At 38.9% G+C, this 142286-nt stretch overlaps 2 protein-coding genes and 1 long non-coding RNA gene across 12 annotated transcripts; 1 reads left to right on the top strand and 2 right to left on the bottom strand.

Moving 5' to 3' along the window:
- Positions 1-27322: 27322 nt before the first annotated feature.
- Positions 27323-102741, bottom strand: FBH1 (F-box DNA helicase 1). 9 transcript variants are annotated; one of them, XM_077169499.1, is made up of 23 exons: positions 102618-102731; positions 98674-98759; positions 97462-97661; positions 92917-93072; positions 90064-90665; positions 88287-88417; positions 88045-88180; positions 86216-86406; positions 83896-83988; positions 83438-83532; positions 81369-81537; positions 80465-80687; positions 79582-79669; positions 79406-79492; positions 78573-78709; positions 73053-73152; positions 72837-72958; positions 70943-71018; positions 70127-70324; positions 69480-69605; positions 61124-61230; positions 28566-28697; positions 27323-27803 (listed from the first exon to the last, which is right to left on the bottom strand). In XM_077169499.1, exons 5-23 carry the CDS (start codon positions 90598-90600, stop codon positions 27633-27635), a joined length of 2919 nt encoding a protein of 972 aa, XP_077025614.1. In that variant the 5' UTR covers positions 90601-90665; positions 92917-93072; positions 97462-97661; positions 98674-98759; positions 102618-102731; the 3' UTR covers positions 27323-27632. The 9 variants fall into 9 exon arrangements, with proteins under 9 accessions (XP_077025614.1, XP_077025615.1, XP_077025617.1 ...); XM_077169500.1 differs by having other exon boundaries at positions 97462-97664; XM_077169502.1 differs by lacking the exon at positions 102618-102731 and adding an exon at positions 102124-102213.
- Positions 102742-104543: 1802 nt separating this feature from the next.
- ANKRD16 (ankyrin repeat domain 16) lies at positions 104544-116970 on the top strand. 2 transcript variants are annotated; one of them, XM_077169506.1, is made up of 7 exons: positions 104547-105263; positions 108726-108946; positions 109631-109673; positions 112615-112723; positions 113233-113391; positions 115573-115651; positions 116771-116970. In XM_077169506.1, the coding sequence occupies exons 1-7, from the start codon at positions 104890-104892 to the stop codon at positions 116926-116928; spliced, it is 1143 nt and encodes a 380-aa protein (XP_077025621.1). In that variant the 5' UTR covers positions 104547-104889; the 3' UTR covers positions 116929-116970. The 2 variants fall into 2 exon arrangements, with proteins under 2 accessions (XP_077025623.1, XP_077025621.1); XM_077169508.1 differs by lacking the exon at positions 115573-115651 and having other exon boundaries at positions 104544-105263.
- On the bottom strand, positions 116464-119009 carry LOC143691263 (uncharacterized). The gene is made up of 2 exons (XR_013179429.1): positions 118710-119009; positions 116464-116936 (listed from the first exon to the last, which is right to left on the bottom strand). It is a non-coding gene; the product is annotated as an uncharacterized LOC143691263 (long non-coding RNA).
- Between the last annotated feature and the right edge of the window lie 23277 nt (positions 119010-142286).

Below are 142286 nucleotides of genomic sequence, written 5' to 3' on the forward strand. Positions count from 1 at the left end.
AAGTGTGACTGGGGTTTATAATAGTAGGCCTTCTAAGGGGAAAAAAAAGGCACCATAAATGTAGGGCAAGAAACAAGAAAACAAGAACTGAAAAATTCTGAGCTGTTAAACAAAACCTAAGTGAGAGGTCTAGAATAAGCTAAACTGAATATCAAAGAACAGATAGACAACAAAGTCATCCAGCAAGAAAATGCTAGGTTAAAAGGTAAAAACAATCTCCAGAATAAATTAGTTAAGGAAATTAGATGCCTAGATGCCAGCAAAATAATAATGAATCATACTAGGAAAATTGAAGATATGGCACAGTCAAAGGAACAAACCAACAATTCAAATGAGATACAGGACTTGAAACAATTAATTCAGAATGTTCGAACAGACATGGAAAACTTCATCAAAAATCAAATCACTGAATTGAGAGAGGATATAAACAAGGCAAGGAATGAACAATAAGAAGAAATCGAAAGTCTGAAAAAATCACAAAACTTATGGGAATGAAAGGCACTGTAGAAAAGATGAAAAAAACAATGGAAACCTACAATGTTAGATTTCAAGAGGCAGAAGATAGGATTAGTGAACTGGAGGATAGAACATCTGAAGTTCGACAAGCAAAAGAAAATGTAGGGAAAAGAATGGAAAAATATGAGCAGGAACACAGGGAATTGAATGACAACATGAAGTACACACATATGCATTTTTGGTTTGCCCTGAAGGAGAAGCTAAGGAAAAAGCAGGAGAAAAACTAATGAGGAAATTATCACTGAAAATTTTCCAGCTCTTATGAAGGACTTAAAATTACAGATCCAAGAGGTGCAACACACCCCAAACAGAACAGATCCAAATAGACATATTCCAAGACACTTACTAATCAGAATGTTAGAAGTCAAAGAAAAAGAGAGAATCTTGAAAGCAGCAAGAGAAAAGCAATCCATCAAACTCAAGGATAGCCCAATAAGACTACGCATAGATTTCTCAGCAGAAACCATGGAGGCAAGAAGAGAGTGGTATGATATATTTAAGTTACTAAAAGAAAAAAACTGCCAACCAAGAATTCTATATCCACCAAAATTGTCCTTCAAAAATGAGAGGGGGGTGGGCCGCGGTGGCTCAGCGGGCAAAGTGCTTGCCTGCTATGCCGGAGGACCTCGGTTCGATTCCCGGCCCCAGCCCATGTAACAAATACGGAGAAACAGAATACAATAAAACAAGAAAATGTTTAAAGATGTTTCCCTTTCTTCCTTCCTTCCTTCCTTCTATCCTTCCTTCCTTCTCTCTGTCTTTCCTTTAAAAAAAAAAAAAAAAAAAAAAAATGAGAGGGAAATTTTAAAAATCAGTGAGAGACTTTGTAATCAAGAGACAGGCTTTGCAAGAAATACTAAAGGGACGACTAGAGACAGATAGGAAAAGACAGGAAAGAGAGGTGTGGAGAAAAGTGTAGAAATGAAGACTATCAGTAAAGGTAAAAAGAAGAAAAATTAGATATGACATATAAAGTCCAAAGGGCAAAATGGTAGAAGAAAGTACTGCCCTTACAGTAATGGTTCTAAATGTTAATGGATTAAACTCCCCAGTCAAAAGACATAGACTGGCAGAATGGATTAAAAACAGGATCCATCTATATGCTGTCTACAGAAGATGATATTAGACCCAAGTATAAACATAGGTTGAAAGTGAAAGATTGTCTCATGCAAACAACGATCAGAAAAGAGCAGGAGTAGCTATACTATCCAAAAAACTAGACTTCAAATGTAAAACAATTAAAAGAGTCAAAGGATATTATGTATTAATAAAAGGAACAATTCAACAAGAAGACATAACAATCAGAAATATTTATGCACAAAGCCAGAGTGCTCCAAAATACATGAGGCAAACACTGAAAAGAGAAATAGACACATCTACCATAATAGTTGGAAACTTCAATTCCCCACTCTCATCAATGGACAGAATATTTAGACAGAAGGTCAATAAAGAAACAGAGAATTTGAATAATACAATAAATGAGCTGGACTTAACAGACATTTCTAGAACATTACACCCCACAACAGCAAGGTACACCTTTTTCTTAAGTGCTCATGGATCATTCTCAAAGATAGACCATATGCTGGGTCACAAAGCAAGTCTCAATAAATTTTAGAAGATTGAAACCATACAAAACACTTTCTCAAATCATAAAGGAATGAAGTTGGAAATCAATAATAGGCAGAGTGCCATAAAATTCACGAACATATGGAGGCTCAACAACACACTCCTAAACAACCAGTGGGTCAAGGAAGAAATTACAAGAGAAATCAGTAAATATTTCAAGGCAAATGAAAATGAAAACGCAATATATCAAAATTTATGGGATGCAGCAAAGGCACTGCTAAGAGGGAAATTTATTGCCCTAAATACCTTTATCAAAAATAGAAGAAATAGACTTCTGGGTAAAGATGGTGGCTTAACAACATGCGCGTTTTAGTTTGTCCTCCGGAACAACTACTAAATAACCAGAAACAGTACAGAACAGCTCCTGGGGCCACGTCAGTGACCAGACATACAGCATACCCCAGTCTGGACCAGCTGGACCGGCTGCCAGCACCCCCCAGAACCGTGAGTTCCCAAAGCGGCGGTGGCCAGCGCCCCTCCCCCACAGGCCGCTTCCCAGAGGGGAAAGGAAAGGACTTTACCAGCAGGGACTGGGCACAATCAAATGCCAATTGTGGAACTAATTAACAAATTCTGACTACTAAAAATAGGCCCCCAGCTTAGGTGAACCTGATCAAAGTGGAGGTTGCTCATTTTTGCCCCCGCACCACGGGGGCAGGACTGACAGAAAAAGGGGGGAAAAAAAAAGAAAGAAACAGAGGTTTTTGTGGCTGTGTATCTACAAAGGCTTGACTGCCTCTGGATACAGCGGCAGGACTTTTCAGGCTGCAACTGCCCCAGGCATAGGCAGAAGTGAACTCTTTTGGGGGCTTATCTGGAGCCTGGGCCTTCCCCAGGGGATGGGGTGAAGCCCCACCCAGGTGGAATCCCTCCATCAAGGAATTCAGACACCAGGGCTTGGTCATTTCAAGCCATTAAAACCAGCCTACAACCTCTCCTCTGTCTCCACCATGCCCCCAGCAGGGAGAGTCTGCCAAAGTTAAAGGTACCGCATCATCTTATGCTGGTGGGACCTCAGTCAGACAAGCGCCACACACAGGGCAAGATAAGAAAAACAGAGTCCAGAGACTTCACAGGAAAGTCTGTCAACCTGCTGGGTCTCACCCTCAGGGAAAACCGACACAGGTAACTCTTTCCTCCTGACAGGAGGCCAGTTTGGTCTGGGAAAATCTGGCTGGGGTCTATAATATTTCAGTAGACCCTCCTAAGTGTGTGTGTGTGTGGGGGGAAGGCACCACACAAGCAGGGCAAGAAACAAGAAAACAAGGACTGAAAAATTCTCCTCTGTTAAACAAAACTTAAGCTAAAGGTCCAGAAAAGATGAACTGAATGTCAAAGAACAGATAGACAACAAATTCATCCAGCAAGAAAACCCTAGATAAAAGAAGTGAAAGCAATCTCCAGAATAAACTAATTAAGGTAATTAAATGCCTAGACACCAGCAAAAAATAGCAAATCACACTAGGAAAATTGAAGATATGGCCCAGTCAAAGGAACAAACCAACCATTCAAATGACATACAGGAGCTGAAACAATTAATTCAGAATGTACGAACAGACATGGAAAACCTCATCAAAAACCAAATCAATGAATTGAGGGAGGATATAAAGAAGGCAAGGAAAGAACAAAAAGAAGAAACTGAAAGTCTGAAAAAACAAATCACAGAACTTATGGGAATGAAAGACACAGTAGAAGAGATGAAAAAAACAATGGAAACCTACAATGGTAGATTTCAAGAGACAGAACATAGGATTTCTGAACTGGAGGACGGAACATCTGAAATCCGACAAGAAACAGAAACCATAGGAAAAAAATGGAAAAATATGAGCAGGGACCCAGGGAATTGAAAGACAATATGAAGCACATGAATATACATGTTGTGGGTGTCCCAGAAGGAGAGGAGAAGGGAAAAGGAGGAGAAAAACTAATGGAGGAAATTATCACTGAAAATTTCCCAACTCTTATGAAAGACTTAAAATTAAAGATCCAAGAAGTGCAGCGTACCCCAAAGAGAATAGATCCAAATAGACATACTCCAAGATATTTACTATTCAGAATGTCAGAGGTCAAAGAGAAAGAGAGGATCTTGAAAGCAGCAAGAGAAAAGCAATCCATCACATACAAGGGAAGCCCAATAAGACTGTGCGCAGATCTCTCAGCAGAAACCATGGAGGTGAGAAGACAGTAGGATAATATATTTAAATTATTAAAAGAGAAAAACTGCTAACCAAGAATTCTATATCCAGAAAAATTGTCCTTCAAAGATGAGGGAGAAATTAAAACATTTTCAGACAAAAAAATCACTGAGAGAATTTGTGACCAAGAGACAAGCTCTGCAAGAAATACTAAAGGGAATGCTACAGACAGATACGAAGGCAGAAGAGAGAGGTGTGGAGAAGAGTGTAGAAAGGAAGACTATGAGTAAAGGTAAAAAGAAGGAAAATTAGATATGACATATAAAATCCAGAAGGCAAAATAGTAGAAGAAAGTACTACCCATGCAGTAATAACACTGAATGTTAATGGATTAAACTCTCCAATCAAAAGACATAGTGTTCTAGTTTGCTAGCTGCCGGAATGTAACACACCAGAGATGGATTGGCTTTTAATAAAAGGGGATTTATTTTGTTGGTTCTTCAGAGAAAAGGCAGCTAACTTTCCACTGAGGTTCTTTCTTACGTGGAAGGCACAAGATGGTCTCTGCTGGTCTTCTCTCCAGGCCCCTGGGTTCCAACAAGTTTCCCCAGGGTGACTTCTTTCTGCATCTTCAAAGGCCTGGGCTGAGCTGCTAGTGCTGAGATGAGAAATGCTGAGCTGCTTAGCTGTGCTACATTGCGATCTCTCATTTAAGCACCAGCCAATTAAGTCAAACATCACTCATTGCAGCAGACACACCTCCTAGCCGACTGCAGATGTAATTAGCAACAGATGAGGTCACGTACCATTGGCTTATGTCCTCAGCAACAAGACTAGGTATGCTCACCTGGCCAAGTTGACAACTGAATCTAACTAACACACATAGTCTGGCAGAATGGATTATAAAACAGGACCCATCTATATGCTGTCTCTACTCAAAGGACACGAGGCCAAGGACACAAATGGACATTTACACACCAATGTTTATAGCAGCATTATTTACAATTACCAAGAGATGGAAGCAGCCAAAATGTCCATCAACAGACAGTTGACTAAACAAACTGTGACATTTACATAAGATGGAATATTATGCAACTGTAAGACAGAATAAAGTTATGATATATGTAACAACATGAATGGACCTTAAGGACATTATGCTGAGTGTGATTAGCCAGAAGCAAAAGGACAAATACTGTATGGTCTCACTGATATGAACTGACATTAGTGAATAAACTTGGAATATTTCCTTGGTAACAGAGGCCATCAGGAGATAGAAATAAGGTAAGATAGTGGGTAATTGGAGCTGAAGGGGTACAGATTGTGCAACAGGAGTGAATATAAACACTCAGAAATGGACAGCACAATATTACCTAACTGTAATACAATTATGTTAAAACACTGAATGAAACTGCATATGAGAATGATAGAGGGAGGAGGGCTGGGGCATAAATGAAATCACAAAGAAAGATAGATGATAAAGTTTGAGATGGTGTAATCTAGGAATGCCTAGAGTGTATAATGATAGTGACTAAATGTACAAATTTAAAAATGTTTTTGCATGAGGAAGAACAAAAGAATGTCATTACTGCAGTGTGCTGAATATAGAATTAATAATAAAATATTAATATTTTAAAATTTCAACAAATGTGTGAGACTAAAGCAAAAAATGTTTCTTTGGTACAAATCTATACTTTGACTAGTGCATCTCCTAATATAACTTATGTAGATAGTTGACTGAACACCTTAAGTACATGGAACTTTGTATAGGACATGAGATTTTGTTGGTTTGTCCAGGTGATGCCCTGATGAATCCCAGAGTGATTTGATCAGTGAGTGGAAAAGTATTTGCAAAGTCCCCTTCAGGGACTCGTGAGATCGGGGGAAAACTCAACTTCCCCAAGTTGAATTCTTGATATTCTCACAAGCAGTGTGGACAACCAAAGCTATAGGCTGAGCCCCCAGTCTTGGGGGTTGTTCATATTACCTAACTGTAATACAATTATGTTAAAACATTGAATGGAACTGCATATGAGAATGATAGAGGGAGGAGGGCTGGGGCATAAATGAAATCACAAAGAAAGATAGATGATAAAGATTGAACCCCCACAGGGGATAGGTCAAGCCTACTTAAAATTAAGCCTAAGAGTCACCCCCAGGAGAACCTCTTTTGTTGCTCAGATGTGGCCTCTCTCTCCAGCCAACACAGCAAGCAGACTCACCACCCTCCCCTGTCTACGTGGGACATGACTCCCATGGGTGTGGATCTTCCTGGCAGCGTGGGACAGAAATCCCAGAATGAGCTGAGATTCAGCATCAAGGGATTCAGAAAAACTCTAGAATGAGCTGAGACCCAGCATCAAGGGATTGAGAAAACCTTCTAGACCAAAAGGGGGAAGAGTGAAATGAGACAAAGTGTCAATGGCTGAGAGATTCCAAACAGAGTCGAGAGGTTATCCTGGAGGTTATTTTTATGCATTAAGTAGATATCACCCTGTCCTTCAAGATGTCGTGGAGAGGCTGGAGGGAACCGCCTGAAAATGTAGAGCTGTGTTCCAGTAGCCATGTTTCTTGATGATGATTGAACAATGATAAAGCTTTCACAATGTGACTCTGTGATTGTGAAAACCTTGTGTCTGATGCTCCTTTTATCTACCTTGTCAACAGATGAGTAGAACATATGGAATAAAAATTAAATAATAGGGGGAACAAATGTTAAAATAGATTTAATTTGAAATGCTAGTGATCAATGAAAGGGATCAGTAAGGGGTATGGCATGTAAAATTTTGTTTTTCTTCTGTTTGTTATATTTTTCTGTTGTCTTTTTATTTCTTTTTCTGAATTGATGCTAATGTTCTGGGAAATGATCATGATGATGAATATGCAACTATGTGATGATATTGTGAATTGCTGAGTGTATGTGTTGGGAATGTTTGTGTTTCTTGTAATTTTTTTTAATTAATAAAAAATTAAAAAGAACAAAAAAGAGAAGAAAGAGTAAAAATCCAGGAATTAACTGTCCACTTGGAGGAACTAGAGAAAGAACAACAAACTAATCCCAAAGCAAGCAAAAGGAAAGAAAGAACAAAGATTAGAGCAGAAATAAATGAAATTGAGAACATGAAAACAATTGAGAAAATCAACAAAACCAGAAATTGGTTCTATGAGAAAATCAATAAGATTGATGGGCCTTTATCGAGGTTGAGAAAAAGAAGAAGAGAGAGGATGCAAATAAGTGAAATCAGAAATGGAAGAGGATGGAAGAGGAGACATAACCACTGGCCCCACAGAAATAAAGGAGGTAATGAGAGGATACTATGAACAACTTTATGCTAATAAACTCGACAATGTAGATGAAATGGACAACTTCCTAGAAAGGCATGAACAACCAACACTGACTCAAGGGGAATAGACTACCTCAACAAACCAATCACAAGTAAAGAAATTGAATTAGTCATTAAGAAGCTTCCCAAAAAGCAAAGTCCAGTACCAGATGGCTTCATGTGTGAATTCTACCAAACATTCAAGAAAGAATTAGTACCAATCTTGCTCAAACTCTTCAAAAAATTGAAGAGGAGGGAAGGCTACCTAACTCATTCTATGAAGCCAACATTACCCACATACCAAAGCCAGGCAAACATATTACAAGAAAAGAAAATTACAGACCAATCTCTCTAATGAATATAGATGCAAAAATCCTCAACAAAATTCTTGCAAATTGAATCCAGCAGCACATTAAAAGAATTATACACCATGACCAAGTAGAATTCATCCCAGGTCTGCAAGGATGGTTCAACATTAAGAAAATCAATGAATGTAATACACAATATCAACAAATCAAAGCAGAAAAACCACATGATCATCTCGATTGATGTAGAAAAGGCAGTGGACAAAACTCAACATCTTTTCTTGTTGAAAATATTTCAAAGGAGAAGGACAGAAGGGAACTTCCTCAATATTATAAGGGGAATATATGAAAATCCCACAGCTAACATCATCCTTGATGGGGAAAGCCTGAAAACTTTCCCACTAAGATGAGGAATAAGACAAGGATGTCCACTATCACCATTGTTATTCAATATTGTGTTGGAAGTTCTAGCCAGAGCAATGAGACAAGAAAAAGAAATATAAGGCATCAAAATTGGAAAGGAAGAAGAAAAACTCTCACTCTTTGCAGATGATATGATACCATATGTCAAAACCCCCCAAAAATCCACAGCAAAAGTACTAGCGCTAATAAATGAGTACAGCAAAGTGGCAGGTTACAAGATCAATACTCAAAAATATGTAGTGTTTCTATACAGTATAGTAAACAATCTGAGGGGTAAATCAAGAAAAAATTCCATTTACAATTACAACCAAAAGAATAAAATACTTAGGAATAAATTTAACTAAGAATACAAAAGACATATACCAAAAAAACTACAAGAGATTGCTAAAAGAAATCACAGAAGACCTAAATAAATGGAAGGGTAAGCCCATGTTCATGGATTGGAAGACTAAATATAGTTAAGATGTCAATTCTATCTAAATTGGCTTATATATTCAATGCAATACCAATTAAAATCCAAAAAAATTACTTTTCAGAAAAAAAAAAAAAAAGCAAATTTATCTGGAAGGGCAGGGTGCCCCAAATAGCTAAAAATATCCTGAGAAAGAAAAATTAAGTTGGAGGTCTCATACTACCTGATTTTAAGGCATATTAAGAAACTACAGTGATCAAAACAACATGGTACTGGCATAAAGGTAGATATACTAACCAATGGAATCAAATAGAGTGTTCAGATATAGGCCCTCTCATGTATGGACAATTGATCTTTGATAAGGCAGTCAAGCCAACTCACTTGGGACAGAACAGTTTCTTCAATAAATGGTGCCTAGAGGACTGGGTATCCACAGGGAAAAGAATGAAAGAGGATCGATATGTCACACCCTATACAAAAATTAACTCAGAATGGATCAAATATCTAAACATTAGATCTAAGTCCATAAAACTTTTAAAAGAAAATATAGGGAAATATCTTATAAATCTTATAATAGGAGGTGGTTTCCTAGATCTTACACCCAAAGCACAAGCATTGAAGAAAGAAAGAAAAAAATGGGAACTCCTCAAAATTAAACACTTTTGGGCATCAAAGGACTTCGTCAAGAAAGTAAAAAGTGGGAGTGGCTCAGCAGGAAGAGTTCTTACCTGCCATGCTGGATACCTGGGTTCAATTTCTGGTGCCTGCCCATGCAAAAAAAAAGAAAGTAAAAAGACAGCCTACACAATGGGAGACAATATTTGGAAACAATATACCAGATAAAGGTCTTATATCCAGAATATATAAAGAGATTGTTCAACTCAACAACAGAAAGACAGACAACCCAATTACAAAATGGGCAAAACACAAGAACAGACACTTCTCAGAAGAGGAAATACAAATGGATAAAAGGCACATGAAAAGATGCTCAACTTTCCTGCCTATTAGGGAAATGCAAATCAAAACCACAATGAGGTATCATCTCACACCCACCAGAATGGACATTATCAATAAAACAGAAAACGACAAGTGCTGGAGATGAGGTGGAGAAAGAGGCACTGTTGTGGGAATGTCAAATGGTACAACTTCTGTGGAAGGCAGTTTGGTGGTTCCTCAGAAGCTAAGTATAGAATTGCCATATGAGTCAGCAATACCTTTGCTAGGTATCTACTCAGAAGACATGAGAGCAAGGACACAAATGGACATTTGCACACCAGTGCTTATAGCAGCAATATTAACAATTGCCAAGAGATGGAAACAGCTCAAATGTCCATCAACAGACAAGTGGCTAAACAAGCTGTGGTCTAGACATAGGATGGAACTTATGCAGCTGCAAGATAGAATAAAGTTATGAAGTATGTAACGACATGGATGGACCTTGAGGACATTATGCTGAGTGAGATTAGCCAGAAACAAAAGGACAAATACTGTATGGTCTCACTGATATGAACTGACATTAGTGAATAAACTTGGAGAACTTCATGTGTAACAAAGACCATCAGGAGATAGAAATAGGGCAAGATATTGGGTAATTGGAGTTGAAGAGATACAGATTGTGCAACAGAACTGATTGTAAAAACTCAGAAATGGATAGCACAGTACTAACTGTATTTACAATTATGTTAAAACACTGAATGAAGCTGAATGTGAGAATGATGGAGGAGTGCTGGGGGCACAAATGAAATCAGAAAGAAAGATAGACGATAAAGACTGAGATGTATAATCTAGGAATGCCTAGAGTGTATAATGATAGTGACTAAATGTACAAATTTAAAAATGTTTTTGCATGAGGAAGAACAAAGTAATGTCATTACTGCAGGGTGTTGAAAATAGACAGTAATTCATATTTAAAAATTTTAACTTATGTGTGAGACTAAAGCAAAAGATGTTTATTTGGTACAAAATTTATATTTTGACTAGTGCATTTCCTAATATAACTTATGTGGACAGCTTAACTGAACACCATAAGTACATGGAATCTTGAGTTGGGGGATAAGATTTTGTAGGTTTGTCCAGAGTGATGCCCCAGTAAATCCCAGAGTGATTTGAACAGTGAGTAAAAAAGTATTTGCAAAGTCCCCTTGGGAGAATGGTGAGAAAGGGGGAAAATTAAACTTCCCCAAGTGGAGAATTCTTGATATTCTCACAAGCAGTGGGAACTAAAAAAGCAATAGGCTGAGCCCCCAATCTTGGGGTTTGTTCATATGAAACTTAACCCCACAAAGGATACGCTAAGCCTACTTAAAATTAGGCCTAAGAGTCACCCCCAAGAGAACCTCTTTTGTTGCTCAGACGTGGCCTCTCCCTCCAGCCAACAAAACAAGCAAACTCACTGCCCTCCCCCTGTCTACGTGGGACATGACTCCCAGGGATATGGACCTTCCTGGCAATGTGGGACAGAAATCCTAGAATGAGCTGAGACTCAGCACAAAGGGACTGAGAAAACCTTCCCGACCGAAAGGGGGAAGAGTGAAATGAGACAAAATAAAGTGTCAATGGCTGAGAGATTCCAAACAGAGTCGAGAGGCTATCCTGGAGGTTATTCTTATGTATTAAATAGATATCATCTTGTTAGTCAAGATGTAATGGAGAGGCTGGAGGGAACTGCCTGAAAATGTAGAACTGTGTTCCAGTAGCCATGTTTCTTGACTGCAACTGTGTGATTGTGAAAACCTTGTGTCTGATGCTCCTTTTATCTACCTTATCAACAGACGAGTAAAACATACAGAATAAAAATAAATAATAGGGGGAACAAATGTTAAAATAAGTTTAGTAGATTGAAATGCTACTGATCAATGAAAGGGAGTGGTAAGGGGTATAGAAAAAATAGGGGAAACAAAGGGTAGAATATATTGGGTAGATGGAAATACTAGCAATGAGAGGGAGGGGTAAGGGGTGTCGTGTGTATGAATTTTTTTCTGTTTTCTTTTTATTTCTTTTCCTGAATTGGTGCAAATGTTCTAAGAAATGATCAGGATGATGAATATAAACTATGTGATGATATTGTGAGTTATTGATTATATACCAAGAATGGAATGATCATATGGTAAGAATGTTCATGTTTGTATGTTGTTATGTTTAAAAAACAATTTTTCATTAGAAAAAAAAGAAGTGTTTTCATCTTTGACTTCTCAGAGACAGCTGCCTTATCCTGATGGTGATTAATAAATGATAGATCAATAACGTAAAAGATTTCTGGCGAAAGTACAGTGGAGTTTTCCAGGGTAGATCTGTTCCCAGGCAAAGCTGTGAAGTAGGTGAACCTTTGGAGCACTGACTACATGCTTTTGGTACATCCCATCTCCCCAGTCTTACTGGAGTTTGCCATCAATCCTTCATTTTTACTAATGTTTTTGTCCTTGGGAGGGCAAAATTTGACCTGGGAAGTGAGAAGGAAGGGCATGAGATTTGTGGGCAAAAAGTAGTATGTTAGGACCTAAGGTTCACCTGCTGTTGCATCAGTGCCTCCTCCCTGCACCGTCCCTTCCTGCCCCTGCCCACCCCACCCCCCAGTAAGCTGCCTGCCAGAGTTTTCCAGAAGCACAACTGCCTCCTCTTGCACCTGACAGCCTCCCGAGTCCTGGGAATAACCCTGGCGACTGATCTGGAATGATGCTACTTGATTTTGTTATCTATTGCTATACCACAGTCTGTCCCAAACAAGTAGTTGTTTATTATCTCATGGGCTTGCAGGGTCCAGCTGGGTGGCTCTGCTTTCTCTGACTTTAGCCACACTCAGCTGCATTCAGCTGGCAGCTAGATTGAGCTGGACAGTACAAGAAGGCTTCCCGGGCTTGTCTGGTGCCTTGGAACTCTTCTCCAGGCCTCTCCAAATGGCCAGCCTGGGGCTTCTTCATAGCATGGTGGTCTCCAGAGTAAAGACTTCTTACATGGTGCTTGGCTTCCAGAGAGAAAGTGGAACCTGCCAGACTTCCTGGCTAGGCCAGGTCTGACACATACCACCTCTGTCCCATCCTCTTGGTCAAAGCAAGACAAGGCCATCCTCAAGGTGAGGGCAGGGGGAGTGACAAAGAGAGGGGATCAGTGGATGCAACCTTTGGAGACTCTCGATCAAAATATTTTTCAGTTGCAAGAAGTGAAATTAACCTTCAATCCCTAGCACTCAGTAGATGTTCTACTCTGTAGCACTCTGTTCTACAACTAATTGTTGCAGTATGCTTTGAAATTTATTGCTTTTTTGTATATATGTTGTTTTTCACAATTGAAAAAAAAGAAGGAAGACTTTTACTTTCCTCTTTTTTAACACTCTTCTGAACTTTAGCAAGTAGGAGAACAGGACCAAAGGGATCTCTCCATGCTTCTAATCCACTTGCCTCAACACGAACCTTTTACTATTAGCTGAGATTGCCACATTCTGGTCTCAGAATTTCAGAACCATAGTTTATAATCCTGAGTTTAGTAAACTCGCAAGTCTGTACTTTAAGGCAGGACAGGCTTAGTTCAAATTAGTACCCCCAATACCTCACACTGCCTGGCACATATCAAGACTCAGTGTGTGAATGTTTTTCCAGAATTTATAAATATAAGCTCATGTGTAGCACTAAAATTATATGGGCATGAAGAATTCAAGGCAACAATATAGGGGGCTACTTTTTTTTTTTTTTCATGGGCAGGCACCAGGAATCGAACCCAGGTCTTTGGCATGGCAGGCGAGTATTCTGCCATTGAGCCACCATTGCACCGCCCTAGGGGGCTACTTTTAATGGCGCTGAATATCTTAGAAAAGAGAATAACAAGTTCAAATCCCTAAAGTCTTACTTCAAGCCACAGGCTGAAACCTAGAGACTTCCTATAACCATGCTGAGCTTAATATTTTATGGATGCAAAGCCAAGATAGCTGAGAACCAAACTTCAGAATCTGATCCTTCAGGGTGTTTAATGACATTAGTTGAATTTACAGGTTTTCCCGCAAATTCCTGCTGAAAGATAAGGCACTGACAGATAAGGGTGAGGCCCCAACACTGAAATGATGATGTCGGGGAAATTTTGGGTGAACTCATAGGTATCTCAAACTCTTCTCTCCTCTTATCCTCCCTCGTCCTCAGAAGCAGTCCATTTTCTCTGATGATACTGTTCCTCGCATGCTTAGAGGTATTATTACCTCCTTGATTCAGGAGAAAACTTGCAAGGGAAGGCTGATCCCCTGGTGGCCCCCCTCCCCGTCTTCCAGGTCTGCAAGGGAAGAGCACTTCACTAACGACTCTAGTACAACCCTTAGGATCACACAAAGCAGCCTATTCAACTGGACGAACCTTGCCCCATTCTGCCTCTGCATGCTCATTTCTGACTGCTGCCCAGGAAGCACCCTCCTGTCTCCTCACTGCTCATGTACCTAGTTAGTGTTCCACTCACCTGTTATTTCTTCACCCATCCTCTCTATTGTCAATCCACTGTTCAAGAACCAGCTCAAGTTTTACCTTCTTTAGGGCACTTCATTAACTACTCAAATTTATAAAATCATCTGCCTATGAATGCTTCTAACATTTATTATCTATTTTATTAATGTGGCATCCTACTAAATACCACCTTTGTACAGTGAAGGAATATAGGGATTAAAGCCTGAATTTCAAGTTTTCATTCTACCATTTGCTAGCTCTGTCACTTTGGAGAAGTCACTTAAGTTATATGAACTGACATTCCGTCATCTTTAAAGAGGGGAAAATAACACATATATGACCCTTCTCACAAAGGTATAAGCATAAAATGAGATATATAAAAATACTTAGTCAACTGGTATATATACCTCTCTTCTCTCTCTGGACATGAGAAATGCTGAAATTTAAGATCTGGTACTTATCCTCAAGATGCTTACAGCCAGATCAAAATCAGCCATAACAAAAGAAAAGAAAATTTAAAAACTTCTTACCACAGGGTGGTAGAAAATAAGTGCCACATGTGCTATTTTTACAGTGTAACTGTATTCAGTAAAGGAAGAAGTCACTATAAGGCCTGGATGTTTGAGGTGCACTTTAGAGATTATGGAGTTTTAGCTGGAAGGATGTGTGGAACTTAAATAGAAACGAACAGAGAGCATTCTAAACGGGGGAAACTACATGGGGAAAGGCACAAACAGGAAAGCAAGTGAAGGTTCAGGAAAGAGAGAGCAAACCAGTTGAGCTGACAATTTGTAGGCTAATAGGAATAAGGCCAAGGTCAGACCAAGAAGCCTCCTACTTCTCATGAACCCCCATCTCTGGCTAGCAGAGTTCTGGGAGGGTTACTCACTAAATGAGTTTCACAAAACTGAAATGAGAAAAGGAGCCTTCAGTAGCAAAGGACTGGAAGGAGCAAAGGATTGTCAAGAGCAGAACCTTCTGGGAGATGTTATCACCATCAGCATGGTGATCTTTCCAGGGCTGCTTCTTCACTTCTCAGGGCAGAGAGCCTAAAGCACTAATTATGAAACAAGTATCTCAAATTCCTTTTGAGACTAACACCATCTAGAGAGCACCTACGTGGCCCTGCCCAGTCCTGTGTAACTACTGTAGTTATACTTTTTTATTAGAATTTGGTTTGAAGAATTCCATGACTGAGAGTCAGCCTAAAACCTTCCATGTTTCTGTTTGGAAAAATTACATTTTTTAGAAGAGTTCTCATTCTAACTCTTCACATGCGGCAGTGAAAATACAATGGAGTTTGGAATCAAACTCAAGTTTTAACTCAAGCTCTCTCCTATGTGATCCTGAGCACAGTGGTCCTGGTCAAATGACTCTTTAGAGCCTGTTTCACCATCTGCAGAAGGGGATTATCTTTAACTGCTTTCCCAGGTGTGCCATGAGGACTAAATGAAATAATGTAGATAAAGGCCTAAAGGGGGCCAACATGTAGGAGGCACATAGTAAAAGTTAATTTTGTATCCTTCATTATCAAATTACCTCATGAGATCTATTTATAAAATCTTCCCGTATTAGTGGCTACCTAACTCCTTCCTTCTCAAATGAATTCCAACTTTTTAAGGAATTTATTCTCTTCCAAAAGGCCATGTGCTGGTCTTTCCCAGAAACCTCGGGTATTTATGTGACACCTGAGACTCAGAGTTAGAGCTATGAAGTTATGAAAGTCAGAAGTACCCCATACAGGAACTGTTGAAAAAGTGATCAGATATTGAGTAGAGATATGAATGAAGCTTATCTGGATAAGACTAAGGTATATCTGAAGACTGGGTAAAGGATGATATCATCCATATATTAAAACTTCAACTTCTGTGTGAGGCTAAAGGGAGAGATGTTTATTTGGTGCAAAATTTTTATTTTGGGTAGTGCATTTCCTAATTTAACTTGTATGATCACCATAAGTACATAGAATCTTGAGTAGGGCATGAGATTTTGTTGTTTTGTCCAGGTTAGTGTGATGCCCCAATAAATCCCAGAGTGATTTGAACAGTGAATAAAGAAGTATTTGCAAAGTCCCCTTAGGGGAATGGGGGAAAAGGGGGAAATATTCAACTTCTCCATCTGGAGAATTTCTGATATTCTCGCAAGCAATGGGGACAGCCAAATCAATAGGATAAGCACTCAATCTTGGGGTTCATCCCTATGAAACTTATTCCTGCAAAGGATAGGCTAAGCCTACTTAAAATTAGGCTTAAGAGTCACCCTCAGAGAACCTCTTTTGTTGCTCAGATGTGACCTCTCTCTCTCTAAGCCAACAGGGCAAGTGAACTCACTGCCCTCCCCCACTATGTGGGACATTATTCCCAGGGGTATAAATCTCCCTGGCAACGTGGGACAGAAATCCTGGGATAAGCCAGGACCTGGCATCAAGGGATTGAGAAAACCTTTGCAACCAAAAGGGAGAAGAGAGAAATGAGACAAAATAAAGTGACAATGACTGAGAGATTTCCAGAGGTTATGCTGGAAGTTAATCTTACACATTATATAGATTTTCCCCTTTTTAGTTCATGGTATATTGGAATGGCTAGAGGGAAGCACCTGAAACATTGAGCTGTGATCCAGTAGTCTTGATTCTTGAAGATGATTGTATAATGATACAGCTTTTATAATGTGACTATGTGATTGTGAAAACCTTGTGTCTGATGTTCCTTTTATCTAGGGTATGGATAGATGAGTAAAAAATATGGATAAAAAATAAACAATAGGGGAAAGAGAGGTAAAATAAATTGAGTGGATTGAAATACTAGTGGTCAATGAGAGGGAGGGGTAAGGGGTATGGTATGTATCAGTTTCTCTTTATTTCTTTTGCTGGAGTGATGTAAATGTTCAAAAACTGATCATGGTGATGAATATATAACTATGCGATGATATTGTGAGCCATTCATTGTACACATGCATGGAATGTTTGTATATCAAGAATGTTTATATGTTTGTTTTGTTTTGCATGGGCAGGCACCAGGAATCGAATCCAGGTCTCCAGCATGGCAGGAGAGAACTCTGCCTGCTAAGCCACTGTGGCCCACCCTGTATGTTTGTATGTTTTTACCCTAAAAATATTTTTTTAAAAAAAGGCCATGTGCATAGAAGGAAGCTGAACTCATCCCAAACTCCAGGGAAGAAAACCCTGGTTATTCTAAGTCATCCGTTCTTGCTATTGATTAGTTTAGGAAAGGGCAGATGACCCAATTCTGGCCAGTGAGATGTGAGGCTTGCTAGGGAAGCTTCTGGGCAAGATTTAATTCCTAAAAGACATAAAATGAACTTACTTCTCCCTGATACTGCCAAGTTTTAACACAATGCCTGAAACAGTTGCAAATATCTTATGAGAGAAGCCAATTGGGGGCAGAGCTGACTCTAAAAATGGCAGAAAGGAGAAAAAGAACCTGGATTTTTAGTGGCAATGCTAAGAACTTGCCTTCCTTTGGCCTCCCAGGTAAAATAAATTTTCTGTTGAGTGCCTTTCTGAGTTTTGGTTACTTGGTCACAGAAGTGGGAATGTTGTAAAAGACGCTAAAATGTGGAATTGGCTGAGTTAGAGAAACTAGGATAGAGTAGGGTAAGAACCCTGCTACTTTAGGCTTGGAGATTAGTGAAATAATTGATTAAAATGTCGTCTGTTTTACATGGGCCCAGATTAAGAAAATGTAGTATTAGAAAAATTATTTTTAAAAAATCCATAACCACTGAATTGTACACTTTAACAATTAAAAGCAAAGCAAAACAAAAACCAGGATATTCATTTGTTACCTGCTTTTTGGACCGTCAGTAAGGTCCTTTAAAAGATGAGTGGACTGTGAAGGTGGCCTGCCTGAAGGCAGAGACTAGTGACTGGTCTACAAGGTAGAATAGATGGAGAAAAATAGAGGGACTCAAGATGTATTTTAGTGGTAAAATCAAAAGAACTTACTGATGAATTAGACTGGGCAGGATGGGAACTGAGGTAAAGGACAGTGGGGAGGGGAAATCCTCCCAGTGGGCAGAACTTCGAGCAGTGCACCTGGTTGTTCATTTTGCTTGGAAGGAGAACTGGCCAAAGGTGCATTTGTATACTGATTCATGGGCTGTTGCTAATGGTTTGGCTGGATGGTCGGGGACTTGGAAAGACTATAATTGGAAAATTGGTGACAAAGAGGTTTGGGGAAGAAGTACGTATAGACCTTTCTGAGTGGGCTAAAAACATGAACATATTTGTGTCCCATGTGAATGCACATGAGAGGGTGACTTCAGCAGAGGAAGGTTTGAATAATCAAGTGGGTAAGATGACCTGTTCTGTGGATAGCAGTTTTCTTTCCCCACCAACTCCTGTCATTGCCCAATGGGCTCATGAACAAAGTGGTCATGGTGGTAGGATGGAGGTTATGCATGGGCTCAGCAACATGGACTTCCACTCACCAAGGCTGACTTGGTTACAGCCACTGCTGAGTGCCCAATCTGCCAGTAGCAGAGACCTACATTCAGTTCCCAATATGGCACCATTTCCCAAGATGACCAGCCAGCTACATGGTGGCAGGTTGATTACACTAGACCACTCCCTTCATGGAAGGGGCAGTGATTTGTTCTAACTGGAATAGACACATACTCTGGATATGGGTTTGCTTTCCCTGCACACAATGCTTCTGCCAAAACTACCATCCATGGGCTTACAGAATGCCTTATCCATCGTCATGGCATTCCACACAGCATTGCTTCTGATCACGGAACACACTTCACAGCAAATGAAGTGCAGGAATGGGTACATGCTCATGGAATTCTCTGGTCTTACCATGTTCCCCATTATCCAGAAGTAGCTGGATTTATAGAACGGTGGTATGGCCTTTTGAAAACTCAATTACAGTGCCAACTAGGTGGCAATACCTTGAAGGGCTGGGGTAATGTTCTCCAGGAAGTGGTACATGCTCTGAATTAGCATCTGCTGTATAGTGCTGTTTCTCCAATAGCCAGGATCCACAGGTCCAGGAACCAAGGGATGGAAATGGGAGTGGCACCACTCACTATTACCCCTAGTGATCCACTAGGAAAATTTTTGCTTCCTGTCCCTGCCACCTTGATCTCTGCTGGTCTACAGATTTTAGTTCCAAAAGGGGGAGTGCTTCCACCAGGAGAAAAAACAATGATTCCATTGAGCTGGAATCTAAGACTGCCACCTGGTCATGTTTGGCTACTCATGCCCCGGGATCAACAAGCCAAGACAGGGATTACATTATGGGCTGGGGCAACTGACCCTGACTATCTGGGAGAAACAGGACTGCAACTACACAATGGAGGTAAAGAAGAGTTTTCCTGGAAAATAGGAGATCCCCCTAGGGCATCTTTTAGTACTACCATGCCCTGTGATTAAAATCAATGGAAAACTGCAACAACCCAATCCAGGCAGGACTACCAGTGGCTCTGAAACTTAAGGAATGGCTTGGGTCATCCCACCAGGCAAAGAACCACAGCTAGCTGAAGTGCTTGCTGAGGGTAAACAGAACATGGAATGGGTAGTGGAAGAAGGTAATGATAAATATGAACTAAGACCAGGTGATCAGTTGCAGAAACGAGGACTGTAATGCTGTTTTGTTCATGTTATACTATATAAGTTGTAAGATATCAAGTTTAAGTATGAATATTACCCAAGGACTTGCACCCTATTGTGGAGAGATTTATTGTGTTTCTGGTTATATGCAGGACAGTTGAGTATTGTTAGGTGAAAGAAAAAAGCGTGTGTTTTATTGGTTTTTATTTAGAAATTAGGTATGGTTTAAGGTGACGTGTATAGCTGCCAAGTTGACAAGGGGTGGACTGTCATGGTCAGGTTCATGCATCAACTTGGCCAAGTGGTGGTACTGTTTGTCTGGTTGGCCTGTCTGTTGCTATGAGAACATTTCATAGAATTAAATCATGATCACATCAGCTGCATCCACAGCTGATTCCATTTGTAATCCCCCAAGGGGAGTGTCTTCTGCAATGAGTGATGCTTAATCTAATCACTGGGAATCTTTTAAGGAAGATTCAGAAGAGACAGGCTCTCTTCCTGCTTCAGCCAGTGCGCCTCTCCTGTGGAGTTCATCCAGACACTGCACTGGAATTGTCAGCTTCACAGCCTGCCCTACAGATTTTGGACTCTATGTTCCCATGGTTATGTGAGACACTTTTACAAATTTTATATTTATGAATATTTCCTGTTGATTCTGTTTCTCTAGAGAACCCTAACTAATACAGTGGGGTTACTTACTGGAGTCGTTTAAGATGAAACCATTTTGGAAAAAGCTTTAGTGCCCACACAGCCAAAGACCTTTGGAGATGCAGAAGGAAAACATCCTTGGGAAATCCTTAAGAACTGAGAAGCCAAGAGAAAAAGCTAGCAGATGTTGCCATGTTATTTCCCAGCTTACAGAGGTGTCCAGAAGTCAAAGATCTCACCTGATACCAGCCATGTGCCTTCCCAGCTGACAGAGGTGTTCTGAACAGCATCAACCTCTTGTTGGTTCCTTAATTTTTACATTTTCATGGCCTTAGAACTGTAAACTTGCAACTTATTAAATTCCCTTTTTAAAAGCCATTCCATTTCTTTTGCATTCTAGCAGCTTTAACTAAAACAGACATCAAATGGAGTAGTCAAGTAAAGAAGTTAGCAGTTGAGTTTAAAGCTCCATCTCTCTCCATTTATTCTACCTCTTAGACCACATAACTGGATAAAGAAAATAAAAAAAAAAAGCATTGGTAGCAAGGAACAGGAGGGGCAGCAACCCTAGCTGCTCTTGGAGAACCTGTAATAAAGCAGCCTGGGGAAAAAGTGAGAGTTCTTGATGAAAGTTCACTCTCTCCTCCATACAGACTGGCTGCCAGCATTCACAGAAGCTGACAGATCTGTCATTACAGGAATTGGGGATGGAATTCATAATATATGTATTCAGACAAGTAGTGCTTTAGGCCTGATAACTCAGTTAAAAAAAATAAAACCTTGGAAGCCTAAGTTCATGTTAATTCTTGGATGACGAAAGAGAATCTCCCGATTTTTAATTTGAAATGAAGGCTTTTTTTTTTTTAAGTTTTATGTATCTTTAAAAAAAAAAAAAATGCTAAGAAAGCCCCTGAAGCCTAAGGCCAAGATGTTTAAACAGACCTACGAAAGTGCTGTGTTGTTAGGTCTTAATCTGTGTGGGGGCAGAGAACAGTAGGGACTTTGCCTGCCTCTCTGCTAGGGCAGCTTTTACTGTACCCACTCACCAAAAACCCAAAGCAATCGGCTTCAGTCTCTTGGTATACACCATATTTCTAAAAACTCAGGGAAGGACTGATAGGCAAAGAAAAGGCTTGAGGAAAAATATTACATCACAAGTAGTTTGGTTTTAGAGGCTTCAAAGCCCCTGGTTGCCTAGAGGCTGAACAGCCACTGCCAGCCACTGCAAACCGGAAGTGTATGAACACATGCGTGGTGTCCGGACATCCTGAGTGAGAGGAGTTCCCGCATGGGACCTTCCTTCTTCCACTTTAGTGTTTATTAAACTGTGAGTCTAACCATTGACTTCTCTGCTCCATGCTAGAGGAAAATAAATGTATATCAATTAAAAGGATGCTCTTCAACTTCACCTGGGTTAACGCTGCCCAGCAATCACGTGGTATTTGTCAGCTTCCACCCCTTTCTCTTCTACTCCTGCTCCAGACTTTCAAGCCCTCTCTGGAGGCCTTTATAACTGACTTCATTAGAAGAATAAAATTATTGGGTGATAGTTACCTAAATCGCCTCTTTAACCACTTATTATCTGTACCTATCCTTACTTCCTTCATATCTCACATCCTAATCTCTCCCTCCCCACCTTCAAACATTCCCTCCCACTTGAATCTTTGATCTCTTCTTTATTGGTATTTTCCACTCATACAGATTTAGCTGCTAGAATTCTGGGAGCTAAGTAGAAGAAGGCTATGAGGTACCGGCATTCAGTACATAAATATTTCTCTAATGGCCTTCGTTTTTATTGTGGTCCCCTGCCCTCAGCTATACCTAGTCCTTAAATGAGATGTCCCTCTATTTTATTTTCTCCAGAGAATAAACCTCATCTTCTACTAGAGTTGAGGATAAGAAATTGCCCAGTTACACAGAATATGAAAATGTGAGGCTTTAGCTGGCTTTTAAACAAACTTTTGACCAAGCCTCCTGTGTTTTGTTCCCCTTTATACCCCAATCCCTGAAGTATCTACTGCCATCAATACTCATTCTTTTGATGGTTCTAGGAGTTTAGGATTCAGTCTTCTCAGGTAAATTAAGTCAATTTACATTCATCCTTCTGCTTTCCTATTTCCAAAATTTTGTGACTCTTGTCTCTTTTCTGTTTTCTTTGTCATTGTGTGTTTGCCTTTAAAAAAAATCCTTTTATTTTCTTTTGATGTTTTGGGGAGGAAGCCAAAGTAAATATGTATGTCTAGTTCATCAAACTACCAGAAGCTCCCCATTCACACTTTATCCCACTGCATTCTGGCTTCTGGCCTCAGGGGAATTGGTTATGCTAATGATACCACTGATTCTCTTAAGACCAGTTAAGGACCATCTTTCTCACCTTTATCTTACTGGGCCTCTTCTACAGCACTGGATGCCAAAGACTGCTTTTTTCTTTCTTAAACTCCCTCTCTTGAGCTTGCCAACAACTGGACCATGATGGCCATTCCTGTGGAATCACTTTTCTTCATAAAATCCTCTTCCTTTCCTTGCCCCAAGACTAGGGTTCCTAATGGCTTGATCTTATTCTTTATATTCTTCCAAGCTGACCTCATCAAAACTCTTAAATTTAACAAATTAACTATCACTGCCAAATTGACAACTCTTAAAATTTCTATTTCCAGCTGAAGGCTCTTTGCTGTATAAATCCACTTATCCAATAGCACCCTGGATAACTCCATTTGGATTTTTCATGAGCATTCCAAACTCAACATGTTGAAAATCAAACTCATTGTTTTTACACAAGCCTGCTCCATCTTCTGTTTTCTCTGTCTCAATGAAAGGCACCCTTATCTACTCTGGAGACAAGGCAAAAAGCTGGGAGTCATACTGAGATTCCCATCTTTCACTTGCCACACTTATCTCAGCACTCTGCAAGTCCTAATAATTCTACTTTCTTAATATTCAGAGCAGCGGTTCTCAAAATGCACTGTGCATCAGGATCATTTGTGAGGCTTGTTAAACACCAATTGTTGGGCTTCATCCCCACTGTGACTGATGCCGATCTGGAGACCACTTTGACAACCACTAATCTCTATATCCATCACCTCCTCACCAGTCCCGCTCTGCCATGGTTCGGCTCATCAGCTATCATTTCTAGCTGAGATTACACCATTAGACACTTAATTTCTTAAAACATTATCTGAACTACAACTGTAATGGCCTACCAAAAAAGGAAATCTGATGTCTTAAAAGATTTCCATAGTTGTCCATAACTTTTCAGAATAACACTTGAGCTTCTGGGCTTAATCCTATATTACCTGGCTCTCCCCCACTAGCCCACACTCTCTTACACATATTCTGTTCTAGTCACATTACTGTCTTATTCCCCCAAGCATTTGCTATGGCATCATACCTTCAGTGACTGCAATGCCAAATCTTGGCATTCTGTGAAATTTTTAAGTATCTATATACCAATATTTTGGTTGGTCTAGAACTATAGCCTCATTTTTTTCTTTAAAAGTCTAACATCCGAGGCACTTTTGTCTTCACAATAATTTATCTGAAAAGAGAAACTGATGCATAGTCTACAATACATGATGGTATTGTGATGCTTCTATTGTAAAAGTAACTTTCAGTTTATTTCAAATACTTTCTTAACAAGTAGAAGATGACATAACAGAATTTATTTTTATATGGGTAACTCCACTTTGGAATGTTTATATACATGAAAAAAATCAAAGACTATGAAGACAAATCAGAAATGTTTTGATACAAAAACTAGAGTTTGCTATTAATAGATTGCAGATTCATAAAATAATTCAGAAAGATCTCCTCTAAGCTATCAAATAAGAAATGGGGTTACTAAAAAATTAAATCAGAGAAAAACATTTGGAACTAGCTTATAATTATTCTCATTATTCTCCCAGTTAATGTGGTTAAAATAAATTAATGAATTATTTTTTAAAATTTGTACAGAAAAATTTTGTACAAAATGTATCACAACTAAATGAAATCATTGAAGGCTCTTATAAAAGACGATACCATTAAAAAGAGTTAATAATATTGTAAACCACTGATTGTACTCCATGTATGGAATGTTTGTATGTTAAGAATGCTCATGTTTGTATGTTGCTCTTTATCAATTAAAAAAATAAAATAAAATAAAAAGCAAGTCTATAAAAAAAGAAGTTAAACTTTCATTTTTATGTAGTGTTTATATTTTGAGTAATGCTTTTATTCACTAATAATTTATATTAAAATAAGATATTTAACACTTATTTTTAAAATTTGTATTTTACCAGGTATTAAGTTTTTCTTTTTCAAATAGACTAAATATTTGACTTTCACTGATTTTTTAAAAAATTCTTAACACTTAAAAAGATGAACTGCTATCTTTTCCTGTATCCTGATATATTTTTTAAGTATCAAAAAGCTAGTACCGACAGTGCTAACATCTAACATATATCCTTTTTTCCCTTCATGTTATTCCTTCCTCCTAGAATATTCTTTCCTTCTTTAATAGTTGCCTAACTACCAATCATATTATTATGATTCTTTAATAGTTACCTACCTACCAATCACATTATTAAACATAGGTGGTGATGCTTTAACATCACCTCTTATGGGAAGTTAACTCTGATAGAGAGATCCGTCCTCTCTTCTTAAAGCACTCATGTACCCCTGTCCCAAAACACTTTTCACTTCAAACTACAATCAAATTTCTTATTAAACTGCAATCCCCATTTTGACACTGTATATCCACTATTTAGCATGGTAGCTACTGCATAGCTAGTGCTAACAGACAGTTGAATGAAGTCCCTTCCAATAAATAAACCGTTGCCTCAGCTAAATGAATGGAAGAAAATATTTGGAAATCACACATTGGACAAAGGTTTGATATCCTGTATACATAAAGAAATCATACAACTCAACAACAAATGAACAAACAATCCAATTATAAAATGGGCTAAAGATAAGAATAGGCATTTTTCTGAAGAGCAAATACAGATGGCTCAAAAGCACATGAAGAGGGCAGTGCGATGGTGGCTCAGTGGCAGAATTCTTGCCTGCCATGCCAGAGACCCGGTTTGATTCCCAGTCCTGTCCATGCAAAAAAAAAAAAAAAAAAAGCACATGAAGAGATGCTCATTTTCATTAGCTATAAGGGAAATGCAGATCAAGACTACAATGAGATATCACCTCACACCTATAAGAACGGCTGCTATTAAACAAACAGGAAACTATAAATGTTGGAGGGTGTGGAGAAACTCAGACATTTATGCACCACTGGTGGGAATGTATAAAGGCACAGCCACTATGGAAGACAATTTGGCAGTTCCTTAGGAAACTAAATATCGAGTTGCCCCATGACCCAGCAATAGCACTACTTGGTATATACCCAGAAGAGTTGAAAGCAATGACACAAACAGACATTTGCACATTGATGTTCACAGCAGCATTATTCACAATCGCCAAAAGATGGAAACAATTCAAATGCCCAACAGTGGATGAGCTGATTACCAAAATGTGGTAAACACATACGATGGAATATTATGCAGCAGTAAAACGAAGTGACATCCTGAAGCACAAGATGGATGAGGCTGGAGGACATAATGCTGAGTGAAATAAGCCCAACACAAAAGGATAGATACTGTATGATTCCACTTTTATGATCATGGCAAAGATAAAATCAGAGGCTTATAATACAGAATATAGGGAACTTAAAGATACATAGAACCTAGAGATGGATGAACGGTTAACTAATGAGGTTGAACTCAAATGTAAGGGAATAGATAGAAGTGAAGGTAGTTCTCTAGTGAGTCTACAGAAATATTACCATATTGAAGGTGAACAAGATTGAAAGGGGTTATATAGACCTATGAGTCCCACTGATTAACACTAGAAAAATAAATAAGTTCTTGCATGAACTAGTAAAATAACAAAATAAACTGCTGCTTTTCTGACTCACAAAACTAGATTCCTAGAAAACATGTTAATGAATCCCTAACATCTCCCCCTAAATCTCTCTTTTGATGGATACTGCATACTATGACTCATCAAATTAAAAGAATTTTCTTTTCACTTCCTCTTTTATTCCAAGTTATCTATAACTACCTGATAAGGCTAGGCCAGGAGTATTATCCACAGGAATGAAATACCCCTATCCTTTTTTCATTATAATAGTCTGTCTATAGGTTCAATTCGGTGAATTTTCCTCAATTTACAAACATCCACTTGGCATTCCATCCTTTCCAAGCACCCCTGGCCCAATCCACACTTGCCCAACCCAATACCATCCTTGCTTTATCTACCTGGCACAGACTTGAAGTTCCACTACAGCCCTGATCTAAGAGAGGTTAAAGGGGAGACTGTAACAACCAAAGCTATGAGGTGTACTCTTGGATACAGCTCAATTTAGCGCAGAGACCAAATGTGGTGAATTCCCTGGAATCTAACCAAGACAGACGCAAGGCTGTGCCTGCTCTTCACCTGCCATCAGCATCCCTACATTTTTGCTGTGTGGCAAAAATGTAAAGAAATAATAGACCCCTGTACAGCTAAGTGATGTGAATTTTTCCACTGGTGATTTAATAGCTTTATTACATCAGCCACCAACTTCTCATCTCTCAACTTCCCCTCCACAGTGGCTGCCCAGCTCCCACTTGCCCTCTCAAATATTTCTGATCTTTAGTCAATTTGTAGTAAAAATGAGAAATCTACTATTGTCGACAAGACTTTGTACTTGTGTTTTTATGATTATGTTGTCTCCCTGTTTAAACTGTGAACTTTGTGATGACAAAGGCACACATTATGTCTTATAAAATCTCATTTTGATGTGACAATTATCACCCTACAAATTAATTCTCATATTCTGCTTGATGTACTGTGTGAATAGGGACTGAGATAATGAAGAGAGAAAATGGGAGAACAATCAGAGACAACAGTGTTAAAGTCAGGTGCCACACAGTGGTCTGCCAGTGCTACAATGCTGGTTTAATTGAAACCTTGTAATAAAAGTTTAAATACATAAAATGTTTTTTTATCAAAAGAACACTACCCACTTCCCCATCTGATGCATATGACAAATGGGCAAGTGGAACCCAGCAACCTAGAGGAATGGAGAAATGGCAGCTCCACCTCTGAGTGGTTTCTTCTTCCTCAAAGATGGCTCTCTGAATGCAGTTTCTCAGGTGAATGGGAACCATAACCCACACTGGCTTCTTTGAGTACTTGGAGTCCACAGCAAGGCATTCTGTTCCATGGAGAATGCCTGTTTGGGCTTTCAGAAGACTAGGAAGAGCAGGGCCTCGTGCCTGGGCAGCATTATATCTTCGACGGTGCGTTCCATGGAGTGCACCTGCTCTGGAGAGGCCGTGAGGAATGCCAAAGGCCCAATACGCTGCTCCACACAGGAGTGGCACAGGTAGCCACTCTTGTTCTCCTTCCTGCCGCTCTGTAGTGATGGATAAGAAAATGAGGTCAAGGGAACAACCAAAGAACAGGGGTTTTCCACCAAGACGCACTGAATTACTGCCATAGCTGCCAGGGGACCAAACATTCTAAACCAGATACTTTCAGATCCATGCACACCCTTGGAGGAGAGTGAATGTGTGTGTATATGTGTGTGTGTGCACGTGTGTCTGTGTGTATAAACACTCATGTGCCCACTAATGAGTACTGACAATCTAAGAGTGAAATCCTTTTTAAAATAAAATTAAAGATTTTGTTGAAGTCTCCCCTTTGCCTACCATCTCCATGCCTTTCCCCAGGGGCAACCAGTATTGTGAATTTGGTGTGCATCCTTTCCAGTCCATTCTAAAATAGCTTAACATACACATATATTTAGACATATATTCCCACAGCACCATCATCTAGGGCAGACTCCAAATTATCAAATCCCCTTAGAGCAGAAATCAGAATCAGTTCTCCTCTTAGGTGTCCAGTCACCATCCAACCTCTTCAGAAGGCTTTAGCCCTCCCACACCATACTATGTAGCCTGTCTCTTGATGACAGGGTCCTTGACACACTAGTTCTTACAGCTCTTGTACCTAGCATATGAAAGGCCCCTACTATGTCCTAAAGGAATACACAAACAAATTTATCGTCTCTCTCTCACCCACCACTTAGATAAGCACACAGCTGACATGCAACCCAATTTTGTGGACTGAACCCCAACTTGATAGAAAGCGGAAGCTGCTGCTAAGCACCACGTACGTAAGCGATGGGGATTTTCTTCATTGTGAGCACAGTGTCAACGGGGATGGTGTTGTTGCACTGCCCCACAGAGCAGCGAACCACTCCTGTTTTTAGAACATTACTTGTCAGCTCTGCTTGTAAGAAGTACTCCTGAGAAGGAAAGAGAGAGAAAGAGGATGATGGCGATGCTGCTGCTACATTCTACCTGGAAACTACAATAACAAGGGAGATTTAAACACTTTTTAATCCCCTCCTAAATCCCAAGATGAATAAAGTTTTCTCTTATTTCTCTACTTTTTCCCTGCCCTTAAGGCTATCTTCAAGAGAGAATGTTCCAAGCAGTCCAATCGGCTTCCTGGTAAAACCACTAGTTTGGTTTTTTTTTTTTTTTTTTTTTTTTTGTATGCTGTATGGCAAGGTCACATTTATTATTTTTCCATGTGAGTATCCCGTTATTGCAGCACCATTTGTTGAATTTTTGTTTGTTCGTTTTTTGGGAAGTGCATGGACTGGGAATTGAACCTGAGTCTTCTGCATGGCAGGCAAGAATTCTACCACTGAACTACCCTTGCACCCTCAAAACTACTAGTTTTTAAAGAAAAAAAAAGGCTTAATGAACAACATGCAAAACTACTGGCTACAACACTGAAGGACTACTTCTGGATATTATCTTACTTGGCCTGAGCACAACTGAGTAATCAAAAACTTTTTGTCTATTCATTTTATAGCCCAGGTAAATGGAAATAGGACCTGGAAGAGACTTGTCTATTTCAACCCTGAGCATTTACATCTTCCCACATCTCTGATCACTAGTAGGCAAATAACAGAACCTCTTTAACTTCCCGTTTCTTTATCTTTAAAACATATCCCTACCAGTTCCTGCTTCATATAGTTGTTGTGAGGAAAAAATACAACAGAACCTGCAAAATGTTCAGTGCCAGCCATGGGGAGCACCCAGTAAAATGCGTCTTGCCTCTTAGATGGTAACTTCCACAAGAACAGAGACCTGCCAGGTGTACTGCTGTCCCTAGGAGTTTAACATAGAACCTAACACTAGCAAGGCTGTAAATACTTGCTGACCAAATAATCATGATTCCACATTTCACCTGGCTGCTTATCCCATTCTTTTTTTAATCATCTATGTCCAATATTTGATTTATTTGCTTTTCTTACTTGCTGGAGCTGTCAACTTACTACAGAAAAGAACATAACCCGTGTGTGTGTGTGCATCTGTGTATATAAACACTCAGGCACTCGCTAATGAGTGATAAAGCATGAAATCCTTTTAAAATAAAATTAAAGATTTTGTTGAAGTCTCCCCTTTGCCTGCCATTTCCATTCCCTTTCCTAGGGGCAACAAGTATTGTGAATTTGGTGTATATTCTTTCCAGTCCATTCTAAAATAGTTTAACATGCACATATATTTCTAAGAACACACAGTATCATTTTATAGGTATTTATTTTTAAAAAATTATATTTTAATTTTTCTTTTCAAATAGTTCATTTCTTTTAATTGCTATACAGGATTCCATCATATCAGTCTTTCATATTTTTTTAATCTATCCTCTTTTAGTCAATACTTGGGTTGTTCTCAAATTATTTCCAACAAAGCATCTTTGTACATGCTTCCTTGCCCAGTACATGCTGAGAGTTCTTCTAGGGCTGGAGCTTTTGAACTTTTGACCATGACCCACAACAAGAAGCCCACTTACCATTACAATTCTAATACATGCACATGTACATATATAAAAGATTGAAATAAACATTTTACAAAATATTTAACATTACATGCAATGTACTAATTTCGTTTTTAGATTTTATTCTATTTCACTTTTTTTTTTTTAAAGCTTGACACAACCCACTAAATTAACTTCATATATCACTGATGAATCACAACCTGCACAGTGAATAGCACTGCTCTAGAGTAGGGACCTGTTCTGGTTTGAGACTGTTGTGCACCCAAAAAAAATCATGTTTTTTTTCCTAGTCCAATCTTGTGGGGATGGACTTACTGCAGGATGGGATCTTTTTGATTTAAGTTATTTTCATGGAGACATGATGCACCCAATTATGGGTGGGACCTTTTTGTTAGGTGGTTTCCATGGAGATGTATTTCTGCCTATTCAAGGTGGATCTTAATCCACTTACTGGAATCCTTTAAGAGGGAACAATTTTGGAAAAAGCTCAGAGCTGACACAGAGACATCTGGAGATACAGAAAGAAAAGACCAGGGAAGTTGTCTGAAACCAGAAGCCAAAAGACCAGCAGACACCAGCCACGTGCCTTCCCAGGTATTCTAGACACCATCGGCCTTTCTTGAGTCGAGGTATCTTTCTCTAGATGCCTTAGTTTGGATGTTTTTATGGCCTTAGAACTGTAAACTTATAACTTAATAAATCCCCTTTATAAAAGCCAACCCTTTTCTGGTATATTATATTTTGTAGCATTAGCAAACTAAAACTTAACACCACTAAAAATTAAGGGCTCCAAAGAGCTTTTGTTTATGGTAGTTTTACCTATTAATATTTACTGTTAAGAAATTAAACCTGAGGAATTTAAAAATATGTATCAATTCATTAAAAATAAGAATAATAAAACCATTACATGCTGACAAATATTTTTATGAAAAGCTATAATAAAAAAAATTTAGTGAGAACAGCATTGATCCACATTTTTGCAAATCTCTTTAATATCTAGCTTAAAAAATGGCTGGATTCTCACATCCACATGCTTTATCATTCAATCTGTGGCGACAACACATAGCACGTGGTCTGGGTCAACTCTGATGTACATTACAAGAGCATTAGAGTAAAAAGGGCAAATAAGCTCTTCGTGTTATTATGAAACCCATATGTATTATATATGCAATATGTACTGTGGATGTAGTTTTGACCTTGTGGACACCCTGAAAGATCCCAGACCATACCTGGACATGAGATTCCTGGGTGTTAGGGTTTTCCAAAATGGATGCCAGTTTATCCTCCCACCCATGGAGTGCCTACTTCCCACCATCCTTGCCAATGATGGCAATATTCAAGCTTTTTTCCATTTTACCAATCTTAGTAATTATCTTAGCTTGCATTTCCCTGATTACTATAGAAGTTGCATATCTTTTTTTTACATATTTACTGGCCACTGAAGTTTCCTTTTCTCGTAAACTTCTTGTTTCTATCTTTATTCTTTACCTATTAGGCTGTCTATTTCTCACTATTTTGTAGTTCTTTATGACATTTGTCAGTCCTGTCTGCAGTCATATAAACTCCAAGAAGGCAGAGATTTCTGTTTTGTTCACTACCATATCCAAAAATAGAAATGCTTAGAAACATTAGAAAAATATCTCAGGACAAGAAAAGTTTTCTCAATAAGTGTGACACAAAAAGAAGAAATCATAAAGCAGGCAAATTTGAGTGCATCAAAATTTAAAACTTCATTGTGATAAAATAATAGCTAGTATTTAGTTAATCCTTACAAATCATCCTTTGAAATGCTGTTATTATCATTATACCAATTTTTTACAGATTAGGAAACTGATGCACAGAGTGGTTAGGCAACTTGCCCACTGCCACTTGAGTAGTAAGTGGGAGCACTTGATGTGAATTTTGGCAGTCTCTACCAGGCTAGCTGCTACTTCATATAAAGTTAAAAGCCCAGCCACAGAATAGGAAGAGATCCTTCCTTCATCCATTGACAAACACTTACTGAGCACAAATATGTGCTCTGTACTGTTCTAAGGACATGCTTATGAGATCTGAATTAAGAATCTAACATTCCAGAAGGTTGAGAAGCTGTCTTTGAGCAACAAGTATAACCTCATGTTATATAATAATTCAACAAATAATGATTTCCTCCACTTCCCAAAAATTCAAAGAAAGAAACAAACAAAAAGCCTTCTGGTGATCAACTAGCTATGTTTTCTACAGAAGTCACAGAAGAGGCTGCCTGGCTCACTGTTGGTTGTAGGGGAGACCACAATGGCTTACTGCTCTAGGCAGTCTTATTTTTGTCTCTAAAACACTGCCATGCATAACACCATGTTCATTACAGGCTTTCATATCCTCTAAATTATTAACTTCACTCCTTCTTTCAACCTTCTTTTCTGAGCAGAAGCTGGACTTGTGACATTTCAGAAACAAGATGTCCCCATATTTATTTATGGGGGAAAATATTCATCCTCATACAAGATCTTTCAGACTTATGGACACCTATCTGTTCATGCATTATTTTCAGGGCTTTCTCAGAGTACTCTGTGAGAACAAAGGTACTTTCCTTCCCAGTCTGGGAGAGGGTGAAGAATTTCTCTCAAGTCCACATTCTTCTCTTTCATGGACAAAATCATCTTCCCCATAAAATGTGTGCATTAACCAATTGAGAAGCTTCCAGCGTATTGCAGAAAATCTAATGAACTATCATATATAACTAGTGGGATTCCAGTGCTCCAGCTTCTATGAAGAATTTCTCAAAATCTAGAAGATCACACATGCATTTATCCTTTACCCAGCAATGAACCTTTTTCTAGAAATGTATCCTGAAGATGCACTGGCAAAAATACAAAATGATTCCTGCTTAAGGTTGTGCATCACGTCATTACTGTTAAAAGCAAACGACTGGAAACAACACAATGACTTGCAGTGAGGGACTGTACAGATCATGGTAAATTCCCAAAGTGGAATACTATTCAGCTGTAGAAAGCAATGAGGAAGAGATCTACAATCTGATAAAGGGTGATTTTCAGGTATATTATTAAATGACAAAGTAAGGTACAGAACAAAATAGAGAATGCTGTCTTCTGTGGAAGGAGAATACAAAAGCATGCAGATATTCTAAGAGTTGCAAAAAGAAAGGATGGATCAAAACTTAACTTTAAAAATAACTACCCCAAATTAGCCAGACAGAAAGGATAGATATTGTATGATTCCACTTTTATGACCGGCATAAAGGTATAATCAGAGGCGTATAATACAGAATACAGGGGACTTAGAGATATACAGAAACTAGAAATGGGTGAATTGTTTGCTAATGAAGCTAAAATCCAATGTAAGTTAATAGATAGGAGTGAAGGTGATTCTCTAGTGGGTCTAGAAGTAATATTACCATATTGAAGATGAACAAGATTGAAAGGGGTTGTATAGACATATGTGTCCCACTGACTCACACCAGAAATGTGAATGAGTTCTTGTAAGAATTACTTCAAAGATACGATTCTTATATAAAGAGTGTTTAAGCCAGGGTATGAGGGAAAAACTGCTATTGCATGCTATGAGCTATGTTCAAAAGGAAACCATCAGCACTACCACAGTAAGAGCAGAGGTAAATAATGGGATGAGGGACAAGAGTTAAGAGGAGGCTTCAATTTCCTATTTGGTTACTGTATGTTTATTGGTTTTCTGTCTCTTGGGAACAATGAAATTCTCTAAAATTGAGAATGTTGATGGACTGTGGACTTTGGGCCTTCTACATGATGCCTGATGAATATAGGTGGCTGAAGGATGCACTGACAGAGAAGTTGACTGGCGACCAAAGGTGTATACTTATGAACAAAGGTGTGCTGCTACAAAAAGGAACAAAGTCATGAGGCACACAATGATGTGAATGAACATGTGGGACACTTGGTGAGACAAAATAAGCCAGAAACAAAAGAACAACAATGGTATGGTCACCTTTAGAAAATGCTTATAAGAAAACAGGGGCCTAGATTGTAAGCTTTTAGAGCAAACACATTAAGTCCGGAGTGGTGATTAAAATTTCTGGATTTTGAGAGGCTGTTATATATATATATAACCTGATATTTAGAGATAAGAACAAACCTGAACAGGTTGGGGTTAAAGTAATTCAGAATATAGGGGTAAGGCAGACGGTGTCTATATTTTAGAACCACACATACTCTTTGAGACCAATGGAAGAAAGGTTTATTTGATCTGAAACTAAAATTTTCTGTAGTGCATAATCTAATTCAACCTATCTGTATAGCTAATTTGAACAAGTGAAACACAAGGGGCACAGAATAAGAAAGAGATCCTTTAATCCTGTATAGATTACTGTAATGCCTGGAAACATCCTAGAGTTTATTAAGCAGATAACCAAAAAGTATTGGCTAAGTCCCCTGAGGAAGCAGAGAAAGACTATGGAATTATTAAACCTTACCATCAGGGAATCTCCTGATACTGTGTCAAACTTTAGGAACACCCAAATCAATAGGCCATGCCCTCAATCATGAGGCTTACTCTTGTGAAGCTTATGTAAGTAGTGGAGAAGCTTAGACTACATATATGCATACCTAAGAGTTACTTCTGGAGGACCTCTGTGGTTCAGATGTGACCTCAGTCTCTCTAAACCCAGCTCTGCAAGTGAAATCACTGCCCTTCCCGCTATGTTGGACATGACATCCAGGGGTGAAAGTCTCCCTGGCGACATGGGACAGGACTCCCAGGGATAAATCCATACTTGGCACGATGGGATCAACAATTGCATCTTGACCAAAAGAGGGAAAAGAAGTGTAATTAATAAAATATCAGTGGCAGAGAGAGCTCAAATAGGGTTGAGAGGCTACTTTGGGGGTTGCTCTTACACAAGCTTCAGGTAGACATTGCTACCTATCATAACCTGCCAACCCCCAACTAGGACCATTCCAGCCAATCCTAAAGAACACTAAGGGCAATATATAAGATTCCACAAGGGTTCCAGGCACTAGAGCAACTTGCCAGAAACCTATAACCTCCAGATGGGTTCCTGGTCCAGATGAGTCCTGACACCTAGCTCAGCCTCTCCAGAACATCATATAGTTCCATCTCCCTACCCCATATTAGTGACAGACCCTTCCAGTATCAAACATTTAGAATGGGACGGGCCACGGTGGCTCAGGAGGTAAGAGTGCTTGCCTGCTATGCCTGAGGACCCGGGTTCAATTCCTGGTGCCTGCCCATGTAAAAAAAATTTAGAATGGCCATAGCCCAAACAACCCTAAAGGGAGGTTTGGAAAGATCAAAGGTGATGGTGGAGTTATACACAGAAGATAAGATTTAACAAATGAATATGAATGCTGAATTATTAAAATGATATCTCTTTTATCTCCAGTATTTTACAGCAGCTAGAAATAAAAACCTAAGATTGTGAAATTGTAACCCATGTCAAAGTTTGAAATATGTTCTACAACTAATTGTGGTGCTGTGCTTTGAAATTTATAGCTTTCTTGTATAGATGTTACTTTTCACAAAAAAAAAGAAGGAAAAAAATGGATTGTAATGATAAAAAATATTTAAGCCCTCTGGCTTCCTATATTCTGGAGTAGCTAGAAGGAAAAATATGAGAGGATCGTACAGTAGCCCATGACAAACTCTGGGATCTGTCCTGTAACCACTTGTTGAAGAGTGCTTTGAAAACTATTGCTTTTTTATTTCTTTGCTTTGTATTTATGTTATACTATACAATTAAAAAAACTACCAATGGTGGAGAGAGAGAACAGTCTAATGGGCGCAGGGTTGAAAGAAGACTTCCTTGAATATACCTTGTTACCAAGTTTTGACTTTGAAAACATAAATATGTTTCAGACATTCAAAAAACAGAAGTAAAGTAAAAAGAAGCAAAGTAATCCCTGTAGAGATTATTAAATAAATCTAACTATATATCAAAGTGATGGTAAGACCGCAGAGAAAAAAAAAAGGACTTATTTCAAGTGACTTTAGAACATGATAGTCTGACTATACATCAGTAGCTGAAAATACACCAAGGAAAAATGTTAGGAAATCTTTAATTCCATTCACTAGTTAACAGTATTATTGATATTGATAACTGATATTACTGTTAGCGGCAATATTGATATTATTTTGGAACTTCTGTACATAATAAGATAATATATTTAAGTAATTAATAAATAACCAAGATTCTCAACTTAAAAAAAAGATTCAAGTGTAAAAGAAGAAATTAAAAATCCATTAATATTAAATCTAATTGGGGCTGTTGAGCTGTAATAAATGAGAGTTATAAATGTAAACATCTAAAAGCTATGACAATGCAGATACAATGTAGTTTTAAAATATAGAGGGAATGAAGAGAACAGGTACAAAAAAAGAGTTTGAATTATTTTCAGTATGCATATTGTTGGCTGGTGTATGCTTTGTAAAAAACATTGATGAATAGAATGAAAGTGCTCATCGTAAAAGTTGGGAGGTCCTTGCTCTCAGGAGGGGAAAGGGTGCTATGACTGGGAAGGGCCAACAGGAGGGAAGCACTTGGGATGGCTGGCAAATTCTACCTCCTATTCTGTGTAAATGCTCACCTCATAATAATTTTTTGGGGGTATGGGCAGGCACTGGGAATCGAACCCAGGTCTCTGGCATAGCAGGTGAGAATACTGCCACTGAGTAACCATCGTATACTCCATACCTTATAATAATTTTAAGCTGTATATCTATTTTATAACATTTTTTATTTGTGTTACATTTAACAATCAAAGATTTAAAGTAAAAAAAAAATGGAATTACCAGTATGAACTAGTGATGTTACTTTCTTTACAAAAATGTTATCTCCAAGGTACTGCCCCATTTAAGATGGCAAAGTGAGACACTTCAGGGATCCGTCTCTCCATATAAGCTTTGAACAACCAGTAAAATCTGGCAGAAAAATCTTTCTCAAAACTAGAAAATGGTTGAAGGACTGCAGTAACAGGGCAAGATCCAAATTAAGATAAAGACTACCTAAAAGAGGGAGGATCTCCTGGCCCCTCCCTCATAGTGCCTCACCTCACAGATCTGGCTCCTGTGCCCAGCATGGATCTCTGGTTCTAGTTCTGGAGGGAGCAGTAACCCTTGTGGTCACACCAGGAGCTTGTGTGGTGCCCAGTCTTACTGATTGTGGTCAGAGATCATCCCTGAACTTGCCCTGCATGTAGAAGGTAACTCGCAGAACTTCTCCTACTGAATACTATGGGAGAGCAGTCAAGTCGTGCTGCCTGGGACAAAGGATTACTGGCTGTAGGACATGCAGTATAGTGCCCTGTGACTGTGAAGAAACTGTTACTAGAAAAGAGGGAACCTTCAGAATCATGTAAACAGGGGCATTTCTAGAGCCACATGGTTATACCCAAGACAATGTGCACCTGCAGAAAGGATCATGGAGGCACCTATGCTTTGACCTGGAGTGATTCTCTAAACTTACTCTGGTGGTTTGAAACTGAGTGTACCCCAGAAAAAAAAATGTTCTTCAAGTTAATCCATTCCTGTTGCAATATGCTTTGAAATTTATTGTTGAACTGGGCTTTAAAATTTATTGCTCTTTTGTATATGTGTTATTTTTCACAAACAAGAAAAAAATTTTCCTCTGGCTTCTAGCATTTTGGAGCAGCTAGAAGGAAAATCTGAACTAGAGGAATGGTAATCTATAACAAACTGCAATCTGTTCCGTAACTATTTGTTGAAGCGTATCTTGAAAATCATTACTTTTTCTTTCTTTTGTTTGCATATATGTTATATCTAACAATAATTTTTTTTTTAAGTTAATCCACTCCTGTGGGCATGAACCCACTGTAAGTAGGATCTTTTGATGAGGCTACTTCAGTTAAGGTATGGTCCACCTTCAATTAGGATGGGTGTAAATCCTATTACTGGAGTCCTTTAGAGAGCAAAAAGCCACAGATGGAATAGCCAGAAGCTAAACATTAGTGAAACCTGGAAGAGAAGGGAGAGACCAGGAGATGTTGCCATATACCTTGCCATGTAAAAACTGAGGATCAAGGATCTCTGGTAGCCAGCCCCAAAGAACCTCAGAGTCTTTGAGGAGAATGCATCAACTTGATTTGGACCTTTTTTCTAACCTCAAAACTGTGCACAAATAAATTCTCAGGATTTAACTTGACCCATTTCCTAGTCTTTAAAGATTTAGTATTTACTTGATACTATATATCAAGTAGATATATCAAGTAGATACAGTATTTACTTGAGCAATATGTAAAACTAAAAATCTCATTGTATGGATAACCCCTGAAGGAGAGAGCTACCAAAGGTTAATCTATAAAGACTAAGAGAGTATTTTCTTTTTATTCTTCTTCTCCTTTTTTTTCTTATTAGCTCCTAATAATCAAGGAAAGCTCTGTCAAACACTAGCTGCACACAAGCTTAAGGAATGGGCACTTCAGAGTCTAGTTTCCAGCGATAACACATTAAAATATTAAAATGTCCAGATGCAACAAAAGGTCACAAAACACACAAAGAAACAGGAAGTGTTGGCTCAAGCAAAGGAAAAGATTAAAGTATTAGAAACCATCAATGAGGAGGACCAGACCTGGGACATATTGGACAAAACTTAAAAATAAAATGTTCCCCACCTACAATCCATCTAAAGTGTACAATCAATGGCTCTTGGCACTATCAGAGTTGTGCATTTACCAGCACAATCAATTTAAGAACATTCTCACTGCTCTGGGAAAATAAAAGTCCCAAATATGCTCAAAGAACTGAGAAAAAAAAAAAAAACATGGACAAAGAACTAAAGGAAATCACCAAACAAAAAATGAACAAAAAGAAAACATAAATAGAGAGATGGAAATTATTAAAAGGCACCAAACAGAGTTGAGGACGATAGAAACTGAAATTAAAAATTCCTTACAGGGGTTCAGCAGCAGGATGGAGCTGGAAAAAAAGAAAGGATGAGTGGACTTGAGGATAAGACAGTTGACATCATTCAGCCTGAGGAAAAGAAAGAAGAAAGAAAAATAAACAGAACCTGAGGAATCTGTGGGATACCATCAAGTGTACCAACATTTACACTGTGGGAATCCTAGAAGAAGAAGAAATAGAGAAAGGGGCAGAGAGAATATTCGAAGAAATAATGGTTGAAAACTTCCCAAATTTAACAGAAGTCATGAATATATATAATATACATTCAAGAGGCTCAACAAAATCCTAACAGGATAAACCCAAATAGATTCATGTTTTGGCATATTATAATCAAACTGTCAGATGCCAAAGATAAAGAAGCTACATATCACATACAAGAGAGCCTCAAGAAGATAAGTGCTGATTTCTCATTGGAAATCATGAAGGCAAGAAGGCAATGGGATGACATATTTAAATTGCTGAAAGATAAAAGGTGCCAGCTAAGATTCAATACAGTCAAGAGGCTACTCTTATGCAACCTTCAGCTAGATCCTGCTATTAATCATGCTTTGCCAAACCCCAACCAAAACTATTCCTGACAACCCTAAAGAACACCTGGGGCTTTAACTAAGACTCTACAAAGGTTCTGTGAACTGTGATTGCTTTCCAGAAACCTACAACTACAAATGGGTTCCTAGGCTAGCTAAGTCCTGAATCCCAGAGGGGCCAGCCTCTCTAAGAACATCAACTAGTTCCATTTCCTATCCCATGTTATCAACAGCCCTTTCTAACATGAAAAAGTATAGAATGGGCATAGCCCAAATACCCCTAAAGATTGGGAGAAAGATCAAAGAAGGAGGAGTTATAACAGAGAAGATAAAATTTTTAAAATGAGTATGTCTGCTAAATTACTATATTGAGATTTCTTTTGGTCTCAGTGTCTTAGAGCAGCTAGAAAGAAAAACCTAAAATTGTGGAACTGTAACCCATACCAAACTCTGAAATCTGTTATATAACTAATTGTTGTTTGTGCTTTGAAATTTATTGCTTGTTTGTATATATGTTTCTTTTTCACAATTAAACAAAAAAACTACAATGTCGCCTAGTGCCTGGTGAACTTACAAACGGCTCCAAAAGGCCCAGAATTACTGGAGGGCTTCCCATGATCACAGAGAGATTTGACAAGTTTGGGGTTTAACATAATTTCCTCAAATTAATAATAATAATAAAAATGCCAATCAAGAATCCCATATTTGGCAAAACTATCTTTAAAAAAAGTGAGCAAGAGACTAAGACATACCCAGACAAACAAAAGATAAGGGGGTCTTTTAGCCTCTGAAGAAAAAACTAAAAGGAGTTTAAGGAAAGGACAACAGACAATAGATTAAAGCCACATGAAGAAATAAAGACCTCCAATGAAGGTAAATACCTGAAAATATATTAAACACCAGTACTGTTTTATTTTTTATTTGTAACTCCACTTATTACTTCCTACAGGATATGAAAGGCAAATGCATACAATGTAACAACCCATAATGTGTAAACATGTAATTTGTGACAGGAACTACAGGAAGGTATGGGGGGATGGAGGAGTATAAGAACATACGTATGCATGTGTGTATATATACTACTGTAGCTAAGCTGGTATCAACGCAAATGAGATTGTTATAGATTTAGGGTGTTTAATTTGAGGCCCATGGTAACTATAAAGAAAATATTGGAGAACATGCAAACTCAGAAACAGAAATTAGAATACAGGTTGCCAGAGGCAGGGAACAGGGGATATGGGAAGTTAATGCATAACGGGTGTAGGGTTTCTGTTTGGGGAGATGGGAAAGTTTTAGTGATGGAAAGTCAGGAAGGTATCAGAACAATGTGAATATAATTAATCCCATCGAATACTACGCTTGGAAGTGGCTGAGATGGGAAAGTTCATGTTGTATATATTATCACAATCAAATAAAGAAAAGAAAGAATGAAACAATGACAATTAAATGCAATACATAATACTGAATGGGGTCTAGCAAGGGAGGAGAAAAGGCTCAAAAAACCATTATTGGGACATATGAAGAAATTGGAATATAAACTGTAAGCTTTATATTATTGTTAAACTTCTTGAACTTGATAACTGCACTTTAGGTGGTTACATAAATAAATATCCTTCTTCTGAGAAATTGCACATGGCAGTATTAAGTGTTCAAGAGGATATGATATATACAACCTATATATCAAGTGTTCAGAAAATGGATTGGTAAATAGACAGTTTTATAGATGAATAGACAGAATGATATAGCAAATGTGGTAAAATGTTAAAATCCATAGATTTGGATATCACAGGGTGTAGGATATGTTGGAGTTCTATGTATGGGGTTTGTATTATTTTTGTCATTGTGCTGTAAGTTTGAAAGCATTTCAAAATAAAAAGTTTAAAAAAAAGCAATTTTATACTTTTTCCCAGTTCTGGTTACTAGAAAGGTAAACAACCATTTCATCACTAAAAGGAGATACCCTGGTATTATGTGCTTCCTGCCGTGATGCAATACAAAGTCCACAGCCCCACCTATGGAGTCTGCTTGCCAAAAAAATTCAACCTGAATCTAATCAAGCCTCTTTGGCAATCTTCCAGTTATAGGAAACCCGGGGTATGGCAACAGTAATATAGGATATATGACCACACAAGGAAGCAAATCTACAACGTTGAACATTCCATAGGACACAGAACCAGTTTGGCAACAAGGTCATGGCACCAAAAAAGGCAGGTGGAGGTGGGGGGTGGGGGCAGGCAGTGATCTTAGCCTGGTCTAAAGTAAGACATCTAAAAGTGATAACAATCAAACATTTGTTTGGATTCTGATTTAAATAAACTAACTCTCAAAAGGTATTTTTGAGACAATCATAAAATTATGATTATGGACTAGGTGGTAGTAGATGTCATGTGGAATTGAAAATTTTATGGCACTGTGGTTATGAAAAACAAAGTTCATCTTTTTAGCAATGCAAACTCCAACTACACCAGAAGTGATTTGTATATGGTTGTTCAAGGTATTATTATGCCTACTTTTTAATGTCTCAAGTCCCATTTAGCCCACATGTGAAATGATGCCACAGCTCTACAATACTTCCATTAAAAATTACTGATATGACATTTGCACACCAATGTTTATAGCAGCGTTATTTACAATTGCAAAGAGATGGAAACAGCCAAAATGTCCATCAACAGAAGAATGGCTAAACAAACTGTGGTATATACATACGATGGAATATTATGCAGCTTTAAGACAGGATAAACTTATGAAGCATGTAATAACATGGATGGACCTAGAGAACATTATGCTGAGTGAGTCTAGCCAAAAACTAAAGGACAGATACTGTATGGTCCCACTGATGTGAATGGACATTCGAGAATAAACTTGGAATATGTCATTGGTAACAGAGTCCAGCAGGAGGTAGAAACAGGGTAAGATAATGGGTAACTGGAGCTGAAGAGATACAGACTATGCAACAGGACTAGATACAAAAACTCAAAAATGGACAGCACAATAATACCTAATTGTAAAGTAATCATGTTAAAACACTGAATGAAGCTGCATCTGAGCTATAGGTTTTGTTTGTTTGTTTGTTTTTGTTTTTTTGTTTTTTTTGTTTTTTTGTTTTTTTTTACTATTATTATTACTTTTATTTCTTTTCTCTATATTAACATTCTATATCTTTGTCTGGTGTGTCGCTAGTTCTTCTAAACCAATGCAAATGTACTAAGAAACGATGATCATGCATCTATGCGATGATGTTAAGAATTACTGATTGCATATGTAGAATGGTATGATTTCTAAATGTTGGGTTAATTTCTTTTTTTTTTCCGTTAATTAATAAAAAAAAAAAAAATTACTGATATGCCAATCGGGTTTTACCGGTCTAACCACTATAGAAAGTTTAACGCTTTCTATAAGAAAAAATGTACCACAGGTTCTAAAGAATACTTATCATCAAAGTTTATGTAAAAACTCATGTTGTAGGTGGAGACTGTAAATGAGAATTATTTTTCTGCTTAACCACACTGGGCATTAGTTTGGAAATTAGGAAAGTCACACTTATCTCTACATGAGAGGATCGCAAACTACAGCTGGTGAGCCAACCCAGTTCAATCTGGGCTTTTGTAAGTAAAGTTTTATTGGAATACAGCCACACTCATTTGTTTAGGTATCGTCTATTGTTGCTTTTGCACTAAAATGGCAGGGCTGAGCAATCCTAATAAAAATTCCAACACCTTTACTTGCAGACATAGAAAAGCCAATAATAAAATTTATTTGGAAGGGTAAGGGGCCCTGAACAGCCAATATCATCTTGAAAAAAAAGAGTGGTATCAGAGGACTAAAATTTCCCAATTTAAAACTTACTACAAAGCTACAATGGTCAAAACAGCATAGTACTGACACATGTATAAACCAATGGAATTGAATTGAGAGTTCAGAAATAAACTTTCACACCTATGGCTCATTGATTATTTTTTAATTTTTTTTTTAAATTGAGAAATCTTCACCCGAATACACTCCACACATGGTATACAATCAACAGCTCACAATATCATCACATAGTTGTGTCTTCTTCACCAGGATCATTTTTTAGAACATTAGCATCACTCTAGGAAAAGAAATAAAAAGAAAAAAGAAAAAAGAAAAACTCATACAGTCCATATCTCTCACTCCTCCCTCTCACTGACCATTAGTATTTCAATCTATACAATTTCTTACCCTTTATCCCCCCCATTATTTATTTACTTTTTAATCATTCTTTTTTTTTTATTTACTCATCTGTCCTTACCCTGGATAAACAGAGCATTAGACACAAAGTTTTCACAATCACAGGGTCACACTGGAAAAACTATATAGTTATATTATCGTCTTCAAGAATCAAGGCTAGGAAACAGAGTTGAGAGGTTATCCTGGAGGTTATTGTTATGCATTATATAGATATCACCTTTTTAACTAAGGTGTAGTGGAAAGGCTGGAGGGAACTGCCTGAAAATGCAGAGCTGTGTGCCAGTAGCCATGTTTCTTGAAGATGAATGTATAGTGATATAGCTTTCGCAGCATGACTGTGTGATTGTGAAAACCTTGTGTCTGATGCTCCTTTTATCTACCTTATCAAAAGATGAGTAAAATATATGGATTAAAACTAAATAAATAATAGGGGGAATAAATGTTAAAATAAATTTAGTAGATTGAAATGCTGGTGATTGGTGAGGGGGCGGGGTAGGGGGTATGATATGTACGAATTTTTTTTTCTTTTTATTTCTTTATCTGGATTGATGCAAGTGTTGTGAGAGGTGATTGTTGTGATGAATATATAACTATGTGATGATATTGTGAGTTATTGATTATATACCAAGAATGGAATGATCATATGGTAAGAATGTTCATGTTTGTATGTTGTTATGTTTTAAAAAATTAAAAAATTAAAAACAAAAAAAAAAGAATCAAGGCTAGGGGAGTTCCAGAAGGATGGCAGAATAGGACAGGTCAAGTTCAACCCTGCTCCAAGGAATAGCTCCAGAAGGGATGAGAAGGTGACTGAGACAGCAATTCCAGGGTATAAGTGACATGGGACAGTCTCCTACACTACACAAGGAGGTGCTGGTTGCAAAAGCTGAAAAACTAGGACACAGAGAACCGGAGAACATCCAGCTAGTGGAAACAGCCTAACAGGAGCCCTCAGAAGGGCACAGATGGGGAGAGAGGGACCAGTAAATAAGCCAAGCTGCCTTCTTTGAATGTGCTACCCTCACCAGCACAGCCCTGCAACCCGTGACTCACCCCATACACCATATACAAGAACGTGATCACCAGCCCCCCACCCCAACCCCAAGAGTGTGCACAACTACCCCAGCCCCAGCCCAAACCACCTCTCCAGCCCCAGCACACAGTCTTGCCCCACCTCTCCCAAGAGCTGCCCACCCAAGTCCAGGCCCTCAACATCTACCTGCCCCCCACTGCCCCCTGTGGGCAGTTGCCGGCATATCAACGCTACGCTTACCTTCATAACTAGGCTACACCTACCCCAGCCCATAGAGTTGTGCAACCCCACCCCTCCCACCCTGAACTCAGTGCATCTATACATCAGTTTACGGCCCTCCCAGATCTAAATTATGCACATGGACCCCAGTCATGCCCGCCAGCTCTGGACAAGCACATCTGGGCCACACTTGCCCCCAGCCCACACACGCTCTACCCCGGCCTATTGCCCCTGAACTCTGCTCCAGTGCATACCAGGGCCCTGCCCCCCAGACCTGTGCACCTGCAAAAATACATCCTCCCTATTGCCGGATGCCCATGCAACTGTGCACTGACTTCCTGACCCCTGTACCCCAACCTTCTGCCCCACATCCTTGAACTTGTACCCTTGTCCCAACCCATGGTACAACTGCCCTGCTCCCACACCTGGCAGGTGCTCATGGGTGCATCTATGCTACATAACCCCAGCCCTGCACACATGTGCACACCTGCTCCAAGCCCCTCCATACCTGTGCAACCGTGCCAAGTCCCCGCCAATCCAACATCACACCCCACCGACCCATGTCCCACAACCCCCATGACCTGTGCCCACCCCTATACACTCCCACATCTGCATCTGAGGCCCCCTGGACCCCTTCCCCTCCATAGAGACACACCTGTGCAACGTCTCCCCTGTGCTCCAACCTCTGTCGATTTAGCCTACATCCTGATACCCATGACTCCAATGTTCCATGCACCCACTCACATCCTACCTGCACACCAGCACCCCTGCATCCACACAGTGCACCATCTGCCTCTCACTGTATCTTACTTCTATGTTCCCCATGACGCACCCTGCTCCTGTTCTCCAAGTCCTGCCTAAGCTGCACGCCATCCCCATGGCCCCCACACCGCACCTCCACAACCCCACACACCACACTCTGTGCTCACAGGCACCAGTGTAGTATTTCCAACCTGTGCCTATACCTGAGCTGCAACTCATCACGACACGGTTGTGCCCCACCTTGCACTCTGCAACCTGCTCCACATCCATCACATAAATATAAAAATTTAGACTACTGAAGGAAATCAACTTCCACAGTAATCCTATCAAGATATTTACATACCGTGAAGACAACAGAAGATCACTAAGCATATCAAGATGCAGACAGATATAGCCCAGCCTAATGACCACATTAAAACACCAGAAGAGACACAGATTTTGGAATAACTAATCAAAGATGTATGGCTAATGACATAAAGGAGATCAAGAAGACACTAGAAGAGCATAAAGAGGAATCTGAAAGAATAAACAGAAAAACAGCAGACATCAAACACAATAAAGATGCTGTAGACCAAATAAAAAATATACTAGAGACACACAACAGCAGATCTGAAGAGGTAGAAGAAAGAATAAGTGAACAAAAGGACAGGACAACTGATTTCAGATACTCAAAACAGCAAATGGCAGAAAAAGTGGAAAAGTTTGAATTGGATCTCAGGGAATTGATGGAAAAAACAAAGCACACAACATCAAAATTACTGATGTCCCAGAAGGAGAAGAGAAAAGGGCTAGGAAGACTAGTTGAGGATATAATGGGGGAAAAGTTTCAAACCCTTATAAAGGACATAAATATACAAATTAAAGAATCCCAACAAACTCCAAACAGAATAAATTCAAATAGGCCTTCCCCAAGACACATACTAATCAGTCTGTAAAATGTTGAAGAGAAGCAAAAAACCCTGAAAGCATCAAGAGAAAAACAATGTACTACATACAAGGGAAACCACATAAGACTAAGTTCAGACTACTCAACTGACACTATGGAGGTGAGAAGGCAGTGGGATGATATATTTAAGATCTTGAAAGAGAGATTTCTAGGCAAGGTCTTTGTATCCCGCCAAATTGTCCTTCAAAACTGAGGGAGAGAGGATGCAAGGGTAGTTCAGTGGTAGAATTTTCATCTGCCAAGTGGGAGACCCAGGTTCAATTTTCAGCCCATGCATTTCCACTGCCCCTCACCTCCACAAAAAAAAAAAAAAAAAAAAAAAATCAACAACTAGTGCTGCAATGATGGGATAGTCACATGGAAAAAGAATGAAATGTGACCCCCACCACACAGCAGACAAAAAAAAAAAAAAAAAAACCGAGGGAGAGATTAAAATCTTCACAGACAAACAAATTCTGAAAGAATTTGTCAATGGGAGACCGCCCCTACAAGAAATACTAATTGGAGGTCTGCTGGGAGGGATGTCTTGAGGAGGACACAGAATAGAAGAGAGTACCAGTAAAGGTAATTTACAGGATAAAAAGAGAAAGAGGGAAAAGAACATATAGATCTGACAACTAAAAGCCAAAGGATAAGATGGTGGATTCAAGAAACACCTTTTTCAGTAATAACTTTGAATGTTAACGGACTAAATTTACCAATTAAAAGATACAGATTAGTAGAATGGATTAAGAAATATAATCCAGCTATATGATGCACACAAGAGACACATCTTAGACACAAAGACACAAACAGATTGAAAGTGAAAGGATGGAAAAAGATGTTCCACCAAGTTGTAACCAAAAGAAAGCAGGAATAGCTATACTAATATCGGACAAAATAGATTTTCAATGTAAAGACCTCATAAGAGACAAAGAAGGACACTATATATTAATAAAAGGGACAATTCACCAAGAAGAAATAACAATCATAAATATTTATGTTCCAAATCAAGTAGCTCCAAAGCATATGAAACAGACATTGGTGAAACTGAAGTGGGGATAAACATTTCAACAATAATAATAGAGACTTCAACACACCACTCCCCTCTAAAGACAGAACAACCAGACAGAGGGTCAATAAGGAAAAAGAGAACTTAAAGAACTTGATAAATGAATTAGACCTAATAGACATATACAGGTTATTAAACTCCAATCACCAGGATATACATTCTTCTCTAGTGCTCATGGAACATTCTCCAGGATGGATCATATGCTGGGACACAAAACAGGTCTTTATAAATTTAAAGACATTGATATTATTCAAGCACTTTCTCTGATCACAACAGAATGAAGCTAGAAATCAGTAACAAACAAAGAATGAGAATATTCACAAATACATGGAGATTAAATAAAGCACTCTTAAACAAGCAGCGGGTCAAAGAAGAAATTGTTCAAGAAATCAGTAGCTATCTGGAGACGAAAAAAAACGAGAATACAACATATCAGAACTTCTGTGATGTGGGAAAGGCTGTGCTGAGAGGGAAATTTATTGCCCTAAATGCCTATATTAAAAAAGAAGACAAAGCAAAAATCAAAGACTTAATGCTCACCCAGAGTAACTTGAGAAAGAACAGCAAACTAACCCCAAAGCAAACAAAAGAAGAGAAATAACAAAGATTAAAGCAGAGTTAAATGAATGGAAGAACAAAAGAACAATAGAAAGAATCAATAAAACAAAAAACTGGTTCTTTGAGAAAATCAGTAAAATCGATGGATCACTAGCAAGGCTGACAAAGAAAAAAAGAGAGAGGATACAAATAAACAAAAACTGAAATGAGAGGGGAGTCTCATTTGTTTGTTTCAGATGCTGAACAAACAAAAGATATTATAAGAGGATATTATGAACAACTATACGCCACAGCTTAGATGAAATGGTCAAATTCCTAGTAAAACACTGTGCTGGTTTGAAAAGATTTATGCACCCTAGAAAAGCCATGCTTTAATTCTAATCCCATTTCGTAAAGACAGCAGTTTCTTCTAATCTGTATTCAGCACTGTATGTTGGAAACTTTAATTAGATTATCTCCATGGAGATGAGACTCAATCAAGTATGGGTATTAAACCTGATCAGGTGGAAACATGTTTCTACCCATTCCAGGTGGGTTTGATTACTTTACTGGAATCCTTTAAGAGGAAGCATTTTTGGAAAAGGCTTGAGATTCTGAGAGAGCAGAGAATGATAACAGAACGATATAGCCATGATAAGCAGGGTCCAACAGCCAGCAATTTTTGAAGATAAAGAAGGAAAACACCTCCCCGGGAGCTTCAGAAAACAAAAGCCCTGGAGAGAAAGCTGGCAGATACTGCCACGTTTGCCATGTGCCCTTCCAGCGGAGATAGAAACACTGAACGTCATCCGCCTTCTTGAACCAAGGTATCTTTCCCTGGATACCTTAGATTGGACATTTTTTTGGCCTTAGAACTGTAAACTAGCAACTTATTAAATTCCCCCTTTTAAAAACCATTCCATTTCTGGTATATTGCATTCTGGCAGCTAACAAACTAGAACACACACAAACTACACTGACTCAGGAAGAAATAGAAGATCGCAACAAACCAATCACAAGTAGAGATACAATCAGTCATCAAAAATCTCCCTACAAAGAAAAGCTCAGGGCCAGATGAGCTGGGGAATTTTATCAAACATTCCAAAAAGAACTAACACTAATCCTGCTCAAACTTTTCCCAAAAGTTTATTTTATGATGCTAACATCACTTTAATACCAAAACCAGGTAAAGACACTAAAAGAAAGGAATTAGGCCTATCTCCCTAATAAACATAGATGTAATTCTCAACAAAATATTAGCAAACTGAATCCAACAACACATTAAAAAATTATACACCACAAATTATACACCACAAGTGGGCTTTATACCAGGAATGTAAGGATAGTTCAATACAAGAAAATCAATAAATAAGCACATCAATAAATTGAAAGGGAAAAATCACATGATCATCTCGACTGATGCTGAAAAAGCATTTGACAAAATTCAACATTCTTTTCTGATAAAAATACTTCAAAGGGTAGGAATCAAAGTTAACTTCCTCAATAAGATAAAGGGCATATATGAAAAACTGATAGTGGGCATCATACTCAATGGAGAAAGACTGAAAACTTTCCCTATCAGATTGGGAACGAGACAAGGATGCCCTCTGTCACCATTATTTTTCAACATTGTACTAGAGGTTCTAGCTACAGCAATCACACAGGAAAAAGAAATAAAAATAAAAAGAAATAAAAGGCATCCAAATTGGAAAGGAAGAAGTAAAACTTTCATTATTTACAGATGACAATACTACACTTGAAAAATTCTTAGAAATCTACAACAAAGTTACTTGAGCTAATAAACAAATTCAGGAAGGTAGTAGGATATAAAACTAATGTGCAAAAATCAGTAACGTTTCTATACACAAGCAATGACCTGAGAAATCAGTTAAGGAAAAAATTCCATTAAAACTAGCAACTAAAAGAATCAAGTATCTAGGAATGAACTTAACTAGGGATGTAAAGGAGTTGTAAACAGAAAACTATATAACATTGCTATAAGCAATCAAAGATTTAAATAGATGGAAAGACAGTCCCTACTCATGGGTAGGAAGGTTAAATATAGTTAAGATGTCAGTTCTACTCAAATTGATCTATAGAGTCAATGCAGCACCAATCAAAATTCCAATATACTCTGAAGACTTGGAAAAGCTAGTTTACCAAATTCATCTGGAAGGGAAAGAGACCCCAAATAGCTAAAAGCATTCTAAAACAGAAGAACAAAGTGGGATGATTAACACTTCCTGATTTTAAAACTTATTATAAAGCCATAGTGGTCAAAATAGCATGGTACTGGCACAAAGATAGACATATTGACCAATGGAATAGAATCAAGAATGTAGAAACAGACCACCAAATCTATGGCAAACTGATTTTTGACAAGGCCCCTGAATCCACTGAATGGGGACAAAACAGTTTTTTCAATAAATGGGCATGGAAGAACTGGATATCAACAGCCAAAAGAATGAGAGAGCCCTTACCTTACATCCTATACAAAAATTAACTCAAAGGGGATCAGAAACCTAAATATAAGAACTAGTACCATAAAGCTCCTAGAAGAAATTGTAGGGAAACATCTTCATGACCTAGTAGTAGAAACAGATAGCTTCCTAAACTTTTACACCCAAAGCATAAGCAACAAAAGAAAACATAGGTAAATGGGAATTCCTCAAAATCAAATGCTTTTGCACCTCAAAAGACTTAGTCAAAAAAGGTGAAGAGGCAGCCAATCAACTGGAGAAAATATTTAGAAATCACACATCGAACAAAGGATTGATATCCTGTAAACATGAAAAAAATCAAATCACTCAACAACAAAAGAAAAAACATCCCAGTTATAAAATGGGCTAAAGATATGAATAAGCATTTTTCTGAAGAGCAAATACAGATGGCTTAAAAGTACATGAAGAGAAGTTCCTTATAATGTAGATCAAGAACTACAATGAGATACCACCTCACACTTATGACAATGGCTGCTATTAAACAAACAGGAAACTACAAATGTTGGGAGAGGATATGGAGAAATTGGGACACTTATGCGCTGCTACTGGGCATGTATAATGGTACAGCCACTATGGAAGACAGTTTGGTGGTTCCTAGGGAAACTAAATATCGAGTTGCCCTATGACCCAGCAATAGCACTACTTGGTATATATTCAGAGGAGCTGAAAGCAGTGACACAAACATACATTTGCAAACTGAGGTTCATAGCAGCATCATTCACAATCTCCAAAAGATGGAAACGATCCAAAGGCCCATCAATGGACAAGTTGATTAACAAAATGTGGTACATACATATGATGGAATATTATGCAGCAGTAAGACAAAATGACATCCTGAAGCACATGACAAAATGGATGAGCCTTAGGAACATAACGCTGAGTGAAATAAGCCAGACACAAAAGGATAGACACTGTATGACTCCACTTTTATGATCATGGCAAAGGTAAAATCAGAGGTTTATGATACAGAATATAAGGGACCTGGAGATGCATGGCAGCTGGAAATGGGTGAATGGTTAGCTAATGAGGTTGAACTCAAACATAAGGGAACAGATAGAGGTGAAGGCAATTCACTAGTGGGTCTATAAGTAAAACTGCCTTGTTGAAAGTGAACATGATTGACAGGGATTATGTGGATGCACGTGTCCCACTGATCAGCATGCAAGTGTGAATGAGTTCTTGCATGTACTACTTCAAGGGTGTGATTCTTGTACAGGGAGTGTGTGGGTTCAGGGTATGGGGGGGAAGGCTGCTGTTGTGCATTGTGGGCTATGTTTAACAGGAGGGCATCAACAGTTAGGAGGGTACCAACACCAGAGGTGGATGATAGGGGGGAAGGATGAGTTAAGGGGAGGTTTGGATTTTCTATTTGGTGAGAGTGTGTTTATTGGATTGTCTTTCTCTTGGGAAAAATGAAATTGTCTAAAATTGAGAGTGATGATGGACTTTTGGCTTCAAACATTATACATGATGTCTAGTGAATGGGGGTGCCTAAAGGATGCACGGATTGAGAAGGAGATAGGCGAATGATGGTGTATACATATGATCAGATACTGTGCTGCTACAAAAAGGAATGAAGTTGTGAGGCATTGTGAATGAACCTGTGGGACATTTGGGGAGGCAAAATAGGTCAGAAACAAAAAAGCAATTATTGTATGGTCTCCTTTAGAAAATGCTTGTAAGAAAACAGGAGCCTAGATTGTAAGCTCTTATAGCAATCACATTTAGTCTTGAGTGGTAATTATTACTTCTGGATTTTAAGAAGCTGTTTTATATATATATATAACCTGATATTTGGAGACCAGAATGAAGCTGATCAGGTCAGCATTAAGGTGATTCAGAGCACAGGGAAGACATTGTCTATATTTTAGAACCTAACCTATTCTTTGAGTCCAAAGGAAGAAAGCTTCATTTTGTTCAGAACCTAAATTTTCTTTAGTACATAATCTAACTCAATCTGTCTGGATAGCTCATTTAAACAATCAAAACACAGGGAGCCCAGAATAAGAATGACTGCCTTTATCCTTTATGGCTTAATATAATGCCTTCATTCACCCTAGAATACATTAAGCAGATAATCAGAAAGTATTGATAAAGTCCATTGAGGGATGGGAAATAAAATATGAACTACTGAACTTTACCACCAGGAAAACCCCTGATGCTGTGTCAGACAGTGAGAACATCCAAATCAATGGGCCAAACTCTTGATCTTGAGATTTGCTCTTGTGAAGCTTATGTATGTACCAGAGAAGCTTGGCCTACTTATAGGTATGCATAAGAGTTACTTCAGGAGGACCTCTTTTGTTGATCGGATGTGGCCTCACTCTCTCTAACCCCAACTCTCCAAGTGAAATCATTGTCCTCACACGGGACTTTCATCCAAGGCTGAAAGTTGCCCTGGGGGTGTGAGAGATGACTCCCAGGGATGAGTCTGGTCCTGAAACCATGGGATCAACAATGCCATCCTGACCAGAAGAGGGAAAAGAAACATAACAAATACAGTATAAGTGGCTGAGAGAGCTCAAATAGAGTCGAGAGACCACTCTGTAGGTCACTCTTACACAAACTTCAGTTAGACACTGCTACTTATCATAAGTTGGCCAAACCCAACCAAAACCAAAAGAACAACTAGGGCAATATATAAGATTCTACAAAGGTCCCATGCACTGTGGTAACTTTCCAGAAACCTACAACCTCCAGATGGGTCCCTGGACCAGGTAAGTCCTGAAACCTAGAAAGACCAGCATCTCCAGAACATCAGCTAGTTCCATCCCCCTATCCCATATTATTGACAGTCCCTGCCAATATGAAAAAAGTTAGAACAGGCATAGCCCAAATACCCCTGCACAGTGGGAGAAAGATCAAAGGTACTGGTAGAGTTATACAGAGAAGGTAGGGTTTAACAAATGAGTAGAATGCTGAATCATTATATTGATATTTCTTTTAGTCTCCAGTATCTTGGAGTAGCTAAAAGTAAAAACCTAAAACTGTGGAACTGCAACCCATATCAAACTCTGAAATCTGTTCTACAATTAATTGCTGCAATATGCTTTGAAATAAGACAAAGGTTGATATCCTGTATATATAAGGAAATCATACAACTCAACAACAAAAGAACAAATAACCCTATTATAAAATGGGCTAAAGATATGAATAGGTATTTTTCTGAAGAGCGAATATATGCATAGAAAATGATAAAGCAAATGTGGCAGAATAGTAACCTTTGGAGAAACTATGTTAAGGATATATGGGAATTCTTTCTACTGGTTTATTATATGTTTTCTGTAAATCTAAAAATTATTTCAAAATAAAAAGTCACCAATTATAAAAAAAAAAGAAAAGAATCAAGGCTACTGGAACACAGCTCAACAGCTGCAGGTACTTCACTCTAGCCACTTCATACACCATAAGCTAAAAAGGAATATCTATATAATGCATAAGAATAACCTCCAGGATAACCTCTCAACTCTGAAATCCCTCAGCTACTCAATCTTTTTTCTGTCTCGTTTCTCTCTTACCCCTTTTTGACAAGAAGTCCTTCTCAATCACATGATGCTGGGTTCCAGTTCATCGTGGGAATCCTGTCCCATGTTGCCAGGGAGATTTACACCCCTGGGAGACATGTCCCACATGGGAGGGAGGGCAGTGAGTTCACCTGCTAAGTTGCCTTAGAGAGAGAGGCCACATCTGAGCAACACAAGAGGTTCTCTGGGGGTAACTCTTAGGCCTAATTTTAAGTAGGCTTAGCCTCCTCATTGGAGGAATCAGTTTTATAGAGGCAAACCCCAAAATCGAGGGCTTGGCCTATTGATTCAGTTGTCCTCACTGCTTATGAGAATATTATGAATTCCCCAAATGGGGAAATTTAATATTTCCTCCTTTCTCCCCAGTACTTTGCAAACACTTTTTCATTTCCTGCTCAAATTACTCTGGGATGTACTGGGCATCACACTAACCTGTACAAACCAATAGGATCTCAGGTATGGCCAACTGATTTTTGACAAGGGTGCCAAGTCAACTCAACTGGGAAAAAATAGTCTCCGCAAAATCACTATGTTAATATTTCTTCTAGCTGCCAGTGTTTTGGAAGCAGCTAGAAGGAAAAATCTGAGTTGAGGGAATGGAAGCCCATGACAAATGCTGGGACCTGTTCCGTAGCTGCTATTGAGATGTGCTTTGAATATTATTGCTTTTTTCTTTCTATATATATATATATATGTTATATTTTACAACAAAAATATGGTAAAAAAAAAAAAACAACCATAGGCAGCTATAGTTTAGATAAAATACATTCCTGAAATAAAAAATTTGAAAATATTTAATAACATAGCTCAACTACTTTAGCAAAGCTGATATTTGTAATAATTTTTTACTTGATATTTTAAGAATGCACAGTTTTGATAGTTAATCAAGTGGTATTTAAAATAGTGCTTAACTGTAGAGCTGTGTTCCAGTAGCCATGTTTCTTGAAGATGACTGTATAATAATATAGCTTTTACAATGTGACTGTACGATTGTGACAACCTTGTATCTGATGCTCCTTTTATCTATGGTATGGACAAATGAGTAAGAAATATGGATAAAAAAATAAAAAATAGGGGGAACAAAGGTTAAAATAAATTGAGTAGATTCAAATACTAGTGTCAAAAAGAAGGAGGGGGTAAGGGCTATGATACGTATGAGATTTTTCTTTTTTATTTCTTTTGCTGGAGTGATGCAAATGTTAAAAAAAAGATCATGGTGATGAATATACAACCATGTGATGATATTGTAAGCCACTGATTGTATACCATGTATGGAATGTTTGTAGTCATGAATGCTTGTATGTTTTTATGTTATGTTTTTAAAATAAAAATATTTTTTAAAAAGATAGAGTTTTTAATATTAAGAAATTCTGATATCTTTATCTATAGATTTTTTTTTCTTCCTTGCTTTATATTTTAAATTGGTTTATAAAACATATTGTACAGGGCACTGCAAAAGTGGCTCAGCGGCAAGAATTCTTGCCTGCTGAGCTGGAGACCCAGGTTCGATTCCAGGAGCCTGCCCATGCCAAAAAAAAACGTATTGTACAAACAAGCTTTATGATGATTACTTAAATTTTTTTTTTAAATATGCCTATGGATAAGCTAACTAAGAAATCCATTTTAGGTGGTTAAGATTTTCATATGTTCATTATAAATATATTTGTATCTTCCTATTTTACTGAAATCAGGAAAATGTTTAGTAACATAGGTCATTACTATAGTAAAGCAGATATTTGTAAGAACTTTCTACTTGATATTTTGAGAACATTTACAGTTTTGACAGCTGAGAAAATGATATTTAAGTTAGTGTTTAATGTCTAGAATTGAAGAACTTTGTTATTTGAATTTGTGGAATTTTTCCTTGTTGCCTTAATTTTTAATTGGTTTGTGAAACTTACTGCACAAACACAGGTTTTACAATGATTATATGGACATTTTATCTAAATATGCTCATGGCTAAGCTAAATAAGATATCAATTTCTGGTGGTTCTAAGTGTATTGTTTTCTTAAATAAAATACACAAACAAACAAAATAGAGCTGGGAAAATTGGCTATTCATATGCAAAAGAATGAAGACCCTTATCTCACACCATACAGAAAAATTAACTCAGAATATTCAAAGACCTAAATAAAAGAACTCGGGCTGTCAAACTCCTAAAAAAAAAAAAAATGTAAGGAAGCATATTCAGGACCGTGTATTAGGCAATAGTTTCTTAGACCTTACATCAAAGGCACAAGCAACAAGAGAGAAAATGGATATACAAGACCTCATAAAATTAAAATCTTCTGTGCATCAAAGGACTTCATCATGAAAGTAAAAGGGAAACCTAGAAAATGGGAGACAATACTTGGAACCACATATCAGATATGGGTTTAATATCCAGAATTTATAAGGAAATCCTACAAATCAACAACAAATAGAGAAAAAATTAAAAATGGGCAAAGGAAAACCTCCTTGAGAGACTGGGGGGAAATGTGGAAATATTTAATTTCCTCATCTGGGGAATTCCAGATATTCTCTCAAGCATTAGGGACTCCCAATTTAGTAAAAGAATTCCTCAATCTTGGAGCTTGCCCTTATGAAATGTATTCCTGCAAAGGAGAAGCTAAACCTACTCACAAGTATGCCTAATAGTCTCCCCCAGAGAACCTCTTTTGTTGCTCAGATGTGGCCCCTATCTCTAAGACAACCCTGCAAATAAACTCAATACCTACCTCGCCCCTTAGCCCTCTCCATCCTGCCTACTAAATTGGACATGGCTCCCAGGAGTGTAAATTGCCCTGCTCATGTGGGACATGACTCCCAAGGATGAGCCTGGCTCTGCTTTCATGGGACTGAAAAAGCCTTCCTGACCAAAAAGTGGAAGAGAAATTAAACAAAATAAAGTTTCAGTGGCTAAGAGATTTCAAATGGTGTTGAGAGGGCATGTTGGAGGTTATTCTTATGCATTATATAGATATTCTTTTTTAGTTTCTAATGTATTAGAACAGCTAGAAGGAAATACCTGAAATTACTGAAATTGTAATCCAGTAGCCTTGATTCTTGATGATGGCTGAATAAATATATAGTTTTTACAGTGTGACTATATGATTGTGAAAACCTTGTGACTGACACATCCTTTATCCAATATATTGGCAGATGTGTAAGAAAATAAAGATAAAAAATAAATAAATAACAGGAGGGGGAATAAGGGGCATGGGATGTTTTGGGTGTTCTTTTTTATTTTTTGGAGTAATGAAAATGTTCTAAATTTGACTGTGGTGATGAATGCACAACCAAATGATAATATTATGAGCCATGATTACATACTTTGGATGATTATAGAGTATATGAATATATCTTAACAAAATTACATTTTAAAAAACGGGCAAAGGACTTGAACAGACATTCTTCCAAGATACACAAATAGCCAAAATGCACATGAAAAGATGCTCAGCATCATTAGCCATTATGGAAATGCAAATCAAAACCATAATAAGATTATCATTTCACACCCAACAGAATGTCTACTATTTTAAAAAAAGCAAAAAATTACAAGTGTTGGAAGGATGTTAAGAAACAGGAGCATTCATTCACTTTTGGTGGGAATTTAAAAAGGTGCAGGTGCTCCGGAAAAGACTTTGCTGGTTCCTCAGAATGTATAGGAATTACCATATGATCCAGCCATCCCACTTCTAGGAACATACTCAAAAGAATCGGAAGGAGGGACTCAAATTGATATTTGCACCCTAATGTTCACAGCAGCATTATTCACAACTGCTGAAAGATGGAAGCAACCCAAGTGTCCATCAATAGATGAATGGATAAGCAAAATACGGTATCCATTCATAATGGAATGTTATGCAGCTGTAAAAAGAAATAAGGTTATATGACAAAATAAGTCAGATACAAAAAGACAAAATATGACCCCACTGATATGAAATAATTAGTATAAGCAAACTCATAGAGTCAGAAATTAGAATACAGGTTATCAGGGTATGCTGGTATGAAAATGTTGTGTACCCTAGAAAAGCCATATTCTTTAATCCTCATTCAATATTGCTGGGTGGGATTTTTTATTAAATTATTTTCATGGAGATGTGACCCACCCAATTGTGGATGATACATTTTGATTAGGTGGTTTCCACACAGATGTGTCTCTACCCATTAAGGTGGAGTTGCTTACTGGAGCCCCTTTAGAGGGAACCATTTTGGAAAAAGCTTTAGAGCCCACGCCAGAGATCTTTGGAGATGCAGAAAGAAAATGCCCCTGGGGAAGCCGTATGAAGCCAAGAGGGAAAACCAGCAGATGTTGCCACATGCCTTCCAGCTGACAGAGGTGTTGCAAACCCATTGGCCTTTCTTAAATCAAGCTATGTCTCCCTGGATGCCTTAGTTTGGATATTTTTATAGACTTAGAAGTGTAAACTTGCAACTTAATATTAATTGTCCTTTTAAAAGCTGTTCCATTTTTGGTATATTGCATCCCAGCAGCTTTAACAAACCGAAACACAGGGCTGGGGAGGGACAGGGAAAGGGAAATTAGAGTTTAATTGGTACAGAATTTCTGTTAGGGATGGTGGAAGTTTAGGTAATGGAGGATGGTGATGGTAGTACAGCACTGGGTGAATACAGTTGACACCACTGAATTATATATCTGTACGTGTTAAAGGGGGGAAATTTCAGGTTGTATATATGTTACTAAAATAAAAATAAATGAGATTGGGATTGGAAAGGAAGAAACAATGTTTTCATCATTTGCAGATGATGGAATTGTCAACTACAATCAACAAATATTAAGATCACTATGGAGAAAAATATAGAGATTTACTGAAGGACATAAAAGAAGACATGAATAAACAAAAAAAAAAGATATGTTCTTAGATTCAAATATTTAGCAGTATTCTTTTCCCCAAACTCTCTCCAACTAATCTGTAAATTTAATGCAGTCCCAGTAAACATCCCAACAGGGTTTCTTAAATGCAACTTGTTGAGCTGATTAAACAACTTATATAGAAGAGTTATTGCAGGAGGATAGATAATTATTTTAAACAGGGAAGCATGCCTATCAAAAATCAAAACAAAATGAAGTTAAGAGGTATTGGTACATTAGGAAAAAAAAAAGGCAGGCTTGGGTATGTAGTTCCATAAATCACATGGCCCATAAACCCTGAAATATTTACTATTTGGCTCTTTACAGAAAAAGTTTGCTGAGCCCTGCTCTAAACCATCTCTTGAAATCCCATTGATGACCCAGGTGCCACTAAATATTCAACTAAAGTAAAAGTGCTTCAGTTCCAAGGTCTGATGCTCAAGCTGTCACCATCTGATGAGGCCCAAGTGAAGAACGAATGCTTTGGGTAAAACATGCATCTGATTTCAAATTTTAGAAATATTTTTATGGCCAAATAAGCCTATCTCAGTGTGGCTTGGAGGAAAAATGACAAAATAGACATGCAAGTTAATCAATCTTATGTAAAAGGCTTTGCCATCATGGCAGGTTATAAAAGAGTATTTACTTGCAAAGTTCCTCCCTTTTTAACCCTGATATTATCTTTCTCAAAAATGTGAAGACTCATATTGTTTAATTATTTATTGTCTGTCTATACATATAGTATGTGGGCTTCATGAAAGCAGGGAATTTCTTATGCCTCAGTGCCTAGAAAGGTACTTGTCAAGTTTAGGCATTCAGTAACCATTCAATTATGGGTATTAGGGTTCTGTTTTACCAACACTTAACAACTCTGAGACTTTGACCAACCTTTACCAAAACTTTACTAAAAAGTCATCATTGTTCGTATCCCATTCCTCTCCCAAACACCTTTCCCCATTAGCAGCAATGTTTAGACTCCACAGCTCCTGTTTCTCAAATTTGAGTGATTAATGCAATATGGCATTTTGAATAAACCATTCTGTTAGACAAATTCCTACATGTTTCGGAGATAGCTGAAGAAGAAACAGTATTTACATTAACTTCTACTTTTAAGTTTTAGGTCTGAAGCTTAATTAAGTGTCTTTCGTTTAAGGAAGATAGACTAGGTAGTAAATACTAGATCAAATTTCTGTTCCAGTTTCTAAGATCGTTGAAAAGACTTAATAGTTTATACTCCTACCCATGGAAGGCAGAAAAAAAAAAGACAGAAAAGAGTAAAGAAAGTTAGGGAGAAGGTTGATTTGTAGGGGTTAAAGAGTGATTACTGACAGCTCACTTTTCTGCATGCTGGTCTGTGACTGAATACTTACGCTCCCCTGGCAAAAGACAAATTTCTTCAGAGAAGTTTACTGGTGGTAGCAGCTGCCATTTCAAAACAAATTGAACATGTGTATGTGTGTGGGGCTGTTTAGAAAACATTCTTGCCTTTTTTATCCCAAAGGGTATTGAGAACTAATTAAGCAAGGAAGAAATTAAAATTAATACAGTAGATTTTAAAAGAATGCTTAAAATTGAAATTGAATTAGAATTTAAACAAAATTAAATTAGAAAAATCTTTAGAAAAAAATCCACTTATTTGTTTCTCCGATTGGAACACTTCTTATACTAGTAATGGCCACTGGCACATTCAACAAAAAAGCTCTTCTCTTCTAATCAAGCATCTTGATCCAAAGGTCTTTGAACACCTACAGGTTGACCTCATTCAAACATCATTAAATGAACACATGCTACCAGTTTCTCTTACCCCAGCCAAAGTCAAAATGTTTTCCAATGACTTGGTCATGATGAGATGCTTCTTGGCACGAGTTACGGCGACATACAGTAAATTCCACTCATCCTCAGAAAATGACTCTAAAGAAAAGAAGAGGAAAAAATAGGACCTCAAAAGACTGCTTACAAAAATTTATGTTCTCATCTACATATTTACCATCCCTCAACCACCCCAACCCCCAAAAACACCACTCAAGATTTGCTGGTAGTATATATAAACTTCTCGTTTAAACACCAACTCCAAACACAAGTAAAAACCTAACAGACTAGCAGCAGAGAATATTGAATGATATTTAATTCTGCTACTGGTAAATCCTGAGATTTTGTTAATTGCTTATTCAGGTAAATCCTGAGACTCTGTTAATAATGATATATATATATTCATTATCCCAATTATCCCCACAATTTTGTGCGATGGTTAAGGAAACTAAGGTTACTTATACAAACAGGGCCACAGCTAATGAAGTACCCTGGATCTGAACCCACATCTACTTGTGTCCAAAGCCCATCTTCTGTCTATTCCATTATGCTGACTCTCTGGTATTACTTAGTCCAACCTGGAAATAGCGTAAGTTGTTTTGGGATAACCAGAAAACAAAAACAAATTTACAAGGTTTTGTATTACTTATATCTTTCTTTTCTTTCAGTCACAATACCTAGGTACAGTGGTAGGAACTCAATAAATAGCAGTTGATGTGTTAATACACTAAAAGACATTAAACTGTACATTTTAAATGGATGAACTGTATGGTATATGAATTTTATCTCAACAAAAATGTTACTAAAAAAATTACATAAACATGTAATGACTAGCAGAAAAAAAAAAAGGTAGTAAAATTAAATAAACTTCCAAAACAACAAAAGAGCAGCTGATATCTTTCTCTGGCAACTTCCTTTCCCTGACTTCATTCCAATTTATGTTTAATCCCATATCTCTCTCATTTTATGAAAATATTTTTCAGACATAAGGAGTTTTTAGTATTTATATCTTCAGCCCTCCAATGCATGTCATGCCTAAACTCTGAATCCATGATTAACAGGGAGCTTTTTTTTGATCATGCGTTTGTTTTTAGAGAAACTTCAAATGGGTTTATTTTAGGATTTAAAAACAAAACAACAGCACAGATGCTTAGAGTAACAACTAAATTTGAGTACAAATTTATAAAAAAAGCAGACAAATGGTATGGAAAGAGCAAAGGTGATGGTGGAGTTGAAGATAGGATTTAACAAATGAACACGAATGCTGAATCATTAAACTGATATCTCTTTTAGTTTCCAGTGTTTCAGAGCAGCTAGAAGTAAAAACGTAAAATTGAGAAATTGTAACCCATGTCAAAGTCTGAACTATGTTCTACAACTAATTGTGGTGCTGTGTTTTGAAATTTATAGCTTTTTGTACATATGTTATTTTTCACAAAAAAAGAGGAAAAAAAGTCAATTGTGATGATAAAAAATAGTTAAGCCCTCTAACCTCCTATATTCTGGAGCAGCTAGAAGGAAAAATATGAGAGGATCATATGGCAGCCCAGGACAAACTCTGGGATCTGTCCTGTGTTGAAGACTGCTTTGAAAACTATTGCTTTTTTATTCTTTGCTTTGTATATATGTTATACTATACAATTTAAAAAAGTTAAGAAAAAAGAAAGAAAGCAGACAAAGGATAAGAGTGCTTACTATTTCACTTCTTATAATTTTCTGGCCTCTTTAATAAAAAGAGGGCCAATTAATTAAAGAAAACATAATCTTGCTTAAGAAAAGAATATTTGGCCCTCCTTCTCCCCTCTCTTTCTCCGCCGGCCCTCCTTCTCCCCTCTCTTTCTCCGCCGGCCCACCGCGCGGCGCCCACGCCCCGCAGCAGCCGACCCGCCCGCCCTCCTTCTCCCCCCTCCTCCCCCTCCTGCTCCAGCCGCTCTCCAACCACCACGGTGCCCTCTTCCCTCGCCTTCACCGGCTCCTCCACCACCAGCCTCTACAGCCTTGCCGCCCTCACCTTTCCTCCTCCAGAACAGCTACTGGGGGAGTGGAGATAATACAGAGCAGCTCCCGGAGCCACGAGGGAGAGCAAAGGGACGGCGTACCCCATCCTGGAACGGCTGACTATCTGGGAGAACCAGCTCCGGTGAGATCACCAAGGGGCACGGGCTTTCCTGGGTGGGACGGCAAGCGACCGGAGTCCCTCCCTTCCACCTTCCCAGGCCAGCTGGTAGAATTGGACAGGCGGTCCCCTTAGGCCGCGGCGGTTGGTGCCCCCACCACACGAGGCCCCCCGGAACAACTGAGATAGTTGGGTCAGAAATTCCCAGACTGCGGAGAACAGTGACCGGGGGATCCCTTCCAAACACGTGACTCCCCCGTCGGCTGGGAATAGTGCACTCTCCCGGGCTGCGACAGCTGGCGCCCTCCCGCCACGCTTGGTGCCCCGGGCCGACTAGCTAATTCGGCCGGACGCTCTCCCGTGCTGCAGCGGCCAGCGACCCTCCCCGCATTCGGAACCCCAGGCTGGCTGGCATTCTTCCAAGACGCTTCAGCTGCCGAACCTCCCCTACGGCGAGAATTTTCCAGAGTTGAAGGACCCACAGCAACTTTCACTGGTGGAACCCGTAGACAAACGTGTGCCACGAGCGCCACCTACTGGGCAGGATAAGAAAAACAGAACCCAGAGATTGCACAGAAAAATCTTTCAACCTGTGGGGTCGAACACCCAGGGAAATCTGACTAAATGCCCAGACGCCAGCAGAAGATAACGGATCACGCTCAGAAAATTGAACATATGGCCCAGTCAAACGAAGAAACCAATAGTTCAAATGAGATACAGGAGCTGAAACAACTAATGCTGAATATACGAACAGAAATGGAAAACCTCTTCAAAAACGAAATCGATAAATTGAGGGAGGACATGAAGAAGACATGGGCTGAACATAAAGAAGAAATAGAAAAACTGAAAAAACAAATCACAGAACTTATGGAAGTGAAAGATAAAGTAGAAAAGATGGAAAAAACAATGGATACCTACAACGGCAGATTTAAAGAAACAGAAGACAGAATTAGGGATTTGGAGGATGAAACATCTGAATTCCAAAAAGAAACAGAAACTATCCGGAAAAGAATGGAAAAATTTGAACAAGGTATCAGGGAACTCAAGGACTATATGAACCGCACAAATATACATGTTGTGGGTGTCCCAGAAGGAGAAGAGAAGGGAAAAGGAGGAGAAAAACTAATGGAAGAAATTATCACTGAAAATTTCCCAACTCTTATGAAAGACCTAAAATTACAGATCCAAGAAGTGCAGCGTACCCCAAAGAGATTAGACACAAATAGGCGTTCCCCGAGACACTTACTAGTTAGAATGTCAGAGGTCAAAGAGAAAGAGAGGATCTTGAAAGCAGCGAGAGAAAAACAATCCGTCACATACAAGGGAAACCCAATAAGACTATGTGTAGATTTCTCAGCAGAAACCATGGAAGCTAGAAGACAGTGGGATGATATATTTAAGTTACTAAAAGAGAAAAACTGCCAGCCAAGACTCCTATATCCAGCAAAATTGTCCTTCAAAAATGAGGGAGAAATTAAAACATTCTCAGACAAAAAGTCACTAAGAGAATTTGTGACCAAGAGACCAGCTCTGCAAGAAATACTAAAGGAAGCACTAGAGTCAGAACCGAAAAGACAGAAGAGAGAGACATGGAGAAAAGTGTAGAAAGAAGGAAAGTCAGATATGATATATATAATACAAAAGGCAAAATGGTAGAGGAAAATATTATCCAAACAGTAATAACTCTAAATGTCAATGGACTGAATTCCCCAATTAAAAGACATAGACTGGCAGAATGGATTAAAAAACAGGATCCTTCTATATGCTGTCTACAGGAAACACATCTTAGACCCAAAGATAAATATAGGTTGAAAGTGAAAGGTTGGGAAAAGATATTTCATGCAAATAACAACCAGAAAAGAGCAGGAGTGGCTATACTAATATCCAACAAGTTAGACTTCAAATGTAAAACAGTTAAAAGAGACAAAGAAGGACACTATATACTATTAAAAGGAACAATTAAGCAAGAAGACATAACAATCATAAATATTTACGCACCGAACCAGAATGCCCCAAAATACGTGAGGAATACACTGCAAACACTGAAAAGGGAAATAGACACATATACCATAATAGTTGGAGACTTCAATTCACCACTCTCATCAATGGACAGAACATCTACACAGAGGATCAATAAAGAAATAGAGAACCTGAATATTACTATAAATGAGCTTGACTTAACAGACATTTATAGGACATTACATCCCACAACAGCAGGATACACCTTTTTTTCAAGTGCTCATGGATCATTCTCAAAGATAGACCATATGCTGGGTCACAAAGCAAGTCTTAACAAATTTAAAAATATTGAAATCATACACAACACTTTCTCGGATCATAAAGGAATGAAGTCGGAAATCAATAATAGGCGGAGTGCCAGAAAATTCATAAATACATGGAGGCTCAACAACACACTCTTAAACAACAACTGGGTCAAAGAAGAAATTGCAAGAGAAATTAGTAAATACCTAGAGGCAAATGAAAATGAAGACACAACATATCAAAACTTATGGGATGCAGCAAAGGCAGTGCTAAGAGGGAAATTTATTGCCCTAAATGCCTTTATCGGAAAAGAAGAAAAGGCAAAAATGCAGGAATTAACTGTCCACTTGGAAGAACTGGAGAAAGAACAGCAAACTAATCCCAAAGCAAGCAAAAGGAAAGAAATAACAAAGATTAGAGCAGAAATAAATGAAATTGAAAACATGAAAACAATAGAGAAAATCAATAAGACCAGAAGTTGGTTCTATGAGAAAATCAACAAGATTGATGGGCCCTTAGCAAGATTGACAAAAAGAAGAAGAGAGAGGATGCAAATAAATAAGATTAGAAATGAAAGAGGAGACATAACTACTGACCTCACAGAAATAAAGGAGGTAATAACAGGATACTATGAACAACTTTACGCTAATAAATACAACAATTTAGAAGAAATGGACAGGTTCCTGGAAAGACATGAACAACCAACTTTGACTCAAGAAGAAATAGACGACCTCAACAAACCAATCACAAGTAAAGAGATTGAATTAGTTATTCAAAAGCTCCCTAAAAAGAAAAGTCCAGGACCAGACGGCTTCACATGTGAATTCTATCAAACATTCCAGAAAGAATTAGTACCAACTCTCCTCAAACTCTTCAAAAAAATCGAAGTGGAGGGAAAACTACCTAATTCATTCTATGAAGCCAACATCACCCTCATACCAAAACCAGGCAAAGATATTACAAAAAAAGAAAACTACAGACCAATCTCTCTAATGAATACAGATGCAAAAATTCTCAATAAAATTCTAGCAAATCGTATCCAACAACACATTAAAAGAATTATACATCATGACCAAGTAGGATTCATCCCAGGTATGCAAGGATGGTTCAACATAAGAAAATCAATTAATGTAATACACCATATCAACAAATCAAAGCAGAAAAATCACATGATCATCTCAATTGATGCAGAGAAGGCATTTGACAAGATTCAACATCCTTTCCTGCTGAAAACACTTCAAAAGATAGGAATACAAGGGAACTTCCTTAAAATGATAGAGGGAATATATGAAAAACCCACAGCTAATATCATCCTCAATGGGGAAAAATTGAAAACTTTCCACCTAAGATCAGGAACAAGACAAGGATGTCCACTATCACCACTATTATTCAACATTGTGTTGGAAGTTCTAGCCAGAGCAATTAGGCAAGAAAAAGAAATACAAGGCATCAAAATTGGAAAGGAAGAAGTAAAACTATCACTGTTTGCAGACGATATGATACTATATGTAGAAAACCCAGAAAAATCCACAACAAAATTACTAGAGCTAATAAATGAGTACAGCAAAGTAGCAGGCTACAAGATCAACATTCAAAAATCTGTAGCTTTTCTATACACTAGTAATGAACAAGCTGAGGCGGAAATCAAGAAACGAATCCCATTTACAATCGCAACTAAAAGAATAAAATACCTAGGAATAAATTTAACCAAAGAGACAAAAAACCTATATAAAGAAAACTACAAAAAACTGTTAAAAGAAATCACAGAAGACCTAAATAGATGGAAGGGCATACCGTGTTCATGGATTGGAAGACTAAATATAGTCAAGATGTCAATCCTACCTAAATTGATTTACAGATTCAATGCAATACCAATCAAAATCCCAACAACTTATTTTTCAGAAATAGAAAAACCAATAAGCAAATTTATCTGGAAGGGCAGGGTGCCCCGAATTGCTAAAAACATCTTGAGGAAAAAAAAACGAAGCTGGAGGTCTCGCGCTGCCTGACTTTAAGGCATATTATGAAGCCACAGTGGTCAAAACAGCATGGTATTGGCATAAAGATAGATATATCGACCAATGGAATCGAATAGAATGCTCAGATATAGACCCTCTCATCTATGGACATTTGATCTTTGATAAGGCAGTCAAGCCAACTCACCTGGGACAGAACAGTCTCTTCAATAAATGGTGCCTAGAGAACTGGATATCCATATGCAAAAGAATGAAAGAAGACCCATCTCTCACACCCTATACAAAAGTTAACTCAAAATGCATCAAAGATCTAAACATTAGGTCTAAGACCATAAAACAGTTAGAGGAAAATGTTGGGAGATATCTTATGGATCTTACAACTGGAGGCGGTTTTATGGACCTTAAACCTAAAGCAAGAACACTGAAGAAGGAAATAAATAAATGGGAGCTCCTCAAAATTAAACACTTTTGTGCATCAAAGAACTTCATCAAGAAAGTAGAAAGACAGCCTACACAATGGGAGACAATATTTGGAAACGACATATCAGATAAAGGTCTAGTATCCAGAATTTATAAAGAGATTGTTCAACTCAACAACAAAAAGACAGCCAACCCAATTACAAAATGGGAAAAAGACTTAAACAGACACCTACCAGAAGAAGAAATACGGATGGCCAAGAGGCACATGAAGAGATGCTCAATGTCCCTGGCCATTAGAGAAATGCAAATCAAAACCACAATGAGATATCATCTCATACCCACCAGAATGGCCATTATCAACAAAACAGAAAATGACAAGTGCTGGAGAGGATACGGAGAAAGAGGCACACTTATCCACTGTTGGTGGGAATGTCAAAGGATGCAACCACTGTGGAAGGCAGTTTGGCGGTTCCTCAAAAAGCTGAATATAGAATTGCCATACGACCCAGCAATACCATTGCTAGGTATCTACTCAAAGGACTTAAGGGCAAAGACACAAACGGACATTTGCACACCAATGTTTATAGCAGCGTTATTTACAATTGCAAAGAGATGGAAACAGCCAAAATCTCCATCAACAGAAGAGTGGCTAAACAAACTGTGGTATATACATACAATGGAATATTATGCAGCTTTAAGACAAGATAAACTTATGAACCATGTAATAACATGGATGGACCTAGAGAATATTATGCTGAGTGAATCCAGCCAAAAACTAAAGGACAAATACTGTATGGTCCCACTGATGTGAACGGACATTCGAGAATAAACTTGAAATATGTCATTGGTAACAGAGTTCAGCAGGAGTTAGAAACAGGGTAAGACAATGGGTAATTGAAGCTGAAGGGATACAGACTGTGCAACAGGACTAGATACAAAAACTCAAAAATGGACAGCACAATAATACCTAATTGTAAAGTAATCATGTTAAAATACTGAATGAAGTTGCATCTGAGCTATAGGGTTTTTTTTGTTTTTGTTTGCTTGTTGGTTTGTTTGTTGTTGTTGTTTTTTACTATTATTACTACTTTTATTTCTTTTCTTTATATTAACATTTTATATCTTTTTCTGTTGTGTTGCTAGTTCCTCTAAACCGATGCAAATGTACTAAGAAACAATGATCATGCATCTATGTGATGATGTTAAGAATTACTGAGTGCATATGTAGAATGGTATGATTTCTAAATGTTGTGTTAATTTCTTTTTTTTTTTCTTTCCGTTAATAAAAAAAAAAAAAAAAGAAAAGAATATTTGAAAGCTCAGAGATGCATGCTAAAGGTAGCCACTATAGACCTGAGCTCTCCAGAACAGTCCTTAGGAAGGTGGGACCCCTGCAAGTGTGGTTTTCCTAAAACCACAGTATAAGAATCAATCATGTAGGATGAAGAGCTGTTTTTTCCTTTGAGAAGGATCTGACGAGGAGGTCATACCCAACAAAAAGCAACGAAGTCAAAAGGAAGCAGCCCCAGTTAACTATCAACTGTGAAACAAAGATTAACATAACTGTATCTCCTTACCAACTCTGAAGTGGGGGAGCTGTGAGAGATTATGCCTGGCACAAGGCACTTTCACAAAATCATCCAAAACATGCACAGTATCAAATTCCAAGCCTTTGGCTTTGTGCACAGTGCCCAAAATGTACTCTGGAATAAAAACACAGCATACAATTAGATGGGGGCTTGACAGGGAAGGAAACAGGAGGGAAAACATTATATGCTTCCTACTATACTATTAAAACTCTATATTTTCTTGCCTATGTGCAGCTTTGGGGAAAAAAGGAGGAAAGAGGAATACTGTCAAGAAGGAAAAAAGAAAAAGATGGGTTGCAGGAGAGAGTACATCTTAGAATCACATTTCAAAGCTCAAAAAGACTTTACCTACCCCCTATATTTTACACATGAAGGGACAGAGGCCCAAAAGAGGTTGAGTCCCTTGTCCAAAGTTAAACAGCGACAAAGTGGGGATGAGAAAAACCTGTTCTACTGGCTTGGAAGAGAAATAAGGAGCCCCTAAACAAGAATGTCAGCTCTGCACTCCTTTCTCAGAAACAATATCCCTGCAGAGCTATCCTTGGCCAAAGATGATGATTCATGCATCAGGAAGCATCAGAAGACCATCTGTGCCTCCTACTGGGGGAATGTTAAAAATCAACAGTAATCCTTACCTGCAAAGTCCCAATCTTTGATATGGCATCTTTCTATTCTTTTCACCAGTTCTGGAATCCTGATATTATACTTTTCAACCACTGCAATCTTTGCTTCAAGTTCCTTATCCTCGGCAGCAGTCACATACCTCTTGAAGCCACTAAAGCCTTCTTTGTGCATCCATCTTCTGATAAATTTGTCTTTAATAATGAGGTTTTCTATGGAGAACACATTTACAAGTTAAGATGATATGGGCTGCACTAAAATATAGAGGTAGTAGCTACACATTAATAGCCAATGACAGAGTAATCAAATGGTCTGAAAGTTGGGAAATCCAGGTTCTAGTCCCGACTACAATCACTAACTTGCTGTGTGTTCCTGGGCAAGTCAGTGAAATTACCTGTGCTTTAGCCTCTCCATCTCCAACCTGAGAATAAAGAACTCTACCCTTGAGCTCCTTACCTACTTCACAGGGATTTCAAATAGCACAGCAAACATGAAAAGAAAAGTGCCATAGAAATGTTAGAAATTATCATTTGGGGCCCATGCAGAAGTATTGGTGTGTAAAGCTGCCTAAGCAGACAGAAGATGATAGGGAAGACAGCATAAGGGACCAATGTTAGAGAGAAGTTTAGATTCCTGAGAGAAGGATCTGGGAAGCCTCTGAAAACAGTAGACCTCGGCCATCCCACTCTTCATGGGAAAAGAGTGACAATCAGCTCCACCCTTCTCCAGAAGGAAAATAACAACACTGACTTGGGTCAAGCCTACTCTTTCCCCATCCCTTGACACTTGAGTGCTTCCTTCCAGGACTCTGAGGCCAGGAGGGTACTCACGTTTCTTCCGTTCTTCCTCTGACTGAAGGAGGATCCAAATATCAGTGATTCTGTCCAATCCAAATGATTTAATCCCCTGAAAAAGTTTTTTGTTGGGATTTTTGTTTTTTTGTAGTCTTCTGTTTTGTTTTGTTGTTGTTGGGGTTTTTTTTTTAAACAAAACAATGTAAAGCAAATATAAAGATGGGATTTTGAAATGAGACAGTTTCTCAGAAATGGTTCACAAATTGTACCCAAAGTAGAAAGACAATAAGCAGGTTATAAAGTAGCCTAAAAACTCAGGATTATCAAATTCTAACTTATGGCTGCTACCTCAAATTCTTCTTAAGTTTAAAAAAAAAATAAAAAATCAAGAACTAATTGACTTTGCTTTCTTACCAATAAAGGAGCAGTTTAAATCCAACTTTCAGGAACCGAAAAGTTTGCAATGAAGAATACAAATTGTACGTGGATGCAAAGTATTAGGCATAAATACTTACCATTGTTTCTTTTGAGGAAAGAACTACAGAATGGCCATAAGCCCTGAATATTCTACATGTTAAAAGTAAGCTCCTGGAGGAGAGGCCTGATTGTTTCACAGTTCAATCCAATACTACCTAAGAAGTACTTGCTGACTATCTGCCTCAACACTAGGGGAGAACCAGGCCCTAGTATAGACAGAGATGACAAAGCACCCCCCCACACACACCCGCCACAAGGGACTTCATCTTTTTGGGAAGGGACACATAACACATTAACACAAAACAGACCAAAATAAAACAGTATGCATTATAATTTGAAATTAGATGTAACCAGGTGTAACAAAACATGCTACACGTGATAAATGGATATGAGAGGGAAGAAGAATAACCTCCTTTATACTATGCCTGACAGGGATGACTTTTCAAAAGTACTATTTCTTACAATAATGAAAATGGGTAACTTATGCTAATATCCACTGGATGAAATAGTGTAAGGTCATTAAAGTAGCAATACAAAAGAAAATATGTTTATGTGTTGAATAAAACACAGCACACATTTTTTATATATACTACAACTGCAACTATATAAAAATATGCATCAACAAGGACAAAGACAAAAATAATTAGCAAAAATAGAAATTATTATATGAATACTGGGATTATGGGTGATTTTTCTTTCTTTTAGTTTCCAAAATCTCTATAACAAGGCTATATAATCTTGTAAATAAAAATGGAAAAAATTAAACATCATTTGATTATGATTTACTTACTATATTTATTGAGTACCTAGCACATAGTAAGCCCTCAAAAAGATGTTTTTCACAGATGAATGAATAACTTTTAGTCATATAACCTTGTGTCAAAGAGTTAAAAATGTTTTATACAAGCCACTTACTCCTCCTAAACTTCCCCGTGAAACAGGTAAAGGAAAGACCTTATTTTTATTTTAGAGAAGGAGAGAATGAGGCACACAGAAGTTGTGACTTGCCCCAAGCCACAACAAGTTAGTAACAGAACCAGAGCTAGAACCCAGATGTTCAAACTCTATACACTAGAGCATGCTAGTGTGTCCCAGCTGTGTTGTCACCTCAGTGGTTCTCACACTAACAACATACAACCAGAAGAATGTCTGGTAGAAATTCAACAACTAGCAGCCTCATTTGCATAGCCAAAAACAAGAAAGGCATTCATTTTATAAAGAGAGGAAGAAAAGATTCTCAGTCCTTCTAGGGTGTGGTTTTATAGGAACATTTGGCCAGCATAATCAGAAATGGCTAGGGGTAAAAACATCAGTCATGGTTCATCTTGGCAAAAATGGTCGAAAACCCAAATGATTTCTTGTACAATACTACTAATTAAGTTGAATGTTTTGATTAGATATGTGTACCTGCAAGTTTCTGTGCATGAAGCAGTCAACAGAAATGTACTCTTACCCCAATCAGATGTATCTTTGCAGGTACTTCTCTGTCAGTCACCCGGACAGCCTCATCAAACACATTGGCATTGGTCCGTGACAACAGGGCCACTTGACCTTTGGCCTCACCTCTAATGTTACCTTTTGGGAGAGAGCACAAACTCTATGACTAATCAAAATAAGAAGGAAGACTAATTTCTGTAACATATAAAAGCAGAGGAACTGAAAGCCTTACTCTGATGGTTTCCTCCAACCAAAGTCTTTTTCCTGACTCTCTTGCAGACATCCAAGATAGTAGCTCCCACGTAAGCTATTTCCACACCAAATCTAAAACTCTGTTGGAAAACAAAAAACAAAAGGAGTTAGCCACCCCTCCCTGACATATGTTAGCACATTTCTATCACTGCCAAGCCTTGGTCTTGCCAAACCCAACCAATTATTTGCAATTCACCCAAGGTGTTTGAAAATTCCCTACTAAAAAAACCATTCATACCTGAACAGGAACATGACAATCAAAGAAATGCTGATTTTTTGGCCACGTATTAAAGATAGCATTTTCTCTTGTTATAAAGAGCAATACATAAAGAAAAGAGTGATGAGCGCACGTTCAAGATCCTTCACAAAATGAACTATCGTTATTTGCGATTATTTCCTAACACCAACAGTAAACTCTTCTTTTTAGCAAATCTACCCATTTTTCTCAATCAAATTTTATAAAGAAGTTCAAGCTAGACAAAACATTAAAAGAGGGAAAGGAGGGTTTTCCCCTTTGCCCTTGAGATCCCTTTCACCATGAATTTTAAAATCATTGCCCTATAGTGTTCGGATTAGCAATGAAGGAAGTGACCTAAGGGTATGACAAATGAAGAATGGAAAGGAGAAAGGTGGTGTATACAGACAACTGAGTGGCTGCAAGAAGGAACCAAGATGTGAGGCATGCAACTAGGTGAATGAGCCTTGAGGACAGTATGTTGAATGAAATGTCAGAAATAAATAATATCACGCCTCACTCATATGAACCAACTATAAAATACAAACTCAGAGAATTGAAATCCAGAGCCTGGGTTATCAGGTTGGGGTCTATTGTAAAGGGTCCTAGATTTTAAGCTCTTTCAGCAGTCACATATATTAAAGAATTGTAACTGTTATTTCTAAATTCTGAGACAATGAGTTATTTGTATATAACCTGGTCGTTCCCAGAAACCTCAGGTATTTAGGTGACAACTGAGACCAAGAGTTAGAGCTCTGAAGCTATGAAAGTCAGCAGTACCCCATACAGGAACTGTTTAAAATATTGACAAAGGGATCAGACTTCAACTAGATATGAAGGACGCTGATCTGGATAGGACTAAGGCAGATTAGAATACAGGATAAAGGATGATGTCATCCATATTTTAAAACTTCAACTTCTGTATGAGACCAAGGGGAGAGATGTTTATTTGGTGCAAAATTTATATTTTGGGTAGTACATTTCCTAATTCAACTTGTATGGTCCGTTTAGTTGAACACCATAAGTACATGGAATCCTGAATAGGGCATGAGATTTTGTCAGTGTGTCCAAGTCAGTGTGATGCCCAGATATATCCCAGAGTAATTTGGGCAGTGAATAAAGTATTTGTAAAGTCCCCTCGGGGAATGGGGAGAAAGGAGGAAATAGTCAATCTTCCTATTTGGAGAATTTCTGATATTCCTGCAAGCAATGGGGACAACCAAATCAACAGGCTGATCTTGATCTTGGGGTTAGCTCCTATGAAACCTATTCTTGCAAAGGACAGGCTAAGCCTACTTAAAATCAGGCCTAAGTGTCACCCCCAGAGAACTTTTATTGTTCAGATGTGGCCTCTCTCTATGCCAACTCGGCAAGTGAAGTCACTGCCCTCCCCCTATTTGGGATATAACTCCCAGGGAAGTAAATCTTTCTGGCAACAAGGGACAGAACTCTGGGGATGAGATGGGACCCACATCATGGAAGTGAGAAAGCCTTCTTGACCAAAAAGAGAATCAGAGAAATGACTCAAAATAAAGTTTCAATGGATGAGAGATTTCAGAGTCAAGAGGTTATCCTAGAGGTTATTCTTATGCTTACACAGATATACCTTTTTATTTTATGGTGTATTGGAGTGGCAGAAAGGAAGTACCTAAAACTGTTGAGCTGTGTTCCAGGAGACTTGATTCTTGAAGACGACTGTATAACTGTACAGCTTTTACAATGTGACCATATGATCGTGAAAACCTTGTGTCTGATGCTCCTTTTATCCAGGGTATGGAGAGTAAGAAAATAACGATAAAAATAAATAAATAATAGGGGGATAAAGGGTAAAAAAAACTGGGTAGATTGAAATAATCATGGTCAATGCCAGTAAAACTGTATTTTTGGTTTATAACTCTACTTTTCACTTCCTACAGGATCTAAAAGGCAAGCACATAAAATATAATGATAGGGTACATGGGTGGTTCAGTGGTAGAACGCTTGCCTTCCATGCGGGAGACCAGGGTTTGATTCCTGGACTACGCTCTCAAGGAAAAAATATATAATGACAAATGAGAGGTTCTAGACTCATAATATATAAATATGTCATTTGTGACAAGAATTACAGGAAGATGGGAAGATAGGGGAGTATAGGAACATAGTGTGTATATACTACTGGAGTAATTCTGGTATCAAAGCAAATGAGACTGTTACGGTTTAGGATGTTAAATTTAAGCCTTATGGTAACTACAAAAAAAAATTGGAAAATATGTAAATTCAGAGACAGGAATAGATTACAGACTAGCATAGGTGGGGAACAGGAGAAATGGGGAGATAATGCCTAATGGGTGTAGGGTTTCTCTTTAGGGAGATGGGAAAGTTTTACTGATGGAAGGTTGTGAGGCTACCACAACATAGTGAATGTGATGAATCCCAGTGAATGGTATGTTTGGAAGTGCATGAGATGGGAAAGTTTATGTTGTACATATGTTATCAAAATTTTTTTAAAAAGAACATCTAAAGACTGCAACAACTAAATGCCGTACATGATCCAGAATGGGATCTAGCAAGGGAGGAGAAAAGGTTCAGGAAAACATTACTGGAACATATGAAAAATGTAGACTGTAAGCTTTGTATCAATGTTAAAAAGTTCTTCAACTTGATCACTGCACTTAAGGTAGTAACATACTTGAATATCTTTCTTAGGAAATGTATATGGCAGTGTTCAGTGTTCAAGGAGCATGATGTATATACCCTACACACAAGGGTTCAGAAAACGGACACAGAGATGGAGAGATAGATGGATTGAAAGATGGGTGGAATTGTACAGCAAATGTGGCAATATGTTAAAATTGGAAGATCTGGGTATCCAGGGGGTAGGGGTATGTTGGAGTTCTCTGTAAGAGGTTTGCATTATTTTTGTCATTGTGCTGTTAAGTTTGAAAGTATTTCAAAATAAAAAGTTAAAAAAAAATGATTTCCTACCCTTCAAAACTTGGCGCAAGAGCCTATTCTTTCAATCACTCTAGCTGGAAAGACACTAATACACCCCAAACTCATATTTATTGTCATCTCCATGCATCTATAATTTAAGGTAATTAAGTTTAATGTACTGTTGAAGAACAATAATATAGCCAAGGGAACACTAGGCTTTCAATAAACAGTACCCATTGCTTTAAAACTATTTGAAGTGGACTGTAACCCAAAGCATAAAATACATACTCATGAGTCTGTACTGACATAAATAAATGACTGAATAAATGGGGAAAAGAGACAAATCTCCCTTGTAGAAGAATTTCAAATAATTTATGTAGATACTCCACCCTCAAGGCGGGGAAGATTTAGGGAATGAGGTGAATATAGTGACTTCCTTCTAAAGACTACAGTATAGAATGGGGGGGTTAACTTTACATTGCAGAAAAACACTACTACCTCAGCCAGGTGATCAAGGTCACCAACAACAGTCATAAATCTTGTTGACAGTATGTACCCTAGATATTATGTGACAATAGCATGTTATCCCTGTGATCTTCCTCCCCAAAACCCATAACCCCCATTTTAATCATGAGAAGAACCTCAGACAAATTCCAATAGAGGGCATCCTACAACATACTTGATTAGTTCTGAAAACTATGAAGGTCATCAAAAATAAGGAAAGTCTGAAAAACTGTTAACAGCCAAGAATCACCTAAGGAAACATGACGACTAAACATATGTGGTATCGTGAATGGGATCCTAGAACAGGGAAACAGTATCACTTAAAAAACTAAGGGAATATGAATAAACTATTGACTTGAATGAATAATATTGTATCAATACTGGTTCATTAATTGTGGCTATATACTACATTAATTTGAGATGTTAATAAGGGGGTATGGAGTATACAGGACTGCTGGGGGGGTATATGTTCTGAATTTTTCTTTAAATGGACAACTATTCTAAATAAAGCCTGTTTAAAATATATATATATATATATTCTGAGCAGATGTCACCCTAAGTTAGCATGGCAAGCAACTACAGGAACTAAGAAGAGTTCTAAAAAGTCCTATAAAGTCACAGAGCAGACTATAGGACTTTCTATAATATAACAAAACACCGTACAGATTACATTTTTATAAAGGTTGACACTGTTCATCTCCTCTAACTATATGTGAGTTTCTTGAAAGGTGCAACTCTCAAGACTCTTGGTCTCAGGATACTTTACACTTCTAAAAATTACTGAAGCCCCCAAGAGCTCTTATTTATATGAGTTATATCAATCTATATTTACCATATTATAAATTAAAACTGATAATTTTTTTGCAATGTGGAATCTGAAACCATTTCAATGAACTTGCTATACTCTGTTTTATTAAAAGCCATTGGGCTGTCTTGCCCTTTAAATGGATCTTTTGCCTACTCCTAATTTTTTAAAAATACGCATTGGTCATTTGGAAAATATTAGATCACTAGGTTATGCAGGCCATCTAAATGCTGACAAATTTCATAACTCAACATCAAAAAAAAAACATCATATGCATTTCTAAGATCTCATCAGAAATTCTGTATGGGGAGGTGTCAAGTTTTCCAAAATTGTCATTTTCACTTGAAAATGACACATATTTTTGGCAACAAACATTGTCAGTTGTTCTTCTTGAGGTCTCAGGCTCATTTCATTCATTTTTGAGAAAATATGAAATACCAAAGTCTGAATAAGCAGAGTTGAACTGCCAGCTGTTCTTTCAAGTAAAAATGGTATTACAAGAAAAAAAAGCTGCCAGCTCAGTTCACAATGCAATCGCAAAAGTGCTTTTCCTCAGATAACTGTCATACTTCAGTCTGCAGCAGAAATGCTGTATATATGCTTTCTAGTTCACCACATGGAATATCAAAAAGACATGTACTCAAAGGACAGCTAATAATTTTTGCTTTATCATCAAGGACATTTTTAAGCACATTGCTATTTTTTACACTGGGTGTGTTGCAGTGAAGACAACTGCTAGTAATCGGTTGGTACCACTTCCTTGATTCATACTGAGGTGTCAGCCCTTTGACCCACCAGGCTTTGACCCATCAATGCAAATGTCAATGCACTGAGAAAGGCAAATACCTATCATGAAAACAACTGTGGTCTTGAAGACCCCAAGAAACCCACTTTAAAAAGCACCACTTGAGAAGCAGGGGTCTTCTATATGCCATGAGCTTAACTCACTACCTTACACACGATTAACACTAAAAGACTAGGGTGAGGAAATGTAATGCTGGCTTAACTGCTGCTGGGCGCTCCAAAGAACAGGGAGCTCTTACCTGGGTGAGATAGAAGACGTGAGTATGTGGGACTGTAAACAGGGCATTGACTGCCCCACGGAAGGTATAGATCTGCTGGTGTGGGTCCCCCACGAAGATCTTTCCACATGGCTGAGACAGAACTATATTCATGATAGCTGTGGCCAAATAAGAGGAATAGTAAGAAATCTGAAGGAGCATCAACCCGCATAGCAAAAATCAACCATATGTCAGAAAACAAAGGGTGAGAACAATTTTACAAAACTGAGGCAAGGTTTCCTGCAACTCTGGAAAAACAATCAAAAGAAACAATTTTATAATGGTACAAAAGAAACAGTTTCTGGTGATGCAAATTATTTTCAGTTCTGGTAACACTGCTGAGTATCAGCAACCACAAAGGCAAATATGAGGTGAATTTATCTTCTCCCTCTAATACTGTAACATAAAACTCAAAGATGCCCTAGAAAGTCACACTCATTGCACTGTCTACTCTCCATTAGCCACCTGAGAAATATATGACACAAGCTTTCCATTCAAAATTCACTACCACCTTTACCCATTTGGCATGGGTATAGGCTACTGGTCCCTAACACTGATGACCTACACTAAGTCAACATTTTAAGAATACCCTAAACCAAACATTTGGAGGAATATAAATCTGTTTTGGGGTCAGGAGGGACAAGTGTTAAAATCCAAAGTCAAATAAAGAGGATTTCTAATGACTAAGTATCATTTGTTCCTCTTCTTTATCACAAATAAGAATAATCAACTTATTTCACGCATATGTCCTCTTACATAATCATGATGCTGTTTCTATGTATTTGAGACTACTGGTGTCCTGAATAGTTTATCACCTGGGGTACAGTCCTGGGCCTCATCCACAAAGATGGCATCAAAAGAGGCAAGCAAAGGCTTGCTCAGCTGCCAGAGTTTCAAATAGCCTAGAATAGAAGAAGGAAATAGCAAGAGTCATAACTCAGAAGTATTGCTATCATATTTAACAGATACCCATATTTGAAAACTGCCATACCATCATGAGTCATCTGGTAAGCCTCTTCTTTGCATTCCCCCAGTTTCTGCATGTTGTCCCAAAGTCTGCTTGCTTCGAGGACAGCATTCTAGAAAGCAAGTGATACAGTAACCCATAGATTAAGACCCTGGAAAAGATAGCATGCTGAAATCACACTTCATTTCCACATACAGAGGTAAAAATTCTCTTAAGTGCAGAGATGAATTAAAAAGTTGGGGCAGGGGCAGGCCACGGTGGCTCAACAGGTAAGAATGCTTGCCTGTCATGCCCGAGGACCTGGGTTCGATTCCCAGTGCCTGCCCATGTTAAAAAAAAAAAAAAAGAGTTGGGGCAGTAACAAGGTCAGTGACAGAATATCTTTCAGAGATCACATTAGATGAGTAGGAAAAGGTTAGATTATTTTTCTAGATTTATAAAGGACAGTTAATTCATAAATGAATGGGAATGATTCAAAAGACTTCATAAAAATAAGAAACTTTTTATTTTCTTTATAAGCAGATTTGTCTGCTGGCAAAATCTATGTAGTATAAATAGCCAAAAAAATTAGAAAAGAGATTCCCAATCACTAGATAAGATCAGATTCAAGGTCCAACAGACTTAATGACAAGTTCTTGAAATCTTGGGCAGGTCATTCAATATCTGTATCTCATCTATTAAATGAAGACTATTACAAGGATTAAATGTGATGTCTCTGAGTGTTCTTAACAGCAGAAAATCCTGTGCAATTCACAGTTACAACATTATGGGCTTACTGTCTCACTCCTCCATCTTCAACTTTCTGTGAGCAATTCTGAAGATATGAAAGGTAGAAATAACACTATACCATGCCAACTCTTCTCATTTATCCCTCAATCCCTAATACTGAAGACATTTATATACTCACCAGTTTTTCACTCTGTTCTACCATGACTCTTTGTCCTTGGCTATTCTTACACCAAATAGGCACATGATCAATAGTCAGTTCTTCATCAGCAGAGGCAAAGAAGTTTTCTAAAGTCTTGCATACCAGCTTAGCCCTTATGAATCCACCTTTTCCTTCAGCAAGGACAGAATTAACCATGAAGGGTGTTAACCTAAACAGATTCAATTTCTTCTTTAATTGGTACCTGTAATTATATCCCAAATTAACAAAAGTTAGTTTCATTAGCAATTAAAAATTTAGCGTTTCCCACACTCTTATTCCCACTCTCTTCAATGATAACACAAGATAGTTCCAAGCATTACAAACATACAGGTGAGGTTAAAAAAAAAAAAAGCCAGAGAAGTTCTGCAAGGTCCAAGTATGATCTGAAATGGCTTATAGGGCTTTCAGGAATTCACATCTAACAAGCCAGAGATTGACTAACTCAAGGCAGACACTATTATTCAAAGGTGTGGTTCAAGGGCTTCCTTGAAGCCTTCAAGTCCAAGGTTCAGGAGGCCCCAGGAAACCTAGATTGAGTGCACCTCATCTCAGTCTTCTTCCCTTCCCCACCCTTCCATGGAAAGCCTAAAACTGAACAGGATTTGGGACACACTCAACTTTAGACAGGTCATTTTGACTTTCTGTGCCTCAGTTTCAGAGAAATGAGAGTGCCCCCCCATCAAGTTACTCTTATTTGAATAATATACTTTCACAAGATGAAAAAACAAATGACTAAATCTATTTTCATATTTCCTGTCTGTAAATGGAGAGAATAGCATTCAATTTTTTTGGTCATGGTGGTGTGCAGTTCCTACATGATCTTAATGATCACAATGTAATCAACGGTAATGAGAATAACGATGATGGTAACAACGATGCTCACTTCCGCCCAACGTGTCCATAGGCCATGGAATGAAAGGTTTTGCAGATGACATTGCTGGGGAAGACTAGCTCGGCCTGCTTTGCGATGCTCTTGTTGAATGTCACATACAGAAACCTGCTCTCAGACCACTTCTCAGCATACTTGACCAGGGTAGAGGTCTTCCCGGTGCCTGGGGAAGCCAAGAAGAAAGGATGTGACCCTTTGACCAGGAAAAAATGTTCCAAAGGTCTTATCCATGCTTCCTGCCTCTTTTTTGAGACTAAGTCACAAACAAGAGCACTTAGAGCAGCAGTGACAAGGGCTACTCTTGTCACTACACTTGTAGTAATAAGAACAGCAGATTCTAAGCAGAGTGACCCAGGTTGTTGTAGCTGCGTCACAAAGGGCAAGCCCCATGCCCTCAACGGACTTCAGTTTCCTCATCAGCATAGGTGGATAAGACCTACCTTTGTAGAAATATAGGTGTGAGGATAAAGATAATAATCAACGTAACTAGCAGTAGAAATTCAATAATTACTGGCCTAGGAGTCATTTATGCTTCTAGAGCAAGAGCATGTAAATGAGATACAAGGTTTCTCCTGATCTATTCTGAACTCCCTTGTCTGCCCTGGTTCGCCACCAGTTCATTCAGTTATTCAATCTTTCATTCATTTAACAAGTATTTATTGAGCACCTACTACACATTCAGCAGTTTGCTAAGCATTATTAGTACCTTAAAACACATAAAGTATGGTTCCCACATTACAGTTGAGTTGCAATTAAAATACCAACACAGGTGAAACAATTAGGGAACAAAATGAAAATATAATGATAACACAGTATTGTGGAAAAGAGCATGGATTTGGAAACAAAAAATCTGGGTCTATGGCTTACATCATGCCACCTAGTAGATTAAGAATCATTTACTCCTCACCTGTTATAGAAGAAAAATAGTACCTCTTTTCCCTACCAAATAGGGATGTTTTGAAGACTAATGAAATAATGTGGAAATATTTACAAAATTTCATGTGTTGGCTATTCTCAATATATTATCAAGCACCAAGTAATTAATACAGATGATTAAGTGTAGTAAAAGTTCAAAAATCGTATAGGGCTCAAATGGTTGAAGAAGCCTTCATTTAGAAGAAACAGATACGACGGGAGTTGACACAGAATGGGAAAACGAAAGAAGGAAGGAAAGGAGAAAGAAAAGGAAAAAGAAAAAAGACAAAGACAGAAGTAAGAAAGAAAGAGACAGGAAGAGAAAGAATCAAATGGGGGGTAGGGTTGGGGAGAAAAGAAAAGATAAAGGCATGTCTTTCAAGAGAAACAGATCCAATTTTGAATTCTGGCTCCATCACTTATTTGCTTCTTTAACCAAGGGTGACTCATTTTCATCTCTCTGAGTTTTAGTTTCTTCATCTATAAAAAAGGAACAACTAACCCTTACAGAATGCAGTTAGGATTAGAACAGTGGCAGGCACACAGTAGACATTTAATAACTCATAGTTGTCGCAATTATTAGCAGGATAGTTAGGCAGAAAAGCAGGAAAGAATTCTAGGAAGGAAAAAAAGCATGAGAAAATGTTCAGATAAAAGAATAATCAAGTACTACAGGAGTTCTAACTAGGTCATCTTAGCTGACTGAGACAGAATAGCAGACAATCTATTTAGGAATGCAGGTTAGAACCAAATGGTGGGAGGAACTTTTAGATTTTACCCTACAGAAATCAGGGAGCTACTGCACTTTCTAAGCAGATGAATATGTCCTGTCTCTTCATAAGCAATCAGTGACCAAGTATATATGATGATAAATGACTGGCTTCATCAACCTCAGTGCTATCCATGCACAAATCTAATCCCTAAGAACTCCTATTTCAACAGGAATTCCAGTGTAGACATTCAGGAGAGTGGTAAGAAATAGCATGTATTCCTTGGTTAGCAGCTTTTTAGATTACCTGGTTGATGTAGTTCAATAATAGATAAAAGAAAAGATACAGTGCAGTCAGCAGGGAAAGGGGATAATAAAAAGGCAGAAAAACAACATCATGAGCCTGACTCTCTAATCCAGGAATGGTGAGCCCCCTTACCTGCAAATGCCATAATTTTTACCACCTGGAGAGGTTCCATCTTATGGTTCAGAATCAGCTGTTGTTCATGTGTAAGCTGGATGCTGGTTTTTTTGCTAGAATTGTCACAGAGGAGAAATTTTTAAAAAGCAGAAAAGAACTAAAATGGCCAGGTGATGGAGTACCCAAAAATCAAAAAGGCAAATTAATGGTAAACAAAACTGACCCAAAATAAGTTCTCCCTTTAGGGTAATAAAAATGTTATAAAATTAGAATATGGTGATGGTTATATAAACCAGTAAATTTACTAAAAATCACTGAATTGTACACTTGAAATGGGTAAATCTTGTAAGTTATGTAAATTATATGTAAAGTCATTAAAACAACACTCCTCCCCTTGTTAAATGACAGTCAAGCACGAAGACAAAAAAATACATACATACACACATGCCTACACACACATACACATATGTACATACCCTGGCCAAACAGATGTTTCCTCTTTAATTTTTGTGGCCTGAGTACAAGAATTCTCCTGAAGATACAGGCAATAGAAAATGTTGTAGTGAATCCTAATAGGAAAAGAGGAGATTCAGAGATTACCAGATTCAAGTCAGAGTTTGTATTTAATTTTCCTCAGCTGTAAATTCCATATCATTTTTAATAAGGAAATACCTATCAGTTTTATGGGAAAAAAAAGTAAAAATATATCTCTAGTTGACAAAAGCAGTCACTAGGAACACAGTTCTGGGAAAGATGCACTGTTTCAATATAAAATAGCAAAAGAAGAAGGAGAACAGAAAACATTCTTTAGGGAACAAGAACACTAATCGTGACCTTAAAATAATCTAAATAAATGTAAATTCTGCTCCCAACGGTGAGATTTTTGTTTAACATAAACACAATGCATCATTTTATCTTTTGAGCCTGTTTCTCTGCTCCCTACCTCTTCTGAAATGATATTGGCTTAGAAGCATGAATAATCTATCTTTTAAAGGACCAAATGAAAGGTGCTATACCATTCACAAGACATTATTACCAAGCACCAAAAAATAAAAGAGCCTACAAGTCACAAAGGGAGACCAAAATTACAAAGTTCAATCAACAGAGTTATGGACATGATCAAACACTTTCCAAAATGACGGCATTCCAAAACCTCGACATGTTCAGGCACAGCCCAAACATCTCTCTGGATCCCCAAGTCCCCACAGTTTACAGTGCTTTGCTCCCCATTCACCGAGTGAGAAGAGGTGATTGCAAAGCATTAGTCTTTTTGATACAACAAATAACTATAATCATACAACATTTTAGTCTTTGATCTTATTAGGACAATCTGCCAAGTAAAGCATGAAGCTATATATAAATACAACAAAAAACAACATATCACACCTCCCATTCCTTATTTTTTGAATTTGCACTTAAGGATATAACTCGCCATTTGTGTATTTGTCCTACAATAATGTCATAAGCCCTCCTATTCCATACCTCAAAGCCATGAAGTGGGATATTAGGTGAACCACACTTAATGAATTGGAACATGACTCTGCAATATAACAGATGCTCTGACGTGCCCTGAGAATAAATTTTCCCTGTTTGCACTTCACCAGACTAGGAGGGCCACACCTACCCTGGTGCACCAGCCAGCCTTCCTCCTCAAGTTCACCGGTTCCAGGTCTCTCACTAGAGGAAGGAAATTCTCTCTCTGGGGCTTCTCCTGCTTGTCCCTTCATTACTGTGCTGCCTGCCTTCACCGCTCCAGACCAAGGATCAAGGCCTCAAAGGGGTGCCCATCATACTTTGGATTTTATGCTAACTGCTGGCCGTGGCCTAAAATCTTGCATCACATGGCAGCTGGTCCCCTCTAGTAATCTTGTACTTGTCTCCTACTTATTACTATACTCTTGCCACATGGGACTTCTTTCATTCCTTGTAGGTACTAAATTCATTTCTGTCTTATGGCCCTTAAATTAGCTACTCCTTCCTCTAAAATTCTCTTCCCCCTATCTTAAAATGGCTCGCTCCTCCTTGACATTCAAGTTTTAATTCAGATACTACTTCTTCAGAGAAGTCTTCTCATATTGTCCTGCCCTAATTTTTTCTGCAATGCTTATGACCAACTAAAATGTTCCTATTTAATATATTGCCTTTTGTCTTTTCTGCCTTCCCTCGCTGTTCCATCCACCTTTTTCACAGTCGCAGTAACATCCCTAATTCTTGGAAAACTATCCAATATGTAGTAGATGCTCCAATATTTGCTGAATGCATCTATTCTCTCAACGATTTGTTCATATTTCATTACTCTGGTGAATGAAACCATTAAGGTCACTCCAAATTAACAACCCAAGATGCTATAGCCTTTCTCACAATGACATGACAAGACAGACAAGATCTTTCCACCATCCTTACTTACATCTTATCATCTTATTTACATCTTCATTTATATCCTTATTTACATCTTATCATCTTATTTACATCTTTCCCAGATCCCAATGTCTCCCTAGGGAAATGTGGCCATGTATGGATGAAGAAGGCTTCTTTTAAGTAACAGTAGATTATCTAGGGCTTTCAACACCTTTCAACATAAAAACGCTTCGTGGTATCTTACAGCTATATAGCTCTTTATATTCACAAAGCACTCGTGCCCACATTTCTATAATTAAACCTCCCAGCACTGCCTTCATTTTACAGATGAAGAGCCTGAAGTTGAATGATATTAGTTTTATGGTTGCCCAGTGTGGCAGAGCTGGAACTTGTCCTTTTTAAACTCTCTGTGTCCCTCTCTTCCTTCTCCAGCTTTACCTATTGCTGATGTTAATTCCCTTCTCCCTCATGGCGTAGAGCAGCACAGCCACGCAGTATAAGGTTTCAGTGACGTCCGGCATGGTCACTGTGGAACTGGGGCTCCTGAGACAGGACAGAAGCTGCTGGATATCACTCACGCTGCTGGAAAGAAGCACAATGGCTGCCACCAAAGCCCACACGTTGACACCCTGTGGAGGGGAGGAGAGAAGAGACCCAAATCCTAGCTCACAATTAATCAAAATCAAACCAGTCAAGCAGGAAAGAAAGCAACCTGAAGATGGCAGATGGTTCAGATAACATCTTCAAATTGTCTGACCTGAGTCCAAACTTCTCAAATGATATTTTGGGGGAAAATGGAAACCCCTCCTTTTTCCCCTGGAGTCCTTTTCATTTGCATATTTGTCCTGCAATTATGTCATAATTGGATATGCGTTTTTTGTTTTCTTTAATTCATTTATATTTATAAAGTAACTAACAGAGAACCCCGCATGGAGATGATACACTCAAAATACTAGCTTGTTCCCATCTCCCCACCCATCTCCTTGTCAGTATGAGATCAGGTCTAGAAATAATCAGTAGAGTCAAGTCAAAATGAGATAACTATCAGGTGAGAGGTGAACTTTCAGGGATGGCACTGCGGGAGATATAAAAGAAGTCAGTAGCCTTTAGAGAGGAAAATCAAGATCACAGCTCTGTCATTAAAGATTTATCATCATGAAGGCAGTATGCTCCATTCAGTAAGGTCAAAGAAAACATCTACTAACACTGAACACTGAATAATGCACAAATAGCATTATCATTCTTGACATTGCTCTACATCTTGCCGTTAAACAACGTCTTCTAGAAAAGGAATGTTCCACTCAACTCTCACTGCAGACATCCTGTGAAAGAAAGTTTATTCCACCATCATCAACGACCACTTCAGTCAAGACAGAAAGAGAAATGCAGATGGCTGAATATTACCAAATGAAGAGAGGGTGAAGATGTATGTAGTGACCCAGATAAAATTTGAGAACCTCTAACCTCTATGAGGAGCCATAGGACTTGAGGACACTGAAGACTATTTTTAACTTCTCATGAACTCATTGTGTATCTTATCAAGACCCTTAATTTCACTATGTGATCATGAAAAAGCATCATGTGTCTAATGCTCCTTTTATTTATAGTATGGACAGACAAGTAAAAATTCTGTATTAACAAGAAATATATAATACAGGGAACAAATGTTAAAACAAATTGAGTAGATTGAAATATTAGTGATCAGTGAAAAGGAGTGGTAAGGGGTATAGACAAAAAATAGGTGGAACAAAGGTTAAAATACATTGGGTAGATAGAAATACTAGTGGAAGGAGGGGTAAGGGGTATGGTATGTATGAGTTTTTTCTTTTTTCTTATTTCTTTTTCTGGAGTGAGGCAAATGTTCTAAAAAAATAATCATGATACTAAAAAAAAAAAAGATCCTTAATTTCTTTGTCCCTTTCTAATAAACGAGGTACTGGCAATGGAATAGGCTGCCCAGAAATCCTTATGAATCAGTGTTCAGAGGTGGATGACCACCTTCCAGGAATATTTCAGAGAGGATTCCTCAACAGAATGGAAAATTTGATGATAAACATTTTTAAAAATTCCCTCCAAATATAAGAAACGATGATTATATAGTTGAGGGTCCAATGGACCCTCAAACAAGATTAATGCTTCAAAGCACTCAGAGATTAAGTAAAAATTTGAAAATATAATCTTCAGCTGAACTTAATCACTAACTTACTTTCTTTCAGTGAAAAAAGATACCACAGTCCCCAGTGACTCCCCACAGTCTCTTAACCTACCCCAGCAGCAACATACAGATCAGGCAGATGGTGACGCACGCACGCTTGTGCCTTGGGAAGGAGGGGATGATCCCTCAGACTCCACAACACTCTTTCAGGATCTATACTTGGGGAGCATTTAGTGGTGGCTGTATATCTGCAAAACAATCACAGACCAGTCCCATAAGAAAGATGATCATAAATATGAGTTTATGGGAAAGGCCTTCAAAAATTGCCTCCCTTATAGGAGGAAAGCAACTCACCGTATGAGGTTCAGCACACACAAGTCTGACTCCTTTTCTATGCCATAGTTCAACAGGATGCCATCCACTTTGCTGACAGCTTGCTCTTCATTCATCAGATAGCGATGATACAGCTTTTTCCAAGGAATGAACTATATAGTTAAAAAAAAGATAACACACAGGTAGAGTGACTACCAGAAAGCAGATTAGGCCACAGGTATATAGATAACCTTTTACCAACTGAGAAGCAATCATAGCTCACAATTCAAAGGTTGAGCAAACTGCGGAGAAACATTACACAAATTTTGGTTGGACACTTAGGAGAACTGGATCTTGGTCTTGGTTCCTACACTAACATGGGAAAAATCAGTGCTTCAGTTTCCCTTCTTGACCTATCAGGACACTAATGGCTCAGAGCCTCAATATGGTTAAAATTATAGGAGATCTAAAACAGAGAGATTAAAAAAAAGAAAAAGAAAATTATGGAGATCTATTACAGGCTTCTGAAAATAAATACATCATATTATTGTCAGCAATGAGAAAAACAGCATGATTCAAACATTTCAAGAGCTAAGTACACAGCTGGGATATCTTCCCAAAACTCTTCCCAAGAAGCATGGAGAAAACTCTCACTTATCCCCATCTACGACTATTCAGTTCATACCAGTGGGTAGAAATATTACGACACAAAACAGAATTCTAAACATCTAAAAGCAGAAAGATATTTGTCAGAAGCTAAGAGATAGGCCCCCAGGCAAAGAATGGAGCAAAAGTGATGTGAATTTTCCTGCAAAATCGTTTGTGCTTAGAAGAAAAATTTACTAAGTCTTTTATTTATCAATGTTCTACTCCATCCCTGAATTTTTTTCTTTTTTTATTGTGAAAAATAACAAGCAATAAATTTCAAAGCAAACCACCATCCCTGAATTTTTTAACTTCAACAGAGGTGAAGGTGAAATTCTACTTCATTATCTCTGACTTATTCCCAATGGCTAGTCTAAATGAGACATAAACTAAGCAAAGCATTCTGCTAGCCCTCAGTTTATCTAAGAACCTGAATCTGGGGTGGGATGAAGTTTAATTAAACAAGTAAAGAGCAGGAAGCGAGATCTGTAATATGACTAACTGCAGAACCAAGAAATCTTTTCTGTGAATATGGATTGCCTGATGTATCAGCCTTAAAACATACTCCAGGATGACTCAACTCACCTATTATATATAATACAATCAACTTTGTATATAAGAAATCATGAAGCACAATGGAAAAGGTAAAAAACAAACAGGACAACCATCCTTCTATCAAGGAACTCATAATTTTAAAGGGAGGAAGGCTCTCTAAAAGCGTAATTTAAAAGACCATAACGGAGGTTGCTACAGTAGCGCAAAGAACAGAAAGTGATTAATTTAAATGGGATGGAATGGGAAAGAGCAGTTAGTCTAAGACGTAAGCCTTGAAGAACAGATGAAGGGTCAACAGAGATATGAGGGGCCCTTTAGGTGGGAGTGGAAGCATAAGAACAACACACAGAGGGTAAGGAATGTGCAGTCTATCAGCAGGACACAGAAAATTACTTGCTGTGGACAAAGGTAAGTTGAAGAGGAAGTGAGCAGTGAGGCTGGAATAACAGGTTGGGACAAATACAGAAAGCCTTAAATGCCTCGAAGGAGTTTGGATGTTATTCTGAATGCAAATGGAAACCAGCATTTCTGAAGCAGTACTATAATCAGAAGTATGGGTTAGGTGAAGCTAGTTATTAGAGACAAGGTCTTGGCAATAGACCATAAGCATATTACATACCAGTGGATCATTGATGATCTCCCTCCAAAAGTGGCACACCAAGCTTAGATTCCAATAGAGATCTTCCACAGGGAGGAAAGCAAAAATATGTCTCAGGACTTCACTAGGTAGGCTACAAATGTGGCCCTGGGGTTCCTGACAGGGCAAGGTCCCAAGAAGCCCATAATAAGAGTCAGGAAGGGGATCCAAGTCAACGTTCTCAACTTCTTGCTTAGCATCTCCAGACCCTGCAGAGAGCCATGACAAACAGTCCTCTGCTTCTCGCCTGATTTCCCTGGGCCTTGTGCATGACAGGGAGAGATGATGCCTGGGGGTTTTCTTAGAAACTCCTTCCCATTGACTGGTCCCTGTAGCTAGACTACTCTCTTCCTCAAAGGACTGGGACCGCTTCCTTGAAGGCAGAGTAGATCCTGAAGAGCCCAATCTGGCCTCTCCATCACTTTCCCGAGGCAGGACACAATTGCTCTCTGCAGGAAAGATCATTTTGCCCTCAGAGTCCTCACAGTTGTCCTTGTCAACAGAATTGCTTTTGGCCATGTCATTGGTGCCTTGACGCTGGCTAGCTAGGAAGAATTCAGTACTGTGTCGTTGACATTCTTGACCTGTACAGAGAACCCAAACAGAATGAACAGGAAATGAACAATGCTGGCTGACCCAAATACAACAAACTAATTTTTAATGATCGATATTAACAGAGGAGAGAGAAAAATATATATTTATTGGTCAAATGATTACATAAATAGCTAATCCAAAAAACATTTATATTGGGTTCTATGATATAATCAGACACACGTTTGGAAAGAGACAGAGACGGGTCTCCAGAGGGTGTAATGGTCCATGTTTTATCTGGCAAGATATACAAGTATCGAGTGATATGCTGCAAACTACACACAGAATGGATGGACAAAGAGTAAGCAACTATTCACACTCACACATACACTTAGAAGCATTCTTCTGCTCCTACAACAGGAGACCTAAGTGTGTCTAAGTAGGAAGGAAGATGCCATAGGTTATCAGATTCAGAAAAACCCACTCTTCTCATCCAATCAAGCTTGCTTGTTTTTATTTTATTTTATTTTATTTTATTTTATTTTGGTGGCAGGGAGGGATACATAGGCCAGGAATTGCAACCAGGTCTCCCGCATGGTGGGCGAACATTCTACCACTGAACTACCCATAGAACCCTGACCAAGCTTTTTAAACTGAGATCGAATAAGGACTTTGTTAAAGACTTTAAAAATAAGTTTAAAAACCTTTCAATTTATTTTTATTTCCTCCTGACTGAAGCTGATACATTATTTTAAAATACAAGGGAGGGAATCAGAATTCTCTTCATAGTATTAGAATGGTACCCAATCTATTCTATACATTAACTTAATAGGCATTCATTTACTAAACACCCATGATTTTGAGCCAAAATCAAGGTGAAAAATGGTATGGTCTCTGACCTCACAGACCTTTCAGGCACTTGTGGGAGCCAAAACAGTGGTTTCAGACATTACTACTACATTTCTAAACTATTAAAAATTATTTTTAAATGCCAATGAAGATTTAAAGACTTTATCAATATACAACAATATACACGGCTTCTTTCTAAATGGCTGTACCAAAAGTTTCACTTGGAAAATGAGTAAAGAGAATGGACCAGCACTAGGTTTAGCCTTTCATAAAACTTACGAAATTTAAACTAATTTACTTCTATGCTAGACAAAAAATAATAATAATTATAACTGCCTCTGGTGCAGTCTGAAAGAAACACAGAGTTTTGAAATCTGTTAGGGGTGGGTTACTGCCTGATATTTTCTTACTGTTAATTCAATTATACCAATATTTGTAAAGAGCCTAAGTACATGCTCAGCACTAGGACTATACATTAGATATATACATGCTGACAAAGCCTTTGTCAGTAAAGAACTCACAACAGCAAAGTTGACTTATATACACAAAACAATACATAAAATATCAAGGGAAATATAATTAAGCTCAAAACTGTGGGTTACAATTAGAGTTGTTTCAAAAAGTGAAAGAGAAACACAACCTACACAATTTAAAGAAGATCAGTTAAGATTTGAGATGAAATCTAAAATTAGAGATGTCAAGAAAGGAAGAAATGCTATCTAGTTTGTAGTAAAAGGTATTAACAAAAATAGGAACTTGTTTGGCACATAGGGATGATGAGATAAAAAAATTGCCTGAAGTGGAACTTTCATGTAATACATATCAGGTGATTGCAAACTTGAGCTTGAGTCTATAACACCATTGGAGAGACATTTTACTACAGGCTCTTGAGAAGGGGAGTAACATGGTAGAAAATGGTATTCAGGAGTATTGCTCAATGACATATGCCAAATGGTTTGGAAGACATAAAATCTGGTGAAGGCTTACTGCAACATTCTAGGTACTTGTTGACAAAGGGTTGCTACACTAGTACCGTGGACAAAGGACACAATCTACCAGGAAAGCAGTGGATAAAGAAACATTTGGGAGGAATACAAATGACATGGTGGACCTGGTGATGACGGCTGGACAAAGACGACTAATGAAGACTCAAGTAATCACAGTGTTTCAGGACTGGAAAAATGGTGATATTGGCACATGTTTTCTATCACTTTATAATTAAGCAAGCTGATGAAATTCATTCCATCATATTTTCCCAGGGCTTTTATCTACCATTATGATGGTAGGAATTTTCATGGAAAACTCACAAATAATTTTAAAAAGTGTCAAACTATAAAATCAACAACAGAACTATCATCATAGCAATATTTCCAAATACTTTTAAAGTGGGAGAAATTCAAAGGCCACACACAACTACAGATTCTGAAATGTGAGATACTTTGCTGGAAGACATACCCTTATTCCCTCTTTTTGTTCTGGGTCTAGGATAGAGACCATGGTTTGGATCTCTGTTTGTCCATCTCTGGTTGAAGGGCTGGGTCACAGCCAAGTGACTCCGAGCCAAATCTTGGCAGTCGATAGCTGTAAGATGTTGCCACTTAAACCGTCTCACTGTTTTGTACCAAGAGGCAGAAGAAATGGGATATTCATTAGTTATCATCCATTCTACAAGCTAGCCAGTAAATTATATTCAATTTTCAGGAATACAGTGGCTGTTAACTGATTTTGTGGGCTACTCCAGCCCTTCCCCTCTCCTTTACATGCCCATCAACATTTAGTCATTTCATGGAACCTTAGCATTCCTTCCTTAGGATTTAAGAAAGAATTCTAAAGTAAGACCCATTAAAATGATTTTTTTTAACTTACTATACTTTCTAGAAGCCCTGAAAATGCTCATTCAAAACAGCTGTGACTAATGGATAAATGAAGATTTGGCAACTTTTTCTTGACCTTTTCCAAGCCATCTATGTTCCCAGTATTGGTTACGTTTTTTAAAAAATAAACTCATTCACTATTCCCTGTATAGACCAGCCTCTCCAAGTCTAGAAGCAAATAACAGTGATGAATAAAACAAGTTATAAATTCCTTAAGTGAAGAACCACATTATATTCCTCTCTTAGCCCCCAAAGCACCTCCATTCTGGGCACTGAGTAAAGAGGATGGAAACAAGGTTCCCAAGATAGAAAACAATCTAACGCACTTTTCAGGACCTTCAGAGGAGGAAGTTTTATATTCTCTCTTAGCAGTACATTATAACAGCAGTTGGACCTAGGATTCTGCCTTAAGAGCATTGGAATGTTTTGTTTGTTTTCCTGAGTCCAATTCCTTTATTTGTTACTTTCAAACCTACTATTTCCACCCCTCACCCCAGAATATTTAGTTTAATATTACCCACTCTGTCAGATAATTCTTTATTATGTTTAATGAAGATTCTTCATGTTTCTGTGTTTATTATTGCATGGGAGATCTAGCTACCTCTTTATGCAGTAAAGATGAAAATAAAATAGTAACACTTGAAAAAAAAAGAAGAGGGGGCAAGGGCAGATATATAGAATTAAGGCTACCCTTACGAAAGAAGATGGACAAGAGAGTTTAAAATCAGTTTCTCTAGTTTATTTTCACAAGTTCTAAAAAATACTTGAGTAAATTGGAGTGGCAAACAGCAGAATACACTCAACATTTCCTTTAAGCATGAAAATATGTCTAAAACCAAGGCACTACTGAATATAACTGGCAAGGCTTATATTTTCCATAGGCAATGCTATAGCCTCTCTATCGCCAATCTCCCCAACCCTCAGCCTCTACAAAAAACAACCCTTTTGAGTTTCAGTTTATTCTTTTGAGGTTTTACAATAGCTAAAAAAAAAAAAAAGTTTAAAAAAACTTCATGGATATTTCAAGACTTTTTAAAACTTAATTTTACATGCAAAAACAGCTCCAGAAACCCCTCTATTAGGATGCTAAAAACCACTTTACTATATGAATTTAGAGTTAATATTACAAGTATGCTTAGTCCATTGAAAGCAGACCCATACGGCAGGTAGACAGTTGACCCAACTGGCCACTTAGTAATTGTATGAAACAGATCACTTAGCCTCTCTAAGTCCTGGAGAGGTTTTAAGAATTAAATGAGAAACGCTTGATAAACTATAAAATCTTACACAAACTTATCTTCTTACTACATTTAACAATGTTTAGATATGGCCAATTAGCATAAAACCCTGGAATATCTTACAAATTATAAAGATGCCAACTAATGGCAAGACAGAAGTGCATCAGCAGTATATCCACAGCCAATTCTGTAACTTGGAAATACCTTAAAAAGTAACAAGTATAAAAAGTTGAAAAACAAAAATATTAGCAAGTAACATGCTTCAAATTTTTTATGAATGGAAAAACACATATCCTTTCTACAGTAATGGTTTTGAAAATTGGATTTTTCAGTGTTGTTGGACATATTCCTCTAAACCAAAATCCAATAATCTTACTCACATTTAGACAAAAAATGAATTTGAACATTCTTTTTAAAAATTAAGTATGAAATGTTATCTCTTCTGTTCAAAAGACTTACATTACAAAGACAACAACCTAATTACGAATTTGCCTGAACCAGGACCTCTGGTCAGACTGGCAAGAGGGATCAGGGAAGGATATACTGGGCCTTCTGGAATACAGACAAAGCCTAACCTCTAATTCAGGTGTTTCAAATACACTTGGCTCAACTGCAGTATTCCATCCAATGACCCTGTCCATCCAAGATATCTACTGTCCACTTTTCTATCTCTTCAAAGATCCCTGACTGTCTGTAATTAGAATTGGAGATAGTAGAGAAAAGTTACCGGCAGACAGAGAATATCTTATTTGAAGAAGGTGAAGGTCTACAGCCAAATTGGCCTGGAGAGGAAAATCTTCCTTGAAAGAAAAATCACAGAGAAACAACAGCATTGACAATATCAAACCACCCAAGTTCAAAATGATTAGGACTTTGGTGCAAGTCATACACCTGCTCAGCTAAACTGTATAAGCCAGGTAATGTTAGATTTCTGAAAAGTAAAGGGACATAGAACCAACTAGAAAAGCTAAAAGGTTCAGATGCTCACCCAAATCTACCGTAATACCCAAAAGGTAAGAGGTACTCTAAAGTTCACCCTGTGTGTGTTAGTACCTCTTACCTTTTGGGTAACCGTGGTTCACACACAGGGTGAGCTTTAGCAATGATGACCTAATAAAAACATTCTAAGGCATTGATCAACTAGATATTAATGTCTTCATTACAGGCCTAAGAGTCAAAAGGACAGTAAATCTGCTCCAAGGAGGTAAGGAACTATTTTGTCTTTTTCATTGCTGTACCCTCTGCACCTAGCACAGTGGCAGACATATAGTACATGTTCAGTAAATACTGAATGAGTAAAGGAAGTCAAGGAACAAGGTACAAATGGCAGGACTGGGTGTTACACGAGCCTAAGCCTGAGTCTCTAGGCATTTGCTGTAGGACTGCTTCCATGTGGAACCTGGCCAGGGTGGACTACACAGGGTTACCTCCCCAAAGCTACCACTCCAAACAGACAAGATGTCAGAAATACCCAAAAAGAACTATTTGGGGGAGAGTAGGTAATATGAATGGGGTACGTTTTTACTTATATATTTATTTTTAAAATATATCTGAATCTTAAATACTTGTTGAAGTTAAATATTTGCAGTTATCTAACAAAGGCAGGAGAAAAGAATGTGCTAATAGGAATGAGCTGAACACAGTGTTCTGTCTCCAGAAAGTTCTCGTATAGGAATGAGCTGAACAGTGTTCTGTCTCCAGAAAGTTCTCGTATGTTCCTGTATACTCTAGCTTGAAAGCCATCATGCAAGGAGCTAACACTAGCAATTACGGGGAAGGGAGTACATCTGGAATGGCATCACTGAGGTCATGACTATTTGACTGGGAGCAGGGTTAACACTCTTGTTGAATTTATTTATGAAAAATAGCTTTTCTAATTTTAGCTAGAGGTCCAAAAAACTAAAATGTATGTTATCTACCTCTCAAGTCTCCAAGAGATGAAGGTGTGATGCACTGAACTGGGGGCCGGGAGCTTAGGGTCTCTCTCCTTGCCTTATGGAATTAACGAGTCATTCAACTTTCCTGCACCTTATAGGCAGTGTAATGTGTTAAGATCTTAAGTCGAAACTCCTCCATTTAGTAGGTACATTAGCTAATTACTAAAAGCCTTGAATCTCTTTCCTAGAAAAATGGAGATTATAATAACATGCCACATTGAATTCACAGAATGGTTTTAAGGTTCAAATAGGATAACATGTGAAATTGCTAAGTAAAATCTGTGTTGAGGGTGACAATAACTATCTCTATGGACTAAAACATCAGATGAATTACACATCTACTACACCATTCTGTGTGTCTCCTAAAAGGAACACAAATTTTATGTGAAAAGCATTAATGTACTTGCTAAATTATAAAAAAAAAATACTATACTAAAACTCAAATCACCCTTCTACTCTTATTAGTATACTTTAAAAACGAGCAGTTCAAATATCACTTTATCAAACTACAGATGCGCCAGTATTACCTCTTCCATAAAATCTCCCCTCCCCAAGTCACCCAAACCTAATTGGATTCCTCCCTCCTTTAAATGTCAATGACACTGTGCAACTCTTTTAAAAGGGCATTTATACTTAGAAGCTGTTCATGAATCCTTAAAGAGCAAAGGTAAAGAGTGATGCATGATGCACAGGCACATCTACAGGGAACTGGGCCTGCATCAGAGGTCCTTGTGGATAGAGTGTTAAGGATCACTCCTGGGGTTTAATTCATCTAGACCCCCAAAGACGTCAAAACTTATCTCTTCCATACCAAATTGGGTATGTGTACTCCTCTTTGAGACTCTCTACCATAGTGACTAATAGGAATGTGTCATAGCCCTCAAGTGTTAGAACAGAAAAAAATGCACCAAAACCTGAGAACACACAAAAACCATGTTGTCTAGAACTCACCGGTCTCTGCAAATCCTCAGCTTTTTGCCTCAGCTCAGCTGACTTCTAGTACGGTAGGCTTCTGGTCTTTGCTGTCTGACTTCAAAGGGGTAATTTCCTGCAGTCTATCCCTTTATCCATGATCATATCTCTTCACCTTGAGGATAATCTATTCCATCCTAACTCCAACGCTGATCCCAATCCCCACTTTCCAGCCAGGCCTACTGGTAGGGATTAGACTCTTATAGGTCTCCCTTGAACTATAGTTATTACTAAATCTCTACTCTTAGCACTAGACTATAAGAAAGCCCCTAAAAGGCAAGCAACATGTCTCACCACCTCAACTTTCAAAGGGCTTGACACAATATTTTATAAATAACAGACAAATACTTGTTGAATGAGAAGTGTATGGCTATGATTCCTTAATTATTTTGTTTGGCCTGGTATCATTTTTATTTTCTTTGCAGCAAAATCATTATAAAACAAGTTACAGAAAGTGAAACTGCATGCTTTGGGTTTTGTAGCAAAGACTGCTTTTTCCTCTTCTTTCTTAGCACTCGCTAGCCTAGACTTCCCCAGTCTTACTGGCAGTTGGATGCAGTCTTGTGACTGAGCTCTTGCAGTGGAATGTGAATTGAAGGAACATGTGCTGCTTTCAGGCCTGGCCCAGACAAACTTCCCATGCTTGCTCCTCCATACTCTTCTCTCCTTCCAGTTAACTGGGATGTTGACCCCCAGGATGTCATTAGTTACCACATGTTCAAAATGGAAGAGCTTCTGTCAGCCAGGGTCCCTGCTGGATTACTTCTTGAAGGAGAGCTACCCTCCTCCACACCCTGAAACCCACACCCAGTAACCACCACCTGGAACTTAAGGCATTACATTTGGCTCTATCTGCCACTGTAGCCAAGTTTCCCCTAACCATTTCAGGACCATTTGAGACTGATTTCCCTTTTACCTCTGCCTTTACTATTCAATATAATTTGTACTAAAAAACCCTCTAAAACTTACAGGTTACAGACATAAATGGGCAATTTAGGCACAATACAAGTGCCTAAGTTCCTGGAGGGAAAGATTATTATTAAATAATTGCTTTTCAAAACACCAAGTTAACACTCTAGTTCAAGGAACTTAACTAGAGAAACTGATCATACCACTGCACCTAAATTCAATGAAGATCCACAGAAGGCAGTTTTGCTAATCTGTATACCATGTGGAGTCCCCTAACCTCACCTTGTTAGTTGCCCCACATGTCTCTCACTTTTCTCCGACGGCTCGGTGAGGATCAATGTGATGGAACACTGTTCCTCTCGTGTTTCCTATGGAGATAACAGAAGTTCACTGCCTTGTAGCCCAAGATGACAAGATTTCCGGCCCTTACTGGTCAAATCACAACCTCTGAATCTTAAGAGCCCAATTTAGAGCACAGTTTGTAGCTGTGTTGTCACCAACTCCAGTACTATATAAATGTTCATTCAAACGAGGAAGCATTTTGCAATTAAAACAAACAAAAAAACACCCTGTACATGGCTGAACTACAATTATTTGTAAAATTATATATTTAGTATGTCTCCCATTGCCAGATTAAAAGCTCAAGAATTTAGTGGGAAGAAGGCAAGGAACTATGCCTGTCTTATTTGTCATTTTATCCAAGGGCCAACACATACTGCTCCATATATGACTATGGATTAAATGCACAAGTGCACAACTACAGCGCTTCCCTCTAAGCTTGTCTCCACTAGCTCATAATTCCTAAGTGCTTTATAGCTTTCCAAGTTTTCAAACATTCTCATTTGAGCTTCAAAGCTATCCTAAAATTGTGCATGATTAAAGTGGGGCTCAGAGAAGACATTTCAAGGTTACAACACAGCTAGTTTAATACTTCAAAATACTTTGTCTCCACTCACTGTAAAAGAAACAAACGCAGAAAGAAAATCTACCTTAGCTAAAGCTCCAATATTTACTCTTGATGCAAAGCCAGGTTCCTCCCAGCTGCCACAGCCTGCTTCTCTGTAATTCCCAAACTTCCAAGTTTACAGGCTCAACCTTCCTTAGATACTCTCATTCCCTGCAAATACCTACTAGTCCCTTGGAGACCGCATTTACTTATTATAGTAAAGAAGTAGGAATTGAGTATTTTAGTCTATATCATTCTCACAAGGAAAGAATGGTGAAAAAAAGAAAAAACAAAAAAGCTCCTTATTTATAGACTAAAATACATGTGTATATATTTGAAAGGCTTTTTCTATTGTCAGTTCATTCCAAAATCATTTTTAAGCATTTATTATGTCCCAGATTCATGATAAACTCCACCAGGGCTTCCTCTTATGGTATCCTTGGTGTTAAACACTATTTTAGACATTGAGGATACAAAAACGAGTAAGACTCGTCCTGTCCATAAAAGGGCTACCAAAACAAACACAATTATTATACTTAAGGCAGTATGGCCAAGTGCTATACAAAAGCATGTATGAACAACTATGGTAGTAACAAGAGAGGTGAATGGGGTTAGGAAGGTTGAGAAAAGTTTTACAAAGACTTGGGGCTTGAAAGATGAAAAGGCTTCTATGAGGCAGAAGAAGCAATATGGGCAAAAAACACAGAAAGCATAATAAAATTTTAGGGTGGAGGAAAAGTCAGGTTTCATTAGAACATGAGATTCATTGACAGGGAATGATGAGAGACAAGGCTAGGAAAATGATTTGCAGCCACAGAGTACAAAGGTTCTTAAATATAATGCTATTGGAATGCAATGAAATTGGACTTTTATCTTGGAAGCCATTCACTGACTCGTCTAGTTTTAAAGCAGGGATATTACACAATCGAATTAACACTTTAGAACTGTAACTCTGGAGGTGGGGTGGAGGATGAAGAGATGTGGTAACTGTCAGGAAAACACGTTAGAAAGTTACTTTAATAACCCAGGCAGGAAATGGTGAAGGTCTGATAGCAGCAGCTGCTGCTGTAGCAATAGAGAAGAGGAAGGACAGCTTGAGATGGACTCAGAAGGTAGCTTTTAACAAGACTTTTTTTTACAAGACTGGGAGAGAAACATAAAAGAGAAGGAAGAGCAAGGAGAACTGACATTTCTAGCTAGAAGGTTAAGGAAAATGATAATGTTATTAACCATGCTTAAGGAGTAAAGGAGAAAGAACATTTTTGTTTTAAGTGCTTTTTCTTCACATGACAGGGAGGCTTAGTTTTCAGTTTTGAAAAAAAATTGTTTTGTTTTAAAGATCTGTGTGGAATACCAGGTTAAGCTCCAGTGGATACTAGGAATATGAGACTGATCCTCAGAAGGCATGTGAATGACTACTGTAGAAATAAAATGTGAGGTGCTCTGGTGGGAGATAAATTTCTAGGAGTAGGGGATTTCACAGCCAGAAGATAAAAGACAGAATCCAAATTCAGTTTCCAAAGAAAATCAGAGGAATATGATGAAAAGAGAAAACATGATGGCAACAAATCTGAAATTAGAGCTCTAAATCCAATACCAATCATTTGGTGTTCAGACACATTCAACAAATCACGAATGCTACACAAACATGAAATATAACATAAGAAACAAGGAGGAAAACAAGCTCAGTTGCAAATCATAATGGCAATGACAGCAACATGTAAAATGAGACGATTAAGAGCAGACCACAAACTCTAAATGCCCCCACAAAAGAAATGGGTAGCCAGATTAGGCAAAAAGGAAGGCCCCAGAAACAGCTCCATTCACTAGCTTCCTGTGTAGATCTATTCCCCCAGACCACGCATCTGCTCCAGAAAACCACAGGAGCTGTGGAAAAATTCACACACATTATCTCCTAGTGATTCAAAGAGGCATACAGACCAAATAAGTTTATAAAGGCGATATGTGAAGCAGAATTGGATTTGGAAGACAAGTAACCAGTCATCCTGGATTTTAAATATTCCATCCTATTGTGAGTCCATGTGTCACAATTTGGGAAAACTGGAGCCATAAGGCAAAAGGTGGGGTATCTGTAATCAGGATGGGGAGAGGGAAGGAACAGTAGCAGCAGAGTAAATATAGAGCTACCAGAAGCCTCAACTTCCACTGTGCACAAACAGGATTAGTAAGAAAAATCAGCACCTCTTTAAAACCTTGTGCATTTCAAAGCAAGTTTACACCTTCCTTCTTTTTGAAGTGGCAACAAAATACAAGAGAAAAAAAACTTGGGCAAAGCTGATACTTGGACCTAGTTCTGTCTCCAATGATTTATCCGTTACTCAGCAAGTTAACAAATTCAATCTACTCATCAGTAAAATGGGTTTATTTCATGACACCACATCAAGAGCCTTTTTTTTCTTTCATTTTATCTCTGTTTAATTAATTTTAGCACAGTGCCAAGTACTAGCAGACAGACACTTAATAGGTGCTACCACCCTTCCTTCTGGAGGACTTTATAACCCACACTTTCCTGGGAAAAATCACTAACTTCTTTAAGCCTCATTTCCCCACCTGTAAAACTACAATGATGCCTTACAACGTAGTTTATTATTAGACTATAAACGTAAATTGTTTTTTAAACCACAGAGTGCAACACAAAACGTAAAGCATAACTGTTTTTAGGCCTGGCAAATATCAGCAACTCCCATTTTTTCTCTAGAGGAACTGAAAACACCAAGAAGTGAAATGACTAAGTAACAAGGTCAGGTAAAGAATCCAACTCCTACCCTCGGGTTCTTTTCTGTCAACCCATACAGCTTGCTCAGATCTCAATGATCCCTCCAAAAGTTCAAGGCCTTTCACATCACCTTCATCTTCTTAATATTCATGAATATGAGAAGGGCAAACGGGCGGAATAAAATGACTTGTCCAAGGTCAAAACATCAGAGCAGAAAACGAAATCCGGGTTCGCCAGCAGCCAAGGCTGCATCGGCCCCCTGACTTCCTCTACACCTACCAAGACTCCAAGCTCTCCCCTTCCTCGGCCTCAGGAAGCTGTCTGGGAGCGCCCGGCAGTGGCCCTAATCTACCTCCTGGGTGCCTCCGCCGCCCCCCACCCTTGTCCACTGCCAGCAGCGGCCAAGCCCCCTCCCACCTCCACGTCGCGGCTCCTCCCACCACCCACTGCCCCTAAAGGCCGGGACCCCTGCTCAGGACCCAAAGGCTAAGTTTCCCGTCGTGCCCCGCCCGCGCTCTCTGCCACGTCTGCGATCTCACGCACTGAGGCGCTCCAGACCCCGGGCCCGGCAGCCGCCGACCCTGCAGCCGACCCCCAGCCAGGGCCTCGCAGCCTCACGGTCCCGGCGTTCCCAGGGCAGCGCGAGCTCCTCCCCCGCCCTGCCCCAGAGCCCGAGAAATCCGCCAACTTCCTCCGGGAGCTCCGCCCCCCGAGCCGCAGCCCCGGGAAGGGCCCACCGCCGGGGCTGACGGACTGCTTCCTCGACCAATCGAAGTGCCCGTCCTAGGGGGGGGCGGACACCCGCGGTGGACTCCGCCCCGCCCGTGCTTCCGCTGAGGCCGAGGGGACAAATGGAAACTTTCCCAGAGTTCCTTGGAGCTCTGGGGTCCCGTTAGAGGGGCTGAATTGAGGAGAGATGTGGGAGGCTCTTGGGCGCAAGTTGGGTGGGGAAGGGGCAGTGGATGTGAATTCACGGAAATGCGAGGAGGCACTAATCAATGACTGAGGAGGAGGCAACAGGAAATTACAATGACTCCATTCATTCATTCACCCATGCATTCATCCCTTCAACAATGCGTTTGCAGGCCATTTGCAGAGAAAGAACAGACGTGCGATTTGCTGTCGGAAAAAAACACTAAATGATAGTCCTTACTTATGCAACCCCGCGCCTCTTCGGGTCTGGAAACTGAGAGAAACCATAATAATCCCTTCCCACCAAGGTTGTTTTGAGGGTTAAAGCAGATTTGCGAAGACACATTGGAATTAGTAAGTCATTATACTAATGTGATCTGTCGTGGAGCACTGCGCTGCAGCCGGAAGTGTGGGTGCGATCATGTAATGTTTTTAATCAAGAATTCAAACCATTCGAGGATGCAACTTAAAAAAATTAGACACACGCACTCACAACCCTCACGAACTGCATCTGTAACCGAGAAATTAAGAATTAACATAATTAAGATCACAAAATCATTATAGATGCTTTTTTCTTACTTTCTCGTATGTCGTAGAATGGCCAGAAGGAAATACCTGAAATTACTGAGACCCATTGAATTGTAACCCAGATGCCTTGATCTTTGATAATGATTGTATAAGTATATAACCTTTATCTTGTAATTGTAAAAATGTCCTTACTAGCCCCGCTTGTACTCTTATCCTGTTTTACAACTTTAAGGTCTGTGATCACAATATCATGTGTATTAATGAAGGTACTTGAGTCTGTCCGGAACTATCTGCAGACTACAGTGTTTATTCTTGATATTGTAAAGGTTATTTTCAAGCTTGGTTAAGCTTAGGTCTAGCTTAGTTCCACCTCTTTACACGGTACTATAGCTGTTGAAATTTTTTATTGTAATGGTTACTTTAGCTTAGCTCCTCTCCTTTACATTTTTTAAATTGAAGTTCCTTGTACTTTTTATTGTAAGGTAACAATCCCACTTCCTCTTGTTTGAATCCATTAAAAACTCTAAACTCTGGGATTTTAAGCAAATAGGCCATCTGTTCTCCTTGCTTTCTGTGACAAATTTTCTCTTTCTAAAATCTTATAGATTGGCTGTTATGCATCAGGCAGAGAATCCGGTTCGATCGTTATCACATTCAAGTGGACCCACCCGGCAGTGCCACCCTACATAATAAGCTATGTACGCATGGATGTGCATCTGGCAAATTCGTCTACAGTTTATAGAGCGCTAGCAAAGCGCTTTCATAATATGCTTTCTCATCCGCTGGAGGGATTATTCTCCTTCCTTAGCAAACCGCGGCTCCTTCAGTCCTTTGAAACAGGTCGGGGTCGGGAGGGGCAAGTACGGTTCCCTCCCCTTACGATGTCAGGTGGTGACTTCAAAACTGGTCTCTCGAGAGGTGCAGAACTGCCCAGGAGCCACTGTGTAGGCGGGGCGGAGGCTGCAGAGGCCCGGGGGTGGCTCTGAGTTGTCTCGGAGCAGAAATCACGTGCAGGAAGCGGAAGCCACGTGTGTGTGTGTGTGTGTGTGTGTGTGTGTGTGTGTGTGTGTCGGAGCAGAAATCACGTGCAGGAAGCGGAAGCCACTGTGTGTGTGTGTGTGTGTGTGTGTGTGTGTGTGTGTGTGTGTGTGTGTGTGTGTGTCCGGCCCTGTCTCAGGTGCACACAGCACAGACCCCCCCACCCACGGCTCATAGCCCTTTCTCGGCTTTCCCCAACGTTGCCTGGCTGGCAGAGACCAGAGACAGTGGAGAGAATCCAGAGTCTGACCGCCCGAGAGGAGAGGGCTCGCGGGCTCGACGCTCTCCGGCCGCCCGGGCCGGGTCCGGGCACCCGTTCCGACCCGGGCGCGTTGTCATGGCCACCTCCGGGGGTCGCCAGGAGGCCGCACCTGCTGCGCTGGGGCCTAAGCCGTGTCCGAAGCTGCTGTTCCGGCTGGTGCAGGACGGCCGGCTGAGCGCGCTGCGGGACGAGCTGCGGAGGGTGGGAGGCCCGGCTGTCGGAGCTGCCCGTCCGGGGTCCGCCGGAGACACCCTCCTGCACTGCGCCGCCCGCCACGGGCACCGGGACATCCTGGCCTACCTGGCCGAAGTCTGGGGGATGGACATCGAGGCCTCCAACCGAGACTACAAGAGGCCTCTGCACGAGGCTGCCTCCATGGGCCATCGGGATTGCGTGGGGTACCTACTCAGCCGAGGAGCAGCTGTCGACAGCCTGAAGAAAGCGGACTGGTAGGTGGTAAGGTTTCCAGAAAGGCCCCATGCGGAACCATGGGTGTTCGTGTACTTTGTCGGCTTCTACACCATAGCTTTCCTCAACTTCTGGGTTCACTCCTCAGACTTGTTCAGTGGAAGGGTCGTCCTGGCCACCCTTTCTTCAGAGTGCAAACGACCTACATGCAGCTCAATCCTTGTTTCTATCCGCATGGGGGTCACAGTTTCTTTTTTTTCGGACAGTTACTTTCGGAGAATAGAGGAGATAAAATGTAATCATACAATGAATTGGCCGTACTACAATAGAGCATGGACCATTTTGCAAAATTAGCACCTCACCCGTTCCATTTTTTAAAAATTTATTTTGCAATAATTATAGGTAAAAAGAAGGTTGCACAGAAAAGTTCAGGCAGGTCCTATGCACCCATTCTCCTGCACCCTCAGTGTTAGCATCTTAACACAACCAGAGTACAGCACAATAACAAAAAACCAATTTAATGCAATCCATAGAGCTTATTCAGATTTCACCAGTTATGCATGTACTTGTGTATGCGTGTGTGTGCGAGACTCTGTGCAATTTATCACAAGTGCAGCCTTTTGTAACCATCACCATAATCTAGATACTTAACTGTAAAAAAAGAGGATGCACAGGTGGTTCGGTGGTAGAATGCTCACCTTCCATGCGGGAGACCCGGATTCTATTCCCTGACCATGCACTCTCTACCCCGCCCCCCTAAAAAAAGAGACTTAACTGTACCATCACCACAGACCAAATGCATTTTGTTTGTTAGATTTACCTTGCTTGTGGTACTCATTCTACCCAGCTTCTTAGAGGTTATGACCATCTTCAGGTTCATAACATAATGAAGTTCCTGCCTGCAAGTGATGCCTGCTTTGATATAAACACAAAATGCCACAGACAGCCTTATATTGAAATAAAATACATTCTTGTCCACTGGAGAGTGGAAGCGGGTCTTTAGTTGTTTTGAGGTTCCATTTGGTCCATAGGAAATATTGCGTCTAAGCATGAGATCGACTTTCTGTGTAAACTGGTTTAAAGACAATTCCAAGAGACATTGCCTTGCGTATCCCTCAGAACAACTCTGTGGATAAGGAAATAGCCTCCCACCAAAATCCATTCAAAGGACAAGGTTCACTTGATTATGTATTTAGGGGTTATAGTTACAGGGATGCATTTTGTCCATTCCCACTTTTCTGTGAAATACCTTCTTTCCTGTTTTTCCAATTATCCTGCCTTATTCAAGATTCATTTCCTCTGAGAAACCTTCATTTATCTGGGTTTCTCCCTTCTAATGTATTTCTCATTCACTATTATTACCACAGTCTTAGTTTTGTAGGGCTGCTGCAACAAAGTGACACAAACTGGGGCAGGGGGCTTAAAACAACAGAATTTTATTTTCCCACAGTCCTGGAGGCTAGAAGTTCAAATCAAGGTATCAGCAGGGCCACACTCCTTCTGAAACCTGTAGGGGAGAATCCTCCCTTGCCTCTTCTGGCTTTTAATGTTCTCTGGCAATCCTTGGTGTTCCTTGGCTTATAAATACATCACTCTGCCTCTGTTATCACATAGTATTTCTCCCCAGAGAATCCCCAGATGTATGTGTGTATCCAAATTACCCCTTCTTATAAAGATACCAGTCTTATTGAATCAGGACCCACTTTAATCCAGTTTGGCTTCATCTTAACTAATTACATCATCAAAGACCCTGTTTCCAAACAAGGTCACATTATGGGACCAGGGTATAGGATTTGAGCAGGTCTTTTAGGAAGAGCAATTGAATCTATAATGCAAACCAAAAAAAAAGTGTTGGTAATTAACTAATAGCATAGCAATCTTACAATATTGGCCCAGATGAGAATTTAGATATTATCCAGTTTCACTGAGCTCCTTTCTGTGCCAGACACCAGCTCTTTATACTGGGCGTAAGTAGGTAAATAATACCTGTCCTTGCTTTCCAGGAGCTCTAGCAGCCCACCCCCACCCCCCTTTTTTTTTCTTTTTTCCTTTTTAATTGTTTTATTGAGAAAAATCTTCACACACATACTTTCTGTACATGGTGCATTGCCAATCAGTGGCTCACAATATCATCACACAGCTGTGTATTCATCACCATGATAATTTTTTAGAACATTTGCATCACTCCAAAAAAAGAAATAAAAAAAAACTCATACACCCCATACACCTTACCCCTCCCTCTCATTGACTACAAGTGTTTCCATCTACCCAATTTATTTTACCCTTCCCCCTGCCCGCTCGCCATTATTTATTTATTTATTTATTTTTATCCATGTTTTTTACTCATCTCTCCATACCCCGGATATTAGGAGGATCAGGCACAAGTTTCTCACAATCACACAGTCACATTGTAAATACCTTATCTTTATACAATCATCTTCAAAAATCTAGACTACTAGAACATAGCTCAACAGCTTCAGGTACTTCCCTCTAGCCACTCCAATACACCATAAACTGAAAAGGGATATCTATATAATGCATAAGAATAACCTCTAGGATAACCTCTGGACTCTGAAATCTCTCAGCCACTGACACTTTATTTTTTTCTCATTTCTCTCTTACCCCTTTTGGTCAAGAAGGCTTTCTCAGTCTCTTGATGCCAGGTCCTGGCTTATTCCAGGCTTTCTGTCCCACGTTGCCAGGGAGATTTATACCCATGGGTGTAACTCCCTTTTTTATAGACAAAACCCAGAAGCTCAGTGAGGTGGAAATCATTTACCCAAAATCATTTATGTGGAAGGCAAGTGAGGCCAGCAGAACCATCTCCCTAGATATGAATGTGTCTTACTATCCAGTGATTGTCAGCACAACTCAGTTCAAAAATTTATTGGGCGGGCCACAGTGGCTCAGAAGGTAAGAGTGCTTGCCTGCCATGCCCGAGGACCCAGATTTGATTCCTGGTGCCTGCCCATGTAAAAAAAAAAAAAAAATTATAATAATTGGACTATTTTGTTTGTGAAATTGTTGTCTCACCAATGTGTGTCCCTTATGGAAAGGAACTATATTAAATGTTCTTTTGTGACTCCTTTTTTGCACAATTATGTTAATTTAATCAATGGTTGGTGGTTGAAGTAAATGGGAAAAGTCCAGCAGACTACCTATTATGCAAATATTATCCAGGGCAAAGTGTCTACGGCTTTTATGTAGACACTTTCCAATTTAGTGCTAAACCATGAAATAGTTTAGAAGCACCTTTGCCTCCTAGGTACTCCCCTCCTGTGGGTACACATATGCCACAATCATTTTCCCCTTGTTATTTCCCCCAGGGTCCTCACAGCAAGCAGAGAAGTTGTCAGATAAACCTGTTTTCCTGCTTCCCAGACCCCTGAGTCCTCTAGGTTTTCCATCTACACCAAGGTTGTGAGTTTTCTGAAGACCGGGCCATTTGTTTCTTAATATCTGGGCTGTCCTTCCATCTGACTGCTTTTCCCGATTGGCCTTAGGACCCCTCTGATGATGGCATGCACAAGGAAGAATCTTGAGGTCATCCAAGACCTTGTGGAGCATGGCGCCAATCCACTCCTGCAAAACAAGGATGGCTGGAACAGCTTCCACATTGCCAGCCGAGAAGGTGACCCTCAGATCCTTCAGTACCTGCTCAGTGTTTCCCCAGCAGTCTGGAAGACAGAGAGCAAAATTAGAAGGACTCCTCTGCACACTGCAGGTGAGGCCCACAGCTCTGTAGGGAGGCAGGTACCTAGGTCTGGCGGGCTCCACCCACATGCAGAACACCTTCTAATTCAAGCCAAGTTCCCGTTTTGCCCCCAACCCCAGGGGAATGGAGGATATAGGAAGATGAGGGGCTAGAAATGGGAGCATCTTTGGGGTATTTGGACATACAAGTAGTTTCTTAAAGCTAAAGTACCTTGGCACTTTGAATACTCTTCTTTCTTGTATTTATTAAGTTTTCATGGATATCCTCCACAAAATAGTGGAGAACAGATTGTTAAAATCTTTATTATTGAGTACAGTTATTTTTAGGAGGAGAATTAAATTCCTGGTCATGAATTACTACTAAAATGTTTTACATTTCCTGGGCACAATCTGACTGGCCTCGGGGAACCATAGCACAAAAGTGGACAGAGAGGTTTAGGATTGAAAATTTGCCATGAAAGTGCTCAGGAAGACAAGAAAATCAAATGTTGGCTATGTATAAGGAAAGTGAAAACATCATTCTTTACCATTTATCCGGCTAAATTTTAATTTTTCTATTGCAGTAACAGTGCACCTAATTTAATTACTGCATCCTGTAAGTCATAACCAAAACAGTGGGGTAGAGAGAGGAGTAGGGGAGGATTCTTCTTATATATGCAGTAAAAAACTCTGACTCTCAACTCTTTTCTCCCAGCAATGCATGGATGTGTAGAGGCAGTAATAGTACTACTTAACAGGTAAGAGAAATGGACATCAAATTAGGGAAATATTTGGTAAATAAGACAAAGAGTTAATATCGGTGCTACACAAAGAGTTCAGACAAATTGTTAAGGAAGACACTAAGCTTCCAAAAGAAAAATTAACTAAGGACATAGATAATTCAAAGAATATAAAATTAAAAAGCTAATCCAAGGGTGCACGGGTGTTCAGTGGTAGAATGCTCACCATCCCTGCAGGAGATCCGGGTTCAATTCCTGGACCATGCAGCTAAAATAAATAAATAAATAAAAGCTATTTGTCCATTCAAGAAATATTCACATATTTGTCCAGTGCCAATTATGAACTAAGCTCTTTAGCAGATGCAGGGTCCACCCTCATAGCCCTCAAGGCCTTGTAAGGAAGGAACACTGAGCAAGTCCAAAGGCCAAAAAGTATTAACAAGGAATAGCAGAATACCTACAAAGAGCAAGTGACAGAAAGGCCCAACTTGGCCTAAGAGTAAGGAATCTCAGTATCAGTGATGTTTATGCTATGACCTAAGGGATGAATCGAAATTAATTAGTGAAAACTGGGAGGCTGAAGGATTTTCAGGGAGAAGTGATGGCATTGTGAATCCTTGGAGCCAGGAAAACCATCCTACATTTGAGAAACTGAAAGGACAGTATGTGCTGAGGCATGGGCAGTGAAGAAGAGAATGGTACGAGATGAGGCTGGAGAGGAAGGCCAGGCTGAGATCATGTTAGATGTTGTGGACCACGTTAAGGATTGTAGGTTTCATTCTAAGCAGATAGGATGCCATTGAAGGGCTTTAAGCATGGTGGGTAATAAGAGATTTATTTGCTTTTTTTAAAATTTTTTTAAAGATGCTCTGGTTGCAAAATATAGGATAGATTGGAGGGGGAGCAAGAGTGTGTTCTAGTTTGCTAGCTGCTGGAATGCAACATACCAGAGACAGATTGGCTTTTAATAAAAGGGGATTTATTTTGTTGGTTCTTCAGAAGAAAGGCAGCTTACTTTCCACTGAGGTTCTTTCTTACATGGAAGGCACAGGATGGTCTCTGCTGGTCTTCTCTCCAGGCCCCTAGGTTCCAACAACTTTCCCCGGGGTGACTTCTTTCTGCATCTCCAAAGGCCTGGGCTGAGCTGCTAGTGCTGAGATGAGGAATGCCGAGCTGCTTAGCAGTACTACCTTGCGATCTCTCATTTAAGCACCAGCCAATTAAGTCAAACGTCACTCATTGCAGCAGACACGCCTCCTAGCCGACTGCAGATATAATTAGCAACAGATGAGGTTCACGTACCATTGGCTTATGTCTGCAGCAACAAGACTAGGTATGCTCACCTGGCCAAGTTGACAACTGAATCTAACTAACAGAGTGGTTGCTGTGAAACCAGTTGGGAGGCTATTGCAGTAACTCAGGAGAGAAATAAAGGTGGCTGGACTGAGGGTGGCTGCAGGGATGAAAAGCAGAAAGCATCAGAGCTATTTAGGAAGTAAAATCAATAGAACTAGGGGGATAATTCATTAAAGGGAGTGAGAAAGAAGTCCAGGTTGACTTTCAGGTTTCCAGCTTGGACTACTGGATATATGGTGCAGTTACTGTGATATCAAACTCTCAAGGAGAAATGGGTTTGGAGGAGAAGATAATAAATTCACTTTATGAAACACACATTACGTTTCATATGCCTCCAAGATATCTAAGCAAAGGTGTCAAGTAGGCTGCAAGGAACTGAAACCAAAAGGAGGAAGTGTGGGTGGAGGTGCCAAAGTGGGACTCTTCAGCATAGAGAAGAGGGTTGAATACCTAAGAGAGGATAAGATTACCGTAGTGTGAAGGGAAGCAGGCGCTGAGGCATGGTGCTGAGAGCAGGTTTGCCTGCTACAAATTGGAATGTACATGGATATCTGCAAATTCATATAAATGTTTATTCATGTACTGATTCAGCAGACGTTTTGAGAGCACCCCCTGTGTGTTAGGTCCTGGGTGATAAATAAAACAAGCACAGTCTTTTCCCTAACAAATCCTATAGGAGTGTGTGGAAGCCAGGTAGATACAACCCTACAAATGAATATCATATAATTACAAATTGTGAGAATACCACAAAGGAAAAGTACAAAATGCTATAAGAGAGTAAAGGTCCCAAGTGAGATTAGGGTGTGGAGCAAGGCTGAGTCCTGAAGGATGAGCTGGAGTCAGCCGAGTAAGGGAAAGAAGACTAACATTCCAAACAGAGGGATTGGAAAATTCAGAGGCAGGGAAAGCTTGGCAATGGGAGAACTGGGCAGAAGTTCAGAGCATGGTGAGCCTGGGATGGAGAAGGTGGTGGAAGAGCAACCTGGGGAAGTGAGCAGGTGCCAGGTTATTCTGCAGGTCATGTCAGAGATTATGGATTTTGTGCTGCATGCAGTGGGAAACAAAGATTTTAAGCAGGAGAGTGAGTTTACCCAGATTAAATCATGAAGAGATTTCTCTGGTTGCTGTGTAGAAAGGATTAGCTAGGCAGGAGTCCAAGTGAGAAAAACAGTAAGGATTGGCTGATTGACGTGGCGATGGAACTGGTCTTAAAGGGTGAATGTAGAGATGGAGAGAAGGACACAAATTTGAAAAATATTTTGGATGTAGATTGACAAATTCTGGTAATAGACAGATTATGAGGGATAAGGGGGAGGATGACTTCAAGGCATTTGGTATGAGAAACTGGGGAGAGGAGTGTTCCAGAAAATGAGCTGTAGAAAGTTAGAGGAGAGGCAGATTTGCTGGGGAAGATAGAGCTCAGAGATTGGGGGGTGGGGGTGGGAGGGGGAAAGGCATGGTAGGAGGAGGAGAGTAAACTCCTGATTGTCACTGATAATTTGTAAAATATATAATCCCCTTGCAGGTAGCCAAGTGTCAACTGCCCACTGGATGTGAAACGGTGAATGTCCTCAGCTCTTGTTATTTTGGGCTTGGGCTCTAGGTGCCAGTATGATCCAGACTGCAGGGACAAGTGTGGTGTTACCCCCTTTATGGACGCCATTCAGTGTGGCCACCTCAGTGTCGCCAAGCTGCTCCTTGAAACACAGAAGGTATAGAAATGGTTTCGTTTTGTCCCTTCAGTTTTTCGTACACATTTTAGATCAGGGGCTAAGGAGAAAGCAAAGTCATTCAGTTCCTGGGCTCAAATCCCAGCCCTGCCAAGACCCACCCATGAGATCACTTAACCTTTCCAAGCATCAGCATTCCCATCTGTAAAATGGAGACAAAGTTAATTTCTTCAGAAGGTGATGGTAAGGGTTAAATATAGTACATATAAAGCAGTTAGCAATATAAGTATTCAAGAAATGTTAGCTGTTTCATAGTAATGATAACAACAAGCTGTCCCCCACTGACCACTCTTTGCCTCTATGGCTTGGAGTTTTGGCTTATAATAATTTTTTTAGTTAGGAGGTCCACTGCGGATCGGACAAGGCCTATGTCTCCCCTGCCCATAAAAACGTACATAGACAACAGAGTTTGGCCAAAATGTCAGAAGTTTCCTAATCCCATCTTTCTCTGCTTCATGTCTTTTTTGTCCTGCCTCTCCTCTGTCTACCAGGCATCCATTTCAGCTGAGGACACCCTTGGGGCTCAGGCTGTGCACAGGGCAGCTGTCACTGGACAGAACGAAGCCATCCGATTCCTGGTCTCTGATCTTGGCATTGATGTGGATGTGAGAACGTCAGCCCATCTCACAGCACTCCATTATGCAGCAAAGGTTTGCTCAGCTCATCTCAGTGTCCCTGCTTCCTTAGGCTTGCCCTGCTTCACTGATGGGTAGCTCTGTAGTCCTGGTTTCTTAGGTTCCATCTTTGGAAGAAATTGCTCCTGATATATTCCTGAAATGTTCATGACTCTGAAGCCCTGTAGCCCTTTAACTAGAAATCTGCCTTATCTGCCTTATTTTTTTCTAGGTAAAAATGAGGGGAAAAAGCTTTGCTGCATGCAAGGCCTGGGATTTATGCTCCTCTACCTCTTTTTGGTCTTAGAAATAATGTTATTTAAAACCATAAAGATCCATTTTATTAAATTCCTAACTGTACTGTGCCCATACTACATTTCAGAAGTTAGGATCTCTTTAACTAGGGCCAGGGGATTGCATTTCCTGGGCTCTCCAATGTACAAAATATCTAAGACATGCAAGAATGTTTCATAAGAAAAGTACCTGTTTACACCCTCCTGTTTTAAATGCTAGGGGTCCTTCATGGATTATTTTTAACATTATTTAATGGCTGCCCTTTTTTTTTCTGTTTTGAACTTCTTATTGTGATTTCAGACATACCAAATTGTTGGGAAATATTACCAAAAAATCCTGCATACATTCAGCTTCCCCAAATGTTAACATTTTATGTAACCACAGTTCAATGAACAAATCCAGGAAATTATCATTAATATAATATTATATAATGTACAGACCCTGTTCAAATTTTATCACTTGCTCTGCTCATATCCTTTTTCTCATCCAGAGTCCAGTCTGGGATCACACATTACACTTGGTTTCGTGCCTCCTCTGTCTCCTTTAATCTGGAACAATTCCTTGGTCTTACCCTTTTATGACCATGACAGTTTTGAAGAGTACTGGCCAGTTATATTGTAAAATATCCCTCACTTTGGGCTTGTATTTTTTCATGACTTAGTTTCAAGCTATGCATTTTTGGTTAGAAAGAAGTTTCAGTAGCTAAGAGAAGAGTTTGTCAAGAGATGTTCGTGCTCTTGGGAGAGTGAGAACAGGTGAACTAAGAGGTTGATATTCTATTTGGCAATTTGGAAGTCACTGGCAACCTTGGCAAGAATCAGTTTCTGTGGAGTAGTATTGGCAAAACTCAAATTACACAGATTGAAAACGAATGAACAAAACAGTCTCAAAAATTGACCATGTGCCTGGCCTCAAAAGAATTTATGTCTCAACAATACACAGCTATAAACATCTTATAGGTCATATTTTACGACCATAATACATTAACAAATAAAAATCAACATACAAAAGACTCTCCTGCAAACCTCCCATCCATTTGGAAACAAAAACATACTTTCAAATAATCCATTCGGTGAAAGAATGAACATCTACTTTTACTTGTTTCTCCAGCAGTGGGAATACATTTTTTTTCCAAATAACTACACTCTCCTACCTGATTTTCCATAATGGACAAGTGGGTAGATTAATGAGACTGGGCTAAGAAGATCACCTGTGGCCGCAGGGAGAGCAAAGCTAATGGGTCCACCCACAGGAAGACTGCACCTGTAACCTTGACTTCAGTCACGCCACATGCTGATGAACCAACTGGCTGGACGAGAAAGTGTAAAAATTATGCCTTAAATGATAACGCTAGCTGTACTGAGAATCCTTTTTATGACAGGCTATAATCTTTTCGAGTTCATTTCTGCCCTAAAGATCTTAGCAAAGAGTCTGTTGGCTTTAGAAAGTTTGGGATTGTGTGTTCTATGTAAACCAACAGTGTCGATAATTAAAAGTTACCAAAATCTTGGGGCGGGCCGCGGTGGCTCAGCGGGCAAGAGTGCTTGCCTGCCATGCCGGAGGACCCCGGTTCGATTCCCGGCCCCAGCCCATGTAAAAAACAAACAAACAAACAAAATATAATAAAAATAAAGATGTTTCCCTTTCTTCCTCCCTTCCTTCCTTCCATCCTTCCTTCCTTCTCTGTCTTTCTTTCCTTCCTTTCCTCCCTCTCTCTAAAAAAAAAAAAAAAAGTTACCAAAATCTTTATTTGATAATTTATACTGGAATTTGAGAGTGATATAATGACCTTCCTTTATATATGAGAATTCAGTCTGAGCAGGTGACTGTTTTAGAAGAAGGACCTAAGATGCATTACAGTTTATGTTTAAAGGTTTGCTTTTGTTCTCATCGCAGTGATAACAAATTTATTTCAACACTCAGGAAGGGCATACAAGCACAGTTCAGACTCTTTTATCCTTGGGTGCTGACATCAACTCTAAAGATGACAGAAATCGATCAGGTAAGACTTAGTTTTACATATGCCTGGAAAATTACTAGTAAATTGAATGTAAACAATACATGGACTTTTATATTAAAAACACTTGTTTTCATATTACTCTTACGGTACTCACCAACTTTTCCTTAAAATGACATTCCCTCTGTTTCCAAAACCTTTTGACCATTGCTATTTTCATGACAGTGATGAGCAGTGCTCATTATGACCATTGTTTTATTGTAATTTTATTATTATTTTATCCCACAACAATATATGTGACAAGAAAGCATTTTCTATCTTAATCCATGATGACACCATCTATCCAGGTATTATATAGATTCTTCAGAGGCTGTCTCTCTTTGCAGTATAGAGACTATAATCACTACAACTTTTTAAAGTTAGGGCTCAGGAAGATATTTTCAGATATAATTCTTTAGATTTAGACCTTAGAATAAACTCTCTAACATCCTGTGAACCAATGGCCATCTTAACATGGGTTTAGTGTGATCTGTATGATGTTTGAAAGACTCACAGATAACTAATTTCTCACCAAAAGACTGGAAAGAGTAACTAGTAAGTCCCAAGAGGGACATAAGACCTGTCCCAAAGATGGGTGTTTTAGACTCTTGGAATTCTCAGAACCAGAAACCTTCAGTGCTAATTTCTACAAACAGAATGGAAAGATATGTCAACGGTTTTTCCTTTTGTCACATCATTCTCATTCATTTTGGGACTTTTATTTACAAGAGGAATCCACAAAACTTTGAATCAGTTCTCATCACCATTTAAAGAGGGCTTTTAATAACAGTCAGCAATGAGTATGAGGGGGACTAGTCTTATATTTCTCACCAACGTGCTTTATTGACCGAGACAAGTTTCTTAAAGCCTCTTTAACAGTTTTGTTATCTTTAAATTTTGCTCAACCCAATCATATTAAAAAGGAAAATAATATTCTGATCTAGAATAGGCAAAGTCATAGAGATGAATTATGGAAATATAAAATCTGAATATACTATTAGAAGTACTCTAATCACAGGTCAGTCAATATAAAATCTGAATATATTATTAGAAGCACTCTAATCATGGGTCAGTCCTGTCATAGGGGTCGTGCACTAAGTTCATGTGATCTCTGTCTTCTCTCAGCCCTGCACCTGGCCTGCGCGGGTCAGCACTTGGCTTGCATTGAGTTTCTCCTGCAGTCTGGACTGAAGGATTCTCCAGACATATCGGGCACCCTGGCTCAGCAGCTCACAAGGAGAGCCGACATCCTTCAGTGCTTTGACCAAACAGTAACAATGTAAGAATGTTTCTGAAAGAAGGCAATAAAAATGCATGGTAATTAATATTCTGCTTCTTAAGTTGTTACCAGATGCAACATAATTAGCCAGTATCCAATATTTTCGGTGTCCTCCTCCTACCTTCCTTCTAACTCTACTTCCTGCTCCGTTTAAGAATTTCCCAGATTATGGGGGCACATCCTCTAAGTGCTGGGAGTCAGGAGACTGGGATTCCCAGCTGGGGAGTGGTGTTTTGTGAAATCCTGAGCAGCAGCATCTTTCCATAATCTGTATTTCACTTTTTCTACCCTTAAAGTAGAATTAGACAATGGGTATGAAATCAGCCTCTGTAATCGTAGAGAAGCTTGTAATATGAATATAATATAGTTACATATTTTTCGATATGTGTGACATGTCTTATAACAAATATGGGAGGGCAAGGGTAATAACATTTAAAATACAGCATGGATGACTATTAGCTTGAACTCTAAAACATAATTGGCTCATTTCTTCTCTTGTTTCTGGCCCTCAATTTCTTTCTTTGCCATTACAGTAGTCTAACTTGGTTTCATAGCAAGGAAGGAAATGCTTATAATCTGTTTACACAGATGTTTGCAAGGAATTAATGAAAGCATTTCTATATTCTAAGCATTACTAGTTAAGCTATAAAGTTGTAATCCTGAGTGTTTGGGTATTTTTTGTAGACAGTTTCTATACTGGCCCTTGGGGGGATACACCTGAAAAATGCATATAAGATACTGCCAAAATTTTCTATAGCCTGTGTTGAGGAATGGAATTTTGTTCTTAAAACCCACAGATTATATTTTCTGTCCCTTCCCATCCTCTTATTGAAGCCAGTGATTCAGATGAAATGAAACATTTGATGGTATAACTTAAAAAATAATTATAGCAATTTTTAAAGATTGAAGGATGAGTCCTCAGGCATCTGGGCTTTTTTTTCTGTTTCTTTTCCTTTTATTTATTTATTTTGAGAACATTTTCTCTGAATTGCAAAGACGAATTATTAGTCCGAGTCAGTTTTTGTTTATTGTATTCACCAATCCCAAGCAAGAATTCATCCCCTTGTGATATGATCCAGTAAGTGCTTATTACACACTCACTTTATTCTCAGTGTTGTGCTAGGCATGGTAAATAGCAAGCATTACCAGTTCCTCTTTAATTATTCCCAGATGGCATTAGGCTGATTCCTATCTCTAACAACTACGTGAATGTACTAGCAGAAATACAACTTGATTGTACAATCCTGTGCTGTGACCCTCAAAATCACACATTTTCTTTCTACATCCATGTGGATTCGGGCAGCAATTACCATTTCCCTGTTGCATTTAAACTCTCTGTGGACCAGTGCCCTTTGGGTGTGAAGCCTGTCCTGTTAATGTGGATATCAGTTTGAGCAAGTGGGAGGGAAGGATCGGTCTGGTCCTGCCCATCTTTTCCCTGCATATGCCCAAAGTGGCTTTGCTTTCACAGCTCCTGTGACAAGGTCAGTTCATGTGGGTAGCTTTGCTTCAACCCCTACAAATGGCCAGTGATTACAGCATGCCAACTTACACTTTTGTTTCCCAATAATTCTAGATTTGATATGGCCTGTAATTGTGAGCTTGGCTACTGGATGCTGCTGCTGAAACTACTCAAGCCAGAGATGGCAACAATGATAATAACACCATTAATTGTGGCAAAGATAGTAGTAACATAATAATATAAATTACTGTAATCATATATTAAGAATTGTAATGGTAGTAATGACAATGATTAATATTCTCTCACCTTCTAATTCTACTTACTTTCGTCATTTCCTCTGGGTCTTTACTTAAAAAGTCTCCTCGATGAGGTTCACTAGAGACATCAGATTGTAAGTTACAATGGGAGAAGAGTTAACTGCTTTCCATTTTCAAGCTGCTCTAGCATTTCATTCCCTGGAATACACTTCTTACTTGGATAACTAAAAACTTTTCAAATGTGTGCCTGTAGTTAACAACAATAGTACATAACAATATTCACAATTGATATGTGGAATTATGTACAATTTCCTTCTCTACTTTTGACTCAGTATCGATTGTAATAGTGATCTGACAATTAAAAATCAAGAAAGAGCAAAAAAAAAAAATGTCAGCTCAGTGAGGCAGTCCCCGCCTCCTTATTTATTTAAAAATATTTTTGCTGAGATATCTTTTTTAAAAATATTTTTATTAGCAAATCTTCACACACATACAGTCCATACATGGTGTACAATCAATGGCTCACAATATCATCACATAGTTGTGTATTCATCACCATGATCATTTTTAGAATGTTTACATCACCCCAGAAAAAGAAATAGAAAGAAAAAATTCATACATCCTACATCCCTTATCCCTCCGTCTCACTGATCACATGTATTTCAGTCTACCCAATTTTTTCCTTATTCTTCTACTCATCTGTCCATACCCTGGATAAAATAAGCATCAGACACAAGGTTTGCACAATGACGTGGTGACACTGTAAAAGCTATATAGTTATACATTTGCCTTCAAGAATCAAGACACAAGGTTTGCACCATCACACAGTGACCTGTAAAAGCTATATACTTATACAATCGTCTTCAAGAATCAAGGCATGTGAACTCACTGCCCACCCCCCCACATCGGACATGACTTCCAGGGGTGTAAATCTCCCTGACAACTTGGGACACAACTCCCAGGATGAGCTGAGACCCAGCATCATGGGATTGAGAAAGTCTTCTTGACTGAAAGGGGGAAGAGAGAAATGAGACCAAATAAAGTTTTAGTGGTTGAGAGATTTCAAACAGAAATCAGAAGTTATCCTGTAGGTTATTCTTATTCATTATATAAATGTCCCTGTTTAGTTTATGGTGTATTGGAGTGGCTGGACGGAAGTACATGAAACTGTTGAGCTGTGTTCCAGTAACCTTGATTTTTTTTATTATTATTTATTTTTATTTATTTTTTTGCACAGACAGGCACCGGGAATCAAACCTGGGTGTCCAGCATGGCACAGAATAATTCTGCCACTGAGCCACCATCGCACCACCCTAGCCTTGATTTTTGAAGACGATTGTAGAACAATATAGCTTTTACAATATGAAATTGTAATTGTGAAAACCTTATGTCTGATGCTCCTTTTATCCAGGGTATGGACAGATGAGTAAAAATATATGGATAAAAATAAATAAATAGGGGGGGTGTGGTAGTTAGATTCAGTTGTTAACTTGGCCAGGTGAAGGCACCTAGTTTTGTTGCTGTGTACATGAGTCAATGGTACATGAACCTCATCTGTTGCTGATTACATCTGCAGTCAGCTAGGAGGCATGCCTGCTGCAATGAATGATGTTTGGCTGAATTGACTGGTGCTTAAATGAGAGAGTGCAACATAGCACAGCCCAAGCAGCTCAGCATACCTCATCTTAGCACTCACAGCTCAGCCCAGGCCTTTGGAGATACAGAAAGAAATCACCCTGGGGAAAGTTGTTGGAACCCAGAGGCCTGAAGAGAAGGCCAGCAGAGACCATCCTCTGCCTTCCCGCATAAGAAAGAACCTCAGTTGAAAGTTAGCTGCCTTTCCTCTGAAGAACTAACGAAATAAATCCCCTTTTATTAAAAGCCAATCTGTTTCTGGTATATTGCATTCCAACAGCTAGCAAACTAGAACAGATTTTTGTACCAGGAGTGGGGTGCTGCTGCAGTTTGCAAATACCAAACATGTTGGAAAAGCTTTTTAAATGGTTAAAGGGAATATTTTGGAGGAACATTGATTTGGAAGAGAACGATGGAGAAGTCCTGGAGTGCTTGAAGAGACTGTTGGTGTAAATGGAACCACTGCCAATCTGGACAAAGGGGGACACAAAGGGACAAATTGGAGTTTGCAGCATGAGAACCATGGACGTTCAGGACTGAAGCCAAGAAACCTCAGCCAGGAGAGTGGACCCACCCATATACATGGAGAGGGTGAGTTTGCCCTGAGGGCAGAGGATGAGTCTCCCATCTCATTGCAGTGGAAGAGTAGTGCAGCCTCAGGCCTTGGAAAATGTATAGCATGCTCCTTGGGGACTGGGGAGAGCCTGGCTGCCACCACACGGAGGGGTTGAGCATGTGCCCAGGAAATGGCAGAGAGCCCAGGTGTGGCCCCGATGCCTGGAGAGAGTGGAGCCAAGAAAAAGGTGGTCTCCTCAATGTTCCTCGAGGTTGATTTGGAAAGAGGTGGGCCACTGCATAGGCCCTTGAGAGGGTGGGACTGCCACTTTCTAAAGCTGAAGGATAAATGACTTTCAGACTTTCAAATCCAATGGTGTTTGCCCTGCAGGTTTTCCTTCTAGTTTCTCCCTATAGATCCTGTGACTGTCCCTCCTTTGCATATTGGCACCAGACAATTTGTTTTGAGATTCACAGGTCCACAGCCAGAAGAGAATTTTTTGTACCTTAATATAGTTTAAGGTGAGGTATGTAGTTGCCAAATTGACAAGGGTTGGACATGTGTTAGTTAGATTCAGTTGTCAACTTGGCCAGGTGAAGGTGCTTAGTTCTGTTGCTGTGGACATGAGCCAATGGTACATGAACCTCATCTGTTGCTGATTACATCTGCAGTGGGCTAGGAGGCATGCCTGCTGCAATGAATGATGTTTGGCTGAATTGACTGGTGCTTAAATGAGAGAGCTCAATGTAGCACAGCCCAAGCAGCTCAGGATACTTCATCTCAGCACTCACTGCTCAGCCCAGGCCTTTGGAAATGCAGAAAGAAATCACCCCGGGAAAAGTTGTTGGAACCCAGAGGCCTGGAGAGAAGGCCAGCAGAGACCATCCTGTACCTTCCTACATAAGAAAGAACCTCAGTTGAAAGTTAGCTGCCTTTCCTCTGAAGAACTAATGAAATAAATCCCGTTTTATTAAAAGCCAATCCATTTCTGGTATATTGCATTCTAGCAGCTAGCAAACTAGAACAGGGGGATAAGGGGTAAATAAATTTAGTAGTTGAAATACTAGTGGTCAATGAGACGGAGGGGTAAAGGGTATGGGATATATGAGTTTTTTCTTTTTATTTCTTTTCTGGAGTGATGCAAATGATCTAAAAATGATCATGCTGTGAATATAGAACTATATGTTGATATTGTAAGCCATTGATTATATACCATGTATGGACTGCATGTGTGTGAAGATTTCTCAATCAAAATATTAAAAAATAAAAAAAAAATCAAGGCTACTGGAATACAATTCAACAGTTTGGGGTACTTCCCTCTAGCCACTCCAATACACCATAAGCTAAAAAGGGATATTTATATAATGCATAAGAAAAACTTCCAGGATAATGCTGGACTCTGTTTGAAATCTCTCAGCCACTGAAACTTTATTTTGTCTCATTTCTCTCTTCCCCCTTTTGGTCAAGAAAGCTTTCTCAATCCCATGATGCCAGGTCCTGGCTCGTCCTGGGAGTCCTGTCCCACGTATTCAGGGAGATTTACACCCCTGGGAATCATGTCCCACGAAGGAGGAAGGGCAATGAGTTCACCTGCCAAGTTGGCTCAGACAGAGAAGCCACATCTGTGCAACAAAAAAGGTTCTCTGGGGTGACTCTTAGGCATAATTATAGGTAAGCTTAACTTCACTTTTGCAGGAATAAGTTTCATAGACTCATACCCCAAGATCAAATTGATTGTCCCCACTGCTTACAAGAATATCAAGAAATCCACAGATGGTGGTTTAATACTTCCTCCTTTCTCCCCAGACCCTCAGGGGGACTTGGCGAATACTTTTTATTCTCTGCCCAAATTATTCTGGGATGTATTGGGGCATGACAGTAACTTAGACAAACCAACCAAGTGGATCATTTGTCAGTGGTCTGTCACATCTTAGAATAGGGGCAATGGATCCCAAAGTAACTGCAAAGCTTTCTGCTCTTCATTTTTCCATATACTATTCCTCAAAATCAGGCCTTGGGATTTGAGGAGGACCCAAGATGGCATCTTAGTGAAGTATGGGATTTAGGTCATCCTCAAGTAAGAGCTGAGTTTGCTGGATTTTGCCCCAGCACAGAGGGAACAGGGCTGATGGAAAAAGAAAAAAAATAAGACAGAGGTCTTTTGGATCAGACAGCACAAAATACTTGAAAGGGTCTGGGCCCTGCAGGAAAGGAGGGAGCACATAGGACCTGGAGATACACACAAGCAACATACCAACTTAAGCTCTTGATTGGCAAACCCAGAAACGGGGTTCCTGCTCTGAAAAAGATTTTGTTTTCCTTTCTCTTCTTTTTTGTGGCTGTGTTTCTACAGCTTGACCGCTCTTTGGATACAGCTGCAGGGATTCTCAGGCTGCAACTGCCCTAGGCATGGGCAGAATTAAGCTTGAGAGTTTGTCTGGAGGCTGTGCCTTCCCCAGGAGAGGGGTGGGACCCAGCTCAGGTGGAATACCTTCCTCAAGGAATTCAGACCCCAGGTCTGGAAAACTGAAGTGATTAAAGCCAGACTCTCCTCTGTCTCAACCACATGCCAGCAGGGACAGTCTGCTGAAGTCAAAGGTACCACATCACCTTATGCTGGTGGAACCTGCAGGCAGACAAGCACCACATACTGGGCAGGATGGGAAAAACAGAGTCCAGAGGCTTCACAGGAAAGTCTTTCAACCTGCTAGGTCTCACCATCAGGGAAAACTGATACATGTGACTGTTTCCTCCTGAGAGGAAGCCAGTTTAGTCTGGGAAAATCTGACTGGGGTCTATAATATCTAAGTAGACCCTCCTAAGAGGGGGAAAAAGGTACCATAAAGGCAGGGCAAGAAACAAGAAAACAAGAACTGAAAAATTCTGATCTATTAAACAAAACCTAAGCTTGAGGTCTAGAATAAGCTGAACTGAATATCAAAGAACAGATAGACAACAAAGTCATCCAGCAAGAAAATCCTAGGTAAAAAAAAAAATGAAAACAATCTCCAGAATAAACTACTTAAGGAAATCAAATGCCTAGCTGCCAGCAAAAAAATAACAAATCATACTAGGAAAATTGAAGATATGGCCCAGTTAAAGGGAAAAAACAACAACTCAAATGAGATGCAGGAATTGAAACAATTAATTCAGAATGCTTGAATAGACATGGATAACCTCATCAAAAATCAAATCAATGAATTGCGGGGGGATATAAGGAAGGCAAGGAATGAACAAAAAGAAGAAATTGAAAGTCTGAAAAAATAAATTACAGAACTTATGGGAATGAAAGGCACTGTAGAAGAGATTGTGAAAAAAACAATGGAAACCTACAATGTTAGATCCCAAGAGGCAGAAGATAGGATTAGTGAACTGGAGGATGGGGCATCTGAAATCCAACAAGCAAAAGAAAATGTAGGGAAAAGAATGGAAAAATATGAGCAGGGACTAAGGGAATTGAATGACAACATAAAGCGCATGAATACACATGTTGTGGGTGTCCCGGAAGAAGAGAAAAGGAGCAGAAAAACTAATGGAGGAAATTATCACTGAAAATTTCCCAACTCCTATGAAAGACTTAAAGTTACAGATCCAAGAACTGCAGCATACCCCCAAAGAGAACAGATCAAAATAGAGTACTCCAAGACACTTACTAATCAGAATGTCAAATGTCAAAGAGAAAGAGAGAATCTTGAAAGCAGCAAGAGAAAAGCAATCAATTGCATACAAGGGAAGCCCAATAAGACTATGTGTAGATTTCTCAACAGAAACCATGGAGGTGAGAAGACAGTGGGATGATATATTCAATTTACTAAAAGAGAAAAACTGCCAACCAAGAATTCTATATGCAGCAAAATTGCCCTTCAAAAATGAGGGAGAAATTAAAACATTTTCAGGCAAAAAAATCACTGAGAAAATTTGTGACCAAGAGACTGGCTCTGCAAGAAATACTAAAGGGAGCACTAGTTTGCTACCTGCCAGAATGCAGTATACCAGAAATGGAATGGTTTTTAAAAATGGAATTTAATAAGTTGCAAGTTTACAGTTCTAAGGCTGAGAAAATGTCCCAATTAAAACAAGTCTATAGAAATGTCCAGCCAAAGGCATCCAGGAAAAGATACCTTGGTTCAAGAAGGCTGATGATATTCTCAAGTGGAAGGGCACATGGTGAACATGGTCAGGGTTTTTCTCTCATCTGGAAGGACACATGGTGAACACGGCATTATCTGCTAGCTTCTTCTCCTGGCTTCCTGTTTCATGAAGCTCCCCGGGGGGCGTTTTCTTTCTTTATCTCCAAAGGTCACTGGCTGGTGGACTCTGCTTCGTGGTGTTATAGCATTCTCTGATCTCTCCGAATCTCTTATTGTCCAAAATGTTTCCTCTTTTATAGGACTCTAGTAAACCAATCAAGATCCGCCAAAATGGGTGGAGACATGTTGTCACCTAATCCAGCTTAACAACCACTCTTGATTAAATCACATCTCCAGGGAGATGATCTGATTACAATTTCGAACATACAGTATTGAATACGGATTATTTTCCCTTTATGAGATGGGATTTAGAATAAACATGGCTTTTCTAGGGTACATACATCCTTTCAAACCAGCACAGAGCACTAGAGGCAGATACGAAAAGACAGGAGAGAGAGGTGTGGAGAAGAGTGTAGAAATGAAGACTATCAGTGTGGTAGTTAGATTCAGTTGTCAGCTTGGCCAGGTGAAGGCACCTAGTTCTGTTGTTGCGGACATGAGCCAATGGTATGTGAACCTCATCTGTTGCTAAGTACATCAACAGTCGGCTAGGAGGTGTGCCTGCTGCAATGAATGACGTTTGACTTAATTGGCTGGTGCTTAAATTAGAGAGCACGATGTAGCACAGCCCAAGCAGCTCAGCATATCTCAGCACAGCACTTGCAGCTCAGCCAGGCCTTTGGAGGTACAGAAAGAAATCACCCCAGGGAAAGTTGTTGGATCCCAGAGGCCTGGAGAGAAGGCCAGCAGAGACCATCCTGAGCCTTCCCACGTAAGAAAGAACCTCAGTGGAAAGTTAGCTGCCTTTCCTCTGAAGAACTAACAAAATAAATCCCCTTTTATTCAAAGCCAATCAGTTTCTGGTGTGTTGCATTCCAGCAGCTAGCAAACTAGAACATCAGTAAAGGTAAAAGAAGAAAAATTAGATATGACATATAAAATTCAAAAGGCAAAATGATAGAAGAAAGTACTACCCATACAGTAATAGCACTAAATGTTATTTGATTAAACTCCCCAATCAAAAGTACAGACTGGCAGAATAGATTAAAAAACAGGACCCATCTATATGCTGTGTACAGGAAACACATCTTAGATCCAAGGATAAACATGGGTTGAAAATGAAAGGTTGGGAAAAGATATTTCATGCAAATAACAATCAGAAAAGAGCAGGAGTAGCTATACTAATATCCAACAAATTAGACTTCAAATGTAAAACAGTTAAAAGAAACAAAGAAGGACACTATGTATTAATAAAAGGAACAATACAACAAGAAGATTGAACAATCATAAATATTCATGCACCAAGCCAGAATGCTCCAAAATACAGGATGCAAACACTGAAAAGGGAAATAATACACATCTACCATAATAGTTGGAGACTTCTATTCCCCACTCTCATCAATGGACAGAACATCTAGACAGGATCAATAAAGAAACAGAATTTGAATGATACAATAAATGAGCTAGACTTAACAGACATTTATAGAATAGTACATCTGACAACAGCAGGATACAACTTTTTCTAAGGTGCTCATGGATCATTCTCAAGGATAGATCACATGCTGGGTCACAAAGCAAGTCTCAATAAACTTAAAAAGATTGAAATCATACAAAATAGTTTCTCAGATCATAAAGGAATGAAGTTGGAAATCAATAATAGGCAGAGTGCCAGAAAATTCACAAATATGTGGAGGCTCAACAACACACACTTAAACATCCAGTGGGTCAAGGAAGAATTTACAAGAGAAATCAGCAAAATTCTCAAGGTAAATGAAATGAAAACACAACATATCAAAATTTATGGGATGCAGCAAAGGCAGTGCTAAGAGGGGAATTTATTTATTATCAAATTTATTTGATATTTATTTATATCAAAAAAGAAGAAAGGGCAAAAATACAGGAATTAACTGTCCACTTGGAAGAACTAGAGAAAGAACAGCAAACTAACCCCAAAGCAAGCAAAAGGAAAGAAGTAATGAAGATTAGAGCAAAAATAAATGAAATTGAGAGCACAAAAACAATTTAGAAAATCAACAAAACAAGAAGTTCATTCTATGAGAAATAAGATTGATGGACCCTTAGCAAGGTGGACAAAAAGAAGAAGAGAGAGGATGAAAATAAATAAAATCAGAAATGGAAGAGGAGACATGATCACTGACCCCTGCATTAATAAAGGAAGTAATGAGAGGATACTATGAACAACTTTATACTAATAAATTTGACAATGTAGATGAATTGGCAACTTTCTAGAAAGGCATGAACAACCAACGTTGACTTGAGAAGAAACAGACGACCTCAACAAACCAATCACAAGTAAAGAAACTGAATCAGTCATTAAGATGCTCCCCTAAAAAAAGTCCAGGACCAGATGGCTTCACATGTGAATTCTACCAAACATTCCAGAAAGAATTAGTACCAATCCTACCCAAACTCTTCAAAAAAATTGAAAAGGAGGGAAAGCTACCCAACTCATTCTATGAAGTCAACATCACTCTCATGCCAAAGCCAGACAAAGATACTACAAAAAAGGAAAACTACAGTCCAGTCTCTCTAATGAATATAGATGCAAAAATCCTCAACAAAATTCTAGCAAATCGAATACAGCAGCACATTAAAAGAATTATACACCATGACCAAGTAGGATTCATCCCAGGTATGCAAGGATGTTCAACATAAGAATATCAACTAATGTAATACACCATATCAACAAATCAAAACAGAAAAACCACATGATCATCTCGATTGATGCAGAAAAGGCATTTGACAAAATTCAACATCCTTTCCTGTTGAAAACACTTCAAAGGATAGGAATAGAAGGGAACTTCCTCAACATGATAAAGGGAATATATGAAAAACCCACAGCTAACATCATCCTCAATGGGGAAAAACTGAAAACTTTCTCCCTAAGATCAGGAACAAGACAAGGATATCCACTATTAACCACTGTTATTCAACATTGTGTTGGAAGTTCTAGCCAGAGAAAATTAGAGAAGAAAAAGAAATACAAGGCATCAAAATTGGAAAGGAAGAAATAAAACTCTCACTGTTTGCAGATGACATGATACTATATGTTGAAAACCCCCCAAAATCCACAGCAAAACTAGTAGAGCTAATAAATGAGTACAGCAAAGTGGCAGGCTACAAGATCAACACTGAAAAATCTGTACTGTTTCTATACACTAGTAATGAACAATCTGAGGGGGAAATCATGAAAAAAATTCCATTTACAATTGCAGCCAAATGAATAAAATATTTAGGAATAAATTTAACTAAGGATACAAAAGACCTATACAAAGAAAATAACAAGAGATTGCTAAAAGAAATCACAGAAGACCTAAATAAATGGAAGGGCATACTGTGCTCATGTACTGAAACACTAAATATAGTTAAGATGTCAATTCTACCTAAAGTAATTTATAGATTCAATGCGTTACCAACTAAAATCCCAAAAACTTACTTTTCAGAAATAGAAAAACCAATAACCAAATTTATGCAGAAGGGCAGTATGCCCCAAATAGCTAAAAATATCCTGAGAAAGAAAAATGAAGTTGGAGGTCTCACATTACTTGACTTGAAGGTGTTTTACGAAGCTACAGTGGTCAAAACAGCATGGTACTGGCACAAAGATAAAAATACTGACCAATGGAACTGAATAGAATGTTCAGATATAGACCCTCTCATCTACGGACAATTGTTCTTTGATAAGTCAAGCCAGTTCACCTGGGACAGAATAGTCTCTTCAATAAATGGTGCTTGGAGAACTGGATATCTATATGCAAAAGAATGAGAGAAGATCCATACCTCACACCCTATACAAAAATTAACTCAAAATGGATCAAAGGCCTAAAATTAAATCTAAGACCATAAAACTGTTAAAAGAAAATGTAGGGAAATATCTTATAAATCTTATAATAGAGGTGGTTTCCTAGGCCTTACATGCAAAGAATGACCATTGAAGAAATAAATAAATAAATGAGAACTCCTCAAAATTAAGCACTTTTGTGCATCAAAGAACTTCCTCAAGAAAGTAAAAAGACAGCCTACAGAGTGGGAGACAATATTTGGAAACAATATATCAGATAAAGGTCTTGTATCCAGAATATATAAAGAGATTGTTCAATTCAACAACAAGAAGACAGACAATACAATTAAAAAATGGCCAAAAGGCATGAATAGACACTCCTCCGAAGAGGAAATACGAATGGCCAAAACACATGAAAAGATGCTCAACTTCCCTGTCTATTAGGGAAACGCAAATCAAAACCACAAGGAGATATCATCTCACACCCACCAGAATGGCCATTATCAATAAAACAGAAAACGACAAGTGCTGGAAAGGATGTGGACAAAGAGACACACTTATCCACTGTTGGTGGGAATGTAAAATGGTACAACCACTGTGAAAGGCAGTTTGGCGGTTCCTCAGGAAGCTAAATATAGAATTGCCATATGATCCGGCTATACCGTTGCTAGGTATCTACTCAGAAGCCATGCCGGCAAGGACACAAATGGACATTTGCACACCAATGTTTATAGCAGCATTATTTACAATTGCCAAGAGATGGAAACAGCCAAAATGTCCATCAACAGAAGAGTGGCTAAACAAACTGTGGTATATACATACAATGGAATATTATGCAGCCGTAAGACAGAATAAAGTTATGAAGTATGTAACAACATGGATGGACCTTAATGACATTATGCTGAGTGAGATTAGCCAGAAACAAAAGGACAAATACTGTATGGTCTCACTGATATGAACTGACGTTAGTGAATAACCTTGGAGAACTTCATGGGTAACAAAGACCATCAGGAGATAGAAATAGAATAAGATATTGGGTAATTGGAGTTGAAGGGATACAGATTGTGCAACAGGACTGATTGTAAAAACTCAGAAATGGATAGTACAATACTACCTAACTGTAATACAATTATGTTAAAATACTGAATGAAGCTGAATGTGAGAATGATAGAGGGAGGAGGGCTGGGGGCACAAGTGAAATCAGAAAGAAAGATAGATGATAAAGACTGAGATGGTATAATCTAGGAATGCCTGGAGTATACAAGGATAGTGACTAAATATACAAATTTAAAAAAATGTTTTTGCATGAGGAAGAACAAAGGAATGTCAATATTGCAGGGTGTTGAAAATAGATGGTAATTAATATTTTAAAACTTTAACTTACGTGTGAGACAAAAGCAAAAAATATTTATTTGTTACAAAATTTATATTTTGACGTGCATTTCCTAATAGAACTTATGTAGACAGTTTAATTGAATACCATAAGTACATGGAACCTTGAGTAGGGCATGAGATTTTGTAGGTCTGTCCAGAGTGATGCCCTGATAAATCGCAGAGTGATTTGAACAGTGAATAAAAAGTATTTGCAAAGTCCCCTTGTGGGAATGGCAAGAAAGGGGGAAAATTCAACTTCCACGTGTGGAGAATTCCTGATATACTCACAAGCAGTGGGGATAACCAAAGCCATAGGCCAGCCCTCAATCTTGGGGTTTGTTCATATGAAACTTATCACCGCAAAGGATAAGCTAAGCCTGCTTAAAATTAGGCCTAAGAGTCACCCCCAGAGAACCTCTTTTCTTGCTCACACGTAGCCTCTCTCTCTCTCAGCCAACACGACAAGCAAACTCACTGCCCTCCCCCTCTCTTCATGGGACATGCCTCCCAGGGGTGTAAACCTTCCTGGCAACATGGGACAGAAATCCTAGAATGAGCTGGGACTCAGCATCCTGGGACTGAGAAAACCTTCTTGACCAAAAGAGGGAAGAGAGAAATGAGACAAAATAAAGTGTCAATAGCTGAGAGACTTCAAAAAGAGTTGAGAGGTTATCTTGGTGGTTATTCTTATGCATTAAATAGATATCATCTTGTTAGTCAAGATGTAATGGAGAGGCTGGAGGGAACCGCCTGAAAATGTAGAGCTGTGTTCCAGTAACCATGTTTCTTGAAGATAAGTGTATAATGATATAGCTTTCGCAGTGTGACTGTGATTGTGAAAACTTTGTGTCTGATGCTCCTTTTACTACAGTATAGACAGATGAGTAAAACATATGGGTGAAAAATAAAAAAAAATAAATAATAGGGAGAACAAATGTTAAAATAAATTTAGTAGATTGAAATGCTAGTGATTGATTAAAGGGAGTGGTAAGGGGTATAGAAAAAATAGGGGAAACAAAGACTAAAATATATTGGGTAGATGGAAATACTAGCAATCAGTGAGGGAGGAGTAAGGGGTATGGTATGTCTGAGTGTTTTTCTTTTTTCTTTTTATTTCTTTTTCTGAATTGATGCAAGTGTTCTAAGAAATTATTATGGTGACGAATATATAACAATGTGATGATATTGTGAGTTATTGATTATATACCAAGAATGGAATGAACATATATATGGTAAGAATGTTCATGTTTATATGCTGTTATGTTTAAAAATAAATGTATTAATTAAAAAAAATTCAGGCCTTGGACAAGGTTCTAAAAGAAAAATATTCCAATAATGCAAATAATATTTGAAGGTGATCCATATTCTTTATTTTCCCAAATGGCAAAATCTGGTCTATGGAAAAAAACAAAATATTCCAGCATCTCTCCAAAGGTATTCACTATGAGAGAAACTGGTGAAGCAAACACAGAAAAAGTTCAAGGAAGCATCATCAGTTTCTTGACGACTCTGCACAAGGGCCAAACCAGCAGCCCCAGGCATCAGGAGCTGGAGTCGCTGTGCCTTGGCCTCCAAGTCCGGATGGCAGCAGAACCCCTCCTTCAACAGGTGACTCCATGAGTTCCCTCACCTGGCCTCTTGCCCCGGGACATGCCTGCGGCCTCGGCAATCAGAACTCAGCCCTCCTGCAACTTTCTTTAAAGAATTGTTTGCACTTGATAAACTCAACTCACCTCACTGCTCAACTCATTTTACCCCTTGCAAACTAATATCTATGTTATCATTGACTTCTTGCTTTCCAAACCAAGTCATACATTTTTAGCCCTGTTTCTGTTTACTAAAACTGCCAGAATGCAATATACCAGAAATGGGTTAGCTTTTACAATGGAGATTTATTAGCCTGTGAAAATGTCCAAATTAAGGTATCAACAGGATGATCCGTTTTCTGAAGAATGGCCACCAGCATCTAGGACACCTCTGTCACATTGGAAGGCATGTGGCCGAGTCTGCTGGCTCCTCTCTCCCAGGTTTAGCTCTGGCTTCAGTGGCCTTCTCTCTTAACTCCTCTGGGGGCTTTTTCTTTATGTGCTGTCTCCTAATCGCTGGGTGTTTCTAAGTTCTCTGGGCTTTTTCTGTCCTTTATCCTCTCATAAAGGACTCCAGTAAATGGATTAAGACCCACCTTGAATCACATCTTAGTTGAAATAACCTAATGAAAAGGTTCCACCCACAACAGGTTTGCACCCACAGGAATAGATTAAAAGAACATGGCCTTTTGTGGGGTACATAACAGCTTCGAATCAGCACGAGCCCCAATGTTCAAGATCCTTTCAGTTCAATTAACAGCCATGCCTACCTTCTAGAAACTTGACTTTTGCCACCTGTTATCACAGGTGCTCCTGAGTTTTCTTTCCAACTCCTTCTCTGTCTCCTGCATGAGCCCCTCTTTTCAAGCCTGTGCCTTCCCTCCTGATGCGCCCCACATTCTGTTCCCAGTTAACTGCTCTCCTTATTCTGCATCAGCTCCCAAAGTGTCCTCATCCCTTCTGATCTCAACTCCACCCTCATATCCCAAACGCTCACATCTCTCCCTAACCTTTTATTTTCTCCTTCCTTCTATGTATTTTTGCTTGGATATTCTAAGGCTGTTTCACCCTCAACTTATTCAAAACGTAGCTTTCCCCCTCACTTTCCTACATAGATGTGAACAGATGTGTTCTCTGTTGAAGAGGGTGACACTGTGGGTCCCATGGGCACCCACACTAGAAACTTGGGTGTCCGCGACTCCCCTGTTTGCTGTAAGCCCTTTCGGTCCCACCTATCAGACAGTCCTTTCATATGTCCATTCCGCTCCATCCCTGCTATGATTCTGTCTCCCCAGACCACTGCCACAGCAGCCTCCCAACTGTCCACAAATCATCCTCCATTTGGCCCCCACTGCAGACGGTGGTCACTCACTGTGGCACCAGTGATCTCCCACCCAGAGAACATTCCTACCCTTAACCCAGGCTTCCATTGCCTCAACTGAGGCCCACTTCCATGGGGGCTTTAGGCCAGTCTGAAAATATGGCTGATCCATGGTGATTGGATGCTGTTAAGACTGATCAGGACTGAAGATGGAGAGATGCAAATAGGTAAGAAGGCAATCATTTGGAAAATACCTGGGACCTAACAAATATTACCAAAAAAAATTTTTTTTTAACATGGGCAAGTATTTGCAAGAGCAAATGGAAAAGAGCCTAAAAAATGGAAAAAAATTGCAAAATTCAGACCAAAGAACAATGAAAAAGGAGCTCAGAGCTGTCAGAGAAGGCAAGAAGAGTAGACATGAATTTTAATTTAAACTGTGCCACTACTGGAATTCACCAGTAAATGGCAGACCAGAGAAATGTTCCTTTTATTCACCCAGCTATTTTATCAGGATCATTGTAAAATATAGAAAATAATAATGAACGAAAATGACCCATAATTCTATCACCCAGAAGTAATCCCTATTATTTCCTCCTAGTCTTTTAAAATGTGTAAAGTTGAGATGATGCTGCAGATGCAATTTTTCTCCTGACTTTATATTACAAGCATATTCTAATGCTCTTAAAAACTTAGTGAACTTTGTTTTTAATGGCTATCTAATACTCCATCATGTAACTGTCCATAGTAAGGCAAAGAAAAGGAAAGAGGATGGTAGTTTAAAGAGTTTGTAGAGAGGGTGATGGCTAAACATATTTATATACAGAAGGATCCAGTGATGAGAAGGAAATTGAAGCAGGAAATAAAGGAAACATGGTCCTGGGGGAGGCTGAGTTCAAGGATACAGAAGGAGCACTTCTTTCACAGAAGTATTAAGAAAGGACTAAAGGACGTAAGGAGAAGGTTTGAGATGGAACACCCATCCACATCGCATTTAATATCAATATCTTGGAGGGTGTAGGGCTAGTGGGATATGTAGATTACATCTGAACAATAATGAATAATAATGTTAACTGGCGTGATGTGATTTTTATTGAGGATAAAAGGCTTCGCACTAGGGGTCAAGGTGCAAGGAGAGAACGAGTTAGGCTGCAGGCTGGACTCTGAGTTTAACTTGTGGCAGTAAGGATTTGTTTGGTATGTCTGATTAAGGCCTACCGAGAGACAGTTGCAGAATCTAACTCCTTCCACCATCCCTGAGAAAGGTAACTGATTATAATAAGGACAGCCTAAGCATTCCTGAGCAAAGCACAAGGGCATAATTACATCTATCAACCACCCAGGTCCTGCCGCTGCATTTTTAGGCTTGAATGCATCAACATAAGCACAAGTATAGGCATTTCAAGCAATAACAATACCTTCCCCAGCCTCTAGGTATAAGCAAAAACTTTTTCTTTTTCCTAGTCTCTAAAAGGCTCAGAGCATTACTCAAGGGTGAGTGACATACTGGGGATATTTGAAATAACTTGAAAAAAATGTATCAATGGTAATTAACTCTTGTACAGGGTTTTATTATTTCAAATATTCTCAGAGTGGGGAAGAGGCAGCATAGTTCAGTTGCCAGTATAGACTCTGGAACCAGTCTTCCCAGCTTTCCCACTTCCTTATTATGTGCCCTTGGGAAATTTACTCTAACCTCTTTAAGCCTCAGCTTTGGCACCTCTGGAACAAAAATAATAGTACTTCTCAGGAAGGGGAACTGCCACAATGACTCAAAGAGGCAGTGCATGTATGTTCATTCAGCAAGAATTTACAAGTCCTCCTACGTGCCAGGCATTGAGGAATCAGTACCAAACAACCCAGACCAAAATTTCTGACTCATTGTAGTTGGGGGCAACAGACAGTAAACTAAACACAAGTTAAATGCATATTAGATATGAAGAAAAATAAAGCAAGGAAGGGAGACAGGAAGTGCCAAGAGCTGGGTGAGGAGAATTTGCCAGGGAAGCCCTCACTAATAAAGTGGCTTTTGAGGAAAGAACTGTACGAGCTGTGTGAGCAAGGTGTGCAGCTCCCTGGGGAAGAACATTCCAGAAAGAAAGAATAGTGCATGCACTGGCCCTGGGGAAATCATGTGTCTGCCATGTTAGAGGAAGGGGGAAGAAGGCAGTGTAGCCAAAAATGAGTAAGCAAGAGGAAGAGTGTGTTATTTTGAAACTGTTACGTACCCCAGAAAAGCCATATTCTTTCTCTAATTCAATTTTGTTGGGGCAAACCTATTGTTAAGGGTGGAGACTGACACAACACCCAGTTGTGGGTGTGACCTTTTGGTTCATTGGAGATGAGGCTCTGCCCATTCAAGCTGGGTTTTGATTAATTTACAAGAGTCCTTTAAAAGGAGAGACATATTGGAGAAAGCTCAGAGCTTATATTTGGAGATGCAGAAAGAAAACACCCCCAGGGAAGTTGTTTGAAACCATAAGCCAAAGGACCAGCAGACACCAGCCAACTGAAAAAAGGTGTTCTGGCCACCACTGGCCTATCTTAAGTCAAGGAATCTTTCTCTAGATGCCTTAGTTTGGATGTTTTTATGGCCTTAGAACTTGTAACTTAATAAATCCCCTTTATAATAGCCAACCCATTACAAATGGAATCAGCTGTGGATGCAGTTGACGTGATCATGATCTAATTCTATGAAATGTCCTCATTGCAACAGACAGGCCAGCACTGCCCAACCAGATAAACAGGTACCACAACTTGGCCAAGTTTACACATGTCCCTGACCATGACACTTTCTGACCAAAAGGGGAAAAATAAGTGTAACAAATAAGGTATCAGTGAGAAAGATCAAAGGAGAAGGCAGAGTTATAACAGAGAAGATAGGATTTCACAAATGAGTATGACTACTTATATTGATATTTCTTTTAGTTTCCAGTGTCTTGGAGCATCTAGAAGGAAAAACTTAAAACTGTAGAATTGTAACCCCTACCAAACTCTGCAATCTGTTCCACAACCGAAAAAAAGCAACCCCACAACAAAAGTCATCAGTCTGGATGAGTTTACCAAAGAACTGCAAGAAAAGAAGGGGTTCAGGGACAGAGCCCTGTGCCCCCAACATTTAGAGGTCTAGAAAATGAGAAAGGATCATCAAAAGGACACAAAAGTATCAGAGAAGAGATGACTGAAAGAATCTGGTGCCCTGGAGAAGTAATTTCAAGAAGGGAGTGAGCAGCAGGATCAAATATTGCCAGCAGTTTGAGTAAGATGAGGACTGGGAATGGATTGCTGACTTAGCATGAGGGTTGCTGCTGACCTTGACAAGGATGGCTTTGGTGAATTGGTGGGGCTGAACCCATTAGGGTAGGTTTAAGAGAGAATGGGGGGCGGGCCGCGGTGGCTCAGCGGGCAAGAGTGCTTGCCTGCCGTGCCGGAGGACCCCGGTTCGATTCCCGGCCCCAGCCCATGTGAAAAACAAACGGACAAACAAAAAATATAATAAAGCAAGAAAATGTTTAAAAATGTTTCCCTTCCTTCCTTCTCTGTCTTTCCTTCCTTTCCTCCCTCTCTCTTTAAAAAAAAAAAAAAAAAAAAAAAAGAGAGAGAATGGGAACTCAGAAACTGAAATCAGTAAGCTTGGGCAACTTTTTTTTTTTTTCAAATGTGCGGTTTGTTTCATAATCTCAAATGGAATCTCTCCTTTCCCTTTCTAAACTGTCTACTATGGAATGTTTGAAGAAGCAATTAACCCAAAACCCTCAATTCCTTTCTCTAGCAGTTTTTGTTGATAAATTGGAACTTTATATACCATTTTCAAGAAAGAGTTACAAATGAAATGCTTCTTGAAGAGTTTTGATATATGAGAGAGCAAAAAACTGAAGTGATAATTGGAGAGGGGTGGGAGGTCAAATATACGTCTTTTTAAATGAGGTGGACTACAGTTTAGAGTTTGTAGACTGAGAGAATGATGCAACAGGGAGGCGGAGCATGATGATGAGGAAAGAGAGGAAGCCATTGTTTGGGGTGACATCTTAGAGTAGGAAGGGAAAAGGATCCAGTACAGAACTTCTTAAACTTGTATGTGCATACAGATTGCCTAGAGTTGTATAAAAATGCAGATTCTGACTTAGTAGATCTGAGACTATTCATTTCCAACAAGTTCCCAGATCATGTCACTGCTGCTAGGCCACAGACCACACTTTGAATAGCTTCTACTGCACAAGGGGAAATGAAATGTTCTTTTGGGGGGGGGGGGGGGGCGGGTATCAGAAATACAACACGACATTTCCCATTTTAACCACTTTCACGGGTATAATTCAGTATAATCACATTCACAATGCTGTGCTACCATTACCACCATCCATTACCAAAACTTTTCCATCACCCCCAACAGAAACTCTAGACCCATTAAACATTAACTCCTCTTCCTCATACCCACTCCTGCCCCTAGTAACCTGGAACCTTTTTTTTGTCTTTGTGAATTTGAAAGTTTCATCTTAGTAGTAATAGGTGAGAAAGCAAACTCTAATAGCACAGTTCAGAGAGCTGGCTAGGTTTAGTAGTGGGAGAATTAGAAGTTGTCTTCTGGTTGCTTCCATTTTCTAAGTAAAATAGGAAAGTAGGTGACAAGCTGAGAGCAAGGACTGGGTCTTAGAGGTATGAGGAGAGAGAAAAAGGTGAATGGAGAATGAATGGAGAGGCAGCAGTTCTCAAACTTTATGGAGCATGAGACACCTGGAGAGCTCATTCAAATACAAATTGTGAATAACACAGTGAACCTCAATGTAAACCATGGACTATGGTTAATAGTACAATTACAATAGTATTAGCTCATCAGTTGTAACAAAGGTACCACACTAATGAGAAGTGTTAATAATAGGGATGTATATGGGAACTGTATTTTTTGCATAAATTTTTCTAACAAATCTCTAATAATAATTATATATATGTATATTATATACATATATAAATTTTAACACAGGTTGCTGGACAACCCCTGAGTTTTGATTCAGGAGGTCTGGGGTGGAGTCTAGGATTCTGTCGTCCTAACAAGTCCCCAGGTGATGCTGATGAGGCTTCTGCCCACATCTTGAGAACCACTGGAGGAAGGAAATGCAATAGGTTCGCTTGAAAGAGTTTAGTTGAAGTTATATTTCTTCAGCCACATTCAGCTGCTCAGGTATAGGTACAGAGGAGGTGGAGAGTTAGATTTCATCAAGATAAGGATTTGGCCAAGCAAGTACAGCAAAAGATTTATTTAACACAGTACCTAGTATATGGTATGCGCCAAAGAACTGAAGTTATTATCAAGCCCCAGCATCCCCTTACACATGGCCTTCCGCCCACACATGCCCAGGAATCCTCCCATCTCTGGTTTTGTAACCTCGTTGTGAAGAGCCCAAGCTCCAAGGTTGGCAGACCTGGGTTCTCTATGACCTTGGGCTGGGTTTTTAACACCTCTAAGCTTTAGTTTCTTCATAATATTAACACCTACTTCGTCACCCTGTTGAGAACTTTGAATGAGACAATGCATCTAAACCACTTAGCACAGTGTCTGTCATACAGTGAACACTCAACATCAGGGATCCTCAAGAAAACAGAGAAATTTCCTAAAAATCAGCCTTTGGTATAATCCCTCTCCAAAGCCCAGCAGAGCATTTAAACCTCTTCCAGATTCACAATGCAAATTAACTTTTCCTTCCGTGTTCCTCCCGGGTACAGTGCAGTACTGGATTCATGGTTGCCTTATGTTAGAACTATTTATATACTTGTTAGTCACATCCATGGAGTTGCACATCCTGGAGGGCAGTGACTATTCCTTACTCATCTTATAAACTCTGAGAGACTATACACAGTGCCTGACATATAATGTGTCCTCAAGGAACTTTGGATTTGAGGCAAGGTTATGTATTTAACCTTGCATATTAACACTAGTATGTTTAATTTAATTAGTTATTTAATTATAAAAGTAATATTTGCTCATGGGGAAAAAGAATTCACATGGTACAAATAAAAATCCTTGTCCTTTTATATCCATTTACCTGAACTAGTTAATGTTAGGGGTTTTCTAAACATAATTATATATCCATACATATATATATATCCTCTTTAAAATAGGAGCATATAATACATAATCTTGTGTGTGCATTTCATCTTTTTTTAATAGACTTAATTTTTTTAGCAGTTGTAGGTTTACAGAAAAGTTACTAGAATATACTTCCCATATACTCCCCTGCCACCCTGCACAGTTTTCCCTGATATTAACATTTTCATGTGACACATTTGTCATAGTTGGTGAACCAATATTATTAGAATCATATTGTTAACTAAAAGTCCATAGTTTGCATTAGGGTTCACTCTTTGTGTTGTACAGTTCTATGGGAGGTGGTTATTTCTTTTTTTTTTTTAATTGTTATTGTGGTAACATGCATACAACATATATTGTATTTTTATACAATGTAAATTTCCCATTTTAATCACTGAAATTTACAATCCAGTGGTCTCAATTACACTCACAATGCTATGCTACCAATCAGTCTTTTGCAACTTTTGTAACTTGGTGCATTTTTTTTTAATTTTTAAATTAATTTTTAAATTTTAAAAAATATGACAAGAAAGAAACTCAAACATTCTTAACATATGTTCATTCTGTTCTACATATATAATCAATAATTCACAGTATCATCACATAGTTGCATATTCATCATTATGATAATTTCTTAGAACATTTGTATCAATTCAGAAAAAGAAATAAAAAGACAACAGAAAAAAACTTCATACATACCATACCCCTTACTCCTCCATTTGATTGATCACTAGCATTTCAATCTAAGTTTAACATTTGTTCCCCCATTATTTATTTTTATTCCAGATGTTTTACTCATCTGTTGATAAGGTAGATAAAAAGATGATCAGACACAAGGTTTTCACAATCACACATCACATTGTGAAAGTTATATATATCATTATACAATCATCTTCAAGAAACATGGCTGCTGGAACACAGCTCTACATTTTCAGGCAGGTCCCTCCAGCCTCTCCATTATATCTTGACTAACTAGGTGGTATCTATTTAATGCGTAAGAATGACCTCCAGGATAACCTCTCCATTACATCTTTTTTTTCCTCCATTACATCTTAACTAACAAGGTGATATCTATTTAATGCGTAAGAATAACCTCCAGGATAACCTCTCGACTCTGTTTGGAATCTCTCAGTCGTTGACTTTATTTTGTCTCTTTTCACTCTTCCCCTTTTGGTCCAGAAGGTTTTCTCAATCCCTTGATGCTGAGTCTCAGTCATTCTAGGATTTCTGTCCCACGTTGCCAGGAAGGTCCACAGCCTTGGGAGTCATGTCCCACATAGACAGGGGGAGGGCAGTGAGTTTGCTTGTTATGTTGGCTAGAGAGAGAGGCCACATCTGAGCAACAAAAGAGGTTCTCTTGGGGGTCACTCTAAGGTCTAATTTTAAGTAGGCTTGACCTATCCTTTGTGGGGTTAAGTCTCATATGAATAAACCCCAAGACTGGGGGCTCAGCCTATGGCTTTGGTTGTCTGCACTGCTTGTGAGAATATCAAGAGTTCAACTTGGGAAAGTTCAATTTTCCCCCTTTCTCACCATTCCCACAAGGAGACTTTGCAAATTCTTTTTTATTCACTGTTCAAATCACTCTGGAATCTATCGGGCATCACTCTGAACAAACCAACAAAATCTCATGCCCTACTCAAGGTTCCATGCACTTATGGTGTTCAATTAAGCTGTCTACATAAGTTATATTAGGAACTGCACTAGTCAAAATATGAATTTTGTATCAAATAAACATTTTTTGCTTTAGTCTCATACATAAGTTAAAATTTTAAAATATTAATTACTATCAATTTTCAACACCTTGCAGTAATGACATTCCTACATTCTTCCTCATGCAAAAACATTTTTAAAATTTGTACATTTAGTCGCTATCGTTATACACTCTAGGCATTCCTAGATTATACCATCTCAGTCTTTATTGTCTTTCTTTCTGATTTCATTTGTGCCCCCAGTCCTCCTCCCTCTATCATTCTCACATTCAGCTTCATTCAGTATTTTAACATAATTGTATTACAGTTAGGTCGTATTGTACTATCCATTTCTGAGTTTTTACAATCAGTCCTGTTGCACAATCTGTATCCCTTCAGCTCCAATTACCCAATATCTTATCCTATTTCTATTTCCTGATGGTCTCGGTTACCACTGAAATTCTCCAAGTTTATTCACTACTGTCAGTTCATATCAGTGAGACCATACAGTATTTGTCCTTTTGTTTCTGACTAATCTCACTCAGCATAATGTCCTTAAGGTCCATCCATGTTGTTTCATACTTCATAACTTTATTCTCTCTTAAACAGCTGCATAATATTCCATCGTATGTATATGCCACAGCTTGTTTAGCCACTTGTCTGTTAATGGACATTTTGGCTGTTTCCATCTCTTGGCAATTGTAAATAATGCTGCTATTAAACATTGGTGTGCAAATGTCCATTTGTGTCCTTGCCCTTTTGTCCTCTGAGTACATATCTAGCAATGGTATTGCCGGGTCATATAGCAATTCTGTATTTAGCTTCCTGAGGAACTGCCAAATGCCTTCCACGGCGGTTGTACCATTTGACATTCCACCAACAATGGATAAGTATGCCTCTTTCTCCACATCCTCTCCAGCACTTGTTGTTTTCTGTTTTATTGATAATGGCCATTCCGTTTCTGGTATATTGCATTCCAGCAGTCTTCAAGGTTCAACAGTGTTGTCACATGTATCAGATGTCATTCTTTTATGGCCGAATAGTACCCTACTGTTGTGTAAATACCAAATTTTGTTTATCCATTCATCAGTTGATGGCACTTGGGTTGCTTCTATCTTTTGGCAATTGTGAGTAATGCTGCTTTGAACATTAGTGTGCAAATATCTGTTTAAGTCTCTGCTTTCAATTCTTGTGGGTATAAACTAGGAGTGGGATTGTCAGGTCATATGGTAATTCTATACTCAACTTTCTGAGGAACTGCCAAACTGTCCTCCACAGCAGCTGCATCATTATACATTTCCACCAGAAGTGAATGAGTGTGTTCCTATTTCTTAACATCCTCTCCA

This window comes from Tamandua tetradactyla, chromosome 7, assembly GCF_023851605.1.
Source record: "Tamandua tetradactyla isolate mTamTet1 chromosome 7, mTamTet1.pri, whole genome shotgun sequence".
NCBI classification, from domain to species: domain Eukaryota; kingdom Metazoa; phylum Chordata; class Mammalia; order Pilosa; family Myrmecophagidae; genus Tamandua; species Tamandua tetradactyla.

What these genes read in the sequence shown, in the direction of transcription:
- FBH1 (XM_077169497.1), bottom strand. An exon ending in AACAAAAAGAGGGAATAAGG is followed by an intron (nt 90,666 to 92,916) that starts GTATGTCTTCCA and finishes TTCTCTGTACAG; the next exon opens with GTCAAGAATGTCAACGACAC. An exon ending in TTACCAGATGACTCATGATG is followed by an intron (nt 79,493 to 79,581) that starts GTATGGCAGTTT and finishes CTTCTATTCTAG; the next exon opens with GCTATTTGAAACTCTGGCAG.
- ANKRD16 (XM_077169506.1), top strand. Translation starts at nt 104,890, where the DNA reads ATGGCCACCTCCGGGGGTCGCCAGGAGGCCGCACCTGCTGCGCTGGGG. An exon ending in AGCCTGAAGAAAGCGGACTG is followed by an intron (nt 105,264 to 108,725) that starts GTAGGTGGTAAG and finishes GATTGGCCTTAG; the next exon opens with GACCCCTCTGATGATGGCAT. An exon ending in GTAATAGTACTACTTAACAG is followed by an intron (nt 109,674 to 112,614) that starts GTAAGAGAAATG and finishes CTTGGGCTCTAG; the next exon opens with GTGCCAGTATGATCCAGACT.